Source organism: Ciconia boyciana, chromosome 7, assembly GCF_034638445.1.
Source record: "Ciconia boyciana chromosome 7, ASM3463844v1, whole genome shotgun sequence".
Classification (NCBI taxonomy): domain Eukaryota; kingdom Metazoa; phylum Chordata; class Aves; order Ciconiiformes; family Ciconiidae; genus Ciconia; species Ciconia boyciana.
The window spans coordinates 44036576-44177470 of NC_132940.1; the positions used below are offsets into that span (position 1 = coordinate 44036576).

Sequence of the window (140895 nt, forward strand, 5' to 3'; positions counted from 1 at the left end):
TTTTATCACTGAGGCTCATTCCAATTGAGTTACATTCTTCAAACCCAAAGAGCCACAAGTGTGCCAGAAAAGAAAATAAACACTGGAACGATGTGTGCAGTCACACATCTAATTTGATGATTGATCTCACAATTTAAATAGACACTTTTCACCCAAAATAAATGTAGAAGTCTGTATCAATGGCACTTCTGCAAAGTGAAGCTAATGGCAGGACTGGTACAATTTACGCATTTCTTTCCACATTTAGCTGAGAAGTTCAAATTAGGACCTGAATGAAATCAGAGGATAAGAAAACAAAGCAGAAGGGCTTGTCTATGTTCTGCACGATTTGGAATACCATATTAAAATATTTTTTAAATTACTATACTATAAAGTACTAAAATATAAAGTACTAAATTACTATTTATTGCATAAATATTTATGAAGGGGATGGATCCTCATACAGCATAAACTGCCTTAAATTCATTGGTTTCAGTGAGTCAAAGTCAAGGAAGTTACAACAATTTACATCAACCATGAGTTTGCCCCAGCATGTTTACACAGGAATTTTGAATCAAATTCTCTGCTGCTCCAACTCCAGGGAATTGATGGAACTATGACAGCGCATGATTTAGTCTTTTACGCTCTAAACTGACATCAAAAGATGGATCCTGTTTCTCCCCTCCCACAAGCTCTTGTTTACATGAATATTGCCTGTGAAGTGACTCATGGGAGCGGGGATTGAAGTATTAGGCCCGCTTTTGCGCTAACGAGGCTAATACAGAGTGATATTTGAACTGTATCAAGTTTTTAAGCTAAAGATGGAGGTCAAAGTTACAATTTTATCAGTTACATTTTGGAGCCCTTCACTTGATCATGACAATACTATGTTCATAATACAATTATTGTAATCATATTTCCAGTATTACTTGCCTTCAGTGGAAACAGATTGCATTAAACTCAAAAGCTGCCTGAAATGGTATGCACATTTCAAAGTCAAATAAAGGTTATAGAACAGGACCTTTGAATTTATGTGCAGTGCATAATCAGTACTTGATCACTAGAGGTATTTTTGAGGCTTTCAGATTCTAATTCTACTATTTCTGCAGTAGAAATCTTTTAAAATCTCCATAGCCTGTCAGGTGGTGTAAGTGAGCATACCTTCACTGCAGTCAGTGCCCACTCCTGCCAGGATAGAGCTTATTTGGACTTGTAGTTTCTGTTCGGATCTCTATTTTATTAATATTTATTAATGAAAGCAATAAAAAAAAAATATCTTTTTGGTGTAGTCTTTCTATCCTTGCTTTCTGAAGAACTTTACCTGTTAGTCTGTGCAATTATTAATGATCTCCAGTCACTAACAAATAATTATATTAGAACTAATTGCCTCCAGTCTTATCAATCCTGAAGTAGCATTATGTAAAAACAAAGCTATCATACTACCAGGAAACATAATATACAGAAAATGTGTCTTAATTATTTGAACAGAAGCTGGATGAAGATTTGTCACCTCACTAGCTCCAGAGATCAATGACTGGAAGTAACACAAAAGCTTATAAATAGATTTTTCATTTTTTTTCAGCACTCATAGAAAAGAATTTATGTTTTCAGAGTTTGGTTTGTGTTGTGTTTTTTTTTTTTTTTTTTTTTTAACTGGGTTAAATAAATCCTTTTCTCTGACCCAAAGTGAGACTTGGATTAAATTTTGTAGTTTTTGCCAGTCTACAGAATTATCTAAATTACAATTTTGGATTTAAAAATAAAAATGTCTTTTCAAATAAGAAATGTAAACTTTATTTAAATATTGCAAGAAATGTTTTTTGAAAAATCTATTCCCTTATTCGTTAGAAGCTTTAAATTTAGTAAAGGATTTTGGAACTTGCATTTTCAGTTAATAACAACAGCAAGTTGAAAAGAATCACCCAACTCTAGTTATAACACTGCCCATAATCAGGGAAGAAATCACAAACATCTCTATAAGTGCAGAAAAAGCACTGAAGATGAAGAGAGACAGAATATTGAGTTTATACAGTGAACAATTTTGTTTATTAGAAGTTTTTGGTGGTTGTTGTTGTTTTGGTTTATTAGGTTTTCATTCTTATGAGTGAAAAATTAGCCAGCTGCAGGGGCGACTCAGGGTCTGAAAATAAAGCCAAATCCTCTTCTCCCGGGCTGCAGCGGAGCTCAGCACTATACCACAGGCTCATTTACGGAGGTTCTCCTCCATGCCTCACTCCACGGTATCACTGTGTCTCCTCCCTGCCATATGTCTTACATCCACACATCGCAGCACTCCAAACGGCTTCAGAGCCAGTTGCTCCCGGCGCCTGCCAGCGCTTACACAAAAGCTGAACTTGACACTCCCAGGCAGTTCCAGGGAAGTTCCTCAGACTCCGTACATGTAATTAACGGGGAGTATGGGAACATTAGAAAGACCTGAGCCTAATCAGAGGAGCAGTAAAATGGGAGACTCAAGTAACAGGGAGGATAACACTTCTCTACAAGCGGCATACGTATTCAAGCTTGTCACACACACACTTTTATAGTCCCAATAGATGTGTGACCCAGAGTAAGCTCCACTAGCCCTGGCAGTTTATTTAATTTTTATAGATTGTAAGGTGATCACGTAACATGTAGTCTGATTTCCTAAATAACACAGGCCAAAATAACCTCACCCGCTATTTTCCCTCTCCATTAGTACAGACTGCCTTCACCTTGGAAAATATCACTAATGCAAATACGCAGAAGAATGAGCAGAATGCTGTTTCCAGCACAGCGTCTTTGCCAGAGCGTGCTGGGTCCCACTGAAGCCAATCCAGCCCTTCTGCATGCAGAGGGCAGATCTGAGCTCTCACTGGCTAAAAGGAAACTTTGCAGAGTGTCATGTCACTTTTGAATCAAGAGTTTGGGCATTATTTTCAGAAACTCCCAGCTAGGGTCTAGAGGCATTTAGTCTCCCCAGCCTGTGGCAGTTCAGCACCAGCTACCTTAAGAAATTTGGCTCTGACATTCTGTGGTCCCGGTCTCAAAAATCAGCGTGTACTCTGAGTGCAGTACTAGCACAGAGCCCTTGGAGGGCTCAGCGGTGGCTTGCAACACCCTGATCACAGGACTGGAGTCTTGGATTGCAGGTGCTTCAGGGCAAGAATCATGGCTTTGTCATTTGCTTGCGAAATATATAGCTCCGCAGCTCTCAATCTCTGGCAGGATGAAAACACCAGGCAAGCTATTTGGAAGCAGGTCTAGCTAGTTGAAAAGAATTTCAGTACTTCTTTCATGTCTCCGAGTTTGCAAGCTCACACCATCAAATCCTACTCCAACAGGCAGAGTGGATCAGAAAGATAAAATGTGAGGACCTCCAGGAACCAAACCTTGCTATGTACTTTTCAGAAATCCTGACTGGGACAGCCTGGGTGCAGCCTTTGTCCTAGGACAAGATCTGGGAGGGAGTCACTGTGAACAATCCCACTTCAGGTTCCCCCTCAAAAGAAACGCCATGAATTGTGTGCTACGTAGTGCTGGATGGTTTTGCAGGTCCCTACTGCACGTAGCTGTTGCACACATCAGCCATGCCTGGAATCCAATAATACACTGGGAATTTTCCCAGCCCACAGAGATCATGTCCAAGCTATCAAAATAGGAAGTGATGAGTTCCTAGATATTCTGAAATGCTAATATTAACACAGTTTTGGTTTGTATCAGATGTAAATAGGACTTTCATTTAAAGTTTGCTTTTTTTATTGCTGGTTTTAAGATAGGAGACTTGAAAGAGAGAGATTAAATAGTGTCTAAACTTAGTAAATGTTTTCCACAAGTGCAAAGATGAAAGCAGAAATGAGTGGTGGTCTGTACTGCAACCTGAACCCCACTAAATAAACCAAAATATTCACTTACTTGAACATTTAATGAAGGTTAAATATAACCCTTAAAGCATGAAAACAATGATTTCAAAAGTTTCCAAGAGACTCTTAACTCCCGCCCCCCTCTCCCCCTTAGATTTTGGAGCAGTGATGAGTGATACTTCTTAGCTGCTTCAGCTATTGCTGAGTCTCTTATTAGAGATTTAGGAGGGAAGTTTTCTGCAATTCTCCTACTTCACTAATGACTCTCAAGCTGGGGTTTCTAGCACAGACTGAGATGACCACTCTCCCTGGAGCTTATACAGGTGTCATTTGTATGAGCCTTTGGTGGTTTTATACAAATGATCGCCCCAGGATGCTTAACAAAACAAGCCAAATGGCCTCCTTCCTTTAATATATTATTTAAGCAATAACCTCACTCTAGCCTCAGGCTTGCAATGCAATAATTGCAACCAAACTAGCACTTACCCAGAGATGCAAATGATGTATTTAAATATAATGGCAGTATGTAAGCTAATTCTAATTCCTAGAATAAGTGATTGAAGTATCTGAAGAAAACATTAAAGAAATGTTAAGGACTTGTATCCACATTAAGGTTAATCAGAAAGTTAGACTGGCATATATTATGGCTAATAACATAAACGATATAATGGTAGCGGAACAACTGTTCACATCAACGGTTGCGATACAGTAATAAAAGAGAACAGGAAGAGTACCATACTTTGAAGGACAGTTACTGAAATAAAATAAACTATCTGGATAAAGCTGGCTAGCCTGTTACAGAAAAAACTTGATTACTATGGGCAAAACACATATCTCATTTTACCACTCAGATCTACTTGAGGACCTTTCTTCTCTCCCCTTGCAGTTGCACAATTTTTCTACTCACGTAAAACTTTAGTAAGATAAAGTTTCTATTTAAAAATGAGATAACATTCCTGCTTATATGAGAAATTTGGTAGTAAAATAATACATTCTATCAAACAACAAACATCAGTGATGAAATCAAATTTTGCAATGTAGGCCTGAGCTCAAATCATAGAATCATACAATAGTTTGGGTTGGAAGGGGCCTTTAAAGGCCATCTAGTCCAAGGCCATATTTCAGGTCTCCTCCCAGAATGATGGGGTACATTTATGAAGTACCACACCCAGGCTTGGTATAGGAGCCCTTTCCTGGGAGGAAGTGCATGGGGGAACAATGGCAGAAAGGGGCTCCCAGCCAGCAGGGCTGTGTGCCTGCATCAGCTCTGCCAAGTGGCCTAAGGGGAAAGTTGTGGCTATGTCAACATTCGTGAAAGAATTTCCTATTCATTGTGCACTCGTACAGGGTAAATAGCAGCAAAGAATTAGACTTAGAGAAATAAGGAACTTGCTCAAAGTTATAAGTCCCATTTTACCAATTCGCTCCATCTTATGCAACACTACCAGGTTACCTCTGTGTGCTCACACAAAGCAGTTCTGCATGCATGGAAAGTAAATCTTAACTGTCCTCAGTAATAGAAACAAGAGCTTACATGACTTGCCTACAGACTCTGTCTGGCAGTTTCTGGCTGAGCCACATAACAATTATTTCCTGATTTTAACCATTACTACAGTCTTACCAAAGATGGCAGCTGTTTTAATCTCTTTTAGCTATTCAAAGTGAACAAACCCCTTCAGAAAAACAGCAACTGATCTGTATTAAGCTCAAGTCTTTTGGAACACTTTAGTAAGACATCTAAACCATCTCTTTCCTAATGAAGACAAGATCTGTATATCTAGCTCCAAGCACAGCAATCTCTTGAGCTTCACTGGGGACAGCAGGTACCAAATACAAATAATAAGCATCAGAGGTGTTTCCAGTTAGAAAGAGGCTTCTGCAGCCAGCTTGCCTTGCTAACTGGAAGCAGGGTGTTGCCTTCCTCAAGCACACAGAAAGAAGGTGCTCGAGGCTGGTTAGGATGAGCATTCACAAGCGAAGCCACAACCAACAGTGGGAAAAATATATGAAGTTACAGGGAAAATAGGCCCTTAAGAACTTAAGAAAAAAAGGAAAACAGTAAGCAGTCAGTAAAAATTATGCTGGACACAAGCACTGGGGATGACATAGTGATCTCCAGGGTATGTTTCTCTCCCTCCCCCTTCTGCCCCCAATGGCATTAGCATGGACTTTGATAGAAACTGGTTCTCAAACGCTTTTTGCCTGACACATTCATTTTAGTAAAACTACCTTTAACTGTGCTGAAGCCTGAAAGTCTGTCCTGTGCTACCTTGTCTCTGGTCCCACTACATCCACTGCTGGAGAGTACTGTACGGAGAATACTTCATGTAAGAACTAACCTGCAAAGTGCGTCCATGTCCTGTGGTGATGCACTGGGGAGAACTTTATTGCCATGGGGCAGTGGGTTTAAAGCAATGGTAGTGTTACATTTCATCAGTACAGATTTGTGAACTCAAATTAAGTCAGTCCTTCGAACCATCCTATTCTTGGTGGGTATTTAACTTTATTTCTACTTCAACAGTTCTCTCTGTCCTTCCCACCCCCTAACACAGACTATTCTTAAATGATTATTAAGAACCAGGAATTGATATGAACATTAGAGGAAAAACAAAACAAAACAAACCTGGTCCAAAATAGGTCCAAACCTGTTTTATTTGCACAGACACTGTTTGTATTTTTTTGTCCTGTGCTATTTGCCAGGCAGCAGAGGTAATTTGTTAAGGTCTTATTTTATTCTTGTTATCTCTCAGATAAAAAAATAGCCAGTATGGATAATGTGTGTGGGGTCCTCCTCCTATTTGTTTTTGGTGGCCAACCTTTTTTACTTTAGGAGGGTTAGAGAAATAATTATTGAACCCTCTTTGGGTAACAGCCAGAGGTTGTTTTCCTTAAGCTGCTCCAGATTGTTACAAGGCAAGGTTGAAACTATAGGCTTTCACATGGCATTTGAAAAGTAGGTGGTGAGTCAGAAAGGCAGCAAGACACAGGAAGGCTGCTCCAGGTGGCAGAAGCAACAGGGTCAGAGAGAAGGCCACTTCTAGCTAAACAGAGGAGAGCAAGGAAGGGAGGTTATTTAGCAAGGCTGGAGTTAGCCCAAGAAATCCTGGGGAGAGGCTTACAAACAAGAAGGGCAGTTTTGAATTGCATCAGGGAATAATAGAGCTATTTGAAGTTGGGGGCTTTGAGTCTGTGCTTCTTTATCTAGGAGATCCCGGGTGGGAAAATTGCACTTGCATTGGGACTGTAGAGGAAGAAGCAGAACAGAGCTGAAACATGCGACAAGCCATCAGCAAAACTACAGATCTCGGCAATGTGAGGTACCAACAAGCTTTAGGCATCTGATATTGAACGCCAATTGCCTTGGCTCTCAGCACAGTCAGGGGGCAAAAAAAAAGTGCAGCTCTTCCAGAGACCTGTTGTAGCCAAACAGAAATTAAGTTTGAACTCCAGATGCTTAGGTAGGTCGTAGGACTATCCTGCTCTGAAAAAGGGAGATGGATGAGAGTAGGCCAGGGAGCAGTAAGGGCAACAGAACAACGGAAGATGCTTTCATTTGTTCATAAAAATCATTCCTTCTTTCAGATGTTTCTGATCATCTCCTGTGCTGACACCAGAGATTCACTTTGCTAAGAATAGCACAGAAGGTGGGAAGGCAGGATTTCAATCAGTATTTCACAGCTCAGTATTAGCCTAAAGAGATCTAATGAAATGACACAAATTATTAGTCTATTAGCATAGAGAAGGACTAACCCAAAAAAGAGAATTGGCATGTAGGTGTGGAAAAGGAGCAAACCAGCCAGGTGTACAGGCAGGAGTACAACTCAGCACAGATTTGGATGGAGGGTCAAAACCTGCACTGACATCAAAGAGAACAACAATGAGGGGAAACCATGGAGAAGAGAAAATGGAAGGAGGATGCCTATCCAAGAGAAGGTGGCGTCTGATGTGGCCAGACAGAAGCCCAACTATATGTACAATGTACATAGGTACTATATGCCTTAGTCTTCTGAATGGGCACATCTGCAGACATTGCTGTAAATGATGCATTTTGATATGTTGAGGTACTTCTGTGGTCTCAAAAAATCTGACATACGTTAAATAAAAGCAATGAGAAGAGACCTATGGGCTTTGGGATTTTTTTTTTAATATATGATGTTAAAATCCATGTAATAAGATCAAGAAACTCAAACATTTATAAGTATGGAAAAACCAAAAGCATTTTTCAGTTTGAGTACTATAGCAGGGACATTCTGAGAGTGTCTCATTGGACATCACCAGAAATATCAATATCGTATAAAACAGAAGTAGATACCTGAGGAATTTCAGATATTCCACTAGCCTACATGATTGACACTCTAGCAGAGTTAATTTACATTTTAGAGATTTATCAAAAAATTAGATTTTCTTCCCTTGACTGACATTTGAGGTGCACTTTACTAGCAAGCATCTTTCTGAGCATACAACCAGGGAGGGAAATTCAGTGTTTTTGTTATTCAACAGGATTAGCAGCCTAGATTCAGGTTAAAGTGATACAGAAGGGCATTAACTAGTTCTAAATGACTTAATTCCCTGAAAACAGTATTTTTTTAATGTGCTGCTAATTAAAATATTTAAGAACTCACTGTAACAACATTTTGAAAACAAACCAGAAGAACCAATGTAAACAAAATATCATTTTACAAACCAAACGGAATCACTTAAAATCCAATGTAATTCTACGTTCCAATAAAAATAAATATATATACAGGTGTCAAGTTAAGATTGTCAAGCACACTCCCAAGATACCATCTAAGAATGAACCAAGAAGTTAAAATTAACCCCTCTTATACTCATTCTTACCTTTTGGGACAGGCAATATAATTTCCTGTGTAGCACCTAACTCTGAAGCCCATGACACTGCCCAAGAACACACTAAATGGAGGAGTAGGAGAGTCACCGAATGCTTTGGTGGAAGTTCACCAGAAGTATCTCTGGAGGACTGCAGTGCACTACTACCAATATATCATGTTTTCAGGTTTTTACTCAACATTCCTAAAAGCTAGGAGATGTTCTTTGCAGTATTTTTCTTGTATTTTGATAGAAATCTCAGTATGGCAGATACAGATTTAAGGAATGTGTGCTGCGTGACATGACAGTGCTCAGCAGCCTTGGTCCTCTTAATGACTAGCTTTTTTGGCAAAAGATTATTCTTGCTCTTCCCCAATACATTGTATTGACACAAAATTACATAAAGATTACATGCTTTAGAGGCTACAGATTTTTGCCCCTTAAGTTCAAACTTACTTTTCCACATTCATTAGTTTCTTAGTCCTGAGAATGTTTTAAGTACTGCTTAACTGCGGTGTGGGCAGGATAACAGCAAAACATTGAGAAATAATCATTCAAGGCCAGCTGCATGAAACAAACCTTGTGCCTCCGAACAGACTGATCCCTCCACCTGGAAATAGTTTCTTTATAGAATCTAGTATTTGCACATTTCAGATCTGTGTCTCTTCTTGTGTTCAGCTACTTCAACGCAGCTAACTAGCTAACTTCAGGATAAAGGGCAAGGGTAGCAGCTCTTTTCCTTTTAATTTACTGGTATTTCCCTATCATTTCTGAGCCTTCAGTTTTTAGGTTGGGAGATATATCCTTGGCCACAATTTGGTGGACCACAATTCTGTGACTCCTTTGCATGCATCAGTTATAATATCACTCTTCATCTTCAGTTCAGACTTAACCTTTCCCTGGTATTCTCTGTACTGTACTAGTGGTTCCAGTATGCTGTTCAGGAAATACTTTCAGCTATATAAAAATTTTTACTAGACTGCATGGCATTATCTCCTAAGATAACATCTTACAACCATCCAGTACAAAGAGATGCTCAGCATCTAGATGACAGACAAGTTGGGAGCATCAAATTGTAGATGTAGTGCTTCACTCTAGCTGCTTTAGAAAGCCATTATTTTCTGTGCACAAGCCAACATCAGGTTACCTACAGTGTAGCTAAGTAAGTTCTTCCTCCAGGATTTATTTTGGTTCCAAATTAAAAAACCCAACATGGGATAGGTGCTCTTTTGCAGTTGAAAAGATGGTATTACATCAGAAGTCTATTTTGTCCATTAATAGAATACAGGTGGTAGCTTCAGGACAGAAAAAAAAGTTGCCTTTCCCAAATAATCAGGTCAGCAGGTTCCCCACCTTCATAAAATCATAGAATCATTAAGGTTGGAAAAGACTTCTAAGATCATCTAGTCCAACCGTCAACCCAACACCTCCATGCCTACTAAACCATGCCCTGAAGTGCCACGTCTACACGTTTTTTGAACTCCTCCAGGGATGGTGACTCCACCACCTCTCTGGGCAGCCTGTTCCAATGCTCGACAACCCTTTTGGTGAAGACATTTTTCCTAATATCCAATCTATACCTCTCCTGACGCAACTTGAGGCCATTTCCTCTCATCCTATCACTTGTTACTTGGGAGAAGAGACTGACACCCACAAGCATGTGGGCAGGGACCAGTGCTAGTACAGAAGACAGGAATGTTTTCTAGGTGATCTAATAAAGCTAGAAAAAACTCATATCAATCAGCAATATGGGGATATTGCTGATAAGCTGTTCCCACAGGCTCTGAACTCTTCTGAATGTCTCATCTTTCAGAGGTCAATTTTTCATCTGTCAGTTCTTAAAAACCAAAAGATCTTGGCCATGTCATCCATATTATGGTCAAACTCAGTACTATATTTTGAGATGCCTTAAATTTGACAAATTTAGGGTGACAAAGGAGAAGACACAGCACTTTCAGTTACTTCCCTCTTTTCCTGTACAACCAGTTCATAACTATTGTCTTTGTTGATGGAAAGGCCCAGACTGCCGTTAGCTCCTAAGAAGTTCTATCTTTTCCTGAAGACTGAAGTAAGCATCTCCCAGAGCGCTCTGAAGGAGGGAGTCAACATGGACCACTTCCTCTCTGGAGTTTTTCAGAGAGACACCAAGCTGAAAGAACAAAAAAGGCAGCATGCCTGGATTCCTCCTTCAGTTTTTCCCCCCCTCTACTGGCAAGTGGCTACAAAAAGCAGAGATATCAGGGATGCTGCCAGAGCAAGATTGTGCAGTCATCTTGACTGTGAAAATGTTGTAGAGAAAGGACAAAACTCTCTATTCCGCCACTATCCCCAACCAAACCAACTCATCAAGGTTTTTGAAGCAGGAAATTTGCCACAAGTTTCTTTGCAGTCCTTACAGTCATTGGCAATTCTCACATGGGTACAAGATTCTCTGCAGATCAAAGATAAAACTGAAGGGTCAGCATGAAAAAATAATATATTACCTTCATGAAGGGATCTTGAAGAGCTCCTCAAAAGAAAATGAAACCCAAATATTATTTTATGTTCCTACTGCAGAAATGAGCGCTGCAGTCAAATGAATGCCAGCTCTTAACCAGCTGGGCAGAAAGCCAGAGGGGCAAGAGGGTGTCAGATGGAATTTAGGCTAGGCAGGCAGGAAACACCAAGAGGAAACACCAGCAGCAGCTGTAGAAGCAAAAGAATGGGAAGAGACTCTAAGACAAATAATAACAGGCAGAGCAGCAGCAGTAGCAGATGTCAGACTAATGCTTTCTGGAGGGGGATGGGATGGCACTTGTGAAGAAAGTGGATTTATTTTTTTTTTTTAACCACTTTGCATTAATTATCTGAAAAGGGATTCTTCCCCCAAACCCTTTGAAACATTGTTATTTTGGATTAGTTTGTGAAGAAAGAGACTCAACAGAGCACCCACTCAACATGTGCAATGCCCAGGACAGGCACTGCTGGTGATCCTAGTTTCATGTATGGGTTTGAATTCTCCCAGTGGCTTGTGGAGATGTTAAAAATAATTCTGGACATCAGTTTGGTAGAGGGATCTCTTATTTCTAGAGTGGTTTTAATGAATGGTTTTCTGGACTTTCTTTAGGATTCTATAAAGTGGAACTATCAGGGAGAAGGAGGAAGTTCTGCTCTCCCAAAAGATGCTGCAATGCTGCTCTTGTCAGGACTGTAATTTATAGGCTAGTTGATATATTTTCAATCTATTGATCACATCCATCAGCTGATTGATTCACTAGGTAGTGAGAAACAGCACTTGCATCACAACAGACTGTGTCATGGTGATGTCTGTCACTGAGTTCTGTCATTCCTGAGAAACTTGTCCTCTTCCACACAATATAAGAGGCACTTTGCAGAGAGGATACTACACTCACTCAACCCCATTTATCTAATGCTATATTCAAGAGGTCGTAGATGAAAGAAGAGCTAATCAACCACTCTCCTCAAACACCATCAAAAGAGGAAGAGCCACCTGCACAACTTCAAACAAGTAGAGCACCAATTCAATCAGGAACCAGAGAATGTGACCAGAGAGCCTTATGAAATAAAAAATTTGGAGATAAAAATCTAAAAATAAGTGACCTACACTAATTATACTAACTTTGTTTCACTCAGAAAAAGCAGTGTCATTGTACAAATAAAGGAAGCATAGGTTATAGCTCAAACAGCTCAATGAATTTAAAGAAGGGGAACTGGCTTTGGAAAGCAAGTCACCACAAATGGGATGTACGGAAGCCACACATTAATAGCACTAGCCTGGTGGCTACTCACTCACATATGCACGTTATAATCAATGCTTGGACCACCAGCTTCCCAGATAATTAATGAGGTGAACCACCTCATCCTCCTCATCAGTCGTGGCATCCTGTGGAGCAAACTAGCACACTGCAGAGGTGTCCGAGGCGGTCTCTGGGGTAATGAGACACGGTTTGGCACAGCTCCTGTGAAGTGCACTTGCCAATAGCCAACAGCCACCCTCTCCCCATATGAAGATGGCATTCTGCTGCACGACAGCCCTTCAGGAGACACCTGGTATTTAGATGAAGTGGAGCTTATAGTGACATTTGGATTTCTTAATCCCTGCCAGAACCTAAGAAAGGCATGCAGTAAGTAATTTCAATTAGATATGGCTTATGTTGGGGTGAGGAAAAAAGGAAGAAAAAGGGCAAAATTACAAACTCAGTGGTAACAAAAAGAATACTTATTAATTTGTCAGGATTTCACTTAACTGTTCATGCCAAAAAAGCAAAAAGATTCTAAACAAAATATTTCATTTCAAAAATCTTTTTTAATCAAAGGTTTGTATTCAAATAATCTTTTCATCTCAAGATCACCTTCAATTTTATCCTCAAGGAAAATTGCTTGAAATGAAAGCTAATAATTTTGTGTCACATGAGATCATTTGATTGGGCTTTTGAAAAATCAATTTCAAGATTTTATTTTCCCAATTACAAAAAATAAATAAAAAACCCCAAGGTCTAACCAAGGTGATTTTCTCACCCAATTTCTCAGGACCCTTGTTGATCCTAATCTTATATTTCTAGTTACATTTCCAAGTTTTCCTGTAAGTAGTATTATATTAAAAAGAAATAAAACATGCCTCCAAAAAAGTTTCATGGAGCAGTTGGTCAGAAAATACACAAGAACAGAAACAATTCTTTACTTGTTCCTGAGCCATGAACAGCACCTGGATCAAGATGTTCCTAACAAGAACATTAACACCCATACCACATTGGTGCTTGTAGGAGCAGAACATCCATTACAGTAGTGCTTTGATTACAGAGTATGAAGCTTGTTAAAAGAAAATTAAAATCAGAAGGTAAACCAGAAATTCTTGTACATGATTGACATCTTGTACAGGAACATTTAAATACATCATGTCAATGGGACAGAAAATGCCCATCTATCAAAAAAGACTTGAGGAAGACCAAAGGGATTGGAATGGCTAATGGGCTGCTAGAATATTAGAAATACAGACTTTCTATGAAAACATAAATTTGGGTACAAATGAAGAAAATGAAAAGAACTCAGGCAAGCCAAAGGTAAAAGTATATTAATGCAGGTCTAAAAGACTTTAAAGAACAACGTAATACAGGCATAACGACTAAAATCACTCCTCCTTCAAATGCATCAAGAGCAGAAAGCCTGCAGAAGACCAAACTATGATGAAAGTGTGAAAGGCTCACTCAAAGAGGTTAACAACATAGCAGAAAGACTAAATTAATTCTTACAACAGCATTTACAGTGTGAAGGATGTTAGTGTGACACAACCTTTCTTAACAGGGTACATCATGAATGATACATCTACTTGCTAGTATAAGTTTTAGAATGAATCAATAAAACAGTAGAACAGTAGAAAGTATGAGACAAGTATGAGCTCTAACCAAAGTCAAGGTGAAACTGCAGTGGTTAACTTATCTCAACAAGGACTGGAAATCAGCAAAGATGATACCCAGTTTAAAGGATTCTGGAGAGTGAAGGAAGATCCAACAAACTGCAAACCTGACATAGATACCATTAGCAATAATACTAAAGAATACTAAAAAATGGAACCATGAGACGTGGGCAATGAGATGTACAGATAAAGATTTCCCCTCTGAGAAGGGGTTATATCTCCACAGTCTGTTTTCAGGAGTCAGTAAACACAGATGTAAGTAATCTTACTCATATACCCTGCTTGCATCCCCAAACAGCTCATGACAAGTTCTTCTCTGAGCTTTAAATTAGTGAGGGATAAAAAATTAGTAGGTCTTCACTTTCATAAATAACTTCTTAAAAAATAGAGTAGGAGTCCTTTTCCACAGGAAACAGTTCCACAAGAATCTGCACTAGAGCTTGTGGTGTCTAATGTATTCATAAGTGACTTAGAAAAGAAGGTGGAGAGATGAGGTTTCCTGATGATACGTGGTTTTCAATATAGTAAAAACTAAAGCCAGCCATAGAGAATTACATGACAATATTATAATCTGTCATAAAATGGCATATGAAATTCAAGTTTTTATAAGTGTGAAGTGATGCACAAAGTAAAAATAGTCCTAGTTTTATACATGCAGTGATCTGATTTTATACATGCAGTGATGGACTCTGGCTATTACTATGCAACAGAAGTATTTTGAAATAGGTGGTTCTACAAAAATACCAGCTCAGGGACCAGCAACAGACAAAATAGCAGGTAGAATACTATGAATTATAAGGAAAAGAGTAAGGAACATAACAGAAAACATTCCTATGTCACTATATCCACCCATGGTTCACTCATATACTGAATATAACATGTTGCTTGGCCCCATCTCAGAAAGGACAAACTAGAGCAGCCACAATCAAGGGCAGAAAGAATGATCAAAGATATAGAGCATCTTTCACAAATGAAATCACAAAATAGACCAAGACTTTTCTGGCAGGAAAAAGACACCATTGAGCAGGACATAACATGAAGCAAATAAAACTGAGCAGCATGGAGAAGATGAACAAGGTATGTCTTAGATCCTTGTACCAATGTCTGTCTTCCTCAAGCCCTTGTCCAGCTACTCCTGGTTTTAGACCAGGATGGCTAAGATTTCAGCAACTTCTAAATTCAGTTTTCTCCTTCCTTATTCCCTTCTTTGATCTTAATATTTCCATACATGTTACTGGTTGTAGCATAACTGTCCTTGCACACCCAGCCTGAGCTGCCTCCTCACTGTTCTTTCTGATCTCCTTGTCCATCTGAACACTTGCCCTTCCCCAGGAATCACGTGCTAACCTATGCCTTGCCTTCAAGCACAGCTCACAATATTTCTGAATTTAACTCTAGTGAACAACTTCTCTGTGCTGCCTGGGTGTCAGAAAAGACCTTTCTCCTCTGCTCCTGAAGCTCTTGCAAGTGAAAGAATGCCTCCAAGGGTGAAAGCGGCCCAAAGGGTTGGATGTAACGCTGCACCTACGTCTCTAGAAAGCTTGTACAGTGTAACCAGTCTTCTCACAGGAACATACTGAAACTTTGAGGGGTGAAGACACTCTGAAATCTGGTGACATCCACATAAGTCTGGCACATACCATCACAACCAGCTCCAGTCACAGTTCTGCATGCCTTGGCCCAACAGAGGAAACATTCATGCTGTCCCTTCACAACGTGCTGTGTAGGGCTGTGGACTTCCGGCAAGGAAGACTTAGTCACTGCTCTTCCTCTGCTTGCAACACGCTCCGTCTTGTAAATCATCTGTCAGCAAGAGCATCCTGTATGAATGTGAGGGACAAGGGAATATCTAAGGGCCATGATCTAAGGGTCATGGTCTACACAGCTTGTAATCTTCCGCTGGCTTAGGAGGAAGAAAAGGACTCCTCCTCACACAGCTTGGGCCTTTTCCAGATCCTTCTCTCAGAACAAACCATACGCTCACATTAGCTTTTCTGAAAGGGTAAGCAGTCTCAGATGGAAAAGATAGTGAGCAGACCACTATAGGCAACATTTTCACTGATGTCAACCATTTCCTCTCCTCCACACATGCCAAACTGATACATTCAGTCTAAATAGACAGGGCCAGCAAACATCTGGTTGACACGAGAATCAGAAGGTCCCAGCCCACAATGTTTTGTGTTTTTACTTGTGTTACATGCTTTTAAGTACACCAAAGATATCAGTGCAACAAATGATCTTAATCCATTCCCCCACAACCTTGTTCCTCTCCATGAGATGTGATTCATTATATAGATGCAGAAGATCCATCTCCCTTGCTGAATTTGTCAGATATGTGACTGAATGCTCTGTCCTGGTAGTATTCTGTGAGTTGATTTCAACTTAATATTTTATTAGCCATTTCTAGCACTTAAAGATGACAAAAGAGCCAGGGTGAAGTCCTTTGGAATTTGGTTATTGGCTGCATGTCAAAGGAGCATAAAAACTCCAAGTACTTAAATGAGCCAGTTGATACTTACTGTTAGAAAGCCTTCACTGAAGCAATGATACAAATTTAATGCTTCTTTAGTATTTGTTGAATATTTACACCTAAAATAACAGCAGGAAAAGAATGAATTCTGAGAAACTAAGCAAAATTGCAGGCTACATTTTTTTCCTAATAATTACCTATGATTTAAAATTGAATTTATTAAAAGTAAAGTTGGGAATATAGTGCACACTGTATGCAGGATTTTTATTTCTTATGCATCTTGCTTCAAATGAGAAGATAGAGGTGTACAATAGTTATTTTCTTGAAGCATAAAATTTCAAATCTGAGCATTTTTTTATATCCCCTTTTATGTAACTTTATTTTACACTTTCACAAGATCTTCAGATTCAACAATGTAAACCAAGTCAATCTAGTGCCTTTCAAACACTTTTTTTCACCTTCAGTGTGCACGGATTTGCATTTATTAGCACTGAGCCTGTTTATTTCTGTATTGCCCATTTATCTAGCTTAGTTATGTGTATTAGAGAGATGGTTATCTGTTGTATTTCCTGACTTGACATGTTTTATCATGCAGCCAACCTCCAAATGTCATTTTTGACTAAAATTTAACTTAATGAATACAGATTTGCTGACTACTTGTGTTACCACATATATAGAATCACATTATCCTCCAGATTAAGTCAATGACATTACTGTTAACTATACACACATTTTCAGGAAGAAAGAAGTAGAATAAGTGTTGATAATTATTCTCATAATTATTGATGCATATTAATATTACTGACAGAGTGCTAAATCAGAAATTCATGTCAATTTAAGGACATTCCAGGACATTAATCTGAAATCTACATTATTAGTTATATACTTAAGATACTTTAAGTCCTGTATGAATTAAGTTTTCCTGAACATCCTACTAGTCACCAATCTTGCAAGAGTTAACACAGCTGTACCTTTTACAATAATGTAATCCCACCAGTACTCTATGTTGCTTAATTTATGTATTATGCATTGTTCAGTTTTCATAAGAGTGACTATCATGGACCAGTTTTGGCTGATATACTACAAAGACAGAACTACAGAAAATACTTTTGCATAGCATGGTGATTTGTAGTGTAACTAATTCACTATTCTAATGGAGCCTCAAAGGAAGTACAATTAGGTTAACGTCACAATTTACAGCTTTTTCCCCCCCCAAGATTTTTGCATTTGTAATGACTTAAACTCGAATATGGGTATTTTAATGGAATATATTCAGTCTTGTGTTTATTCTGTAAAATAGACTGAATAAAATACATTTTCACTGACAGATCATGAAATACCTGACACACATAAAGAAGTCCAGGTAACCCTGCTACATGAAGAGTTCTATTTCCTGCAGGAGCATGAAGCAATTTCAGTATAATCCAGTGGGCAAAAACTGTATATCAGACCTTGGGGAGTCTTAGCTTTATGAATTTGGACAGGCTAAGTGAAACCTATGTTTAAAGTATCTCATCTATAAATGCAAGCAATTATTTCCTTCCTTTTGAGAGGTTTCGCAATGCCTTGTTTAATATGCATGAAGCTAATAGTCAATTTGAGGTAGATTCTAGGCAGCTAGAAGAAATAAGAGCATGGTACAGGACCTTCTGATCCTCAACCATACACCTGTTAATGACTAAGACAATGAAGAAAACAAAAAATGAAGCATTCAGCTTCCCAGATAATCCTTTCTCTCTCCACTCACGAGAGGAAACCAATCATTCTGGCACTAGTATGGATGAAACAGTCCCAGTACTCTGAATTTTTTGGAGAATTACCTCACAAAGCATAAATTGAGTATAAAGCATCCCTTTTATAGTGACTGTCATGATCTGCAACTGACAAAACAACCTTATTCTCAAGAGCCAACAGCATAGACTTACTGTTGAGGTTTTTTTGGGGTGTTTTTTTTTTTGTTTTGTTTTGTTTTTTTAAATAGTTGTCATGAGGGGGAAGGAGAGGAAGGAGGAGGAAAAAGGTTGCTCTCCCTTTAAGATCTAGTTTGAGTCCAGGTGGCTGGACTGAAGCATCTAGCACAGCTGTACTCCCAGAGCGAGAAAGATTTGGTGTGTTCAAGAGCAACCCGAATCTCTAGTTTCAGGCGAGTGCTGAGTTTTTATCATACATCACTCCAGTGAGATGAAAGCAGCACATTGATAATGCTCTTGTCTGTTTGTAGGTAGGATTAACAATACAAAATACTTTCATTTCTACTTTGTAGGAATAGCAAATATTGCACTTCTTAAAAGATAGTGTCTATGGGGGAAAGCAGTTGTGATAAGAGAAGAAAGCAATACATCTGTGCAGGGATTTGAGCAGGCGGAGGCCTATAGAGCTTAGTCTGAAATACAGACGTGCAATGCAGTATCCTGCACAGGGCTAGGAGGCTAACAGAGATAGCACTAGAGCTCAGAACTAGCTAACTTCCTCCGTTCTTATTTATTGACAAATGCCAAGAACTGCCAAAAGGCTTCCCTGATTCTTTAATTTCAGAGGATTTCTGAGATGAGAACTTATTTCAAGGCAAGGACTCTATTTAGAGGTACCCTCAATGACTTTTTGTAATTTTTTTTTTAACCTCCATTTCCTGTACAGTATGCAATTACTAGAAGGGTGGAAACTTCTGAACTCCCTAGGAGAGTTTGCTATGTCTCTCATTTCAGCTTAATAAAATATAATCTGAATTGCAGCATCTGTAAGACAGAGTTGTTCCCTATCCAGCTGTTCTAACTCACGTTATTCACAGGATGAGGAAGAAAAGAGATTTGCAAGATGGATCCTGAATTTCTTTGATAAGAATAGCATTGCTAGATCTTCAGCATTTTAGGATGTTCCCCCTTGTCAAAGTAGCTGAATTAGAAGGAGCTGCCACTACTGTGCTGACCCACTTTATCTTTTTTAGATTGTCTGCATTTTTACATGCATTTTGACTTTTCATTGATACATTCTCTGTGTTCATTATCTCTCTGGGCTACCTCAGGACTTTCATGACAGTAAATTAATCTCTTGATTTGAAAAGCAGCTCTGCCAGCATTCAGATGCTGTGGGGGTGTTCCTCTGGTAAGTTTGCTTTGTATGAGCCTTTGCACATGAACCTGAGTCAGCTGGAATTCACCAGAGTGGTGCTATACACCATCGCTGGCCACGCAGGAGCCGAGGACACAGGCAGGCATAACATGGGTGCCTTCAGAAGGGACATATGGAGCAGCGGTCAGAACAGGCTGACCTGCGTCTGTCAATGAAGGGTGTGGAAAAGCACAGAAGCCAATGTAATCAATTTGCAAGTGTTGGGCATTACATTGTCTCTCATTTTTGCCATTGTACCAACTGGTAATAAACCTTGCAGCTACTTTGCAAAATTTGATACTTCTAAAGCATTTATTTCAGTTCCTGGAAAAAAGGCAGCTTTCTGGAGCAGAAGTACTACCAGTCAGGGGGTTATGAGAGTTTATTACCAGGAACCAAAGGGGGACAGTATACTCTTACTCTTGCCCACATTGAACTGTCATTTGCCTCTTAAAAAGAGAGAAGTTTCATATAGTCAGCACAAAAATAAAAGTGAGGAAACTAGAGAAAGTTTGAGCAAAGTGATTTCTAGTCCCAGAGCTTTTCTTTTGCTAGTTAACTCCCCAAAATTACTTGCTGTTGATTACCGACATCAAGGAAGCTGATCTAGCCCTGGATAGAGACACTCCAAGGTTAGTCCATTGCGAAGAACTGAAGTTCAACTGGAAGACTTTTTTAATTATAAATTATGGCTCCCTATCAGATAGTTTACAACTGGGTTGAATAGACACTTATTTTAAAGAGTGAAACACTAGAGGTGTCTTCCTTTTTGGCTAACAGCTCCAGCAAAAGGAAAGTGAAACCTTGTTGATTCCCTCTGAATGTAGAGGCATGCAGTGAAATTTCTCTGTTAATTCTCACCCATAAAACAAAAATTCATTTAAGATCCTAAAAAAAAAAAAAAAAGAGAGAGAGAGAGAGAAAAGAAAAAGAAAAAAGCTAAAGAACATGATGGATTTCCACAGGGATATGTTTGACCATGTGAGATTTTCATGGGAGTTATTAGAGTAAGTGCATAACCAAACTTTGAGTAATCAAAGAGTGCAAATGAGTAATCAAGCTTTGCTTCAGCAAAAAGTTCCTTCTGGTCAACATTTGTTTTTTAAGTGCGCTTAGGTAAACCAAATTGATTTACATTGCTTACAATAAATAAGAAAGAGGTTTATCTGGCACACAATATATTTTCAGGAAAAAATACATGATGAGATAGGAGGGAGTTAAGTATTTGTATGTCTGGAATGACATTAAAATCAGCTACCAGGACATAGCTTCTTCACTGCTGATCATTCCACTTTTGTCTAATCCAGATTTAAGACTGGAATAATATATTTATGAAATATATAGTATTTATATATTTTATTTATATTTATTTACTTAAATTTTAGCCTTCGCAACTCTGTCAATTTTACAGCTATAGATACAACCTGTACATTAAATATGCTCCTATGACATGCCACAGTGAGGTCTATTTTCCTGCTATTACAGAGTGACACAAGTGCATTAGTCCCAAAGCAGTATTTGCACTCAGGAAATGTCTCTCAACTGCACAGGGTAAAAGAAAGGTCTTCAGGCAACATAGAAATGGCTGTGGATTATGAGACAGGGACTCCTTTCTTTATTTCCTGCTGTACACTTCCTAAAAGCATTTGCTGACAAGGAATTTGCAAATCTTGTCTTGTTAACGACTATAATGCTCAGATATAATCATCTGTGTACCTGTCCAAATACAGCTTAGCAACTGCCAGTCCGTGGAGCTGAGAGTTTCCCTCCCCGTCTTGTCACCAGTGATCAAATAACAAAGTTTGCTTGCAGTAACCTTCTCCCCAGTATCCTTGCAGATGTTGCCCACCCCCTCCTCCCGAAGGCTGTCCTGGAGAGAACATGTAGTTCCAGGGTGACTCATACCCACACACTATCCCTTACTCATTCAAATAGTTTCATTAAAGGCACTGGACCACAATGGATAATACCTCACTTCATTGCGAGCCTTTTTCAATATGAACATCCTAGAGAAGAGAATAAAGATCAGGACAGGGGACCTTCCATGGATAAAGGACAGGATTCAGCTGGGATACTTCTGAGGAAGGCAGAGCATGTTTGATCACAGCACCCCTTATTCAAGCATTTACAAGTGTTAATTAATTTCTACATCACAGAACTAGTGCAAATATCTATGGCCCCCTCCTCCCCAGCAATATTGATGTTTGCTATTTTGCTTATTGAACATTCCAGTTCTTTAAGAAAAAAAAAAAAAAAGAAACTGCACATACTTTCCCCAGTTCACTCCCTTCTTTGAGAAAGCAGGTAAGTGCACAGAATGCTGTAAGCTCTCTAGCTGACTGTATGGGACTCTGAAGCCCACGAAGTATGGTTGGGATTTATCACCAAAATGATACCCTATATTTTAACTCATCTTTAAATTATTTTTAAATTAGAGGCTTTACTTTGCATGCTTCAGTTACCTGAGAAGTGCAATATGGTCCTACTTCTAAGAGGATAAACTGTAAAACCGCAGAATGTAAAGGCCACTAAAAACAGTTGGGGAAACAGTCAGCAACCACTGAAACTCTTGTGGGCCAAAAGCTGGTTAAGAAATATCACAGAAGAAAGAGAAATGACAGGAGCGAAGGAAGAAGAAAACTAGATAGTATGGTGGCAAGCCTGGTAAAAGAAAGATTAAGGTGACTACTCAAGAGCTATTCTGGGTAGAGAACACCACCATCATGCTGGGAAGAGAGGTACAGCGTCTCCAATGCAAAGGATAAAGTCCACAAAGCTAGTAGTGATTCTCAGTGCTGGAACTGTGAAACAGCTCATTTAAAGTCAACATATCAAACAGATTCATGCTTTTTCTTGTGAATTCTCTGCAAAAATGAGCTAGAAAATGCAAGAGCACATTTTAATCAAATATTGAAGAATACATCTGAATTTTCCAGGAGGCTCTGTGCGTCAGGGATCCTGTAAGAGTCACATTGATCTAGTCAGGAGAGGGAAGTACAGGATGCCCAGCCCTGCAAGTAGGCAGTTCTTACAATGATCTTTTTACACAAGTCATGAAAGAACAGTTAATATTTGCGGAAGTTATCAGATAACCCCAAAACAAAGCAGAAAAATTAATGGAAGAGGTGATTTGCTGAGAATTTTGCTCTTGCCAACATCCAGAGTGCTGCAAGATCCACAGCCACCCACAAATCAGACCTAAAAATACTCCTTTCTCAAAATAAACCTGCTATACCATTGCTGACAATGCAGGCTTCTGTCCCCCCACCTTTGCATTTACAGCCAGAGCAGCAAGAGCCTATTTTTCTGTTTGGTTGTTTTTTAGACAGCCAGATACAGTGTTTGAAGCCATATGAAAACTAAAATAGCGTGACAATTCTTTTCTAACCCTAGAAGTGTTAATTTCCTAATAAGCTTGTTTGATTAACCAAGGAAACACAGAGGACATGCTGACTTTGTCTTGTTTCCCCTCCCCCAATTGCATTTTTACAAAACTCCAGTAGAGTCTTAACCAAAACAACATGCTGATAGGAGAAGCTGTCTGCATTCCTCTTTTGCAATTCACCTTACACTCTACATGTTACTTGAAGATAAGCTCTTCTAGATGCCAAAAAACTCCAGCAAGAGGTGAAGGCTTCTTTGCAATGGGTAGAGCACTACACAATTTTGTCAAGTTATTCATTGCATTCTTGTTTGCAGATCCCCACCCTTAGCATAATCCCTGCAGTCGCTCCTTTTCCAAGTGAACCCAGCGATAGTTAGGGGTGGGAATAGCCCATTTCAAATTTGACTATTAGATAATCAACATTAGATACTGATCTAACTTCTTTATTTTCACACTCATCCCTCTATGGAAAGCAGCAGCCCATTAATTTGACACCTGTGATAGGTCTGCTCCTTTTCCCCTAAAGGAGGCAGTATCCGGGGGGCTTGATTCATTTCCAGGGAAGTATCCGCACGTTCTGGGACCTTTTGAGTGGGAAAGGGAGGGGGGAGGAGTAACACTTCTGTTTGTATTATTTCAGCTTTGCTCTAAAGGGGTGCTCTCCATAAATAGCAGATAAGAGCATTTTAAGAATGCTCAAGAAACACACAGATGCATTGAAATCTGCAGTACCAAATAGGTGCTAAGAAGCAACAAATGCTGTAAAAACCTAAGGTATGTATGGAGGAGCTGACAATGGAGGAAACTGGTGTTTTTTGACCCAAATCAATCTTTCCTTTTAGCATACACATTTTATGACTTTTTTCCACAGAAGGCAGGTTCCCATCATCCCCCTAATCTCACAGCTGGTGGTATAACAAAACAGAATTCAGCTTCCAGAAACAGTGTCAGCTAGAATCCTTAAATTTGGGACTAGCAAAAAAGAATAAATCCATGAATCTGAGAAGAAAATCTGAAAAAGCATTAGGAGAAGGCATTACATTTAGTCCTAAAGCAACCCTTTGGTATCTCCTGGAGCCTGTGTGAAGACAGAAAATGCAAAATTACTTAGGCCCTTTTGAAATTCCTAGCTCAGGCATTATTGTAAGCTTTTTCAGGGGAAGGATGACAATATGTACATATAGTGACTCAGACAGTAGGATCCTGGGTCTATCCTGGAGCTTATTGCAATGTTATTAATAAATATCGCTAGTGGAATTAACTGTTCATCTCTCAAGTGTTCCTCTGACCTGAGAAACAGAGGTCTCGTGCTTCATATTAGAAATAGCAATTAGCAAAAAAACAGCTTTGAGGGAGAAGGTAAAGATGAGGTGAAAACATCAGTGGATGAACACATAGCAAAGAATTATATGGATAAGACTGCCTTGTGGAATGCAAGTCCTTTAAATGTTAATATAAGATAGAATAAAATTCCACTATTCCTACCTTTTTTCAATGAACGCACATAACTGACATGTCATGGAGATCACAACACTTCCAAAGGAGTCATCTGATTCTGAATTATAACATAAATTACTGTAGTAAGTTATCTGAGAAAGATCAGAGTTGTTAACTAATATTTAAGTCGTGCAAATATTCAGACACATGGAAATGAAAAAGATATCCTAAAATGAAATTCAGTGAAGTGTTAATGCTCTTTAAGTCTATAGCCATATTTCTTCTACCCACTTCAAACCAACATTAATTCATAAGATCAGAGACAGGTAAAGGCTGGAAAGAGTCCTGTCACCAAAACACAACCACTTCTGCAGTGGAATCCAAAAGCTGCTAAGAAAACAAAGCAACACTGCAAACCAATTTTTCTTTTTTTTAAATAGTGTTCATTTTTTAGCTACCTTTAATGTAATTATTCAGTTGTTTTCTCTATGAAAAAAATAAAATTTCTCCAAACCACATTAAGATCAAGAAACAACTATAAGACAAATAATTTATTTTGGGCCGGTTCAAGGGCTGCTTCAGGAGAGCTGGGTGGCAGAGTCTGAAACTGAATTTGCTCATTTCCTCCTTTATTAACTCATGAAGTCAGCTTAAACGTATTACAAGTTCTGGGTTAGCAGAGTTTAATCTCCCCCTCCTTTTCACATGCGTGCATGTTCTGTGAGTGTACAGAGCTTCTCCTTAATAAATATTTAAAAATATATCCTACACAAGAGAAATCTATCTATCCATGTGTCTTAAAGTTGTGTTGGACAAGCTAACTTTTTCCCCTGTATTACTTGGGAACGTAGAGCTGTTGAAAGTAGCATAATGAAAGTCACAAGGCTAAAAAAGAGCAAATATTTACTAGATAAAGAGACCGAATGTCACACTTTTTTAATGCAAGAAGCAATGTGACATTGCTCATTTAATCTGGGCTCTGCTAATTTGTCTATTGCACAAGGAAAAATCTTTGGGAGTCCTTCTGGGAATGTCTCACATCATTCCCTATCAGCTGTTGACATACAAATACTCTGGTAATGAAAATATTTTCATTCCTTCATAACAGCATTCCCTGTCCTGTTTAATCTTATTTTCTCTCTTTCTAAAAACAAGCTTCTGTGTGGGGTTTCAAACTAACAGACCTGATGCCATATATCAAAAACGTCCTGTGCTCCTGTCAAACTTGCTAGGAGTCCATCCAAAAGAGAGCAAAAGGGAGAAAACCCAAGGATTTATAGCAATAACAGGATTTTAAACACCATTTGAAATTCATCTCTAGTCTGCATAATTTCAAAGGACTGTGAATGCAGCTGGACTAGAACTAAGCAGTACCTGCACTGCCTTAGAATTGCCATAACTAGCAATAGAGTACCTGTTGCAGGATCCAGCAGGATCTACTTTTTTATATATTTGTCTTCAATACCACAATTCTTCCAAATTCAAGGTCTGAAATCTGATACAAGCTCCTGCTCCTCCCTCCCCCATCCCTCTCCCCCCTTAGGACTTGTGCCTCCACCCACATCCTGCTGCCCAGGTTGTAACATTCCTTTCTGCACCCTATCACTGTCACACTCCCTCCTGGAAACAGGTGCAAGAAGATTAAAAACCCACTCATTCAGCTGGGATTTTCATCTGTTTGCACCTTCCTCTTTGCCACTCCTATATGTCAACATCTCTTGAGCAGAGGGTGGTGGGAAGGCACTCTCTCTGTCAGTTCACGTTGTTTGCTGTTTACAATGAGAAGCAGGAGTCTTATTCTGAGGGACAGCTATATCAGGAGATAGGAGAAAACTTAAGACACAAAAGCTTTACTTAAGTTTGATTGCACTTTTTTCCTTAGAAAGCACATGCGTTTTGTTAAAACTAAATTTTAATTTGAAATGTCAGTGTTAATGGATGCCTAAGAGGGTTATTTTAATGAATTTTTGAAAAATACATTAAATCTATGTTATGCTTTTTAATTCCTAGATTGTTCATGATATGAAGATTGAAATATTGTACCATTTTTCATTTTAGTCATTAAGTCATTTTATGTCAAGCTGTCATTGCAACTTGGACAAGTGCAAGAAGACTTGGACCTAGAAGAAAGATCATTCCATGCTAAGTGGTAACTGCATTTAAGATTGTAAAAACAAAGAGAGTGTAGTCACTAAAACCTTCTTCCACAGTACTGCTGTACCACTGCAACTGATGTCGGGAAACAGTGTTACAATCTTTGCATTGCATTTGAAAAATCCAGAAACATTTCTGCAGACATCTTTTTCCTAAAAATTCCTAAAATTGAGGAAATGTCGTGTGTCCTGCCCCCCCCCCCCCCCCCCAATTTCATGCTGAATCAAAGCAGCCTTTATCTTCTCACCCCTATTTTGAATTGACAAAGTCTCCCGCAAACAGAGTTTCTAAGTTTTTGATTACCAAGTACATGCACTCTTTGGACTTGTGGTCTGTGTTACAGAAGTATCCACCTTTGTGGAAACTCTCAGTTTTCTATACAGAAGGAGCTCTCTGGAATTACCTGGGGAGGACAGGCCTTGCAGGATAAGGACTTGTCTGTATGCAGGTGTTTCCCAGAATGGCTGTTCCCCACCAATTCCAGAAGAGTCACTGGTATGCTACATGCAATTAGCATCCACACAAGGACTCCTAGCAGAACAGCCATTCCTGAACAGGTTTCTAAGGGCAGGCAGACCTTCAGATTTTAAGTTGTTCAGTGCCAAGGTCACATCGCAAAAACAATTAAAAAAGACTTGTGAAAACTGATGGTTTCACTCTCTTTCCTAGCAAAGTGCAGGCTGCATAAATGCAACCAACTGGAACTGAACCCTCAGGGGTAGCACCAGCAGAGAACATGGATCTGGGTAATTTTCTCATCTCTGTAACTGGATCTCTCAGGCAAGAACACAGAAATGCATCCTGGAGCTGGGACACTTTTCCTTTTGCTGTCTGCTGCAGAAGTGTGGCACGGAGACTGGTCAGCAAACAGAAGCTCCCAGACTGAAAAAGGTATATGCACTCTTGTATCGCATTAAAGGGTTAGTTGGAGAGGGAAGGACTATGTGAGCAAGAACAGCCATAGAGATTGGTCCTATTTTTTCGAAGATACCCTCTTAATTTTTTTGTAAGAAGGAGCTTGTTTCAGATGGGATACTTTGGCTAAAAATGCACTGGTGAGCACACAACTAAAAACTGAGTGTAGCCAAATGTGCTTTTTAGAGCTTTTTGGTCACACACTTACACACAAAGATTTCTAATAGATGAATCATTCACACCTCCTTCCTTCAGTGTATTTCTCGTGCATTCACAGCGTTCCTACTTGCAGAAAATGCAAATGGCTCATGAAGGACTCACCAACACAAAAGCCATCAGGACTGACCTGTCCCCAGAACATGCCCAGCAGTACTCCAACCCAGATTCAATGTCCTATGCTATACGGGTCCTGGGTAGTCTTGGACTGATTTTTTTCCTTGATATGAGGCAAGGAGGGCAGAAGGGGGCATCAGTGAAACAGTGAACGTGAAAGAAGGCCCGAGGAGAGGCAGGAGCTAACTGCAGCTGAGCAACAGGGCGAAGTGCCTAGTGAGATATTTCTGTAGGAGCCTGAGCTTTCGCTGGGCCTTTCCAAGGAACTTACGCTCTATAAACAAAGTAAACACACTAAGAAAATGCCAAACACAGATATGACAATTTCTCTTCTGAAAAGGAAAAGGATCTTTACAACTAGAAAAATCTACTAGCATGCAACAAAAGGAAATAATATACTCATAATGCTTAGAAAGATTTTGCATGGCTGTCTGAATGTAGCTCATGATTAGGGAAAATGTGTGTATTATTTTCCCTGTCTAATCTTATGTGCCAGGAAAAAAATTTAAATTTCTATTTAAAAGGAAATTATTATTTCAAGATTTAGTCTTTCAAAAGTAAGCCAAGAAATTTGGCAAGTGTAGAATGTTGTTCCTAGCAGATATTAATTCACAAGAAGTTCTGGTTTTGTTAGACAGACAGGAGAGAGTGAGAAAACATAACTGATGGGTTTCCAGTTGCACATGCATTTATTAAAAATACCACCATTATAAACAATCTAGCGGTGCTTTCAAATGAGTTCCTACAAAGTCTTCAAAGCCACTTTTAACATGTCTTAAAAATAGCAGGGAAAACATTACATCAAGGAAAACCTGCAGTATTGTTGCATTTCCAGCTCTTGGTAGGGACCACAGTAGTAAATGACCATTTAAAAATACACACGTTTGCAAACATTTGTTGTCATCCCTGCCTCAGGTACTGCTGAGCACCATGACCTGGCCATGAAATGCTGAGTGTGCATGCCTTGCCCATGCTCTTCCAAGTCCTTTGCAGAATTTCTGCCTTGAAATTTCAGAGTCCACCAGATCAGGGCCTAAGGAAATATTCTGCTCTACCACTTGCCCTCTCTCCTCATCCATGCACTTCAGGTGCTTGCTTCAAAATCCCTTCAGCTTCAATGAGAAAATTGTGCAAGGTAACTCTGAGCAGGACAGCACCAAATTACACCCAGCCTCCTGCTGTCTCCTGGCTGGGTGGCAATGATGCCTCAGCATGCTGCTGGTACTGAGATGGGAGCAAACCACAGAGCTGTTGCTTAGCTCCCTCTCTATTTTAGCCGATTCCTGCCTACATCCCCACCTCCTCTTCAGCTTTTGTCTCGTATCTCCTAATTTGGCCCCTGCTTTATGCTGTCCCACATTGAAAAGCTATACGATAGCCACAGCCATTCCCTGGGTCTTCCCTGGAGGCACATATTCTCTGGTCTAAAGAAGTTTTCTACCTGCAGCCTAATGTTGCACCTCCTCACCTCCCCCAGGTTTAACATGATTAAAATACAACCCTCACTCCATTCCAGGAGCCAGCACAGGGGTGTGTGTCTCTCACTAAGAAAAAAAAAAGTAGGAGAGATTCCTCTTTTTCTCTTTAGCCCCACTCATGCACAGGACCTTTTAATATTTAATCTATATTTTAACTTGGTATTACAGAAGAGCAACATGTATCCTCAGAAGGGAAGCTTTTAAGAAGTTGGGTAGTTCTTCAGGATATATAATCGTACTAATTTTAATGAGGTGTGTGTCATTCAGGCTTCCACAGCCTGAAAATCTACTCCTGATTGAAAAGTCACATTTTCCCTTTAAAGGAAAAAGGAAAAAAAATACGTTTGTCCTTCAGAATCCTTAGATGTTTTTACTGATCTTTTGTTGACCATTTTGTGAACTCAGAAGTCTGATGTCAGTTACTCTATAGAAAGGATACAGGCTGTTCTACCATAACTGGAATTATTTTTAAACACTTCCCTCTCACAGACTAAATCCTTGGAGGCTAAGGGGGAAGGCAGACCAAGTGGGTTTATATCGAGAACAGAACAACTTACAAGAATTTAGTTCAGGAAAAAATACGGAAAGTGTGGTGAAAAAAAAAAAAGGTTATACGTATTCATGGTGAAGGTAATTTGACGGTGTCATGGGAGACAATCAACAACTTATTTCTGGATACAAAAGCTCAGGTCAGACATTTCAATCAATGCACATGCATGCATATTTGCGTCCCAGTCAAAGTACTGGCAGATTGATACATCCTCATGATTATTTATAATTATAACTTTGCTGGAATTATCACAGCTATTTGAAATATCCACTCAACTCCTTGCCGTCAAAAGTGTCTCCCCTTTACACATATACAGAAATTTTCCTTTGCTTTGAAATTCCAGGCAAAGCATCTCAGAAAGAAAACAAAATGAAAACAAGCAAGTAAGCCTTCCCCTGCTTGAGCAGCTCAGCCACAATAAAGAACAGGGGAGAAAGTTTACTGGAATTACTTGGGACAAATCACAAAGGACACACAATCTGTAACTTCTGAACAGAATATTCATGGCAGTATATAAAACCAAAGTAACAGCAACAGGCTTGGTAAGATTTAATTTTAATTGAAAAACATTGATTTTTCAGCTGCTTTTCCCCTCAACTTGCAGATTTTAATTTCAGATTTATTTCAGCCTCTCAGATTGAGATGAGAGGTGACTATAGGCCTATCTATGGGGCTTACAGGGGGAAGCAGCTGAAGCTAAGCAGAACTTATGATCAGTGATAAAAATACCAGAAACAACAAAAGAATAATGCTTTCCTTTAACTCACTTTCAAAACAATCATAAGCAAAACATAATACCAAACAAAACTGTCCAGCATTTGTAACCAGCTGTATTCTCAATGTCAGGTTGCAGATATTTGTTTTTAAAGAGATATTCTCTCACTTGTCTCTCCTGCAGTTCTCCTGAGGACACAGTCAGAACAGTAAAACTGGAATTGGCTTTTAATGTACTGATGACCAAGTAGCATTCCTGTCCTCTGTCGCACACATCTGTACCCTATACCCTCTTTTCAAACTGAACACTCCTACTGCCAGCTTAACGACACTGCAAGGATTGCCTAATAGTTCCAGTCTTACTAAAGAATACCAGTTTGAACTCTACTAAACTCAATTTTTCTTTGTTTTTGCAATTTCTAGTACTTTTGACAAAAGCTCTTGCAGCCACAAAAGACTGCAACTTTTATGCTGCAAGCCATCAACTATTTAACTTAAAAGGTGAGGGTTTTTAGCTCTTGTGGCTGCACATAAAAGTTAGAAGTAGAAAATGATAAAAAATAAATGCAGTAAAATATGTTGCACTGAGATACACTGTAGGTGTATCTTATGATTTTGAGGACTGTTTAAAAAACTTGTGGCAAACTCTACAGAATAGAAATGCAGGTATATAAGACTACAACAATAAACACACTCATTTTAAATTTATAGCTAGAAAGGATGAGACTGTGTTGATGACACCTATCCTGGAAAGCAGAAAGAGAGCATAATTTAAGGATATATGCTATATCTCTGGCCTACTAAATTTCTCTTTCAGATTTTGAAGAAAACAAATTTGTAATCCTTCAGCATTGTCAAGTGACAATTAGCAAAAATACAATAGAACTCATGTTTTCTGTGCTGCCCACTGCAGCACAGATAAGTTAACTCCCAGTAGGGACAAAGCTGCATATTCACAATTTTAATCAAGTCACCTGAAATTTTCTACAGACCTCGATAAAACTGAACTTGACACTGTACCTGACAGGGTCCCTGGGTCACTGGAAGCAGGCCATCTACCAGATGTCACATCTTGCAGAACCTTGTCATATCCTTCCTCAGGACCCTTCCGAAGTGTTGTGCTTTCTGAGAAGTTTCTCAGCTGTGCTGAGGATGTCTGCTCAAGAAAAATACACACTTCTTTCAGAAAAAAAATGCTATGTCTTTAGTAAATAATTTGTCTTCAGGTATTGAATAATACTATTTAAAATTTAAAAAATCCACTTTTAATATGGAATACTATCTAGAAAGTATTCCTTACTGAATCTGACAATTTATCAGACACATTACAGAACTGTTGTAGTTTTTAATTTTATGTTTTTTTTTTTAAATACACTACACTTTCTGTGCAACTCTCAAGTAGGATTGTTAAAATATTAAATCTCTAAATTTACCATGAGTTTTTGAAAAAATTTATGTTTACCATTCATACACTCAAATGAAAAGAATAATATTTTTACACAACTTTAAATAAGTACACACAGTCGTTAGTGAATGCATAAGTGTATTTCAAGTTTACTGGCATTGAGAATAAGACAAGAATAATTCAGGAGATAAACACATCAAAAGCACTAGTAAGATTTATGTAACTGTCTTATGCATTTTAGCCATCTGATAGCATTAGATCTTTAGAGCAGAATCTGGACTATCTGCATTTGCTCCCACTGCCCCAGTGTGTCTGGATGCAGAAACTTTGCTACAGTCTTCCAGTGCCAAAGTGAAGCCCAGAGCTGGTAAGTGAAGGGTGGCTGCCCAGCTGCCATGCAGTGAGCAGAAAGAGGTTATGTAGATTTTCACTGCCTTAAACTTAACTCGGGCATGCACTGTTCAGTCACTGGTACTCACACACAGAGTGAATTTATTTGCATTCGTCTTGGTGTCTTGAGGATTAAAAGTAATAAAGCCCATTTACTCACACACCAAAGTAGTAAAGTTAAGTATTAACACTATATGGTGTTAGACAAGACAAAGATATAATCAATCCCAGTTATGCTTTTTACATGTATTGCAAAATAGGCTTCACTTGAACTTAAATTGTTTCATCATTAAATGTTTGTGAGGTTCCAACAAGGGTCCTGAAGTCACAGTCCAGCCCATCTGCACAGAGCTAATCCCACAGTCATGGACACTTCCATTATATTAACATGCAACTTAAAGAAAACACTCAATTTATTCATTCTTTAAAATGCATTTAGAGCTTTTAGGGGTCCTACTGAGATGAAGATGAAATCCATAGGGATGTGATCAGCTTGGTTACACCTTCACTGTCAGAGGAACACACCTAAGAACACTGGGGCTGGTGGTCTGTCCCGCTGAACTGTCTTGTCTTCTCTTTTTAGCTTAGGAATTATATAGGGAGTAACTAGAACAGGAAACTTCTCCCTCCCCCCAGTTTATTAAATGATTTCCTGCCAGTCCTTAGAAAAAGCAACTCGTTGCTCAAAGCCTTAAGAAGAAGTTGTGAGTGGCTCACGCCTGAGCTGGTAACAACAGGAAGGGAAGGACAAGCAGAGCTAATTGGCCTTTTTACACTTTGCCGGGGTAGCCAGCATGTCGTAGATAAGCTTTCTTCTTTAGTGATACCCTGTCGGTCCCTTCCTCTCTTTCATTCTGCTTTGCCTTTAAACATGATCATGTCAGATGTGATTCTGGCCAACACCCACGGGTGACTTAATGACCTTCTCCACATAGCAGCACTCAGGGAAGCTGCATTTAAATCTGGTCACTCCACCATTTCCCACAAACAATAGAAATAAGCCATTTTTCCAGTGGCCTCATTCACATAATTAAAAAACCAAACCAGCACTAGTAAGATCACCTAGTAAGTGACTTTTTGACTCAGCCAGTAAGTGACACATATTTCATTGACAGAATTTTTAGTCATAATTTGTCAAAAGACACACTTCTCAATGTGATCTTTCTAAAACTATATCAGATGTTGTTTATATTTTTTTCTGAAACAAGTACATTTCCAACAGCAGCCTGGTAAAACAATCCAATAGACAAAGAGTTTGGCATCTAGACCAACTACCTGGTACTATACATTAGGTTCCAGTCCCAGTCACAATACAGTATCATGCTATGTCCATACAGCCATGATGCGTAGGCACATTTTTTCTGATGTAGGTCCTAAACGATCCTTCAAAGAACTACGTATTCAGTCCTTTAACTGCAACTGCATAGCAACTATTCCTATTTTCATGTTCTGCTGCCAACATGCAAGCATAAAAGAGTGCACAAATTATATTAATACATATCTGATTTACTGACAAATCCGCATGTTTAAAACACTAGACAAAGTCCATTTAAAAAAAAAAACACCAACAAACTCGCTTTTATCAAATTTTAGGAATTATTTGTAACAAGTCAATGAGCATTATCACAGTGACTTAGGCCCTGAGTGACATTTCCAGACCTCAAAACATTCTTAGTGCTCAACACTGAATTGCCCCCATTGGTACTCATCCATTCTGAAACACAGAGCCCAGGATAGGACACACCATGCTTGATGCTTTCCAATACTACTTGAATAAAGTGGTTATTCCACATCTCATCAATAACCCTCCAATGCTCCAGTGTAGCATAGGCCTTTCTTCTCAACAGCATGATAGCGTCAAGGTACATTCAATGTGACATAAGGATGAAGGAGTTGCAGTACCTGATACTAGATTAGTCACTGACCATTGCTTGTTTATGCAATAGGTTATTCCTGTCCAGGGGTGTTACCTCACACTCATCCTTCTTGACTAGAATCCTGTCATCTGCAGGTTTAATCCATACTCTCTAATCTTTCAACCATGTTTTTGATGGATGTGCCATACCCAGGATCTCTGTGAATTCCCACCCAATATATCCTTCCATTTGACAATGAATTGCTGATAACTGCTTGAATACGGGTCTCCACTATGCTGCTCACATACATGCTGTAGTAGTTCCATAAAGATCTGAATTTTCTAGCCTTTCTAGCTTACAAAAACACCATGAGAACATTACAAAAAAACGCAAACCAAACCAAAACAAAACCCCTGCCTTTCTTCTCTGTCAACTAGGCCTATTACTTTTCCTTGTGGAAGAAACAAGGCCAGCCTGGGCAGCAAAATTCAAGATCAAGGTGCAACTCATACTCTTTTCACAACTTTTACTTGGGTTCAGATGTTTGCAGCATTTATACTTCCTGTTCTGTGCTGCGTTTAGAGCAAAAGTTGATGGAACATCCTGGAAACATGTACTCTTGGAGGTGACAGCAATGTTTCCATCATTTATAGCAAATAAAAAGATCTCAGTAGAATGTAAAAAAACCCCACCATTATTTTAGATGCAGAGGGTAAACATAAAGATGAACACACCTTTTTTTTTTTGGTTTTGTTTTTTTTTTAACCTTTGACACATCTCGCTTCTGTCCCTAGTTATTTTAAAAACACATTTGTTGTGAACCATCACGAAGTTTGGCCATCCTGAAGAAACCATTTGTGCCGTGTGTACAAACTGGAAGGGGGAGGGGGAAACAAAAAGCACATCGCAGAAAATCCACATTTCTCTCTACTGATAATCAAACTTTTCAAGTAAAATGTTCCAATGGTTATACTTCATCTAACAGTTAAAGATGTTTCATTCTGCACTGAAGACAGGCACTTTTTTTGTCTCCTAAAATATGTTTCTAATTTAAGTTTGAAAAAATATTTCCATTGTGCCATATATGCGGTAACTCAAAACCAAAATGAAAGGATTAAAATCAGGGCTGCACAGAATGGTTTAAATTAAATTCAGGTAGTGGGGAAGACTGCCGTATCTGGCAAGCTCCCACTTACTGAGCTTTCTGGCCAAGAGGCAAGATGAAGCATAACAATCCTTACCTGCCAAGCGTAGAGCAATTTTAAGGCTTTTATTCATCTCTTAAAATAAAATGTTAATGCTCTTGGAAGCTTGCCTACCCATACAGTAGATCTCACCTGTCTTTTCTTTATCCTCACACAAATGTACTATAGTATGCTTCAGTAACGACTGAAAATGTTTTCAATCTTTTTTTTTCTAAATACATGGTATTTAAACTTATCACCCATTACACTTCAATGGAAGACGTGACTAAATCCTACAGGTATTTTGAAAATCTCAGCTAATAGGTTACAAATTATTGCTAGCAACATAGCGTATGAAGACCTGAAATTTGGACTGTGGAATGCCCTTTTCCCATGTCACTCTTCTCACATCTATAAAACCTCTGCTGTCCCCACATAGTCTTCCTAATTAAATCTGCACACACCCCCCCCCCCCAAGTGGTTCTGTTTATGATAGTACAGACCGATTTACTTATGATTCATATTATTACTACAGCCAACATGAAATCAGCCCCCAAGGCTTCCCCAAATACATAGTTATGTCCCTGAATGGATTGCTCTTGGCTAAGGAAAGAAAGGATAAGCAGAGCTCTGTCTTTCAGAAAAAGCATTGGTGTTGAAGACTTAAGTTTTCATGAGCTGCTTAGGAGATTCCTCAAAATAGTAATATTAAATTATTTTTACAACCATTTGGGAAGAAATGAAATATGTAAATAATACGTAGGTCTCTCTGGAGCTTTCTCCTAGTCTCGTATGAGGTTTAAAGATTTTCAGATGGTACCAGTAACAAAACAATTTAGTAACAGCCTGGCCTAATAATATGTATAAACCATCTACCTTCAGGGAGTTCTTTATTCCAAGCCAGGAAGATCCCAGACTTTTTCCACTGCATGTACAACCATCAGCAACAGCAAATACCTTCACTGGCAGCATCAGCTCCCATTTGTTTGCCAGGCTGTGTGCCATTTTGAAGTGGTTTGTACCCTTCTCCCAGTAGTACATTCATCACATTATCTAAGCTGTTGCATTCCACAGCAATCTAAAAATCATTATTTGCTGTAAAACCTGGGAAATTTGCAGCAATAGCACACCACAAGTCACAGGCACGGCTGATTTGAGAAACTGCTACCAAATCTGGTGTTTTAACACTATTTTCCATCTCTCTTGAAGATGGTTTTTTAGGATACATTGACTAGGAAATCTTGACAACTTTGTTAAAAAACAAGTTTCATGTCTTTCTGGTTGGGACTTGGGGCATTGTAACAGGTCAAAACCAGAAGAATTATTTTGTTTTGCTTTATTATATATCAAGATTGTGTCTGATGAAATGCTGTGAGTTCTGAGCGCTTTGGGGTGGACTGACAGCAAGTAATGGAACTACTCCTAGTACTATGCATTCTGCAAAACAGTAGTTTAAGAAAAAAAATCATAGAATCATAGAATCATTTAGGTTGGAAAAGACCTTTAAGATCATCAGCTTGCTTAGCTTTGTTCTTTATAATTTGTCAGGAAAAAATGAAAGGAGTGACTAAGCAAGCTTGTAATAAAGGCTGCTTTTGTTAATAATTTTTTCTTTCTTGGACCACATTTCAGGAAGTGAGATAGTAATTCTTGGAAACTAATGCTCACCACTTGCCACTGAGAGGGAAAGTAGGCAAGGATGCCTCAAGGCAAAGTGGTGATACCCAACTTGCTCTTCTGCAGGCTGCTCTCAGATTAATGTGTACTCCAAAATGTGCAAAGCTCCACGTTGAAGGTCCTGCAAAGAGGTATCTGCCTGATATATGGTCTGCAGAACTGAGGAGTTAATATGAAACTTGGCAACTCTGACCAGGGCTGAGAGACCAGGGAAAGAAAACTGCACTGTCAAACAGGAGGTAAGTTTTCAGTTTTGCTTAAACTCATGTCCCAAGTGACTTATTTCATGATGATTTCAACTGCCACATCAGTGACCTTTGTGTTCAGAATGTGTTTCCAGTACTGGCGCATGCAGAAAGCTTTCTTCTTAAATTACTGAGAGTTCAAATAAGTATAATCCTAAATGGGATCTCAGCTTCAGAACAGAATCAGAGTCACTCGTGCCATTATCAGATCATCTTCTCAGACAACCCGAGGTCAGGCCAACCTAGGCAATTATTTATAGTCATTTGTGTGGAACTCATGGCATTTGAAAGCCTTGTGAAAGCTCGTCAGGCTGCACAGAACTCCAGAGGTCATTTCTGTTCCCTCTCATTATACCAGCTCTTAACAGTGGGGAGATTAGAAACACTCCTTAATTCTAGATGGCGGTATTTTGCTTATTAAGGGAAACTGATGTACTGCAGCCCACACTGAAGAGGAGATTGAGACTAATGCCTGAACTCATGTGGCAAGGCTGTTCTGTAACACGAGACATTTCAGCAAGAACAACCTCTCTACACGATCCCAGGAAAAGTCATGGAACCCTTCTGCATAAGTACAGGCTATGACTGAAAACATGGTCACCTAGGTGGGAAGTGTACAGAAAAACAGAGGTTTTGAGCTTGCCCACATTAATTTCTTTTGAAGGCCTTAAAAGTAAGGTGGACTTTAAATTTAATTAGCTGTTAGGACACCACCACACAGAGCTGGGTTCCTGCATATGCTATAATCTAATGGTTCAAGGCAGACAGACCTAGCTGGATATTGCACTGTAAGGTCTGATGAAAAGCTAGGACTTTCCACTACTGTTCTCATTTCCAAGCAATTCTCTCTTATTTTCCCAGACCTCACTCTGGTTTGCAGAGAAACCCACAGAAATCAGATAAAGCCAATCATAGTACATTTGGAAAGTATATACACCCCACCTCCCATTTACCAAAATACCACTAATTATTGTGATACAAAGATACTAAAGGGCAGCTATGGAAGCAGAAGATATCCTTCACATTACATAGAGGCAAAAGTAGTGCTGAAGTCATTACAAAAATGAAATTTAGGGAATTTAAGCAAACTCCTCTTTTAGTAAGTACCATGAACCAGATGCAGTGGTCTTTCTCTGCTGTCAAGAAAAAAACAAACAAACAAACAAAACAACAAAAAAATCAGCTGTATTATTGCTAGTCTGCCAGACAGCAGACACCCAGTGCCTCAGCAAGTAGACACAGACCTTTTACCTCAAAGCATATTCTGAACATTTTCAGTACAAATACTAGAACTGAATGGAGCCCCATGCCTAGGCAGTGGACATGAACACACTAAAGCACAACACAGCAGGAAAGCGGCATTGACAGTACACAATGAAAACTCTATAGGAGCAGAAGGAGCCGATCCCACCCACCCCGTGCCCAACTTCCACATTTGTTTTGAGCTGTCATAGGAAATATAAGTTCCATATTTTCCACATCTACTTTTATATGTATTTTTACGTATATACATATATATATATTTACATAAAAACAATGTAAAGAGGAGTTTAATTCTATTAGGCAGCCACCTTTCTACTCCCCCTATCCAGCTTCTGGGAGCTAAGCTCCATTGCTGAATAGACTTCATTATTCATTTCTATTCTGCTTTTGTCACTCACTTCCCTGAAAATCAATCCCTTTATTCATGTGCATGTGTTCATTCTTTCAGGCTGCTGCTCTTAATTATTACATTGGTACTGTGTAAAAGAAAAAATAATCAACACGATCTCTCCACGCTCTTCCCCCCACAGAATTTAGAGATGATCTAATATTAACTTCTGTTTGATCAGCTAAGCCTCTGACAATGGAGTAGCTTCTTTATTATTTTCATTTTGGGATATCTCTTGAAAAACAATTCTTGCATTCCCTGCTCTAATGTTGTTTTACTTGAGCATTTATCAATATGACAAAGGAAAAATGTGAAATATGACAGTATGCATAGCTAAGACACGTGTGCAACATGGCAGGTTTACACTATTATTTATTATAGAGAGAAGGAAGAAGTAGCAAAAAATTCTGACTGAGCTGATTTAATATTGTACTACCTTGAGTGTGCACTGTCTTGACAAACACAATGTATAAAACTGTGATGGCTGTTCTTGTTAAAGAGCATAAGAGCCCGAAGACATCTTGGGCTGGAAGCAATCTCCTAGCATTGTATCATTCTAAGCTGACATACCTTCCAACTTCTAGTGCAGGCTTAGGGTATGTAAAAATGAAAGACACCCAATAGGTTGTAGATATAAATGTATAAAGCTTAGATAAACTGAAGTTTCCCCAGGATGTGCAGTGTAGGAAGGGATCTATTTGCCCAAAGTAAAAAGTGCAGTATACTCACCTACTTTTTAGAAATTTAAAAAAAAGATTCTCAGGTATTCCCACAAATATATCTCTCTCTCCAAATATTTTAACGGACCTAGAGAAATCTGTTTATTCCCAGGGAGCGTCTTCTATCTTTCAGCAGCATAATTCTCCCCATGGCAAAGCATGCCACCTGCAGCCCTCACTTGGATCTTCACCATCATACTAACAGGTTCCCTTTATGCCCTTTATTTATTAGTGTTTAGACAGAAGACTCATTTGGCCTACAATAACAAAAGAGGCTTTTTCTCCAGGGGCTGTCTGTTCTGTTTCTGGGGCAGTAAATAGCTGGGTTTTTCCCTGCTCAAGAACAAGGTCTATGTTGGATTGCCACCACCTCCACAAGTGGTTCATCTGAAGATACATTTATATGGCCTTATATGATACCCAATGCAAAATTGCACACATGATGCACAGTACCTCAGAGACATTGCTTCACGCTGTATACTTATTCATCTGTCACTCCAACATAAAAGATAGACATGGAACTATCTTTTGGAACGCCCTCTGCTAATTGGAGTTTGCTAATGGAAAACATGGAACTCCCTCTGCTAATGACAATATATGCACTGAGATCCCTTTCCACTTATCTTCACCCTGCAGTGATAGGTGTCACTCTTCTTGGGTGGACAGCTCACATCAGTTTTTGAAAGTACAAGGTTTTAGTCTCCTACAAGGTGTAATCAACACATCAACAGGTAAGGATTGGCAACAGAAAACAGACACGGGCCTTCCAAAAGTCTATTCAGGACTGTTGCGTATAGATACTAATAAAGATCATCACCCTATCAGGTGACAGATAACCAGATGGTGAGAAATCAAATTCCACATGCAGGAAAGGAATTGATCTATGAATTGATGGTCTGACCACTGAATACCTCTGGCTGCAGCTTACTTCTCCACAGCCTGAACACACCAGTGGATGAACTGGTATATCACAATTTTTTGGACCATGCAATGGGAAGTCAGGATGACAACCTGAGAGCCAATGTTAAACTCCTTCAGCGTGATGGAGATACCCCAGAAGCTGTCTTTTTGGTGGTGTTTTGTTTGTCTTTTTTTGTTTTGGTTTTTTTGTTTGGTTGGGTTTTTAGGGTTTTTTTTTTGAGAATTAATGGTCACAATAATGGTCACAGCATCCCTTCTCTCTGTCCAGGACTATCAACTGTGAAGCTGAACAAACTGACTAGTAGGAAGCTGAACTCATAAATTTCACTATGATCCACAAGTCAATCTCAAGAAAGAAGATACTTGCTGGGCTATGTTCCCCACCCTAAGAAACAGAGGGAGTGAATATGTCTGCTGTGAGGTAGAAAATTGACTCCTCCACACACAGCACAGGTTTTGAAGCCAACTGGAGAGGTCAAAGCCACATGGAAATGACCCATTTATAAACAAACAAACAAACATGCATCAGAGAATGGTCTTCCCAGGGCTGGAGCCTGGGAAAATAGAAGATCTGTGAGGGCGCTGAAGGTAAGGGATAATTAGAAATCCGTGACGCAGTTCAACTTAACATAGAGGCAGATGTTCGGCTCTGGCTCAGCCAAGCAGTTGAGAGAAATTGGGAGAGAGATGCATACACTACCCCTTTTCTGCCACACGCAGAACGTGCAGAGACTGCACAGCTCTGCAGAGCTGCTGGTGCACCACTTTGCTCACTTGTGTGGGTCAGGCATGAGTTCAGAGCTAGCCATTGGAGGAGAAACATATCTTATTTGAAAAATTTTAAAGCCATTGGGTATGCGCCTTTAAAACCAGCTGTCTGCTATTAGGATTTCATTACTGCACACTGCTCATGATTTTGGCAAGACTGTGTGACAATTAACATGAATTCTTCTGGGAGGGATGCAGCGCATGACATCATGTAGTAAATCTTCTGATATTAGAACCTTTCATTTGTGCCCTACTGTACTTGTTAGGGTAACAAAACTCAAAATAAAAAATGTAATTACCCAACAGAGCTTTCAATTGTATCATATATTAATTTCTAATACTTTAAGTATTCATTCTCAAATCTGAATCTGGCACAAAACACATTGGAAGATGAAACTTGACAGATTTAATCAGGCACTAATCTGATTCTTCGACAGACACTGATTTAAGAGCATTTTATAATGGGAAATCTCAGGTAAGATAATAGCAACAGTTGGAGAACAATTACTCTTGTCTTAGTGCTGGACTCTGAACACTCACATGCTAACAAACGCTAAGCAAAATGTAAGATGAAATAAAGCTCTCAGAACAAGCAGCATTTTGCAGCCAAATCTTCCTGGGAACAGCTTTCTGAAAATATTAATAATATTGGGAACCAGTGGTTTACAAACCTTAATCTGTGCTAAGAAGCCCCCCTTGATGAATTTATTCTAACTTTACAGATAAGTAGTTTAGAGAAAGATTAATTACATGTTTTTCAAGAATAGTCACCAAACAGATATAAAAAAGTGCAGGATATGATATAACCTCTAACAATCAATGAAACAAAAGTGAACACATCTAGGATTTACTCAGATCATTAGGACAACTCCACCTTAATCCTCTCTCTGCTCTGTTAGTGTAATGTATTACTTGACAGGAAAAAGGAACTGTTGTTCTGTACTACTTTTAGGTTAAGTTACCACGTTTTAGGACATCATGTACTTTTATGAGAAGACGCTCAATAGCAGAAGATTTAAACAAATAACCACAGGCCAGGCCTCCCCACCAGTTTTAATCACACTGGTATTAACTACCCCTCTTTTTGTGTGATCTTCAACTTTTGGTTAACCGAGTAAACAAGATTGTTCATGTCCTCTTTTTATTTCCTACTTAGTCTTTATACTAATTACTATAGCTAAAAAAGGTCACAGTGGCAGACTCTTCTGTGCCCTAACACAAGCAAACTACAGTATTCCTTTTGAAAGCTCTGATGCTATCCCATTACAAATATTAACTTCTTTCTTTTGAGATGCACTTTCCAAAAAGATACCATGGAAGAACATAACTCAGCAGCATTCCAAAGCTTTACTTTTCTTGGTAATTACAGGGGAATACTTAAAACTTCAAAAGAAAAGCTGAAGGACTGCTAGTATAAATTGTCCAGGATTCACCAATTTCAACAGCATGAAGACAGCATACATCCTCAGAGAATCTAGCACAAGTCTCTTACTAGAATCCTGATGCAATACTGTTTTCTTTCTTAAGCAAAGATACAAATTTTCAAAACAAATTTGAGACCTATAATCTTTTAATGTTACAGACACTTTTCTATCCTATCAGTGAAAATTTATTCTACTTATTCATATGCAATACAACATTGTCCTAGAATTATCAGCAATGAGAAAAATTGAAAGCATACTTACTTTTTCTTTTTCTATTAATTCAACAGAAGGCAAAGCTGTTTTAAGGACCTTCAGCCCTGTGCGTTGGTTTTTGAATGATTCCACTGCTAGTTTGCAGCAAAAGCAAAAAATAATTGGAATTTCCATAAAGATTGAGAGCACACCTTTTTTTAATTTTTATGTATTCTGCCAACATTATCTCTACCATCACAGGAGGACAAAAGCCAAAAAGACCCAAAACCTCTACATAATATATTGAAAGTAAAGTAGTAAAATACATCAAGGTGTGATGACTCCAAGGGATCTCAACTACAGAAGTGAAAATTCAGCATATAGTGTAGAATTATAATGAAGGAAGCTTCAAATGCCCAGAGCGTTGTATTTGTGGTATTATACTAGAACCACAAGATTTGGCGAGGTGATTTTCCATACCTCTCTGATTTTCCCTAACAACCTCAAGTTTTACCTTCTACTCTTTTCTTCTGCTTTCATTTGTTTACTTTCCTTAGAGCACATGCATCTTCCAGCTCCAAGGCAAGTATAAATGAGATCTATGTCAGTACTTGTCTCCGGAGTTATCTTTTGATACTTGCCTCAAAACACCCTCATCTTAAAGCTAAGGAGATGGTTGATTGCCTGTGATAACTTCTCCCAAACGAAAACAGTAAATAGCAATTCCAGTCCATAACTTGATCCACCTCTCCTGCATACCTTTCAGTATAACTTTTTTCTGAATAGTAGACTACACCTTTAAAAAAACCCCTTTATTTACATCTGCTCTTCTTGTAGAAACAACAGTTAGCTGAGCTGCCTATAAATATCTAATATTCAAAAAAATTCTGCTTCTTAGCATTTTACCTTATCATCACAATCAACCTTAGCTAGAGGCCTTCACTCTGTAAGATTCAAATGTTCTTTAATTATTTCCATCAACATAGCCTGAACTACACCATAAACCCAATATTCCTCAGGTGCAGATGTAACATTAAATCCTTTTGCATTGTACAGAGCTGAAATCAGCATGGAAGTGCAAGGGGTAGCATGCTCCAACGAACAGGGAAAGGACCTGGATTGCATTCCCAGCTCTGTCCTTGACCTGCTGAGGGACCCCTTTACCTCTTTGTGCCTGTGTCTCCCTTCTCAGCTTTGCCTGGGATGTTACTCAGGCTGCAAGCCTCTTGCTTCCCAGGAGGCAGGTTACAAAAGCAGATGTAGATGTAGATAATACTAATGGCACTCTGATTTTGTGAAGAGACAGAGTTCTACTACAATACCTAGAAATAGTAACAGTTAAGTCCCACTGCCCTGCTCCTTAAATTAGGATAAGCTTGTGCAGCATTTTGCACAAGTTCGCTGGCACTGAGTTCTTCTGCAGGAATGGCTCACATCCTTAAAGAAGTAGATTCTTTACTAAAGATTTGCTGACCAGTTTTAAACCATCCTCAATACACCACTTTGTAGATCACTTGTTTTCAGCATTACGTTTAATGCTGAACATTTAGTTCACTAACATACAGGATATAAGAGTTAGATGTGCAAAAGCTGACTGCAACTCTTATACACAAGAGAAGCTAAGCTAGCTGACTTGCAACACCAATACACCCATCAAGAGGAAGGAAAGGAGTTTCAGCCCAGGCAGAAAAGATTTTTAAATCTGGGCTTGTTGATGTTTATTTTTGCATTTTTCTTTCATTTAACCAAGTAGGGTATTGGCAGTCCTCTTCATAAAACACAAAACTACATGCTGAAGTTTATCATTTAACACAAAAAAAGATCATAGCAGAGACTTCGGAAGAGGGACACAAACTCACCCTGAAGTTTAGCACTCCAATTTGTGTTTTTGTAGCAGTTACACAGCAGTAAAAGCGACACTTATGAATGATTTGTATGCATAATGATAGGCACTTGGTAACTTTAGAACTGCTTTTCTGTCTAGGGGGAAAAAAAAATCCACTTGGTTAGCTAATACTGTCCCTTCTCCTTTGGGCATAAACAATATTTTTAGGTAATGTAGATGCTAAGGGTAAACAGCAGCTGTGGGATGTGGGAGCTAAAACCAGCAGAATTTGGAAGAAAGGTCTAGCCTTGCGGTTAAGGTGCCAGTGGTGTGTTTCCATGGCACGATGCAGGGCTGTGCAGATACGCCAGTTTGTATTGCAGCGTGGTACAGCCCTGTTGAGAATGTGGCTAATTGGTACAGGTCAAGAACCGCAATTACACAACTACACTTCCTTCATTTCTGACTGAGCTCAGATATTTCTGAGTGGCGCTGATGTGAATCCATGAAAACATACCTGAAAACAGATCTCAGAAGATCTAAGTTAAAATTAGTTCAGTACTGTGAGATCTTGGGTAAGTCGCTTCCATTTATACCCCTCAGTTTTCCATTCAAAAGATGGAAATGACATTTCATTTCCTCCCACTCTTCAACCGTTTACTTGTTTGGAAGGGCACATACAATTCCTGATAACGGATTGCATTATGAATCAGCTTCTGCAGTGGGAACAAATTGGAGTCTCCATATACTAAATGCAGAAAACACCTTGACACTGACTATCTTCAAATTGAGAAGACTTAGCCTACAGGATAAAAGAGGCACTGTCATTTTACAGAAAAGGGAATAACACTATCATTTTAAATGAAAGACAAAAACTGTGCTTGCTCTGGAGCAGAGGTTGTATTCTGCATGGCTGTCTTAGGGATTGATCATGCATGATGCAAAGGACCTTGACTCAGGACATTGCAACAAAAGTCCTTGATACACTGTAGTGAGAAAAACATTTTGCTTTGCACACGACTCTCCTGAAATTGCATAAAAGCATCATTGCTAGTCCTGCTTTAAGGAAGCAGGAAAAAAAGAGTCCTGTAAGTTTCCAGTTCTGGACTTTTTTTTTTCCTCGTTTCCTCCCTCCAGGTAGAAACTGAGGTCAAGTCTCTGAAATTAGCTCCCTGTCCATACTTCTTTAACAACTTGGATAATTTTCCTACCAAGTATTATCCACAAGCAGGAGGCCCATAAAAGCCAAGTTTAAATTAAAATAAAGTTTCCATTATAATATTATAGAAATAGCTGCTGCAGCCATTAAATTCCTTCCTCTAGCTACAGAAAGGTACCAGAGAATTTCCAGAACAGGCTACTGCAAGCTTATGCTTATTTCACATGCTAGAAGAGCTGCTTCTATAGTAAAACAATAGATTAAACTCTTAATTTAAATTTCTGAGACACCTGTTGACAAAGATGTCAGGTGTGAAAAAAAACCCCTACTTTTGTGGGGTAAACTCTTCACTCCTTGGCCTAGTGTTCAGAAAAATCAAGTAACCACTGTGCTGCTGTAGTATTATGTGATCTGAGCTCATTCTAGTGCCTTGGAAAATAATTCTCTATCTATCAACACCACTCCTCTCAGCCTTCTAGACTTCATTCAAGAATCAGATCCTTCCCTGACCAGTACCATTTGCCACATGAATGCAACAAGCAATTCTCTTAGGGGCCCTTCTAGCTTACACTTTAAACCAAAAAGGTTAAAACAGCTATCACAAGATTCAACCTCTGGAGTTTCAAGTGTATGTATGACTAGTTAAACACTCTCCACCTACGTACAAGGGGGACTGTTCACTCAGTGCTTCTGGTCATCTGAGCAAGCTTTCAAAGCAGTCTTTCAGCTGTAGGGTCATAAGTGGGTCACAACACAGGGAAAGTTAAGTCAGATCAAACACAGCACCACGCTGAGACATTCTAGCTCAGGTGGGAACTGGAAAGTGCCATACACAGGCTCAGCACCCTCCAAATGCAGCTAGACTACTTCTGCACCCTCTTATCCCTGCACAGCACAGCACTGGGAAGCTCAGTGGAAGCTTGCTCTGGGCTCCCTTATTCAGAGCCTTAGCACTGCACAGTGCAGATATGAGAATCCGCATAGAAATTGGCTCGCCATAGCCTACCCTGCTCTCCTAGGGCTCCAAGTTGGCCTGGGTCCTTTGGTACATCCCACAGACTTAGACTGGTAATGCCAGAATGTTCCTGACCATTAGTAAAGCAAGAAGTTGTAGGAAAACATATTATACAGCAACAAACTTACGTGAATTTTAAAAATGTCCTGAAATGGATAATGAACTAACAAGTTACTGTTTCCTTCCCCATGAAAAAGTCAACGCAATGCACTGAATGAGGCAAGAAATCTTGCAGACCAACTCAATATGCGATCGTGACATTGAAGACTCACATGATATGCAAACATAGGGGCTAGAGTTAAAGTTATATGACCTATTTTGAATGTGAACACTTTGCTGTAATGCCTTTATAGCTTAAGGGTGACAGGAAATACTTCTACATTTGCAAGTTTTGCTGTACAATAGGAACAGATGTGCAGGGTGAAGAAGCTGATGCAGAGGACCCAATGTCAACACTATACTCAGTCTGAGGGTGTTACTTCAGACTGGCTCTAATCTGGTCCCCATGACTGAACACCCAATAATGACTGGAGTATTTTAATTGTGCATCTGAAGCACATTTTCCATGTTCATTTGTGAGCTCCAAGACTGGCCTGTGAATTGAATCAATGCATAGTAAGCAGGGATGATCAGGAGACTCACTTCAGAAATGCGCTTCTGACCCACACTAAAAAGTGAGTGTGGACACATCCTTATGTGCACTGCAGACCACCTCTCTGCAGGACTGTCCCCTAGCCGTGTGCAGAAGCCATCTGGAGGAAGATGCTACTCAATATTTGTAAAGATTCCAGAATATGGCTTACTATTAGGACTACTTCCTTAAAATACACTCCTGGGGTAGAAACTGAACTGCAATACTTGATTGAATAAGTCAACAGGATGGCTACAGGATGAGTTTTAAGACATGGACGTTGCAGGTATATATCTATTATGGGTGAGTCTTTATATTAAAGAATGTTTTCCTTTGCTTTTTTAAAAATATCATAAACAAGTTAAATTAGACAACTATTTCAAATGAAATATATGTAGCCCTATGGCTTCTGAAATTTTTATTTTAAAACTAATCCACCTAAGATGAGGTTCAGTTTGTGTCTTCTCATAGTGGTTACTATCTAGGATTATTGTACTATGAACCAATCGTTATTTATGTTACCACTGGATACAAGGATTTTGTTAGTGGAATTTAGCTTCCAGATTCATTTCGTAATCCCTATGCCTATTACTTAGAGAGAAGAAAAAGCACAAATCAAGATGACATTTAAAAAAAAGGAGCCTAGACTGGTCTTGTAGGAACATCTAAATCCTTTCCCTTATTAAATACCTTATCTCAACAGCAGTGCACCAGCCATTTAGGAAAATTAAAGAGTGAGATAGCAAAAAAAGAGACAGCAGATGATAAAGTGCAGTAGTTTCTAGTCACGTAGATAATGAGGGGACTCAGCACATGGCCTTTTCAGTTTATCCCTGCTTCAGCTTATCCTTCATCTGCTTAAATTCAAATGGATCAGTTATTATTAAAATGATTTTGAAATGAGCCACTCCAGTTTCATATGACTTTTTTGTGTATCCTACAAAACTTGCTAAGTCTTTGGGAAGACAGGTGCTGTACACTTTTGCCATTTTAATTCAGTTTGAGACTTGATTTCTAAGCTGCAACTGATAGCTAATGCTTAAATAAGATTGATTTTTACTCACTAATACACATATCCATTTGTGGGCCTTTTATCCCTTTCAATGAGTTGTCACCTAAAAAACATATAGGCTTCCTTGCTGAAAAATACTGAATATTTTGTGCAAGATGCTGTGGGCTTACAATTCTAAAAGATTCTGGATACTGAAAGTATGTTCTAGACAACATTTTTTTCTTTATTATTAGATAAATATTATTCTGTCATGCTTGGAATGTTTTACTTGCTAATTCTGAGAAATGTTGTAAAAGTAAGAGTATGGATGAAGCAATGTCTAGCCACTCCGTTAAACATTTCAAATCTACTTCAAATAACTGCTCTGTTTTATGCAGTTCTTATACAGACACTAATGAGCCTTACGTTAGCATCTACTAGTACTGCATCAAGCAATGTGTACAGCTTGATTCACAATGTTCATCATGTTTGTCTCGCCAGGTATATAAGCACACATTACGGAGAATTTTGCTTTGACTGAGCCTTATTTGATGTTAGGTGTACATGGCTTCTCTACTTATATCAGAAAAGATACCTTATAGAAATGCACCTTTTATTTGGAGCAGGAGATAGAGAAGGGGGAGGTTAGTGGAAAAGGATATCTCTGCTCCTTCTTTTTGAAGGATTAATACTAAAAAGATGAGAGCGCATTCCCATCGATTTATCTAGGAGTAAACAAACATTTTAATAGCAACCACTGCATGTTAAATAGTATATACAGAATGACCCTTCACATTATTTACCTGAGTGTTTTATAATTTTTATGCCACCCTAAAACATTTCACTAGCCAAATTTCCCCAATCATACATCTCCTTCTCACTCTTCCTCCTACCCAATTTAAAATCTTGCAACAGGGACCACTTAGGAGATTTCTGCCAATCTCAAGCACTTGAAGAAACCAGTGATGGTTCTTACCTTCACCTTTGGCAACACAGTACTGCTGTACTTCTCCCTTTATGCCTCCTGGAATATTAATAATAGTCACATCCAGCATGAACATACCATACTGAAGCAGCTGACTGCTCCCAGCTCCTATCAGAAGATGGCTTATGACTTCACTGGCTTTTGGCTGTCATTAGTTCCCTAATGAGCAACACAGCTCCTAAATGCACTGTTTTGCAGTGTGCTTCACTGCCACGTGGTTTCCTTGGCACCACCTCGCTCTGTGCCCTAATAACATAATCCACAAAGTATTTGCTTCTCCCCTGGTGAAGGAATTGGAGAATCACAAGAATCAAGGTTCTTGAACAATATTAGGTCTTGAAACTCCAGCCATTGAAGTCAATGGCAAAGAGCTCGCTTCATTAATTTTTAAAATGAAATTGTGTTACTTAACAAGGTTAAAAAGGCTTAGAGACTACAGAATGTGTATATAGTTAAGGACAGCAAGAGTATTAAAATCCTTGACTTTGGTGTTAAGTACAAATTAATCAACATGTCTCCACCATGTAGATTGTAAAAATATTTGCAAAAGTTAGCTTTCTAGCTGAGTTAACTCAAGTGCAGTTTTACCTTTCATCAGCCAGATCGCCTCTTTGTTATTCTTTGCACCAAGATGAAATGGATAGCTTAAACATCAAAACAACACAGCCTTACATTCTGCTTACATGCCTCTAACAATGCTTCTTCCCACCTGTAGGTCACCAGTTCAGAGGTGAACAGGTCATTTCTGTCAGTTCTTCAAATCTAAGACTAGGAATACACAGTGCTTAAAGGTTTTTTAGATCAGCTTCTTTGAGTCAAAGTTCCTCACCACAGGTGCGTGCCTCTATTGTCACTAATTGCTATAAAGACTGCTGATTTTTTCTTCAGGTCACAGTCTTTTGAAGTTGGCTTGTGCACTTTCCTGCTACCTTCCTGCAAGTATATACTATGGATTAAACAGTGACAACAGTGCTCCTATGAATCATCTGTATCAATTGATCTGGGAGATGGAAAGAAAACAGCAGAAGTTACTGTGAATAATCACTGCCTAAAGCACTCAGTAATAAAGATGATATTTCAGGAATTGTCTGTTTGTGAAGGGAAAAAAGTATGAAGGAGATTATTCCATTGTTAATTAGAAATGTGTGCACTTCAGAGAGCTTTTTCAATTTTTACATATTCACAGGCTAAACAAAATTCTTGTAAGGCACTTGACTAAAACAGGAGGAGTTACCTTAATGAAGATTATAAAGGTTCAAAACTATAGGTCTTCTGCCGTAGGGTTAGGCTGAGCATTTTTGGCTCAGCCTTGTGTAAGAGGTGGTACACAGCTGCGCTGCCCCAGAAGGAGACTTGGGAAAGAGCTGTGACTCAGGTAACGCCTTACTTATTTTCAGGGAAAGTAAGACGAAGCAGCCCTTTACTACAAGTCACTACGTACTGACGTAACAGGACAATGATAATACCAAGATTTGTCACAAGGACCTTAAACTGGGATTGACCAAGAGTGGCTGCTACAAATTACTAATTTAAGTAGGATAGTACTTTGCTATTTTTTCTTACTATTTTCTCTCCAATTAAATTGTCAGTGAGTACAGTAAATACATTTCAACTCCATGAAGAGTTAAGAACCAGTGTTTACACTTCTGTCTGTCAGTTGATTTAGCCCTAATCACCAGCTACAAAGCATTGTCTCCAGATTTCCCAGTGACCTGTCTGGACCTGACAGATCTTGAGGCATATTTAGTAACATCAACATCTTGCTCCTCCCTGCGCTCCTGTCTGTCGTCTTTTCCACCCGCTGCGCTAGGAAGCTTAGTGCCCTCAACATAGTGCAAATGGCTTCATATGCATCATTTAAGATGAATGAAACTGTATTATATTACATTCCACACAATATGCTTTACAGATAAATTGATATCAAAATTGTATATTACCTTTTGAACTGCATTTCAAAGTTAGTAAGTATAGGCCAGATTCTGCCACCTTTCAGTTGTCTATTTCTGTAGGATGTTCCACATAATTTAAAAGGATTCTCTCAGGAGTACAGTATTTATAAAAATAAGTCATTTTTTATATAACAGCTGTACTTTCAATACCAAATCATGAGGGAGCTTTAACACACGTCTAGACATATATTAGTAGGCTCCAGCTATGATAGGCTTTAAACAGCTCTTCCCAGTAGCTTCTGACATTGCCTTGCACAGCAAGTTGAACTCTGGCAACACCAGTGATGTTGGCTTATATCAGTAGAGGATGTGTTCCCATCTCTTTAAATCATACAGTCATATTAATGTTATTCTTCCTCTGACACTTTCAAGACTGTAGTCTGAGATGCTATCAGCTCACTTAAGCGCTGCAATTAACTCCTTAAATTGTATGCTAATATGAGCACGATCCTTATCTACCCTCTGGACATAGGCTACACCTCTTCTTTACACTGGCAGAGAGGCAGCTTGTGCAGCTGGTATCAACTTTCTTATTGCAAATGACAAGTTTTGTGTGCTTAGTCCTCAACCTTCATACACAACATAACAGATGGAATTTTTTACTCTCAGACACACACCTTTAAAGCTTCTACAGTAATTAAGCATGGTACATTATTTTATACCCAGAGGATCTCTTCATAGTATGGTAGGCAGCCATAATATTTTCAGGCAAAATTTACTTCATATTTGAACAAAATAATGTTTGTACACTGTTTTGTAGAATTCCCAAATGAGTGTTTTAAATTGAGATACTGAGACACAGATTAAACCTTCAGTGACACGTATCACAATGCTACTGACATGCCTGCTAGATCAAGCAAGCTCTTACCCTTACGGATGGAGAGAAACAGGTTAAAAATATGCCTGCTTTTCAACAGCAATACCATCAGAATTCATATCGCAATTCACCTAGGATGTTATCTCCTCTCTTATCTTCACTTCACTGTAAGTAAGGAATTTGTTTGTGTACCAGTTGTACAGTCTTCCAAAATCAATTAGACTAAGAACCAGTAGGAAATTTTACTACTGATTTTTTTATTCAATATAAAAAGCTAATTCATTCAAAACCAGTATGAAACATTAGGGAACATTTCTTGAGAGAAGATGGAAGGACTGGATGGAGAGAGAACAGCAAGGAGCATTCATCTCCGTAGGTGACAGGGACCTGCTACAGACCACTGGTTCTGAATGGTCCTTTGGGAGACTGTGGTTCAATTCCAGTCACCAATAGTGTTTTAAAATCCCAACTGTGATTGGAGCAACACGACGAGAGAGAACAAAAAAGACTCCCACAGTAACCTATTGTCTGTCGGCTCATCACTCACTTCAGAAGTGGAGAACTAAGGCTGCAGTTCCACCACAGCTTACATCAGTGGAAGTCAGCACTGTTGAGGTCCCTCTCAGTAGTACAAGGCCTAAGTGTCTGTGATGGCATCTTGGCTACACAAAGTCAATACCAACAAACCTACTGACCCAAGTTATTTAAGACGACATAACTCCTGACTTATTTCATCACTTCATTAAAAGTGACCTTTCCTATAAATACTATTGCAAGACACAAACACTCCATCAAAACTGTCATTTCATAGTTGTTCAGTTCAATGAACTCATGCTTTGAAATAAAAAACCACCCAGTTCTTTTAACAAACACTGCCTCAAAGATTCAACATTTCGACCTGCCTGTGTTTGAAGCAGGGTAAAAGTTCTCAGTACTAATATTAAGAGCTCTGAATATGTAAGTCATGCTGTGTTACTGTGTTTACTATCTCTTGAACTTTGATACCATACCAAATAAGAAGTGACAATTGTGATTGTGATTCCAACCAGCCAAAGAATTTTCAATTTCAAATTTTTAAAAAATTCCTAAGAAATTTGGAATCGATTCTGAAAGAATTTTTCCTACTTTGTAATCTAGTTATGGAATAGCTTGACTCCATCATGCTCAAATCATAGTCAACATTTCTAACACCTATACAGTAAGAAAGTGAAATCCCTTTCCAATGATAAAGCCCACTGATTAGCATATGTAAGAGAGAAATGAGAGAATAAATGACAGCTCCTGCTATACAAAAACTGAGTGAATAAAATATCAATTCTTTGTAATACAGGCACTCAACTTCCAGTTGAGGATTCAAAATTAATAAAAATTATTGAAAAACCAAAGTATGTATTGCAGAAAACACACTTGGATGTAAATCTGCACTGCATTCCAACTATGTCACGAAAGAATTCCTCATCCTACATCTTGTAGTGACTCAGGCCAACACTGCCACTTTTTAGGAAATGCGAAACCCTTAATTGCCTTATCTGATGAACTAGAGTCCTGCTAATGACTTATCAATTATCACAAGGCTTATCTTTCAGTTTCTTATTAACCAAAGATGTTCTGGAGCAGACTATCCATGGAATTGCTTAACATACGGAGACCAGACTACTGTGGAAGAAACAAAACACTTTCTGTTCAAGAACACCCAAGCACCACAGCATCAACATTCCAGGGAAAAAAAAAAAGTCAAAGTGGATATTTTTTAGCCATGTCAGAACCACTTTTTTACTTAATTCTCCATACCTCCTTCACTTTTGAGATAACTGCTAATGGGTCTGATTTTATATAGTAAAAAGGGCCAGATTTGTAGGAATAGATGATCTCCGATTAGCTCAACCAACGTCACTAGAACAAATTGATAGGTTCTGTAAAATGCAGACTCCTCTTCAAGAAAAACTTCAAACTAAAATTTGTACTCACTTGTGGAGCAGGGCAATGGTAGGTGCTTTGAAACACCCCAATATTGTCATTAGGTGATTAGTAACACACACCAAGCAAGGCAAGAGCATTGCATTATTGGTTTCACTTACAAGCAAGTACAGAAAGACACCGTCAGATGAATCAACACGCAATTCATCCATTTACTGCATAACAGTACTTCGAGAATGTTTCCTAAAGCAAGTTTGGTAGGATTGTGAAGTTAAAGCATTATTAAAACTTAAAACTTCACTGAAGTATTTGGTATGAACATTTTACCAAAAAGTATGGTGAAGTCATTAATCTCTGAGTCAAAGATGACATGGATCACAATGGAAACTTTGAAAACAAAACAAAAAAAACAGAAAAGCCAAATCCTTTCCACATTTTAACATTTTCTTGGGCGGGAAGAGGTAGACCTTACTGCAACAGTGAAATCAGATCAGTACGAAGCCTGTCTAATTGCCTTAGGTCAGGAGTCTGCCAAGAGAGTTGGTAACCAATCCAACTTACATTAGCTAGTATTTTAACCAATATATAACAAATCCAGCATAGTCCAGGCTAACAGTCCATACTGGTAAGATTAGCCTCTAATATGTGCTTGTGTGTTAGAAAAATTTGTATTTGGATGTTTAAGAAAAACAAATAGGGAAAGAGTTGTCACTACTGATACAGTTTTCTTTTGTTTCTACATTTCAATGAATATTTACATTGAGTATTTATGGTATTTTGCTTGCTGTACTTCTAACACTGCATACATGGGAAGCTGACAGTCTACCTGCAGACTTTGCCTATCTGATGTGTTAGAATGGGCTTTTAAAATTCCTTTTAAAGAACTGTTGTAGAATTTAACTGCTTGTCCCATACTGATAAAATCATTGCTTATTTTGTCAAGTACCCTCTGATATTGTTCTGTGGGATGCTTTATAAAGATAAATTAATAACTCATCCTTTGTCATTTAGGATATGGAAAACCAACCAAAAACATAGTTATATGCAAATTTGGTAGTGGCTAATACAGATTCCGATTAGGTCTACAATCGTTTTTTCTTGTGGATAGGGGTTGTTTTTACTAAGCAGTAATTTTAAAAATGGAGTACTGCAGTTCAAAATATGAGTTTTTCAGCTGTTAGGTACACAATTAAAACTTCTTTGAGGAAGAGTAAGATAACACACGGAGATTAAAAAAATCACTCTAGAAGGAAGCTCTGATATTAAATCCTGGATATATCATGCCAAGCACTGGTGAATTAGACACCAAAAAAGGTACATGCCCTCTCAGGAAAATTATCTGGCTCTTAGAGCACAGGACTGGCAATTAAGACATCTGAAGTCCATGCCTTTGCCCACTGCTAAGGCAGTCAGTATGAAAATTCTGTTGGTATGAACGGTGACTTCATCTCTTCATGTTGCTGTTTACACCACGAGGACTCTAGGCTAGGAGGTGCACAGGCAAGATTAACAATAAAATAGTAAGGCCTTATTAGACTCTTGACGTTTAAGCTATTTGTAAGTTAGTCCCTAATTCAGTAAACTACTGAGCACATACCTAGACATCTTGCTTATTTGGACCTTCTGATGATCAGAAAGTTTCAAGACACTCAGAAGATTCTTTACATGTTCTGGGTGGTCCATATCAACTCCCATTTCTCATAAGTCCTTTCTCTTTGTTAAAAAAAACAACCAAACAAAAAACCAACCCAGGCAAAACCCCCATCCCCTAAAACTCCAGACCACTGTTGATTGAGACCACAGTTGGTAGCTACATAAAAAATCAGAAATCCTCTGTAAAAGCTCTTCTTGCACCATTGCAAGCCGCTAATCATGTGACATTTAATCTAAACCAAAGGCAAACTGTTAGCTATGAATATTTTTCCTAGCCAGTGCTCTAAATGTAATAATGGTTTTCAGAATGTGTGGGTCTGGCTCACTTCAAGCGGTTTTGCTCCTTCCTTGACTCCAGCTGCAAACTACTAAACACATACTTTTTTAGGTCATTATGGCCTAATGTCTGTGGCATTACATTATTTCAGTGACATATCTTTGAACATACCGTAATTCCAAAAACTGCAGGTCATCTTTTAGGCTAACTGGAGAGCAGGATTTTATATTAATTCCATCCTTTGTCTCAGTCTCCCTTTTTAAAAAAGGAAAACAAAACAGAAAAAAAAATTGCACCGAAACTTCCTTTCCTGTTATTCCCTTCTTGGTAGTGAGTCTTATAAACTTGCCCTATTAGGAAAAACCATTGCTAGTGGCAAAAAGTGCACCAACACTCAGAACATCCTCCATTCTGATAAATCCTGGCACAGAACCAAAGACAGAGGATAGCTAAAGCACAACATTCATAATCAGAGATTCTTAGAAAAGGAAACCTTGCCAAAGAGGACTTCTCCCCTTAAAAAACAAAAAAACACACATGCACCCAGGCCAATAAAAGATGACAGCTGTCTTCAGAACAATACTTTTTATGGTCCTTTTCAAAAGGAAACCAAGAATCTAATTCCTCATTTAACTTGCTCAGGTTAATCCATGGTCCTATGAATTAGATACATATTTACCTGCTTAGACTTTAATTAGCTATCAAATAAAAATTAGCGATCTTCTGTTTAAGAAAGGAATGTTCAGAAGAGCAAAACTTCTATAAATCAGGTACAGATTCTGTCACTACAGTGACTGAACTCCATGAATTGTCAGACTCATTACAGCTCTTTAAATGACAAATTTAGTAAGAGCGCACACATTCCAACACAATTTCAGCTGCCATCTATGAGTTAAGGTACATCAGTTGCTGCATTTGGTCAGTGTTATCCCAGTGAAAAAATGGGAATTCAGATATTTTGTTAATATGACTTGTGTGAGGTACCATCTCCTATGAGCCATGCTATCTCATGAGCAGAAAAATAGTGGTATTTTTCATGAACACAAAACTTAAGTGTTGTGGTATATCACTAGCAGCAGTATAAACCATAATTTGAACTATGTTGACAGAAACACTCTCCTGATTTTATATTCTTCCTTGCTGCAGTAAGGAGCAGTAGAACACAAATGATTTTTTCCCCAAAGAAAGCAAGCAGGCATAACATGGAAATTTTTGTTGCTATATCAATTTTTCATACCTCCTGGGTTTCACCATGCCCAGCCATAATCAGATTCTCCTGGATGCACAATGGCAGTTTCCTAACTTTAGAAAGGGGAAGGACATCAGCCCTCCTTGGGTTCTCAAGCACCCAGCGGAGAGAGCTAACTGAGCTATGAAGCCACTGCTAGGGGAGACCCTAATCTGGACAGGATTGGAAGGTAAAGAAAATTCCAGATTTCATTTCCCACCACCCCCCTTCCATGTCCCCATGCACATACACACATCTGAAAGAATAAAACTGTGGAGAAAGACATCTGTGGAGTTTTTCATACGTTACTCCAAAATGGAAATGTCAGTGTTGCCACCAAAGCCCAAAGACCCACAGGAACCTCAGGGCACAAGAGAGCCATGCCTGCAGGAGAAATGGAGGACAATGTCTCAGAGGTGGACAACATCCTCAAGACAGCCCTCCTACATGAAAGCAGAAAGATGTGCGTTGAACTATTATCTTTACACAAGCAGTTTGAAAGCTGAACTGTTTTTCAAAGGCACTTGCATGTTCAAAAAAGCCTCTGTCCTTGCCCACCAATTTCTCATTCCTCTTACCAACAGTGTAGCTGCTCTGGCACTTTTGGCTCTCTGGCACAGGAAAAGCCTGGCAAGACTGCTCATTTCTCAACAAACCCTTGCTGCAGACTGAAGAGTTTTAGCTAAGCATGCACATTTTGGATGTTTATCCAAACCAAACCCAAACATCTTGAGATTCTTCCTTCACTAACTCCAAACACATTTGATATGCTTAAACACGCATTGTATTCTGTCATAAACCAAATGGCTATTTGCTGTTCCAAATAATCAGATATATTTTGCTGGATGATTAACAGAAATATTGCTCACCCAAAGCAATCAAACTTTCATTTACATGTTTAAGAGCCTGATCTACAGCCCTTGAAGTCTGTGGGCCTATTTCCAGTCACTTTGATGGGCCTTGGATCTAGCTCTAAGCGATTTTTTCCCCTGGATATATTAATCCATCGAAGACTGAGCTCAGTACTGATTTTTTCACACTGTAGCTAAAAGAATGAATATACTGAAAGCTTCTTGTAAGGCTGGATATCACTAGGTAAATTGAATACAGAGGCTTGTTTTCCTTACATTTGGTTTTGATGTTCTGTTCACTGAGCCTATGACTGCAAAGGTTATAGATGATGCAATTTATTTTCCTTCTGCTTTTTACCAGTAGAATACTGCTCCTCTTCCTAGATTAAACACAGGCTTTATTGCACATTTATCTCAAAATACACTTCTTTGAAAGGTCCAAAATCTAACAGCATGTTTCACATTTGCTAGTAGCTTCTCATTTTTATCCTAGTCTTTAAGGAGCCTGCTTCCAAACCAGTTTTGCCCTCCCAATGTCAATAGTAGGTTTTCCCAGACTTTAACAGAAAGAAATACAATTCTTGAAATCTTTGTAAGCATCCTGTTCCTATAGCAAGCACTGTAGATATTTATATTATCACCATTCTATTACGAATATGAAATCAAAGACATGGCTACTATAAGATAATAAACTGTCTTTTCATTTACTTTTAATTTTACTTTGTTCCTAGTCAAACTAAGGTTATGTACACTGATAGTTTTCCATATTTATTTTATAACAACCTATATGCATAAATCTACTCATTTTCTGCTGAGTACTGTAAAGTGTTGAATTAACTGCAGAATGCTGCTCACATTATTATGTGCTACGCTTGATTACTTATGCATTATCTTAAAAAATAAGGCATCTTTCTCAGTAAATACATTGGACAACAAGTAGCCGTACTCAATCTGCACATCTTCATACCACACAGTGCTTTTTGTTCCTTTATTTTCTATAAATACAAAACTGAAATCAAGCTCATGCCAAGAATAACTGTGTAACTGTTTGCATACAGGTTTTGTAAAACAGACATTTTTCTTTTTACATCCACCAAATAGCTTGTCTTTAAAAACAGGCTATTAGTCCTCATTTTATTTTTCCAGGGAAATTGGGACCTAGCCAGTAACAGGGAAATTTGTATAATTATTACAATAAAAGGTAGGTAGGATCTGCATTAGGAAATCTAATTTACACTGCTTTTAGCTCAAAAGTAAGCTTTCCAGTTACATTATATGACCTCAATTAGTGTCTAAGATTGAAGGTAGATCTACACATTCATAGGTGTCACATTGCAAGTCTGTTTTACAGTATTCCTCTGACACTAGCCAATTATATGAACTAACTGAGAGCAAAACATTCCTATGCTGCTCTTGTGAAATCCAACATTTCAATATGAAATGTTTCCAGAGGTCCATTCTAGGTACATGCCTGTATGGTACACCTAACCATAGGCTTTAATTGAATTATCTTCATTTTTAATTGGTCACAGTTACATGTTGAGCAACTAATTATACGTAAAATTTTAACTGGTATATTCAGCAGATATCTATTAAATTTTCACATTTCTTATCAAGGGAATAAAGTTAAATGTAAGCAATACAATAACCTAAAATAAGTTGTAAAATTTCAAATAATCAAGCTCATATACACAAGCAACTGCGACACTCTTGTTCTAAGTACTCTTAATAAAATGTATAGGACAGCCATAGCTAGAAGAGTGCAGAAAAAAAGGAAAAAATAGGAATAGTAGGCATTGCTCTTCATTTTTAATTACTCTTTCTATTTTACAAAAGCAGCAATGAAAACAATTACTGTTGTGCTCCCCCCGACTTGCTGAATATATTACTCAAAAAAATATTACTCAATTATCACTACCAGTACTTCATGCTTTGACTATTTTCACAGCTACTGCAAAGCAAAGCTTGTTTACAGATTAACTGTTTCAATGTAAGAAAGAAATGAATACTCAGATGGTCAAATTTCAGAGAGGTCAGTATTGAGATCAAGCTTTTCACAAGTACTTGATACACAGCTCTTCTACCTTGACACCTATTAAGCATTTCCAGTCTGTGATTTTGACTAGACACCCAATCAGGATTTTCTTTCTCAATTCAGTCCCATATATGATCAATATTTGAAAGTCCTTTAGGTTCTGAGGAAGTGAAAACAGACTATGGACTTGATTCAAATCCTAAAGAAAGCAATAGAAAAGCTCTGCTGAATCTAACAGTGCCTAGTAAGCCCCAAAACTTTTCAAGCTGAAAGTCAAAATTACCAGCATTTATCAAGCACTGTATGGAAACATTTAAGTTTCTAGAAATGAATGGAATAATGAAGAGTTAATAAAACATTAAAATAATGTAAATTTTTAGAACATTCAAAACTGAAAAAGAGAAATTACTAAATATAAATCTATGACTTCTATTTATCGAGGAAGAAAAATAGTGGAAACATTAAACTAGAGAAACTGTTTTGATATGCTTTCAAAACTAGATAGAGTTAAGGATAATGGTCAGTATCTGGTACCATGCAAGATATGCAATACATCAATTTCTTCTCCTCCCGCTGAACAAAAGTGAGCCAGTGTTTCAAAATTGTTTTCACAAGCAGAGAGAGAAATGAGTTCTGTTGGATCACTTAATAGGCATTAAAAAAAAACAACAGCAGAATCCCTAAAGCTTGCAAAAATTCAGATCCCTAAGATGCTTTTCATAGAGCATTGATAAGTACACACATTCTAGTTTTATTTCCAATACTTTTGTAACACCTGAATTTTTTTTTAATGGAAGTCAACATAAAAGGGAAAATTACTAGCAATAAAATTCCAAGGAATGACTGTAATATGGTAAATAGTATGCAATTAAGCTCAATTCAGCCCTCAGTGAAGTCTCAGTAAGACTTTATCAAGTAGACATGATCATCTGCTTTCCACTACAGCTAATTAGCAAAGGATCTACTCATTACAATCGGAGTAAAAGATATCACTTGTTCTCTGGGAGGAGCTGAAGAAGGAAAGTTTGCAAGGGAACGAAAACAAGCTGCAGCCTCACTGCCTCCGAGACCATTGCCCTTCCATGCTGACAAGGGACAAATTCCAGAGTAACCAAAACATTTTGTTGCTTTCTCTCTCCACTGCTTTCTTAGTTAGTAAATATTATCCTAAGTACCTCTTTAGCAAACACTGTTGTAAATAGCCACCTGTTCATTGGAATGACACTGAAAAAGCTAAGTACCAGCTAACCTTCTTCAGTTACATTTACACTGTCTTCAAATCAGTAAAATAGGTTTCACCTGATTTGCTTCAGCAAAGCTTCCTTTGCTAGAACATGGATTCACTGACCACAAAGACCCAAATAAAATTTATATCCTAATCACTATTAAAGTTGCATTTTGTTAAATGCCTTTGTACAACTTACGCCTGTATTTAAGAATGTCTGGGGGCTTTTTTTGTGTCCAAGAGGACACAGATTTCACTAATGTCAAGCCTTATAATAAGGGCAGCCAAAAGTTACTGTATGTCTAGAGGTCTGTGCTCTGTAAGGAAACATTACAAGTTTTTAAGTTTTACATGCACATTGTTTGACAAAGAGCACAAGGTGCCTTCTCTCCTACACAATTAATCTCAATTAAGTAGAAACAACAAGATAGGGACTCACATTGTACAAAAACAAGCTAATGCATTTAGCAAGCTGTGATAAATGTGTCTTGAAATTATTACAGACACCAGACTAACAAGACCATATAGCCAGTAACTATATACATTATATGAACATCCTTTCCTGAAAAGGAGAAGATACAATTTTAGAGGAAGGTTCTCAGACAAAAAACAGCAAACAGCCCTTTCTAGGGAGAATAGCTCAATTACCACAAATATCTCGCAGAGCAATGGAAACAGTGCAACGCATTCACCAAACACTCCCAAGATATTGCTTGATAAAAGAGACTACTGCTTTTCACAACAGCCTTGACTGAATCCCCAGAGCAGCCATTACTGAAGGAACATCCAGGTGTTGCTGAGCTTGAACAGGAGAAGGGGCTGGGAATGAGAGGAATTCTGCTCCCCTGCCCACCCCAGCTGCCACTGCCTTTTGTTTCTCTATTTTTCTCTCAACTACAGCCACATCCCATTTCTGAACAAGTGACAGACAGCTCCCAAAACTTGACCACCTGGCCTTTATCAATAGGCATAACCATAAAGCCCCCAGGACCTGGGCCAGATGGAAAGTAAAATTCAGCAACGTTTGCGAACAAAAGCACTTACACACGAAAAACGTGTTGTTTCTTGGTGAAGTTTAGCATTGTTTACTGACAGGCCAGTAAGAGTAAATCATGTCCTCTAGGAATTGGTGTCAACACTTCTCTGGCCACTGCTAATTGTTACTCTATACTTATGTCACTTACGGACATCACCACAGCAAAACACAGTTTGTAAATTACTTCACCTTCATGCAGCAAACCAGCACGTGAAGTAAAACACAGTTTGCTCACTTGGCATTTTAGCAATGCACAAAACATGCTGCTCACAGCACCTCTGAAAACATTCAAATGACAACGGCGTTTGTTTGATGATCAAGTGAAAACAAAGTTTGGGGTTTTTTGTTTGTTTATTTTTTACATCTCAACCACGATAATTGCTAAGTCTCTAATAGGAAACAGATTCAGAAACACTAAAATGTTTCACTTGAATTTTGTCACTTTTCATTTGTTGATCTCCCAAGTTGCAAAGATTTCCTTTTTACCAAATGCTACTTACATCTTTTTGATTATATGATAAAAATGTCTAAATGCTACTTGGAAACACAACATGTTAACAAACATTTTGTTGAAAGGTGACTTGCAAAGCAATTTTCAAAGCATCTAAAAGGAATGTAACTACACTGACTAGCAGGGGACCCCGGGACTAGGACTAGAGCACTGCAGTAGATGTCAAGCAATGACAGCAGAAGTCCAGGGAGAGCCCTTTGCATTAGTGATATGCCCGATTAACCTGAAGCTCACGCACAGCCTCATTCATTAAACACAACAAAACTACACAAGCTTAAAGGATTTGCAGGTTCTATAATCTGTGAGAGGGACTGCCTTATCCCATAGAAATATGAAACACTGTTTTTTACTTCAAAAGCTTTAAAATATCAGTGGGGGATACTTTATTTTAATCAAGCTGAGGAAATTTAGATTCCAAGCCAGCACACACTCCTGTCTCTAATTTTTTATTCATTAAATCAAGCACGGCCTCAGGAAGAATATTTTGCACTTAAAATTAACCTGCTATGTAACTGTTTGTAAGCTTTCCCCCTAAATATTAGTATAGGAGCAAGTATGAAACAGCAGTGAAAAAGGTGTGATGTTCACTAATTGGACATGAAATCTTTATTCTGCACACAATTTCAGGCCAAAAAACCCATTTTCTCAATAACAAAGGACCAATGTAAATATTATTCATGGAGTTTCAACAGGAATTTCAGAAGGCCAGATCATACCTACATAAAGAGATAAAAATGGACCACATGGTTTCAGAAACACAAGCTTCTGAAATAGTACTCATGCATTATTAATCCCCAGGACTGAAGAAACAAATCTAGCCTCGATAACTTTCACTCTCAAAAATTTTATGATATTTAAATTCATCAGATGGCATTTTCTTAAAGTTAAAAAAAAAAAAGCTTTATGAAGAACTGGCTTTTCTTATTTCTGAAGGTGCAGTTTTCCACTGTTTGAAGCTTTTGTTTTTCATTGCAAAGGCTATGAAGTTATTAGCACTAAGATTCTCTTGCTAATTCTGTTAATATAGTGCCAGTAAGCTCCAGTTTAAAGAAAGAAACAAACAAAAAATCACATACTTACCATGAATTCAGCAGTTGATGCTACTGTATTAGAATCCCTTGTTAAGCTGTTACAGAGATGGGCCAAAGAAAGGAATCATGGACTTAGCTGTCAGGGTACCCAACCTAAACAACTTTTCTTCCTTTATTCTAATTGATTTCCTTTAGAAAAAAAGACACCAACACGCAGAACCTTGAGACACTGTTTGGTGAAGTTGTTTCTGCTACTATGGGTGATCACAAACCGTTCAGCAACTCTCAGACCACGTTTTGGCTTATGTGTTGCTTTTATACATCACCTTCAGTGTCAGAAATTCAGCATTATAAAAGTGGCAACAGATTTACACTGTGTGGAAGAACTGTTTGGGAAGGAGGTTTAGTCTTGTGAGCATGTATGGTTCCTAGAAGTGGAGGATAGGACTCTGTGTCAATAATATGACAGTCTCAGGGATTCATTCAAATACCTACTTGCCTTAAAAATGGGTAAAAAGCATATATAAAAACAGATACTTATTTCATGAAGCTATTGCTCTTGAGTCCTTACAAATTGAATTAATGCATTTTATGGTGTGCTAGATTAAAAGTCATTCACTTCAACACTTAAAAATGATTCTTTGGTTCTTTCTGCCTTTCCTCTCTTGACTGGGCCTACGATCAACAGTTCCCTTCCTGCTCCTATGACATGATAGAGGGAAAGTTGGAAGGAATAGTAACTATTTCAAGTTGCACTGCTAGAATTTAAATCTATTCCACTGTCATCACTGGTTTGAAAAGTTGCATTAACCTTTCCTTTCAACTTCGTGTAGTAGCAGGAGCAGTGGCATTGGTATCAATTTGAAGTATAGACTTCTTTGCTAGAAATACTACGATGACCATTTGTAAGTTGTTATAAACTAATTTCCACATTTGTTTTGCACTAGGCATATCTGAATTTTTTTTTTTTTTTTTACATCCTCTTGGGTAGCAATTTCCTGCTTTAGACAGATACAATGATGTGACAACCTGCTTTGTTTCAGTTGTTCCAAACTCTAGGACTCCAACTTGTGTTATACCTATAGTGAAACAAGCAAATCTCTCATTTTACCTGAAAAATAATCAGGTGAACTAAAAATAGGAGCTCTAATAATTTTTTCTTTTTTAAAGCAACTTTTATGACCATACAGAATTTTGCTAGTGTACTAAAGGCATAAATATACACACAATAATAAAATAACTTTGCATACCTGGAAAGAAATCTTGAATACATTTTCCTGCCTTGGGGGGGGTGGGCAGGGGAAGAGACTAGTGCTATATGTTAGAATTTCTTCAGTTTAGCAAAGGACAAATATTCTGATACATAAACATGACTAACTGCAAAAATTAAAACTTCACCCTAGACCTTTAATAAATTCATTATAAGCTAAACAATAACTATTAACTGAGATCCTCTGTGCTTCCAGCCAGCCAGACTAAGAACTTGAACCCATTCCTTAGGCAAGACACACATATATTAGCCTTGGTCAGGGCCGTGATTACACAAATTGGCCTTAAACTGCTCTTACCAGCCTCACCTGGTACCCACTCCCACTCCTCAAGAAAATCCTTTTAAATGGAGGCTGGGGGGTTTAGTCTTGTTCTGACCTATATTGCCATTGTACCTAGTTCAGATTTGCTTCTGCTCTTAACTCCTGTGTAGCCCTTGGATCTGTGTTGTAGCCTTGTCTCTTGGAAGGACCTTGGACCTAAACTGTAGCTTAGAAAATATGTTTCACATATTTTCTATGGCCCTATTCCCTGCTGCTCCTGACAGGACGTTGGACCTTGTTCACCACCTCACCCTGCCTGGGGCTGTCAATGGATTCTGTTATTAGCACCCTGCTCAGATGCCATGGGCCTGCGCTGTAGTCAGTAAGGGCACTGCCTGTCCTGTAGTCACCTGTGACTCCTGGCTTGTCCTCCCTCATATAGTAGCCCTGTTCTTGCTGCTTCCTGATACTTTTCAGAAAACTGCAGGAATCCTCATTTTTGAGCCAAAGGAGCTGTTTTTGCTATCTGTGCAAACCAAAAAGGCATGATTTCTTTAGTGAGCAGGTTTGAACACCAAAAGTATAAACATCAAAAAAATCTGGGAGACCACTGTGGTGCCACTGTACAACCATACAAGTACAACTGCCATTGAAGAATTAGAGTATGCTATGGGTCTCAGAAGAAAATTGGAGTTTAGCTGTCAAGTAAGAGACTTGCCGTCTCCTGCCAGCCATTGGTGCGGTAAAGATTTTTACTGGGTTCTGCTGTCTTCAGCTGTGTAAAGAATCTGGACATGAACTCTGGCTCCTCTGAAAATCCAGCCTTTGCCCCAGTGTATTTTAACAAAAGTATTTTTTCCTCCATGATGTCGGAGGTGCACTGCCTCTCTTCTGCTTCTCTGTTCCTGAGAGATATAATATAGCTCAATGTATTTTTACTTCAGTTCACAGGTCCTATTTCTATTTTTCATTTTACTCCTGTGTCAAGTTAAATATGTTCCACATTGAAAGACACTGATAACACTGACAGAGTGTGCTCTGCTATTCTGCCCAACAAAAGCTTTTTCTTGAAACTAACCTTTCCCTCAGCAGACAAAAGTGAAGGGCGCTAATAGCAAATGAAAACATGCAGTTCTGTTTATTAGGGCTGTTGGTTTGAATGCCAAGTTCTCAGTACAGGATTAAGTGCATTTTGTATACAGCTGGAATATGTCATAGATACATTTAGGTCTTTGAATTTTAACATTCCCAGGTGATTTTTTTTTTTTATATTAGCCTTTAGTGCAGAAAGAAATCTGGACACCTTTTAAGTTCTGCAATTATGAAAAAAATATTGTTATTAAAATTAATGCAACATTATTTAAAATAACGTTTTTAAAAATTGAATTATTATGAAGCAATGGCAGCAAAATAATTGATAAAAGTTTAAGATTTTATATACCTTCTTTGAATTGAAGCATTTTATCTTTAGTATCACTTCAGATATCTATCCCAAATATAATATTTGATCTTGTGTCTATTTAAATCAGTGATGAAGTTTTCTAATGATTTTACTCAAATATGCCCAGTTCCTCATGAGTAAAATCAGTAGAAAACTTCACCACTGATTTAAAGCTTTACAAACTTTCTAAACAAAGAGGCAGCCATCTTCTTCCATGTACTTTTGAAACAATGTTAGTTCCATGCGAAGAAAGCAAGAGTTTCTGCCTGCTGTACATAACTGATATGTTTTATAAAATATGCTGCTTTTATAGTCTGATGTAAATTCTAGTGAATCATAAAAATATTCCCACTGATTTCTGGGGACTCTGGATATAGTCCTTAAGCAAAATTGTTTCTTACAATTTTGTTAAAGTAGCCGTTTGGGAATCATGATGTCCTGCATGTTAACATCAAGGGTTCTTTTATACTTATTCTGATTAGGTTTGGTTTCAGCTTTATTTATTAAATAATGAGAATAATGGTTATATAAGAATTTATTTTGAGTGGTGGCATTAAGAGATATACTGAAAACTTCTACAGGAATACAAACAAAAAAGAACTGAAGAAATGAATTGGATGTTTCATATATGTAAACAATTTCTATGACCATCCTCCAGCCTGCCACCACTCAAATCCAGCATGTTTTTATCGGCTATGTTTTCATGAGAGATTAATGAATTTGGGAAGTAGATGAAGATACTTATTAGCATTTGATCATTACTTTTTGGCAGTCAGTCTGAGAACTCATTTATTCAAAGAAACACCGTGCATACTCTATTTCTTTGGATGCATCCTTGCCTTAGGATTTTTAGGCAGGAATAGTGGCTTGTTATGCTCCTTCTCAGTGTGTAGCTGGTCAAAAAATGGAGGCCTGTCTGCTGATAAGGACCTTTCCAGAGTTACTTATGTCTTTGACACTTCCATGCTGTTTTACTGCACTGGCCTGTATTTGAAGTTAGCCTTGAAGACCACCCAGAAGTACCAGCTGCTGCAGGACTCTGCTACTCACATTCTTAGTAGAAAGGAGCTGCTATCACCATAAAACAAACTGTGCTCAGTGTTTTGCTCTGCCTATCTTTTGCTTGGTGCTCCAACAGCATGCAAGTTGTACTCAAGAAGGCCGGATAGCCTGGCAACCGATTACTTGAAGCTGCCTCTCCTTACTACTCCATCAAGGCTTGCTTCTCTCAAGTTCTTTGATAAAACCTTTAGGACCAGAGGCAAGCCACATTGAGTAGAAGATCAAACTCTTCCCCCCAGCAGTTTGTCAGTACAAGAACTTGGTAGGGCATAGTGCACATTTGTTATGGCAGGTTTTTAATTACATCTTTGATACAGCAGTGATAGGATTCCATATGTGAGAGTAATGCAGCATATGCACTGGTAAATCAGAGTTGAAACAAATTTAGGTCAGATCCTCACCTGATGTAAGTTAACTGTTTCACTGGCTTGAAGGGAACCCTGTGTATTTCTCACAGCTGAGAATCTGATCCCTCGTGAGATTTTACTGAAATGTCTAGGCTATAAAACTTACAATAACAATAGGTATTTTACATAAATGTACTTCTCTCTCTCTCGTAACCCTGGAGCTCATGATGTTACTAAACTGTTGGTGAACTTTTAGGAGAAGCAGACCATGTGTTGACCTGTGTAAAACACATGAAACCTTGAAAATATTAGAAGGTTGCGGACTTTGTAACTGTGAACCTCAGCTGGAACTTCCTGCCAACTGCTTTCCTGGTTAGAAGGCATCATGTTGAGTTTTGTGCTTTGTAGCATACAGCATGTCTGATGACAACTGACAGACTGCTTTGAAACCAGGCAGTAAGGATGAATGCTTAATCTGCTGCATAATATGACTGTAAAAAGGTTTCTAACTAAGGGAAGCTGATAAAATAAAGCCCATAGGGGTAAGATGATTTGTTTATAATACAATGTGCATAATTTAATATCCATAAATGACAACAAATTTGTGTGTGTCTGTAAATTTTGGGAGACTGGTCAGTTCAATTTCACTATAGTAAGAGCATCAATGAAAATAACGTAAGTATGTAAAGTAGCATTCTGTACCAATCTTTAATTATATAAATTATGTGCTGTTCATATTATGCACTTGTTTACATTCAGTAAGCACCAATTTAGTTTCATCTAGATAAAATGTCTGTAATAAAGCCATCCTACTGCAGGCTGCTTATTGCAAAGCTTGGAATCATACCACAGCTACACAGTCAGATCATGCAAGTCAGCCTAGCTGTGCACATAGCTTCCATCTGTTTCTAAAGACCTATTGCTGATGCTCACCAGTTTAGGATCTCACTGCTATTTTTATGCTACAGAATGACTTCAGAGAAGGAGATCTTTACTTAGAATCCATTAATAGATGTCCTTTGTAGTTTTCCCCTCCCCTTTCTCTCTCCACCCCACTTCCTTCCAATTATCTAAAGGTCAAATATTGAGGCTCTTTCCTAGTCATGCTGAACAAGATGGTATTTTACTAATTGCCCCCAGAAGACAATAGGATCATTGTCAGTGTAAGCTACTAATCGGTGTAGATGGAAGTGGTAGAAACCAAAGTAAGAGCTCAAAGTGTTGTTCCCACTGACTTTGGTAGGTCCCAGACTGGACTGTCTGGGCAGCCTGCTGACCATGATGTGTACATCAGAATATCCCTGAAACAGTGGGTTCTATGAAAAAGTGATTGTAAATTAGGGTCTCATGAGAAGAATAGAATAAAAGGTATGAGTTTTAGCTATTACATTAAATCCTGTTCTAAAACAAAATTGCTGCTACAGGTCTGGGCCTTTCTTCAGCTCATGCTTCTGTAGGAGTCGGGGGCTTAACCTTATCACAGAAGGGAGCAGGAGCCCACATTACTGTGCCACGTGAAGTGTAGAGGATGGGGGACAACACTGCCTTGCTCTGACCTCCTCTTTGTATTTGAAGCCCTGGCTCCTTTTCACAGTGTGTTCTGCAGCCAAAGATCCACAGGGGATAAAATGCCTTTAGTAACTGACAGAGTTTTCCATCTTTCTTCTCTGGATCTCCAAATCTGGATAGGGCCACTGCCAAAAGTTTTGAATGAGTATGAAGAGGAGGGAATGTAGTGGGATGGAGGGAGGGATGAGGACAATCTGTGTTTGACTGTTTTTGCTTCCACGACATTATCAAATATGGGAATTAGAGTTGGCATCTGAACCTCAACAGTTTTTGAGGGACTAACCTGTCTCCTGTAGAAGAAGGAAAGGGAGCAAAACACCTGATGTGTGTTAGTCTTTTGCTGGAAGGACCAGCATATAAACCTCTGTCAGTAGACAGAGGAAACAGAATGACCACACTATCACACTCATCCTCTCATTCTTCATACGTGAGTTCAGGCCATGATTTGAATGCCTGAGAATATGCTGAGGTTTTAGCCCAAGGGGAGAAAATGAAAAAGCATTGACCCAAAAAGGAAATGTTCAAGTCTTATGAATGCTTTAGTCCTGTTTATCAAACAGAATCCTCGGCTTTTCCAAAAAGAGTATTTTCATTTCATGCTTCCATTTTCTATACCACAAGCACAGAGAAAACAACTGAAAATGCTCTAGAAGGGTCAATACTATATTGCACTAGAGAAACAATTCACTTTTCTTGCTCCCATTTGCACCAGTGTCCCACAGGCTTGCATCAATAGCCAGTATGTGAGGCCTTATGACACTGTTACCATGAGCATAAGAAATCAGTGATAGGAGTCAGGTGTCTTTTTGATGTAATGTTATTTATTAAAGAAATAATAATATGCTTGCCTCTCTGAATATATAAGAAATGAACACACCTTCCTTTTAAAGAAATCTTCTAATCTGTCACTCCTGTAAGCTCTATATCCTAGTGCACCATACCAGGGAGATGGATAGAGGGATCAGAAAGAAAAACATACAGTTCAGAAATTGTTCTGGTGAAATGGATCATATGTGTTTGGGTGGAACAAGGATTTGGGAGAACAGAAATGTTACTGCAGGGATTTGTGGTTAATCAAAGCTATCGTGATAGGATATACAGGAAACCACCACAGATTTATGGCTGTATTCACAGAACTAATTTTACTGACCTCTTTGTAAGATTATCTGGCTCTATGCAGACGTCTTAAAAATCTTAGGTGCTGATCTTGCAAAAACTTTTGCACATACTTAACTTAGCACTTATTATAAACAGCTCTGCTGAACTCAAACTAGTTGCATGACTAGTGTTAAGCAGCTATCCAATAATTTGTAAGTCTATAATTTCTGTCCAAAAAAGATGATCATCTACATTCTGTTTTAGACAACACAACACAAATGTGTAACAACAACCAGTTCTCTGTTAGTCTTACGAAATTTTACAAGAAAACATCCACTTTAAGGCATTCTGTAGTCCTAAGAACTTATACCAACCCTGCAACAGAATTCTAAGAGACACTTAAAAGAAAACATGCTCTGGAAAAGTACCAACTCTATTATATTTTATAAATATTGGCATAACTTCTGCAGGTATCTACCAATTTTTATAGTTTAATCTATTATAGATTCTAGAGCATTTTCTCTTCCTGTGATTAACACTGGACTTTCCTCCCTCCTCTGTGGGACTTTCCAGGGATGCTGATCTACACTTCTGCTAGATTTTCATTTCATTCCTCATCGACAGGCCATGATTTTACAAGTGTCACTGTTTTTCAGTGATACAACCCACACTGTAAGTTTCCATGAGCTTTCAAATATATGTAAACAAAAGGATAGGCACATTTTTGCTCAAAATTTCATTACAACTTTTCTTAAAAATGGATCTCTCCAATTGGACAGGTTCTTCAAGGAAACAAAAAAAGCAACTTGCAAAATAAAGATTTAGTTGTACAATATGTATGTCACAAGAACAATTTTTTATGTAAGTATGATTAATGAAGGAAAATGCCATGAAGAACTTTTCTCCAACAACTCCCCATGAATAATGTTGCTTCTTAGCTATACTGCATTATTTTTCCACTGGAGTTTCTCAGGTAATTTTGCCCTGCCTGACTAAAGCCTTCCTCCCACAGATTTGCCACAGGTAAGCTCTAGAAGGTAGAAGAAAATAGCTGGGAAGAAAGTAACTGAAAAACATGCAAGAGAGAGCGTGAGCATCAGGGGCCTGCGTATTTTTAGAAAGCAATGGAAATTTTGGAATCTCCATCTTCTAACAAGCAGGTGAATCTGAACAGAAGCAGCTGCTCAAACAACAGATTTACTTGGTTTTCAGTCTGTAAATTGGGACTGAGGAGGAAGTGAAGCATATTTCATAGAACAACAAGCAAAGAAAAACAATACTGCTGCTTTTAGCACTTATGAAACTGGCAGCTACATGGGACCTAACTCCATGACCAAACTCTCATAAACAGTGACACAAAGAAACATCTGTTTCCATAAATGAAGGCAGCCAGAGTAACCTACAGCAACTTGTCAAAAAAAAAATTAGGAATATGTAGAAATAATCCCAGCCCTGGAGCCGTCTCATGCGTATACCTGTGATGATGCACATGTAAATTGGACTTGTTTGTTCTTATTCAGGTGTTAAGAACAACAACTGGCCACTGCTATTCTTCCACTCAGTTGTTTCTACCTTATTCACCTCTTTATAAGGCATTTGTCATCCATTTCCTCCAAACTAAGAGCCTGATCCAACTGCTACTGAAATCAGTGGCAAATGTCCCACTGAGCAGGAGTTGGATTAAATCCTTAATGTGTATGAGCAGTTCCATAAGAGGGCAGAAGAGACAGTAAAATACACTTATCCAAAACATCTGTGTATTTTACTAAGTTTACAGGTGAATGAGTGCAATTTTAAAAAAGTATAAATAATATACCAAGTTATTTCAAAGTTACAATTTGACATATATAATTCACATTGATACTAACTCATATAAATAAACTTCCAGCTTTCACAACTTCAAGACAAACAAAGAAATCACTCGAAAAGAAACACTACAAGCCACATGGGAGAGAAAAAAGTGTTGTCTAATCAATGGCCCAATGAACAACATGTTAGTCAGCATGCAGGAGGGGAAGGGACATCCATCTACATTAAATTAGTGGGTTTTTTTCTCTGTCCTTATTTAATTACAGGCTATCAACCTAATATTTGACCAATAAACAGGATGATAACGATTATTCATCAGACTATAAAGCCTCTCACATGGATATCATGCTGTTAGAGAATGTGTCTTATTTCACAGCTGGTTAATACAAAGAATATGACCAATAAAGGCTTAGCCCAGCATCCTCTGGAGTCTTAAGTAGTTTTTCCACTATTTGCAATAACCATCAAATTAGCTTTTTAGTGGAAAAATTCTCTAGTGACTTACACCTTGAAATTCACATTGAATGAATAATAATAATAATAATATTATTATCAATAGTATTAGTATTAGAAATAATGTAATAATAAAGTAATAAATAAATAAAAGCATATTTGTGTGAAATTTGATCCTATGTATCTAAAGACTGGTAATGAAACACCCTTTCATTTAAAATTGAATGTGCTGTAAGATTGTTGCCACGCTGAATAAAAACAGGCATTGCTGAAGTAATGCTAATTTATTGGCTAAAATGTATGCTTCCTTATCCACAACGGCATGGTAATACACAAGCAGAAGCACAGCGTAAAAAGGGTCTAATTCATCTGTGGCATAATACAATTGAAGGAAGGGGGTATAAAGGATTAAATGAGATTGAAAACCATTACCTGCAAGCAGCAACACTAGTCATTGTAGAAGAGATGAGGGCTACAAACTGGTCATGTATTTGCCTCCAGATTAAAGGCTGTATACTTTGAAAGGGTCTCCTTTTGGTCGGAAAGGAAGGAAACAGGAGAAGGAGACAGTCTTCATCTTAAATATTATCTCAGACAGGAAACATAGCCTTCACAGAAGAGTTAAGGAACCTCTCATCAAAGCTTAGCTGAAGACATAAAATAAATAAATAAAAAGTCATTCCTTTGCTAGGAACTCTGTGAAAGGGCACTGAGCTCTTGCAGCAAGGCCTCTGCTTTCTTTGTTCTTAAAAGGGCTAAAACTGTCCTGGTCAGTCCCCAGGGACAGGGATGTGTTGGATGCAGTCTCATGTAGTTTTAAACTGTTAAAATGGCATTTTGTTCCTACAAGCAGATCCCAGGTTGCCAAACATGTTCCTGCTGTGCTTCCGTCTCCTCATAACAAGAGCTGTGCTGCCTGAGAGGGGGTTATGCTCATCCTTCTCTGATTTAGACACACAAGTCCTTGTCCTTAAGGTCAGAGGAAAAAGAAGAGGGTCCAGCCAGCTCCTTGCCTTGCCTTCCATGCTGCTGGCCCACACAGAACAGCTGGAGCTCAAAACAAAAGTACATTTGCACCCTTAAGGGAGATGCAACTTACACCATTATAAAAACCCTTTGCTGATAAAACTTTTCCAATGCTGTGAACAGAATAACCTATACCAACAAACTGTTTTTCTTCTTCTTGTCAGCACTTCTTTGTTGAGCAGTGGTAGGATGTTTCACTAGGATTATGCACTCAAATGAAAGTTCCTCAAACAAAAGTGCCTCATAACACAGTCCTAGCACTCTCCCATCAAGCATGTTTTCTTCTGATGGATTAACCATCAAATATATACCACAGTATAAGGAAATGTCATCTTAAATCACATGCCCTCCAGCCAGACTCAGGCTTTGTACTGTCATAACGAACAGCTGTCTGGGAAAGGATCAACTTCTCGAAGTAGAGGTAACTCCCAAGAATTATCTCTGAATTACCCAACTCTCAGTGAATAACTAGTGCTTCTATTCTGAAGATCAGCAATCAGCATTGTAAAAGAAACTTAGTAGCTTATGTTTTGTGCATAATGAATAAATTACTGAAATGACAAATTTTAGGTGATATTCCTCCAACACAGATTTCTCAGACAGTTATTTATCTAGACATAATCCCCAAGTTTTCACCAATGGCATTTACTAAGCTAACCCTTCAGTTCTCAGTAGTATCTATATTAAACATTCCTAGTACGTAAAACGTACCTAAAGAGCTCAAAGAATTTTTACTCCAGTTCATATTTTCTCCCTAATATATACTGATCAGGTGAAAACATATTAGAGAAGATAATTCTCTGGATTAAATATTTTAAAATAAGTAACCAAGATGTTTTCAAGAATCATTGGTAAGAGAAGAACAAAACTTGAAAGAGAGGCAATACAAAAGTCTGTAGTAACCCAACAGTAAAGTTAAATATAGAAATCCTGAGCAAAATAGCTCAGAATCAAAGTTCCCAGGAGATCATGACCTTTGCCTCCCGTGATTTATCAAAATAATAAGTCTTTAATGGAATTATCACAGAAGACATTAATTTTGCCCCACTGGTTCACAGAACCACAGCATTAAATACAGCAATTACATTGGCAAGCCCCCAGCCTGTGTAGTCTGCTCTTCCAAATGGCAGCAGGGATGAATCACTGCATGCTCAGAGCCAGTTTATGCCTTGCATCAGAATATACCTAAGAAACTTGACTACAGGTTCTTGGGAGCAAGTTGGTCTTTTTATTCCTAGTATCTTAAAAACTCTCTTCACAGAGTTCACTCAGGCACCTTAATGCTGTGGCTGTGCATACTCAAGTTTAAATTTTCTCTAAAGAATTACAAAGAAATAATACATATCATTGGGAAGTTTTATTATTTTTCTTAGAAAAAAATCTTTGCTGGCCCTTATAGAGATAACATTAGCACAGACACCATGGTAAGCTTGAGATCTCCTGCAGTCTCTGTCAAGTGCATCCTCAGAGGATAGCTTCTGTGGCCTTTACCAAATGGCTCATTTATTCTGCAGTGGAGTCTCTATGTACCTGACACACATACAGCTGTAAGCTGTGCAGGGACTCTGTGATTGGAAGCCTATTACAATGACTGAGAAATAACTTCTTCCCTATTTATTCACCTTGTTTATTCACCCAGATTAAAACACATCTTTGATAAGCTACAGTGCCTATGCTAAAGCTTCTGTGAAGATGCAAACTATTTTACTGTAGCATGCTCCTGGCATTCCTTTGGGATGTTGTTAATTTCTTTTCTTCCTAGGACAGTATCTTTAATGTTTTTGCATTTTCTTTACTTGTAGACTCCAGTTTAAGCATCATGAGCCTTGCTAGCTTGGTTAGACACAGTTCCCCAAGCATCTGAGCGTACTTTATGATGTGATCTTTTCGTTGCCATGCTTTGTTTTCTCCTTCCCAGCCTTTCCTAATTTAACTCTATAAAGCTGAACAGGATAACATCACCTAGGTAAAGTGAGGTGCATACGGTATTTACTAAAAAAAAAAAAGCAAAATGCCAAACCTTCAGACATTTTCATTTCCTCACTAATAAACAGAATTTAAAAGGTCACTAGCCGAAAACAGTTTTTTAAAAGACTCCAGATAAAATGACAGGACCCTACCAGGTAAAATGACAAGACCCTACATAATTTCTGTGTCTGCACACCTTAATTTTTATTTAGCCATGAAAAAATAAATCAAAAAGAACCAAGAGGGTTCAGAAAAGCAATCCTCCTTTGAAGAAGGAGCTGAAAGAGGGACAACTTTTTAGGAATAAGCAGAAAGAATGATTTCCCAGATACAAAAGAAGTGATGTTATCTCTTCCATCCTTTAAAGAACAGAGAGAAAAAAAGAAGCTTTCAGTGTTCTTGGGAGGTCTGGCAGATTTACATTTCTGGCTTAGATGAGATTTTAACTTCCCGCTAACACACTGATATTGGATAGACTACAACCACATAGAACTATTTTGCTTCCTGCAATATTAAATGGCATGTGAGAATGGAAAGTAATCATAATGGCAGAAGTTAGTTGCCTAAAACATTCACACCAGATGACCACATTTAAATGTACTCCAGCTTGTTTCTTTTCATGTTTGGAGGGAATACGTATTGCACAAGACAGAAACACAGTGTAATTAAATACAAATATATTTTAGCTTCTAAAAATAGATATTCCTTAGATTTCTCATCATCCTCTACATTGTTTCTCAGTCATTTCTCTGATTCTAAACATACTGCCTGGTGACTATAAAACCTTGTGATGTTGTGGGTATATTTCTGTAATAAGAAGAAATCCAGCCTTCACAGATAGGATATGCTGAATCCAGCCTATATGGAAAGAACAAGGAAATACAGCAGAAGTAAATTAAAACATATATATTTCATGACATCTGAACATGTTCAGAAAGCAAATATAGATGTTATTTTGGTCTATATAAACTGAGTACATCAGTTTAATAACCTGAAATTGCTTGGCAGAATTTACCAAAGGAGTTGAAGATAGCTTCAAATGATTATTACTGTAAATACAGCTCTTAGAGCAGGTGTGTTTTCCAGCTAAGTATTACCCACGGATTAATAAACTGTAGGCTGTGTGAAGACAGCAGTTTACAGTCACATTGGTAGATCAAATTCATGTCTATGTTTTGCCTCACAAACATAAAGTGATGCCACAAAATTTTATTTCCCGATTCCCATCCAGTCAGATGCTATCTTGAAAGTTCTAGTAAGATATGCAAAACCAACCATGGTTAAGGGATCTTGCATGTTTCCAGAAGTTCAAATATATTTCTTAAATAATTTTTTTCCAGTCACACTGCACAAAGTACTCTAATATTCTTCTGCAACAAAAATAACCTGTTTAAACATAATAGATTGCGAAGATAAAGCTAATTTAATTGTGTCTATGTTAGAACTGTTTTTAAACATCCTTATGGAGAGTAAACAAGGTCTTGTAGAATATACATATTCTGATTTATTTCTATTTCTATTATAATTCCATATTACTTCAGTATATGCCTGAGCTAGTATTATTTGAAACCAACAGAAAAACTTCCACTATGTAAATGGGCTTTGTATGAAGTTTTTTCCCGGGTCACTGCTTGATGTTATTAATACAGAAGAGGTACACATTTTCTTCATGTCTTTCACCAAAATCTTAACTGGAAGGAATAAGTAGATACACATATTAAAAGAGAATGTTTATCCTCTGTTTAAGAACTCATGTCCATACTTAGTCACCTAAAGAAATGGTAGACTTCAACAAGCTCCCAAAGACTGTTTTTAAGCTCCGAGTATCTTCAAATTCGATTTGGCAGTGTCTCAGAAAATAAGAGAATCAGTACAACCACAAAAGTTGTTTCCATTTATTTTCTCCTTTTTTTCCAAAACAGCTTCCACATTGACAATCCTTTTCCTACTCAGTCCTTGCATCTGTATTAAGAATTATGGGACTAGATAAGATTATTGACTTCATTTGAGTGTATCATAAGGCTTCTGTGTTTAATTTATTTTGATAATTTTGACAAGACACAAGATACCACATGAGTAGATTCACAGAACCATAACGTAACTCCTGGAGATTATCACTGTAAATAATGTACGTGAATTTTAAATGCTGTACAGTACTACTGCCAATGTAATGAAGTTGAGGAATGAGATTGGACTTTTTTATTATTTATATAAACTCTCACTATTTTATGCACAAGTGATTAATTCCATTGGTGAACCAGGGACATATACACCAGCTTAATCAAAATGTGCTCAGATCAGGGGGAAAAGGTTGAATCAGCTGCATTCCCCTTGATATCCTATGCCTTTGGCTCAAAAAGTATCTTGCAGAAGATACAAAAGATAAATATATGCTTGCTGTGTTCTCATCCTTTGCCTCAAGATTTCTGTAGTATTTAAGGCAGAGAAGTGGGCTAACTGGACTTTTGCTCTCACTCAATACAGTTGATCTTGTATTTCACATGGGAGGTGGCACAAGCAGTCAGCACAAGTTAAAAAAAGTGGGGACACTTTTCACAGGTTTTCTATAATGAGAGGCCTAGAAAAATGGGTCTTGTGGCATTGCCAACTTCCTGCTTCTTTGAGTTAAATAACCCCTTTTTACCTACACCTCCAGCAGTTTAGACATGAATGAGGACAGAAAACTCCTCCTCTTAGTGAAGTTTGGTCCCCCTGATGTTCTGAGTAAACAGCCTGTGTGGATTCTCAGCACTACATCTACTCTTTCCTCTCTTCAGCACATTGGGGAAGAGACCACTTAATATATTATTACACTAATAAGCAAGCCATCCAACTTAGAAGAGTGGAGAAACAACAGCACAGGAAACATGATTTACACAAAACAAGTTCTCATAACGTGTTATTATAGAGTCAGTGTAACTGCTCAAGAGTTTCTGATTCCTGGCTTTTTCCGAGCCCTTAGACAACAGCAGAACTCTATTTCTCCACATTCTTTGGAGCAGCATGTACAGAAGTCTTTTTTCTTTAGCAAGGCTACTCCTACTAGACACCCTGTAAAAGGACATGCAATTCCAGCAACCTGATGTGTCAAGTTGTCTGAATGTTGTCAGCTTCATTATATGAATATGAATGTTATAATGACAGTACCAGGTTAACATCCTGCCACCTTTATTGAGATCCTCTAATAATTCTTTACTAATTGTTGATAGAGGGGACAAGGTATTATTAAATCATTTAGAATATAACCTATGTAAGGAAACCACAGTATGTCTTAGGAATTTTGTAATTACATTAGTAATTAATGAAGATGAGTATTTCCTTGTTTGGGGCATCAGCCAATGAATTGGAAGACTTGGGTTCCACATCCTGGTCTGACATTGACTTCCAAGGTGAACTTGGAAGAGTCATTTAGACTCTTGATGCTTTTTGTTAAATGGGGTTGATATTCATTTCTTTAGGATTGCAAGGATGTGTACAACAAAGCCTCAACTATCATTACAATTTAGGCCATATGCATATCTAAGATGAAAGAGTTTCTTAGCCTAAGCCTATTAATATCCAGCACACAATCTTCCAAGAAACACCCCCAAATCCACTAATCAGCCTGAAAAGACATATGCTTCATTTAGGGCCAAAAAGACTCTTTTTGTGTGCATGTGTGAATAAGGTTGAGTCATACAAGCAGTTTTAAGCTTCCAGGGCTTAGAACATTTTCTAATTTTCTATAGTTTGAAAACAGTTTTACTGTTGTTTATGCAATCACAAAAATGACCTGGGGAATCTTTAAATATTAATCTCCATAAAAAGCAATTTTTGGCTCAGTTGAATTTATTTTGTAGTCTGCTGATGACCCTTGTGGGTGTTAATATGATGAAATATAGTAACAGTTCTAGATTTCCTGTGATCTGATATCTTTTACCTCTGCCTCATTCACTATAAGTCCTCCAGCTGATGCAACAAAGAGACAACATTGGTTCTGATTCATCAGCCTGAGTCATCCCACACAGTTCCAGGCTTTCCCCTGAACAATGTCAGGGTCCTATGGGAAAAATAGTATGAAATCAGGTAACTTAAAACAGTGTAAGAATGTATATAGAGAGTGGGATGATTGAAAGTCATAGAGGCAAGCTTAATCCTGACATCTCCTAACTCTTGAATGCTAGAATGACCAAAAAAACGTTCTTCTAACTCTGCTTTTTTGGGTTTAGTAAGGATGTTCAATTCCTTGATAACAGGTGATGGAGAATGCAACTGAAGATAGAGAGCTTATGAACAGCTGCAAAAGCTGAATGTCAGCTCCTTGTCAGCTTTGTCCCTCAATTCTGGAGTGATCTGAGTCCAGACAACCTGAAGTTATCTGGTCTAATTCTCCTATGAAATGACTATCATTGCATTTACCTGCTGTGGAGAGATCCTACCTTCTCTGTGGAATCAGTTTCAGGGCTACTTAGCTATGGACTGGAAAACATTTGAAATTCTCCATGTATAGTACTATTTAAGGACAATTGGCTATTGGATCCATGTAAGGGCATGTTGGATAGGATGGTTGTTTGTCTTTTATACTTTGCCAGTGACTTCCATTCTTTTGCTGTCATTCCTCAGCAGTGATGCTTTTTCTGATGAAGGCAAAGCCTTAATACACTAGAGTATCCAAGAGACACTCAATAACCATGCAGTATGTAAGAAGAAAAAGAGAACTCTTTTCATAATAGCATTAAATGAAATATCCACTTTGCCTGTCAGGGTAAGGAAAACGGGAAAAGCAAAGAAATGACATTTCTGATAGGTGTAGGATAAGGAGGGGAGTTCCAGATATACTTGAATTTTAGATATCTCCTCATCATGCTGGTATATACACAAGCCACTGTGGTTATTAACTGGTGTTTTTTTATGGGACTGATTGACTTGTATAAAGTCTGTGCCTTAGTTTCTACATCCATTAAACATTTTGATTTTTGTTGGACTAAATTCAAAAAAGGCTTATCAAGTAAGGAATATCTTCTGGAGGAGATGCTTATCTTCCCCAGATAAAACTTCACTTTACAAGGCTCAGTTCCAGCTCTGCAACCTTAGTAAGTCACACGTAGGAGTGATATGCAACTTGAAAGCCTTCACTGAATTCAGCGGGGCTGACTATGACTCCATATTGTTGGGACAGTGGTAGTTACTTTGGTCACCTATTGTGTTTAGACAGTGTGTACACTCTCCAAGGGCTCTGCATCTGTACAGTGCCTCTAGCTGACTGTACAACTCAACTGTTTCTCACAGCAAGACCTCTTACTAATACAATAGGGATTATAGTAATGCTACATTAATGCTATTATAGTAATGCTGTATGCTGGTTTAAGAGAGAAATTCCTATATCCATTACTCAGTCCTTGCATACTTTCACACTGCAAGATTTCTATTGCCCTGTTGGAATATTTGGAGATTCAGCATGGCGAGAAAAAAAAATTCCTGTCTATCTGAACCTTGAAAGGAGCTGTCTGTACCTAACAGCTCATCAGTCTAAGAAGTTGAACAAATCCTGAAATCCTTTGGAGCAGGTACTAAGTTCAGGAGATGTCTTTGTGCTAAGCAAGGAAGTTATTTGCTCCAGAAAGGTTTAATTATTGATGAGAATGATAGTAGTATCCCTAAAGCTAACTGTTTAAAGGTAAACTCTGATTCATGTGCAGTATAGGCATTGAGTGAAATGAAAAGAAAATTGCATAAATATTTATGTTAGTTAATTGTGCTTATGTTAAAAGTTACAGTGTTTGTTTAATGTCTTTGCAAAATCTGTAAACTTGGCTTCTGGATAAAGGCCTTCACAATACTGTTTAGGGTTACAGCCACGTGTTCCTGTCACTCACTTGTAGCACTCCTGCAGAAAACCCAGGCCTGTTTTATTCTCAGGTATCTAGCAAAGTTATACTGGCTATGCTTCAAATAGCCACTGAAATATTTCACGCACTGATACTGAAAATACAAACACGGGGACAGCTTTCCTTCTCTGTGGCTGAGAGCAAGATTTTGGATTTTGAACCTGAGAGCCTTTTATTCTGCCTTTATTTCTGTATCTCCCCAAAGAGCCTTTTCTATTTAAAAGAAACAGAGACCTTAAACAGAAATGTTATTTTTCTCTGATTCGTGAGCTCGTTCCTTGGGATCAACTCTGGCAAAAAAAGACCAGTTCTAACAGTCTTGCTGAAGCAAATTTTAAATTAGAACTAGAGAGACTTGAGTAAAGCTTTGCCAGTTTGTACCATCAGAGAGGTTGGCCTTTAGTGTGTGGCACAGAAACTATTCAGACACCATTGTTCACTGTTAACTTCCGCTGAAAACCTGGATTTAAAGAAAGCTGGTTCAGACACATTCCCTGCAATTGGTATGACAAGCAACAAACACAGCTTCTCTTCAGGCTTCTAGAAGTATCTAGCCCTGAATAGATTTTACTCGTATCTTAAGAATAATCCCTTCCTTATTAGCTTAGAACTTAACTATGTGCAATTCTCATGAGACTCAGAACCGTATTAGTAAAAATATTTCATAAGATCAGCTGTTCTCGTAGGACAGCCTCAGTCTGGACCTTCCACTTCAGCTTCTGTTTCTTGATAATATCCACCATGAAAATACTACAAATCTCTGCTTCAAAGCAGTAGAAGATATTTTAGCATTCTCAGCAATGTTATGCTTTGCCATCAGAAATGTCACAGTAGAAGTATCTATCTGCAAAGCACAGTGTGAAAGCCGGGCCAGCACTGGATAGACTTTGGCTTTAAGAGAAAAATCTCTATATTAATCTGGAGCAAGAGTTCATTATTTACCGAGTTCTATAGCAGAGCAGGTTTCTGCTCAGTAATTCACCACAGCAGAGCATCTAAGCATGTGTTTAGCATTGAGCAGTCAGTTCAGTGCTAAATTAAACATGCTCTTAAGAGTTCTGATGGACTATGGCCTTTTTCCATGTGCACAAATCTTACTGACATTAAGTAAATTGTGTATGAATAACTGCCACCAACTATACGCTCCAGTCTCACAGTTGGTATCAAGGAGAATTTGGTCTGAATATGGAAGCTAAAAAACTTTCTGTATTAGAAGTTCATATTATTTTTCTATCTATTTTTTCACAAGAATTTAAATGTGAGAACATGCTGACATTGTTGAGGCCTGTCCTTAACATGCAAGATAAATTTCAAATTCATTCTATCAGTTGTTTTTAATAAGAAATGTAAACAAGCAGGATCATTTTGCAATGTCCTCGAACAGGATCTTCTGTTAACAGTGATAGGGTGCCAGGGATTTACATTGTTGGTAAATTACAAGTATTTTCTCACCAGGCTTTGCCATTTTCGGTGAAACCTATTATTGATTGTGAAAGCTGATTTCAATTGGACTTTAGTGTCACTGATATTTAATCTTATTTTTACCCATGACAGAATACCTAAAAAAAATACTATTCAGAGGCTCAGATCTATTGGCATTTGGATTGACTAGACTGTGTAAGGTTTAGAGCTACAAAGTTATTAATACCAAAAGTGGTGCAAAGAACCAAGAAGGGGAGACTGTCTTTCAGTTCAATGCTGGAGCACCAGGAATTGAAGTTAACACATTCTGGAGTGTTTTAGAAAGTCAATTAAGATAACAGGTGTAACAGTGCTTTAATGCTTGAAGATGCTTTCAAGTTTCAGGTTTCTAGGTAGAGACATACACCCAAAGAAATTCTTAGAAGTGTTTCAGTTTCTCCCATTAGCTTCCAAATACTTCTGAACCCCCCTTTATATATATGCTAAAGATTGATCACTGGTGATTTGGCTAAATAAATACTACTTTCTTTCTTGGGAGTGAATACCCGAGATACGATACTGAGAGATGCTGTAAAAGGTGGAATACGTCTCCATCATTTTTTGCAAGCAGATGCAAGGCCATTCCTGACTGTGCTCTGCACTGACTAGAAACCAGGTTGTCACAGATAGTGTTTGTTGAACCTCAGGTTCCTCAGTCCTGCTGAGAGGCAGAAATTATTGGTTCCAACCAAATGCCACAAAAATGCAGGTACAGGGCTCATGTTCAGCCCATAGTACAGAGTGTGTTTGCTCACCTGCACTGGCATTTGAAGACTGGGTAAGCAAGCCAAGAAGCACGTTAAAAACCCAAACATGAGTCACAGCATATACATGACAAACATGAAGCCACCTTTCCACAAAATATGTGCATCTTTGAGAAAAGGTGGCAATCCCTGACTTCAGACTAGTTCTTCGACTGTAACCATCCGGGTTAGCTTTCTCCTTATTCAGTTCTCATGGAGAGGTGCTTCATTACAGAAAGCTTCCTATGAAGTCTTAGGTGCTTTTGAGCCCATAGCTTGCATACGGTTAGGGGCAAATTCTACACATTACTCATGGTAGGCCCAGTGCACACCATCACACATAGTCTGAGAGCCTTCTCAAAGGTCTAGTTAGTTCGAAAACACATGCTTCCAGCAGTTACGTAAACACATGGCTGCCCAGAGCACTCTGATGTTTTCATGGTAGATCAAGAATTTAGAGAACTGACTGTATGCATGTGCTATAAACAGATAATGTACCCAGTCTTTAAGGTTCACAATCCCTGTCAGCATCACACCTAGAAATGGTTTCTTGGGAAGTTTAAGGTTATGCTTACCTTGGCTGATACAAAAAAATCAAGAATGCTGATTTCAAAAGGCATATCTTGGATGGTTGTCTCTAAAGGGATGCTTAATAAGGCAGATGTTTTTCATCCACTGCCGAGTTCACAGTAATATACACTCACTGTCCACATGTTCTCTGTAACCGTAATCATTTACATGCAGTCCTAAAAAGGGGTGCTGCAGCTTAAGTGAGTCAAATTCCATCTTGTTGACACAACCCACTTCAGCTGTTACTAAGGCAAAAATGTTACTATGCTATAATTAATCTGGCCTGAGACTTAAGAATGTCATTAAAGTAGGTTGCCATCTCTTTTAAACACTGCATTAATCTATAGTAAAGTGCAAAAAGCAGAGCACAATTAAAATCAAATGCAGTGATAGCTTCCAAACATGAAAAACAGTCTTAAAAACATCAATAACGTAATATTAGTATATTATAAAGCCTGAACAAATGTGTTAAGAGAAGAACTTGGCTTTCTGCACTCTGTACAAAATATATGGTGGTGCTAGGAGAAAACCCCTATTGGCAAAGTTAACTATGGACCATCAGAATTAAAAGATAAAGTACTTCAAAATTAAAAGATAAAGGCTAAATGCCTGCATAAAAACAGATTGATTGTCAAAGCCAAATGCATATGCAGCACTTCTGCCAAAACACTCCATGTAAAGTGCTAAGAGACTTTTCAAACAGCTTTTTGTCTATTTCATGTGAAAACAGGATGCAGTAACAATACTTGTAAAATTCAGGGGTTTTGAAGTGTCTTGCACATCAGGACTGAACTCATTATCTGTCTGGGAGAAAAGCATTGCAACTGCCTTAGAAGAAAACTCATGTTTTGGTGCAATAGAAAGGATTTGTGATAAAACAACAGAAATTGAAATTCTCATTTATGATTAATCACTTCCTTACTATAGAGGAAAAAAACAACAGAAACCAGCTCCCTCCTGTTTACTTCTCTAGTTATCATCTTACATTTATTACCTTAAAGAAATATTTGTGGAAGATAAATTTTTCTCCTCCTTTTCAGAGGCCTGAAGAAGCAGAAGCGTTAGTGGAGTGCAAGAGGCAGTGCCTTGGTTTAATCTCCTCTCCCTTCAGCATGTGCATATGCACTGGACAAATTGCTCTGGCATAAAGGCAGGGGAAACCCTCAGCAAAATGACTTGAGGAAAATTTGGTGTTGGGGAAACCTCTGGTTGTCTTTATCAAGTGGAATTAAAGGAACCGGGTTTTCAGTAATGCTCAGAATTGGTAACTAAGGCCTGGACCTTTGAGAGAATTCAACTCCATTTTTGTCATCAAAACACGGAGGCCAGATGTTCAGAACTGTTCAGTGGCATGCAGAGTTCTGAGCTTTCTCCATCTGGCCAGATGTACCACTATCTGAGCATGGCAAAATAGAAGATTTAGACTCCCCTTTTATGGGAAATATTTGCTACCTTAGCTACATCTCACAGGAGCCATCATTATCACTGTTATTACTGAACACAATGTTTTTATCAACTGAGTTGCTTCCTCAGATTCTCAAAAAAGTCACTTTACACATTGAAATAGTTTACAGAAAACAAATCTTGACAAATGATCAAGGGACACAACTGTTTTTAAAATCAGTCTCATAAAACAAAAAATCGGTTTTGGAAGACTCAGAAGCATGGACTGAAAGTATGGTTCAGTTTCAACAGGACTTGCTACTTCAGGTCCGGCTTCATGCTACCACAATGACACAGCTCCTGACCAGCATGGACAGGCAGCAATCAGCCTGCAAATGTTCTCACAGATGTGCTCAGAATCTGCAAACCCTGGGCTACAGCCACAGAGAGAACAGTCAGAACTGATCTGTATTTCTGATAGCAAGTGCTTTAAGGTGCTTGTGTTAATCAAGAGGAGCAAGCTAGCTATTAACTAATTGCATTAAAGAAGCATGAGAAGACCTGAGCTGAAGTATATAAAGAAAAACAAAGAAAAATATGTTAAGCAAAATAGAAAAAGGTGGTGATAAAAGACTTTGCTAATCATAAACTAAGAAGACAATTATGGGGAAGGGATGAGTCCTTGACAAAAGATCTGATAATTATTGAAAATCAGGACAAAACTCTTGGAAAGAGATATAAGAAACCCCAGAAATGAATATTTGCCAAATAAAGAAATTCACGCTGTCCAAGAATGGAGATTATGGAAGCAGCCAACTCTGATACAGTATCTCCTAAACAGAATTCAAAATACTGTAAGAAAAAAGGCAGAATACAGACAGAGTTCACCGAAACTAACCCAAATGTGTAAACAACATTGCAGCAACCATCTCAAACTAAGGCGATACCTGGGCAGTGGGAAAAAAGGTAGAAGAAATTCAGTGGATTACATCACTTTGGAAATGCTTCTCAGCAGCAGTAGAGGGTGTGCTACTTAGGTAGAAAGGAGAAAAGCAAAACTGCTTTTTTGGAGTAACGGACAACATTGTCAATGACTGAGACATCAACCTAGAAGCACACAAAACATTACTTCCATCTAACTGGATATTAAAGATTACAGCTATGTTTCACCAGAAAAGAAACAGTGCAAGTATAAATAAATATAAATAAAAGGATTAAAAATAAGATATTTATTTTAGGTATAATATAAATAAGGATAAATAAGTAACATCCAATACATAAATTTGTGTACATTCAGTCTTCTCTTTGGGAGACATCATACCCTTTTCATGTAACTTTGGTTATGTTCAGTACCAGAAATGAGACACTTGAAAATATATTGTAAATTTAAAAGGCCTAAAATATAGTTATGCTTTAACCCATGGGGACGGAGGGCAATAGAAGTGCGAGACCAGTCATCCCTTTGTGTAGGGCTGGTGGAAAATGTTGCCAAAATAACTAACTGCCTAAATAGAGCACTATGAAGATCAGATGATGACCTGGATATGGTCCTATCGAATTATAAATAACAACAGTGTGATATTGCCTGTCACCAGCTCATGCTTTGTTCAGGAAGAAAAGTGACAGCCAAAACGGCACCATGTATGAAAAAGATGCCAAAATCACTAAGGACTGCCAACCCACAGATAATAGGGAAAACATAGAAATAGTCCATGTGATTTGGGATTCTCAGATACTTCACCATCTTTTGTAAATGCTGTTCTACTTCCCTATGGCTAGAAAATGGCTACAAATGGAGATGTTAACCTAAGAATTTGCTCACATAAATCTATTAGTCCTGAAGACCAGCTACAATGGAGGAACAGCTTACACAGATGCCAGAAAAGAGAAGATTAAAAGGGGCACCAAGCATGGTGCCCCTGGCCTTTTGCCTAGTGGCTTCAGGCAAGAAGCAAACTCAAAAGGTTGAGAGAACAGAGCATGAGGACATGAAAAAAACAGTTCAACAGGACTTACAGCCTGGTAGCGCTGATGTTCCAAATGAGCACTTGTCTGAAGAATTGCTCAGGGCATCTCAAACACTAAATGAACGCTCTTAGTGGACTGTAAGTATTCTGAATTCTATCTTGCATTATTATTAGCACTTATATTTGGCATAGAATGTGGTACTGGACCGAGGGCTGGGTTTTCCGTGCACCAAATCCAGGCAGGGTGTGCAGTCAAGAGGAACAAGATGCAGAATAAAGTAGACTTCTTGAAAATATATTCAAGACCAAACACAACAGACGCCACAAGGTATAGTTGGGATAAGAGGAAAGATAATGGCAATGGCCACTCCAATAGTGGTAGTAGCTATGAACATCCATGACAAGGCTGCCTAGCCTACTGTCTTCCACAGCTGCCAATAGTATGGTCTTGAAAAAGCCAGAAGTTGAGACCAGTCTGTTCTCTGGTGTAACCTCACATCATCTAGAAATCAATGGATGAAGGGCTTCCAGAGATGAAGTTTGCACTTTGTTTAGATGTCACTGATGACTACCCTCCTCAAACTTGTGTAGTTTCTTTTTGAGACACTGTTTTACCCCCAAACATCTGATGGCTACAAATTTCATTGTATAGTTATTAACTTCATGAAGAAAGTAATGTTTCTTTTGTTTTAAATCTATTGCTTGACAAATTCACTGGACAGCATATACATTTTATTTTGGGAAAAATAGTGAATAAACATTTCTAACTCTCCTTCTTCATAGTAGTTACTTAATATTATTATAAATTTTATATGGACCTCTGTCACATTTAATGTCTGCCCGCCAATTATGTCTTTCAAGACAGAATCCCACTCTGTTTAGCTCTCTTGAGGGAACATGTTTTATGCCTTTGATTGTCGTTGCACTATTCCACATCTTTTCTGGATCTACTGTACATTTTTGAGATGGCATGACCAAGCCTGCATGCACAGTTTAAGAAGGGACCATATCACAAAGGTAAAATTTCTCTTTTTTGTCATCAGTTCCTTGCTTGGTATTGCAGCTGTCTTTTCTATTCCAGCTGAGCACCATTAGATTTAAGGATTTAAAGGATTGGCAGAAAGAGCCCCCCAAAAGGGATGGCATTAATGTTCTTTTCCTCTTTCTTTTATTCTCTAATGTGCTCAGCAGGCACTTAATATTCTTAGTTCCTTTGTTACCGGACAGGAGATCATCTGCTGTATGCCAGTGTAGCTTACAGGATACACTGCCCTGTGGAATGCAGATTTTGCATTTGCGCTACCACAGTGTCGAACATGAAGTGAATAATGGGAAATGGGGTAGAGCTAAAATATTTACTGACTTGACAAGGTGAAAGATCAATATTACAAGTAAAATGGACTTACATTTATAATGTAACATAAGATTCAGTAAGCCCATAGAAGACAAGGGGAGTTTTGCCACTAATTTCAGCATTTCAGTGAGGCAGGAACATTTTATAGATGGTCTTATACACCCATAAATACCAATCCATTGAGTAATAACAGGCATCTGCTATCTCTTTGTAGTACATCAGCACATCCTCCTTCTTCCTCTCTGCTCTCATGGCAAGACAAAGCTTTTAATAATGTTTATAAGTTAAAATGGTAATCGTATTTGCTACTTCAGTGCCCCACCTCTTAAGATTATTCCTATATGATTTATAATGTCAAATTGGGTGTAGATTTCTTGTTGTTTGCTTATAATAGAAAAAAGATATTTTTATTTTTCAAACCAGCAAATTACAGAACTGAAACAAAATTGTATGTGAAAGTAATGCTATAAAGGCTGAACCCCACCCCCTCTTCCATAGCCAGAAAGTTTTGAAAATGTAGAGGGGCTTTGTTACAGATTACTGTCTCTCCATTTGCTACTCTAAACTTTTCAGGACAGAAATTAGGAAAAGCAGCAAAATAAAAATGAAAGAAAAGAATATCTTGGACATTATTCCTGTTATTGGACTCAGTGGCATAAAAGAGGGGGAAACAAATAATTGAAAATTATGAAGATTAAAAGATTAATCTTTTATATTATAAAATAATATATTAAAAAGTTCAATTGAGTTTCAGCCTTCTTTTAATAGAAACAGCTCGAAATTTCAAAATGTTACACTAAGTTACAATTTACATTTTTTAGCAGTTATATGACTGAGGGTGTTAGATAAGAGCCTGTTGCCTCTCTTACTCTGAAGAAAGTAGGTGTAACATAGGTAATGCAACACAAAGTGGATGAAAAAATAGTAACCTCTCACCCAAATAAATTATTCCTAATCCAATCTGAGCCATAGAATTATATAATTCTAGGTAAGTCACTTAAACCATAGTTTTCCTAGAGGGCCTCTTGTTTATGGTCTTGCACAAACTCTGAGTGTTTGACTCAAGACAACAGAACAGCTATTGGAACCTGCTTTTCTCAAACTGAATGCTTTTCTTCTTTCTTAGCTGCTTTTTTAATTTTTCAAAGATCTGTAATTTCCTTCCGTTGTTCATAGGCCTTTTAATCCAACTGGGGGGGAACAGTCATTGTAGGATTAACAGCTTTACCTGCTTTTGAAGCCCAACTTTTTCCAATCTGATAGAGATATAAAATTTGTCACTGAATATCCATGGTTCAATAGACTCATGTATACATATTTAGTAGACTAATTCCTTCTTGACCAAAAATCATTTTATACTTCTACTTCAAACAAACAAAAAAGAAGTAAAGCCGTCATATTAATTCAGTTCCCTGATCGATCCCTCAGGGAAAGGGCCAGCATTGCTTTTATTTTAAAAGCTCATAAGATGTGTTTAATTTGGTTCTGTAGTTATTTGTTCAGTATGCAGTGCAAATTTTTCTGGCTACAGACATGGGATATGGTAAACCTTTGCCTGGATCAATGTCCAACCTCTTTTAAGTTGTGGAGAAAGTTACTCTCTCATAAAGTTCAGACCTGCCAGACTCAATAACTCTACAAAAATGTTCAGATGAAAATTGCTTCAAGCAATCCTAGTAGAAAGCCAGCACCTCACCCCTAGTTTAAAGTTATGATCCTTATCATAATTAATTCAATAAAGAAGTAATGTACTTCAACCTAGGCATAGAGAATAATTTTCTGTCCTGACTGGTATAAACTTTCAGCTAGGGATGTTTAAACTCTGGACCTCATCTTTTAGAGCAAATAATAAATTACAGACCTAGAGCCAGCAGATTATAGCTGAAGTTGAACCATCATAAATATGCTGCTACGTCTAAGATGAAAAGGTATACTGGATAGAAGTGATAAAAAGTATAATACTATTTATAAATATAACAAAAATGTTTTTTTACTGACAAATTAAACACTAATAATATTTTTTGAGCTGTGAATGCATTGAAGAGTAGGAGTTTATATGTGATTCTTGTAAGCTGACATACCTCGCATCTTAAATCTAAAATCAACATTTTTCTGCTGGTGAAATATAGAACTAATTCACTGTCAAACAAACCAACACTTTTGCAGAAGATGTTTATTTGAAACATCCAGTCTCAAATGATTTAAGTATTGCATTTATGATTCACCTTTTGTTTAACGTTATTGCTCTGCTGTCACACCTTTTCCTTGCACTACTGTGAGAAACAGATCCTGCTGCAGAGATATGCTTACCTATTCTGAAATATCCTCAACACACGGAGGAGTAACTGGCCTTTTGCCTGTCTACCCATCTGAAGATTTCCATTCTTTATTCTGGAGAGAAATATGTACTGACAACAGTGGGCATACAAAGAAATAGCATAGGCGTGGAGCTAAGTAAACACACTACAAACCTCCTTCGATGTATTCATTGTTATTTTTACAATGTGCATTTAGCAGTTAGAAAGAAATATAACTTGAAGGGAAAGGACAGGCCCACTGAGTGAATGCAGTAAGGTAGAAGAGGTTGTTTTTGGACACTTACCTAAGTGTTCTTTTCCTCATCTGCTGGGATATGTTAAAGCAAATAGCCATTTTTTTAACAGCAAAGATGCAATAGTAAAGTTGAGTGTGTACTTCTTTAAATTTTAGCTTTTATTTTATCGGCTCATCTCACATTCCATTTCATTGCATTCAGTCGTTTCTGTGCTGCAGTGTGACATAACTTGCTGCAGTGTTAACAGTTCCAAAACATGTAAATTGCTTTTCCAAGACATCTTATCCAAAACAAATATCCCCTACTCACTAATTTAGTTTGAATATTCACAGATAATCTTTGTGAGACATACTTAAAATACACATACTACATTTATCACATGTAAGAAATGTATTTTTAATCCATCCATTTAATGCATTTTTAATGCATGGATTTGTATGCTGTTTCTACTGTTTGTCCTTACTGTTAACTATATATACATATAGGTATATAAATAGTTATATTTTATTCTTTCAGTTCTTACTGTATAGAGGTTAACCATGTCTCTACCTTTAAAATAATGCAAGATGCAAATTGCAGAACTATTAGGAAACATTTGTGACCTAAAATTTCAATAATATCCAAGCACCAATGCATTATAAATTACAACTGCATATGTAGTTACCACAAGAGAATATGTATAGTACCCTGACTTGCAAACGTTCATCCAGGTGAAAAATCCCAGTGATGAAGAGGATTCCCTGTTGTTTTTTTTTTTTTTTTAAGAAGTTACTGCATGAGCGAGAGTTTGTGGGATTTTAACTCATATAAAACTCTCTTAATCATACTACTAATATTATGTTATCCTAAAGTGAAAAAGCAAACCAACACTCTGTAAAAGAGGCTTTGAGTAGAATTTAAATTAAATGATTTTTCACATATATTTTCTGACTGAAAATTGTTGCTATGGATCTACCAAGATAAAACAAAATTACATTATTAAGCTTTAAGAGCTACACTTCTCACTTAAATTCTCTTTTACTAAAAATTGTGTTGTAGGTTAGTTTTCCTCAACTGAGTAGCCTTTACACTGTGGGAGTAGTTTATATTATACAAATTACAACTCTCAAGCTTACTCGGGTACAAGATTAGGCTCAGATAATGTCAGTAGATGTTACTCTCTAGAAATATATTTGTATACTTTTACTATTTTGAAAGTAACACTGTATGGTATTTCAGGTTCTTTTACGCTAAATTACTTCCACTTTAGAAGTGTCTTAAATAAATTTAAGCTTTCATATGTGTACATACAATCACATAATCTAAAAGCTTACTCAGCAATTAAAAACCTAAAAGCAGTTCAAATGATTGATCAGTTATTTACAGTATGAACAAACCAACATGCATAGGAAGTAAGTCAACACACTAGAGATTGGTTGCTGTTACAACAAATGCATTTTTGCCAGAATGTTTGACCAACACTTGCAACCCTGCACCCCCACCCCCTGTGAGTCCCCCTTGGATTGATTAAATTGGCTCAAGATGACACCAATAATTGGCTCAAGATGCCGCTTCGACAGACCCAATGATCCATATCTTTGCATTCCCTAAAATCAGTCCTTTCAGCTCTGTGTTAGATTTAGGATGGTTTACATTGGCTCTGTCACAAACATTTTAATAAAGTCCCAGAGAAACCTCAAACTGGTGACATCATTGGATGGTGTTAAAAAAAAAGTTCCACTTTGCTGGTTAGTTGTTAGCCTTTATAATCCGATCAGAATCTTTTTTTCCACTATATTTTGTCATTCCTTTATAACTCTCTGCAATTAGGACCATAGTATTTAAAAGAGAAAAAATTAATATTAGCTATAAGGAGAAAACGATTCTAAGTATTTTGACATCAAGTAGTAAAATGAAAAAAACCAACCTCAAACATTTACTGTATCCTAAGGGCAGGAGGCCTTAAACTGCTGGGTGTGTTACTTTTGAACCATTAGATGAATTAATTACAATGAAAGTATTGTCTGTTCTCATGAGACTATTGTATAAACGAAATGCAAAATAATGTTACCAAACTCACTGGAAAGGCTAATACTCATTTAACTACTTTTAGAAAATAAATTGCAAATTCTTCAATGTGTCCCAAGACTGTATATACATCTGGGTTCAGATAATACACACAGGGCCTGATTCTCCTGTAGTTTATGTACATATAAAGAAAAAGATGTTCCACTGACATCAGAGGAGCAATGCTAGTTAAAGGTCTGAGGCTGCTGAGAACTGTTCCCATACCATTTGTCTATTTTTTCCTAAATGCATGGCTTTTTAAAAATTAGCATTTTCAATCGTTAATTCTCTTCTACCCCAAGAATGGAGTTGCTAAGGAGCTCCACAATGCAGGCACTCCTGTTATCTGATATCTAGGCTCCTTGAGCTTTCCAGTTTTTTGAGTTTAAACAGATGACAGTCCCTGTGTCATCAGATGTTATTACTTAATTACTTCTAGCAGTGGACTTTATATAAAAAGGTTACTCTGAGTATTTTTTTCCACAACACACTGGAAAATTTGACGTGCTTTTCCTTTTCAAACTCAAAGGATGATTTCATGTCCTGAATTTCCATACTATTGTCCTTATTGTCCTGAAAATCCCAAGTAAGTGAGAGCTAAAGTCTACACGCAGTTTAAAGCACAGGAACAGCCTACCTTGCCAGGTGCCAAGATTTCCTGTGCTAAATAAATCTTATTTATAATACAGTAGCATCCTGACACTCAACCACAGCCTGAAGGCCACTGATGCTAAATGCTGTACTGACATGTGGTAGATGCTCCAAGCCCTCATCCCACCCTCGATAACTGGAAATCAAAACAAGAGTAGGTCAGTGGAAGAGGGAGCAAAGAGATAGGAAATGACTTATTTAAGGTCAGTAGCAGAGCCAGCATTTGAACCTGGGTCTTCTACTCTGTACAGCAGTCCATTATCAGCAAAATTTCCTGTCTCACATGCCAATACTGTATCAGACCTTGCTACCACTTCACATGAAGCAGAGGATGCTCAGCTCTTCATAGCTAAGGAGTCTACATGGATTCAATGAACTGCTTTATTCTCAATGTGTACAGGCAGCAGTGTAAGCAAAATATGACCGGGATCCTTCTTCTACGCCAGAAGTCGCTGTGCAGCTACCTGCAATAGGTCCCTTTCACATACAAGGTATTTGAGAGCAGGAGGTAGTTAATTTTTCCTTCTTTCTTTATAAAACAAACAGATGGGTCCAGATGCTTGGCTAGTGCGAATCAGCGTCAGCACATTATCATCCTCAATTTACACTTCTCACCAAAGAAAAGGGAGGCCTTTTGATTTCTACAGTCAGTTTGAGCTCCCTTCAAAAATCAAACACAAATAAAAGAGCTTTGCTACCAAAACACAGAAATATTTATTTTTAACTCATTAGTTAAAAACATGATAGCATGCTTTAATGATCTAAAAAAATAAACTGGCTTTCAAAACTAAATCAACTTTCTCAACAGATATAATGCTTGCAACCAGTATAAAAGCATAATGATACTGTTGCACAAATATTAGATAAATATAGATAAAAGTATTATTTTTCTCATTCTGTTCTTTTTCCAACATTCTTTACAACACTGAGGTAAAATACAATTACTTTTAGAAAAAGCGTGTTGTTTAGAAAATATTCCTTGTAAATGCTAAAAGCCCTACTCTTTCTCCTCTTTTTTTTTTTTTAAAGAAAAAACACACCAGGATAACTGCAAGCATATTTCCAAAATAAAATGAAAAAGGTGATTTTCCAGGTTTCAATATGTAACAGCTTTTTAAATTATCCAATACGCTGTCTTGATTCTGTACAAATGTTCCCTTCCTTCAAAGAGACAAAAAAGCATGTACTGCCAGATCTGATTGTATGTCGAGAGTGGATCTGATCCCCTTGTCACTAAGGTTACTAATCAAATTTCCATCCAATATGCTCATGCAGGATTTCCTGATCAAACACTTAAATCTGCCCCCTCTGCACCCCCATTAGCTAACATGTTTTATATGTAGCGGGGTCATCAAAAGTGTAATTCCCTTAAAGAAACCTAATCCTGCCCTCTTGTCAACCAGCAGATAGCTAATAATGCTTTCTATCCTACATTTTTTGAACATCAATAGCATACCAGAAATGAAGATCTTATTTTAATCTCACAACAGATGTTCAAAACAAAGGTATCGCATATGTACGTTACATGTATTTAAAAACAGTCAGGTGAAGAAATAAGGAAGTCTCATATGAGATTAACTTGTTTATTCCCAGGCAAATATAAAGTTGATTTTTGTTCCTGTTTGGGCTGGGTAACTATCCTGCAGAACCTAATGAAGTAAGGTATCTGGACCACAGTATAATTTCACTGATGAAACAACGGGACGTTTGGAGAGAACCTCAGGCCGGTACCCCAATACAGTCATTTGGGAAAGCTGCTGAGGCAACACAGATCTGTTTCAGTGGATCGCTCACAACATGTGGGTTCATCCTCACACATGTTTTCCCTTTGTACATGGATTTCTACAACTTCTCTGCTCTGAATACTCACTCGATGTCTTCCTTCATATGAAAAGAAAAGCCAAAGCAAAAGAAGAAAACTAACAAATCTATTTCAATGCAAACAACATTCAATACTGTTACTGAACGTGGTTTTCATTCTCAAAACCACCTTTTTTTAAATAATAAAACCAAACCTTGAAGACCCGGGGGTTTTTTTGATAATGAATTTCTTTATTAACAGGTTGAATAAGAATTTTCACTAAAGAAATATAACTTCCATGATGATCCTTTTGGAGGTCTGTGTGTGTGTGGTTTTTTTTTTCTTTTTCTTTTTTTCTGAGCAATGGTCACAATCAGAGTAGCAGAAGTGGGTCAGGAAATTTAACCTGACTGGTCGAACTCTGGGCTGAATCTGTAAGGTCTACAAGGCCCAGGTTTGTCAGAACTCAGCAGATTATATGCATCTGAATGGCAAAACAGATTTAAAATGCTGTCTATTTCAGCTTAACATTTGCCCTAGACATTGCTGAATTTCAATTAATACGAACTCTATTGCCTCAGCTTTAGCAGTCAGCAACTTTGATAGCTAAATGAAATTCTTAATTGCATATGCTGTAGTTCAGTTTTTTTTTTTCTCTGATACATGAGCATTTAACAATTTTTTAATACGTAAAGAGAACAAGTGCAATGTAATCCTCGTGTTTTCAGTTTTGGTTAGTCGTATTTTATGAAGCAAATATATAATGTTGACAGATCTGAATAATACTTCATATGGAATTCTGTGGGACCTTTTACAAATATTTTAAGTGTAACTGAATCATTTCAACTACTGTAAACGGCAAGAAAATGTATTTTAAGCATATAAATACCATTTTGAAAAGTGTTTGTTGAGTTTCAGGTTTTTATTGATTTTAAAATGACTTACTGAATAGAGTTAAGGAGAAAGCATAAAAGGATGATTTAATTTACTTCACATTTTTCTGTACAATAGCTTTAATGGAGAACAAGGGGATGGTTTATGCTTTAACTAGAATAAAATTTAATATAATAATGTATGGGAGCAAATTCAACTACAAAACTAGTTGCAGACAATCTGGGAATACTAGGTGTATAAGCTTTTTAAAATAAAGCATTTGCTAGGCTAAAAATTAATTTTCTTTTTGCCAACGAGTTTTTTTCAGGCTTTTCTCTGATATTGTAGAACACACACATTTTTGAACACTGAAACGATAATCAAATACTTTCTAAGTGGTCTTTAAAGACATTTAAATGAACTGCTCAGATTTTAGTTCCAAAAAATTAAGAAAGGATTCAGGAAAACTGAATTCTTGGAACAAATTACATAACAAGAAAATAATGTGGACACTGTAAGTTCTTATTTGTTTGTGTACAAAAATAATTTGTTTACATGTAAAACTGGAATTTTCAATTAGTATCCTAGCCTGAAATCTTCATTTTGATATGAATAACGCTATAATTGAATATCTAGTATGTTCTTAAGCTTCTTTTTTTATTCCCAGCATATTTAATATACTTAGAAGTCTACCAAATCAGCCCAGTCATTGAAAAGGAAAGAACCCAGTAAGTTTCCAAACAGTAATATGAGTCTTAACGAGAGATTTCAAATGAAAACAGGGATGAGTTATGCAAACGCAGCTGATGTTGCATCATACTCCCAAATCTTCTCTAAATTAGCTCTATGTCAGGGGGCTATGCTGAGAGAATAGGTTCTTGTGAAAGTGTGTCAGATTAAAAAAAGTTAGAATAATATCAGTTTACTGCAAGATCTAAGAGATCATTACATTTTATTGCAATGAGCAAAGTTTTTAAGTTTCTTTTTTGGTTGTTTGGGGGGAGGCTGTTTCATTTTAAAGCTATAGCTCAATTTAATGTATTACTTTAAAGAATTACTTTCCTATTTTTTTTCAACACAAAACATTTTCTGATTTTAGTGCCACCATGAGCTAAATAAGTAGATCTTGTCCAAGTGACAGATACTTTGAGTGCTCACAGCAGGAGGAGTCCTTTAATATGAGCTGTGTTAGAAGAATGTCTGAACTGATTCTACTTTCTGCACAGGGAGGTCGAAGGATCCCAGGTAAACACCGTATGTCACAAAGTGTGTCTACAACTGAAAGGAAATACATCAGAGAGAAACATCACAGACCTTTGTTACATTTGACAGAACAAAATGTGACTGTTATGGGTGTTCTTTGTCATACGCTGTTGTAAAACATCAAAAAGCCAAGTCCTCAGACTTACTTGGAGTAAGATTATGCAGTAGAAGGCACCATTGGCTTAAAGAAGCTCCACAGTATTTCTTCAGTTGCCAACACAACAGACTATAAAAATCAGCCGAAATCATGAATGTCAGCAAGAATTCAGTTATAGATCAGTTACAGAATACAGCCCAAAATGATGCAGAACAAAAACTCTCACTAGAGGTTTATGGTTGCCAGTTGTGACATGCTATACATGGCTACAGTACTGCGGTGACTGATTTAAGTACCAGTAATATGGCTAGGATGTAACTGATATCTACATAGAGAGTATCAAATTAATATTAGAAAGTATGTATCTATATATGTATGTTTGGCTTTCATTTATATGTTTATATAGTTGAGTTTCATACAAGAATAATGAATTTTAGTTTGTACATACAGCCTTTTTTAATTATTATGCAATAACAAAGACATATTGGTGCAATATATAATAGACATGTGAATAATAATTCTTTTAAATGATCTTCATGATAGCTAGCTAGCTAGCTAGCTATGCGGTTATGCCCTACTAAGCTGATATCATCAGTGGGAGAAAATACAAGATTCACATGTCTGTCTAAACTTCACAACCATTTTTCTCATTAGAGCTACTTATCTATGTATTTATCTATTAGTTTTGTTGTAAGCATCACTTCTGCATGAACAGATTCATTTTCAATGGCTCTGTACATTAGCTTCATTTTGGAGACATGCAACTGAGCTACACATATTAAGTGATTGCTAAAGTTAGACAAGAAGTTGTTAGTGACAGAAACTGAAAGGCAGAAGCCGAAGCTGAGTCTTTCCAACTCCAAAGTCTTCATGTGAAAGAGCATCCTATTCTACCATTGCTTACCTCTCTATTAAATGTAGAAGGCCCCTCTTCTCCTTGAGCAGGGTTTGTACTGAGTAGCCCCCGGAACAAACCCACATTCCCTCTCAGGAGTGTGTTAACCCTGGGAAGATGCGTACTGCTCCTGAGGCAGACATTTAGGCAAGAGGGCTGGGAGGAACATTCATCACCACACATCAGAGCTGTAGAAAGATTACAAAGAGAGGCATACCATTTTCTAAGCCTTTCCTCAGCTGTCCACCTTGAGCTTTTTAAAAAAATAAATTCTCTGAAACCCTAAGTATTTCATGTACCTGTTATTTATAGAGGATGAAACTCAATTCATCCTTCTAAAGACAGAGGAACAAGCTTTTATTCAGAAGGGCCATCTGGTAAAATGAAACTCAATCCAACTGTCAGGCTGCCTGAAAATTTAATTCAGAATCTTCTACTGCAGTCTAAAGTAAAATGAAAGTTGCAGCCTCTGCCTTTTCTTGTGGTGTTGCTACGTATATTCATTCCTTATTGGAGCTTTCCACACCAGACATGCACACCTATATCAGAAAAAAACATCTACTGGCAGAGAATGTAGCACAGAAAGGGCAGGAAGGCCAGACCATGGCCTTGTATGTCACGGGAACTTTTACAAATTCTCTTTGAAATAGAATACAGTGACTATGAAAGAAAGGTAAGCACTTAACGAGCATTTGTGTCTTTCAAAATTTCTTGCTCTCTTCCCTCTCACATCTAACATACACATTGCATTTCAGATAAATTTTTGCCTGTGCTTATTTAGATTCCGGTTATCTGTTGCACAACTATGCCCTGTAGGTGTTAGAGAGACACTGAAATTGTATGTATTTAGACACTTCACATGGGTGTTTTGGCTTGTTAAATCTAGAGAGGGAGTGCATGAATATCAGGGCAAAGTGGAACAGAAAAGTAACTTCCAGAATGCTCTCAAAGAATAATACGACCTTGTACAAGTATCCATGAATGAAAGGTACTCAGAACCACCATTGCTCAGAGAAGTCAAGCGGAAGCCCACAGTCTGTGACTTGCCGAAGGTCACCCAGCAGTCAGTGACAGGAATGGGAATGGGCCAAGGTCTCTCGATTCCCGTAAACATGCCTTTATTTCAATATAAACTGCGACACTGACATGCAATGATATGTCTCCCAGCATATATTTAGTATACATATGCTTCAAACTAGCCTTACTGATACCCACAGGTATATCAGGCTAAAAAATATGCTTAAAATACAAATGCTAAAAAGTAAAAGGCAAAGTGTTAAGATTTCTTGGGAAAGTTGCGAAGACCTCTGTGGCACAGTTCTGTATCTCCTATTCCAGGCCCAAAGGTAAATAATTCTTGTTTATTGATTATGTTTTAAGAACTGAAGGCTTCATACCAGAAGTCATGCATGTTTGGTTTAGACAGGAATATTTTGATTTTGAAGAGGGAGGCTTTGGTACTCTCTGTTAATTGTTTAAAAACAGATACACTGTAGAGTCAGTAGAGAATAAAACCAAATTATTTTCTACTTGCAAATGAGAGGATTTATAATAGCTTTTTCTTTTCTTGCTTGGCTGTATCTTGATCAGAAATAGCTGCCTGGATAATAAATTTTGTATAAAATAAAAAAAAAAAAGACTTTAAGAAGCCTCCTATTTTATTTCTAATGAAACAGACAATTTTTGCTTGTGTTTGTGGAATAAGAATTTGAATATCTTTCCTTAGAATATCTTTCCATAATTTTCCTCAAAATTTATAAAGAACAAAAATTACCAAAAAACAAACACAGGAGGAAAAAAAAAAGAGAAACCTAATCCTGGAATCTCTAATCAAAGAATAACTTAATTTTTACATAGTGACACTTTGGCTTCAGGGAAATAATCATTTATGTTTTATCAATTACTGCATTTTCCCCACATTTGTTTTTTTAATGGTTGAAATTAAATTAGTTAAATTAGACATCATGTTACTCCATAAGCAACAAGGTAGAAATCAGTCTAGCTTCAGTTACAAAATACACAACCAAATCTACTTGTTCTGCTTCATGTCATAAATAAGGCCACAGGGTACTTCTAATGGACTATGTGTTAAAAAGAAATAAAATAGTAGAAATACTGTAAAATACTAGTCTGAAAAAATAATAATATTCATGTTCCTTCTGAATGGGACTTTTGTTGAAGTAAAACCTGCAAATTTTGGTGTTTGGTGCAGTCCTGCAGCATATGAACATTCAGAGGAAACTGAAAATTCTGATCCAAAAATATTAATTTGGAGAAAACCAAAATTGCAATTGAAAGGAGAAAAAAATCCTAGACGCGGCATATATAGGCTTTTTTTGTAGAGCTCTGTTCCCAGTTTACTGAGACTTTGATATCTAGGTTGTAACAACTACAGCCAGACTTTCTTACCACTAGCCTCTTCCCCACTCCAACCCAGTAGTTTAACAAAAGCTCAGTTATTTCTGATGGAGAACCCTGATAAAAACCTCAGACAAACACTTCTCCTCAAAATACATCTACTGCATGTATGCCAAAATGGTAGCAAATGACGAGAATGGGGCCTCAGGTATGGTTAATGTTAATTCAGGCCACACCTATAAAAGACATCTGCAGTCTATGCCAATTCTTTCAAAAACATTTTAGAGCTGGGTGATAAACAGTGTGCTTCTCATAAAATGTTTAAATAGTATTGTCCCCATCAAGACTTCCTTGTCAGTGTCACACTTGGGCATAGACAATGTAGCAGATATATCTGGAGAGCTGGGCACGAGCAAGTCTTGAGCTCTGATTCCAGCTCTGCTACTGATAAAAGGCATAGCCTTAGGCAGCTCACCTGGTCTGCTTTCCCCTCCTCCTCTGCAAATAATCCTAGCAGTGGCCAAAGAACAGAAATTTTGTTTCATAGTAAATGATGAAGTCATCATGAGAAGCATGAGAAATATTACTACATACAACCCTCTGAAGATGGGCATTATGGCTAATGAGTAGTTGCACTTTCCTTTTAGAAAACAACACTACCACAGTCTCAGCATAATTCAAAAAAGAGGACCATTTCCACTGGAAAATTTGCCATGAAGCAAGAAGCAAGCAGCACTTATGGAACTTAACACCATTTTTCAATGACTCGCAGGAATCATCTTTTGGAGAAAGACAGGAGGGGACAATAAAATATCTGCCTCTGAAAAGATGCTTCTGAAAAATAGACCTACATTTGCAAAAGCTTATTGCCTAGAATTGAGGCTAGGGATAGCTCAAGTCCTTTGTCACACACCATGTGAGGGCTAAGACTCACATGTAGGCTGGGCAATGGCTGTAAACATTTCACTGAGAACTGCTGAATGCTGAACTCTCTTGAAAATTGGACTCACTGTGTAGACTTTTATTACCAGAAGCACTAAATAACTTCTGATAGATCCAATTTAAAGCATTTATGCAGACTGTTGCATGTATGTCATACGCAACATGAATACATTGCATGGTAGAATGTGGGTTTTTTCCAAATATAGTCCCTTCCTGCCAAAAACTCTCACCCAGCAGTGGCAGAATGGAAATGAATAAACAAGGTGCTGGAGAAAATTATCAATGTATGTGCTGCAGCTTCACTTCCAATCCAAATTGACTGAGTTCTGGCAGACAAATAGTTGAAGTTTAGCTCTTTATTCCAGAAAGCCAATGTGCAACAAACAGTAATCCTATCATAAATGCCTAGAGATACCCAAATACACAGTCAAATTTGTTTTGCAATGATTACATCCATGCCAATGCTGAACTGAAGAGCTTGGTCTTAATTTCAGCATTGTAAATTCCCAGTATTTTACTTCAAGTTGCACAATGTTTGATATTTCTAGCTTGTGAAGGCATGCAATTTGACAAGTCCTATATTCTTTTAGTTAAAGAAAATCGCTTACACTCACAGCTGTGGGAAAAACCTTAATGGTACAACCCCTAAGCACCCAAGCAATTCAAAACCAGAAGTCAAATAAATACAAAATACCACTTTTTGAACTTCCCCCACTGTTAAGCCTCCTCTGATTTTCTGAGGACCTGAACTTGGGACTTCTAAATGCTGGGACTTTGCAATATTGTTAACAAGCCTTTCTTTGCTGGTTTAAGTTAAGGTCCTTGTCTGTCTCAGAGGTTCTCTCATCACTTGACTTTCCAAATCATATGCACGTCACAGGAAAAACTAATAGGTCTCTAAAGATGGAACAAAGGACTGTAAAGCCACAAAGAAATCAGCATGGGAAAACTCTGCATTGTCATGCCCAAAGGAAATAAAATGGAGTCAAAACTTGACTAGACTGAGATCAGAGTGTAAGCCTATTCTTAAGAGCCTGCTGTTTAAATAAATTTTGCTTCCTTCATAGAATCACACATTTTGGGACTTGCCCTTCACAAATCAGCTATTTGGAAGCTACACTTGCAATTTTCAGCAACATGACAGAAGCGTACAGGGGGTCCTCAATTAAAGGAGCAGAATACTTGAGTTCCATGAGGAAGGATGGCACTCTCAATGTATCCACAAGGTTTTGCATCTTACAAGGCAAAAGAAGACTGTGTCACCTCTTTGCTAATGTGGCAGTTGTCTTCTGTTAAGCTATATAATATCAAAGTACCGATGCTGTAAAAGGCTCATATGCTGCAAGTGTGATACAGGGCCACGTCCAAGTTACAAGGGTTGCTGAGATGCTGTGGAATAAGGGATGCTACACAATTTTTTTCCGAAATGCATGCACTTACCCTAAGAGATTTTTTAAATTATTATTATTTCTGCAGTAGCTCCTTAGCAGGAACCTAGCTAAAAAGCATTCAAAATAGAGAATATTGCCACCTGTGCAGTGCAGTAACTGTGCAAGCTAAGAAAATCTGCACTTGATCAACACAGTACCCAGCGTCCAATAATCATTATTTTGTTTCCTTCAATTCAGACTATAGTCAAGCTCTTACACAATGAAGTCCAGGGGTCTCTCTACTGTCTCCCATTTCACAGTCAGGGAGGTCCTTTCAATCTGTTGTATGAGCTGAATGCCAAGGAAGGGGTCAGCCATTTGCTAAAATGTTTGGCTCTGTCATCACCCACTGCTTTTTGCTTGCTGGAAAGGAATTAGGAGAAAAGAGGGCAGAGGAATAAGAACAGATCGGAAAAGGAAGCAAGAGGAGAACAGGAGAATGATCACTGAGCAGTTTTAGCAGGAAAATATTTCAGGGGAGGGAACACCTGATGTATATGACTCTCTGAAACAAGTCATATGAGGGTTTTTTTTAACTGTATTTATGGTCAAGGAGAGAAAAGAAGATGAAAAGCTGTCTGTTAATGAACACATGCTGTTTCCTATAGCACAGAGTCTGCATACCTTCTCCAGTGGATAGACATGGGGCCAAACCTCTGGAACACCTGATATCAAAGTCCTAATTACGACAACTTGATCACTCTGCCTTGTAAGAGGTTGGAGCCTTTTCCAAGTCCGCTCTGAAAATCTTCAAGTATTGATGTACAACATAGAAGTAGTAAGTGCAGAGGGCAGCATTTTCAACTGACAAATTATCCTGCCCAATCCTGGTAAATGTATGTTGTCAGTTCTAATAGAGATTACAACAATGTCTTTTTAACAACTATGAAAATCTATTTATTATTAGGTATAGCCATAAAGAAATATTGCATATATTTTCCATGCACCTGTATTAAATTTTACATTTATTGAATTTTATTTTGCATTTAAGGCTTTGTATTTTATGGTAGTTAACTGTATATATTTTTTTATTTTTAAAATGAGCACCACACTAAACAGTCACACTGACCCTCAAAGACAATTTGCACATGCTATCAAAAAGCAAAAATGGTTATTATTGATTAATCATAAATTTAATATCATAGGTTTCTGCCTAAAAACTTTCATGCAGCTCAACATACTCAGAGATCAGAAAAAAAATCTGAAAAAAGATAATATGGAAAAGAGACATATATATGCCTCCCCATAACCAGTTAGGAAACACAGGTGGTATTCAAAACCAATTCTCTGTTAGAAAGGCACAGATTCATAATTCAGTAGAAAAGCCCAAAGTGCATACCTTTAATGGGCCCGTACGACAGTATTTGATCAACTGTATTATCTCTAATAGCGCCATCTTGAAACTTTTTAAAGAACATGTATCTGTTCATTAACATTATAGGTAAAGTTCTGTAAAACCACTAGGTTACTAAAGGGCTCATCCCATTTTGACATCAAGAAATTCTTGTAACTTGAGACATACTCCAGATTAATTCCTTAACAGTAACATTTTTTGTGAAATACCAAAACTGGATCTGCTGAGCACATCATGCTACCTCATCTGTTCATTAGACCCTGAAACATATTTTCTAAGTAAATTGCACACCATATTGACCCACAATGTCTCACTCATGTTCTCACATATCTCTAACTATTCTGTTTATGTTTCTTTTACACCTTAACTGTAAGCCCTCTGGGACCAGGACCATCTTTTGCTCTGTTTGTAGAATGCTTTACTCAGTCATCCTGATCAATAGATCATGAATGCTCTGGTCATAAAAATAATTAATATTTATTGTAATAAATGAGAGGTTTTCTATTAACTTCAACAAAGTGTGTCTCTCTGCCTCTCTTCAGTCTCTCTCTGCACTTCTGTCTGAACACCCTATTGATTAATTCTCCATACATCCCTCCCCACTGGTATTTTATATTAGAAGAAAGAAACACAGATTTTCAGAATAAGAATATGCAAATGAGAACAGCTTTGCCTCAGTCTTCTCAGATTTCTTGGGCCTCCTTTATTGTGGCAGCCCGTATTTATATTTTTTTCTGGGGAGTGTGAAGCTGCAAAACCTCATTGCAGAACTATGGTAATAAAAACAAATAATGTGGCAACTGAGATAGCAATTTTGGCAACAATATCTCCTGCCCTGTTAAGTGCAGAATTAAGCCGTTTGTGCTGCAAGTGGGACAAGCTTTCAAATGGGCAGATGGCACAGAACCAAAATTCTTCCTTCCTGCTTGACAAATTGTTTGCTTATGTAGGCATAAGTTGTTATGCTAGAAGCTCTTTAATGGTGATGTTGAACAATCTTCTGCTGTGCATCAAAGGCTGTGCTAGGCTGCATTCCACACTGGTAAGAAAGCATTTTAATGTATTATTTAGTAGAATGAATATGAACATTGCAAGTTCTTTAAGCTTTGATCCTGAAAAAGGATTTACCTACGAAGAAGCCCATTGTATTTAGGAGGACCTCTGGGTAATAAACGGGTGTATTTAAACATACCGAATTGCACTTACACTTTCAGCTTGTGAAGTTTTTCACTTATTGTGGTTGATGGTATCCAGATTCTCTGATAATCTTGTCCCATACTATTTTCAGTTAAGTTTTGTGTATAATCTAAGAATGTCCTAGCAGAAACCAATATAACAAATGAAACTACAGATCTCTTCTCCATCTAGGAGGTACTTATTTCAGCTCTTACAGAACTGATGAAGGTCATATTATTTACTATATTTACCCTATACAGTTTTTTAGCAAGGCAGTCAATATTTGTAACATAGCTGAATTAGTATTCAGATCAGTCACACATAAGAACAAGGGGATGTTTCCACAAATTGATATATCAAATGACCCAGTACCTGCATTTCCAGTGCCAGAAGAGTCATAGGATTTCACTTAGGAAATTTAATATAAGCATAAAAGGCTTTCTCTCTGAATTTAGGCTTATGTATCTAAATAAATCTTCTACAGAATTGCTCCTGCGATTAAAATTAAGCACGCACACCATTAGAAACTGTTTATATATTTAGTAAATTGTTGATATGTGTTTATTTTGGGATGGAATTCTAGACTGCACAGAAAAGGGTGCGAATGTCCTCTGTTTGCTCAGTTTAATTAGTAAACAAGAAGTTTAGTTGTATAGAACTTAGCTTATAACAGACATGCTTAAAAATTTTTGTAATTATTAAAATAGATTCTTCTATAAAAACTTAGATTTGTGTCATTACTGAAAGTAACCTCAGCGAGTGTAGAGTTTGATTAAAAGTACCTGGCTAACATTTCAATAGTCACCTAAATAATCAGTGAGAGCTGGAGCAAGAAAACTCATTATGTGTAGCTTAAGTCACATTCGTGAAGACACTCTAAGTCTTCAGACCACTTGTGGTTGTCTATGTGGATGGAAAGTGACTTTAATAATTGGCTCCCAACAGTGCTGAGAAATGTAGTTCAGTAAGATCTAACTTGCGGAGCAGCTAGTTGTGTTTGGCTGAATCAAAGTTTATGATTGAAATCTAAGTAGTTTATTTGGAAAATGATCTTTAGAAAAGGGCAAACTTTTAAGAGGGCTTGGTAAACAGCAAAATTAAGTCTATCTGATCAGAGATAGCCACAAGTCTGAGAATTTAAACTTCTGATTGTTTGCGATATAGAAGGCATGGGAGGCCTAAGTAGAAGAAAAGAGTCTAAACTCCTCTCTGGAAATCTCACATTAACATCATACCCTGTGGATGAAGAAAGACAACCCCTAATCTTCACTTCACCGCATGAAGATGAGGAAATTGAGGTGCACATGGGCTTCATTAAGTCAGTAAGAAAGGATTACAAAATAATTGTTTTCTCACTTTAAAAGGACATCAGAAAATCTCACACCAAAGAAGGCTGGCGGGAAAAAGCAGATCCAGAAATGCACATACTTTCCTAGTTTTCTCAAGCCTAGAAGTAACAGCTTATTTCCTGATACAGCTCCTACAGAGCACAAGTGTCAGTATGGGATCCTTTTCAAAAAGGTCGTTTGAGTTCAATAAACATGAAAGTGACAATTTACTTTGTGTCAGCAGAACACTGCATTATATTTTCTCTTAAATGTAGACATCGCATAAATTCTGGAGGACATCAAAATGGAATTCTCTGTGCACTGTTATGAAATGCGAGATTGCAACAGTGAAGTGTTACATTTTTGTTGTGCAGTGGTTAAGTGAATGCTTATAAAATAAACCCCTATAGTTACTAGCACCACGTGTCTGTATATGAGCTTGCAGTTTTCATAAGGTTTCTTGCTTGAAGTTTGTGACAAACTACGCCTCTGATGCCATTTTAGGCATAAATATGAATATTTTTATTAAATTGTTTTCATTGCTTCATCCCACATTTGTTGGAATACTGTTATGGACTCACGGCCACATAGTAATGAAAGGTCTTAAAGTTCAGTTATATTGTTTTTAACACTTTTGCTGTCAACCTAATTTTATTATCACACTTGCATACCTGTGCAGCATTCATTGCTGGATTAGGGAGTGCTCTATATCCATACACTGAGATAAGTTTCTTTATCAGAAATGCAGGTTTTTTTCCCAGTTTTCTCTTCATTTTGATATTTCTTTAAAACACAGAAAAACACCCTTCTTCCGCAAATATCCCAAGCTTACTCCCCAGAAAGAAAATGCTTGGAAACAAAGCAAGTATAATCAGACATTTTTAGGCCACAGTTCCTCTCACGCTGAGGTAGACATGTGAAACAGATGGACTGCTCTGCCTATTTCTCTCCACTGGCTGTAAGGAAAACACAGACGAAAAGGAAATGCAACCGAATGGATGAGACATCCATGTCCCCACTTCCTACATTCAAACACAGATCAGATGAAGCCCACCTTGCACAGACAAGAAACTCTACTTTTCTTTGAGATAGCTAGCTGCAGTGAGATGCATCTGGAGCTCAGAAAGCGCTTACAGCACATAAAAGACTGAGGGGAAAGCAACGTGCACTGTACATTTACACATTATCGTAAAACAAGCCCTTTGGGACTCCCAAAATTTTACACTGGATATAGAACACCTGTCCTGGCTTAGGCAGAGGCTATGGGACATCTCCTACATTGCAGTGAAGTCTGAGATTATTCTGAATATTAATAATTTGCTAAGTGCTACAGGTATATGCAACTGGTCCCCATCCCTTAAGGATTTACAATCAGATTCAGTCCTGCTGAAATTTTTTGGAGTCTTTGCATTAACTGCCGTGGGATTTTATGGGGAGCACCAGCAAAACCATCCAAGACGTTTCAAAACTGCTTTTGTACTTTTTGTGTACTAGCATGTACAAATAAAAAATCCATGGCTGTAAGAGCTTTAAGCAATTTAAAAATCCATGCCCTCTGCAGTCCTTCCAATCTTATACTCGTTTACACTAGGTATAGCACAGGTTTAGAAATAAGACCTATAATATAATTCAAAAGAAGAAAAAAAGAAAAAAAAAAATCTAGAGAGAACAGCTCCATATCCCAAAGCAGTCTGTGTGGCCTTTGCTTGTCAGGGAAGGTAATCCAGATACAAACATGCAGCCCAAAGCATTTTTTAATAGCATGTTCCTGTGAATGCATATTAAAAATATACATTAAAAAAAGCCACTCAGAATGATGTGGCTTTTTTATTTATTTCACAATAAAAATAATTTTGCACACAAAGGGAAAAAAGTATTCATGACCAATTTTATTGCTAATTGTTAAGCGTCCAGGTGTTTCTCTTTATTGCCTTTTGTTTAAGATCTAGTTAACTGCATGTTTTACAAATGAGTGGGTGGACTGGATTCAAACAAATATTTTTTTAATGTCTTGTCACAGGCCACTACTGATCTCTCTTTTAAACCTGCTTCTATTACTTTCCACTAGAAAGTCTTCACAGAAAGAGGAACTTCCTTATAATTAAAAAGGTTTCTTTTATTTACTACTTATTATTTTATTCTACATGGCAAGAACAGAAGATTTTTGTTCCCTAAGTAAGCCAATTTGAGTAGTACATTCCAGTTCATGAGGCAATTATGGCTAAGTTAAGAGGAAGTTAATAGCAATGTTATATTTGGTGTGTCTCCAAGCATGCTTTCACAGTTTTGATAGCTGACAGAGAGACGGTCATTTTATGCAAGACAAAATCCACTTACCACTGAAGTTACTTTGCCAGATTTTTCAGTGTCCGGTAATAACCAGATGTATAAATTAATCCCATTACTAAACAATAACCCTTGATTAAATACATGTATTTAGTGTCTCCATTCTCCAACAGAAAGCACATTATTATTGTACCGTACTGGTGCATAGAAGACAATGCCTCATACTATGTTACGGTAAGTTTCATGGCAACTCTCTCAAGCAAAGCAGCAGGCAGGGCAATACTTCTCATCACACAAGGCCCTGCACTTGCCTGCTATTTAGCACTGCAGCCTATATGCTACCCAACCAAGTACGTGGAACAGTTCTGGAGCCAATGGTTCCAGGATAATCTTTCCTTCAAGCCACTCTATCAAATGCACCAATTTCAGTAAAATAGGGTGGACTTTGAATTAGATACATAGTGGGATCAAAAAGCTTTGTTAGTTATAATACCTGAAAGAGTTGTAAGGCAACAGTCCAAGCATTGGTTCCAGAGTAATTTTTATTAGGATGAAATCTCTCACTGGCATGAATCATTACATATGGTTGCCTTTACTGCTTCTACTGATCCTCTTTCCCATGCACTTGCTGACCTCTCTGACTTTCTGAATAAATCTAATAGTGGAGCTATCCAAAGATATCCTTGGAAACTTGCAATCCAGTGACACAAGAGCGATATGTTTCCAAATATTGAGACAGTTATCCCCATGGATATTTCCTATGGCAGGCCTCGCAAGTATGGAAGCTGCTACAGTCTTATTTTATGCTCAAAAAATGTCCAAGAAGTGAAGGAACTGGTGCCAAAAATATGCCTTAGAGGATGATAGAGCTAATCATAAGTTTTTAAGCTGATGAAAAAACAGCTGACATTCTATTGCTCAGTGTGGTAGCTGGAATGCAGGCTGTGTTGATCAGGAGAAAATTTGAAAACACCTGAAACACACCTAAATGCAGACTCTTGGTCACTAACAGAACTAAAGTTGACACACAAGACCTGAGAATCTCTCTTATTTTCTACATAACTCTAACTTTAGAAAAACTTAATTTTAACAGATATGTATACACTCAATTCAAACCAATTTTGTTCTTCTATTTCTAAGTTTCTAAATTTGCTTTAAACACAAGATTTGGCATAATCAGTACATGGAGAAGTGAAGGGAAACGGAGGCACATAGCAGTGATGTGATTTCTCATGAAGTCAGAGGGAACCAGTGGCCAAGTGTTCGAACCCACCAGTTATCCAAGTTATCACTTACAATGCAGAAATGATAACCAGGATCATAATTTAAACTGATTTATTATGGAAAGTTATTTTTCAAAGTTAACATCAGTGGACTTGCATGACTTTTAATGCCAACAGGGCAAAAGATGTCAAACAAACTTGCAGCAAAATGTTGCAAGTTTAATAATGTGCACTGAAAAGTGACACAGGCTATGATGTCTAATCATCTGATTTTTCAGGCAACTTAAAAAAAAACTTGCAATGACACACAGCATTTGTCTCTGAGTTCCTGTCCTACGGAATAGCACACTGGAGCCAGGAATACTAAATAATTCCTAAGAACATGTCCAAAAGGATCGAATTTTTGAGCAAGCATATTTCTGTAATTTGCAAGAACAGGAAGAGGATGAATCACTTTCTGAACAAAAATAAAGCTGAAGCTTTCCTAGATTTCCATTTATAAGAATACTGACTTGTGTGTGGGTGCAGTCTAGGATTCTTGGACTGTCCAAGTGGCACTTATCCTTCCCAGGTGTTCACCATTGAGCCAATACATCTGTTTTTTTGTCCCAAAGTTACCTGTATACAAGGATGGTGTCCTCTCACTGAGATGGGGAAATTGTTAACAATCAGAAAATATTGTACAACTGTGAATACTGAAGGTATTATTTCCATTCAGTGACTGAAGACAATGACATTCAAAATGCATCTATGACACAGTGCATCCCAAATGCCTGCTCCACTGACAAGATGACAAAAAAGTCTGCATTTGGATACAGTATTCCCCTTGGATATAGTTTAAATTGCTTTGTTGCAGATCAGGGACCTTATACATTATCTGACATGGAAGACACTCAGGACACGAAAACCTTAATTTTAATCACACTGCCATGATACTTTAAATGATTATTGTTTGCAGTTTACTGGCAATGACAGAGTCAGCAATATGAATTTGTTCTAATCCCCAGTGCTTATGCAAACCTGAAGGTTCCTAGACTTATTCAGAAACTGCAGTCAAGGGAAGCATCTCATAATAGACGGGGACATTTTACTAGAAGACTCAAACACTACAAGTGAAATTGCTTCGGGGTAGAAGCTTTTCATTGACTTTAGTCATTGTATTGAGTGTTAGTTTTCTTATTTCAACATCAGAAGATCATTCTAAGCCCCTGGGGGAGAAGCAGCAGGAAGGATGGAAGCAATATACAGTCTGAATCTGACTGCTGGGCCACCAGTTGGACAACACGGAACTCGTCAAGTTTTCTGCATGTCTTTTCTCAGCTTGTACAAAGCCAAGGAAAGACTGTGTTTTTGGGGCAGCCAAGTGTATCATCCCAAGGTATTACTGATTTGGGAATGCTTGAACTGTTGAATGCTCAAACTCTGAATGGTTCTCAGTTTTGAAGGGTAGGTAAGTACTATTCCTTGAAAATAGAGCATTTAGGCAAACGGAGATCAATCATCAAGGTATAAACAGATCAAAATCAGCATTTGTTTCAGGAAACATCAGCCCATGTGATCTTTGCAGAAAGGATTTCTGCATTTGCCAATATAATTTTTTCTTTCATAGACAGGTGCTGCAAAACTCTTGGAGAAGTTCAAAGGCAGAGCTCACAACAGCTTCTTCCACTTAGTTCTTCCCTAGAAGCCCCTTGTGTGTTTAACTGCTTTGCTCTGCCACAACGCTGGCTTTGTATTTCTCTATCAGAAAATCCTAGTCTGCCTTAAGAATCAAGAGGAAAAGGAAGCACCTATGATTTTCCAGATGGCTTCCCAAAATATTAATGAATTAAAGTAATGATTAAAAAGACAAAAGAGCCACGGTTTGTTAATCTACTCTGCCTACAAAATATACAAGGATGAGCATTAGCCATAAGCAATACAATATAGACTGTTTGAAGTACGGCATTTAAGAAAAACTGACCCAACATACTTGAAAATTTCACAAGATGTTTTCCAAGACTCATCTCAACTTGTCAGAGACACGGTTTTCCCCTTTTAATCAAAGCTCTTAGGACCTTCCATTTCTCATGTGAAAGAATAACCTCTAGTAAACACATACCAACTGTAGCTGGAGCTTGACTTACATATCTATTTCTAAGTTCACAACACCACTTTTTTCATGTGACTGAGCATGCCTGGAACCTGGTCCACGCTTAAATAGGTATTAAGACTGAATCAGAGATCCAGGCTTTACCTAATTAGAACACTTCATAAATAACAATAAAAAAAGAGAAATTTAATTAAAAAAGGAAGAAAAAATTGATCACTGTGATGTTCATAGTACAACAAAACATAATATTAAAGGAATATCTAGTATGATCTGTATTTTTAGTAATTTGACATATGTAGTTTGGTCTAATGAGCCAACGCTTAAATGGGAAAGCTATGCTTCCTCTAAAAATCAGAAAATTGAAACTACCTTGCAGAAGTTTATGAAAAATGGAAACTGTTTTGACTCTGTTTCACACAAAAAGAATTCATTGCATGAAGCTGTCAGTCACTAACAGAGACACTCAATTTTCCTACAAAAAATGCACAAATGGCTTTCATTATATTTAGCTGCAGCTTTAAGAAAATTTAATCAACTTAAACTGTTTAGTCTTTTTCCCTGATGAAAATCATGAAGTCAAATTCACATTTCAACCTGTTTAAGCTGAAGCTCCTGTCAGCACCTCTGTTTATATTAAATCTATAGGCATGAAATGCACTAAAATAAGAATAATGATATAATATCTTAAGTGTATAATGTTAACATAGGTCCCAGACAGAAAAGTGGGACAGACAGGCTGAACATTGTAAATTAATTTTCATTGTGTTATATTTATAGCTGTCATCTTTCTAAATAGTTGCTCTCGTAGCTTTTACACATTCTACATATCCATCTGTCTCTGTTAGTCAATGTCTATCCACTAACATTAGTATTTCAGCAGAAAATTGCTACCTCCAGATTTTCAGAATGGGTTGGCACACTGGATATCAAGTTCTCCTAGTACTAGCTTTCAGAAACAACAATAACAGTTATCGAGAATGGTACACCTGAGATATCCCAGCCCCTATGCTTGTGGTGTGCTGCCCTTAAAAGGCCAATGCCAATGCTCCTCCATCTCTTCAATAACTATGGAATCTATAAAAAAATTAGGTAATAATAAGGGAACAAAACTGCCAGAAAAACAAATACTGGAATTTGTGGATAACCGATCTTAGAAAAACAGGTACATCTTCATATGAAGTTCCATTGGATCAGAAATAAACTACCCAAGAAGTCTCAAAAACTCACCTAAGACTTGGGTTTTTTTCCATATTTCATATTTTATTAAAATACCATAAGATTAAAAAACAAAACCCAGAAAAACCCAACAGCTATATCTTCCCAAACTCACACTGTTAAGATTAGGGCCCTTTTTCTGGGCATTACAATCACACCTTTCAATTCTTGAGTCAGTGGCTCAAATTATACAGAAAGCAGCAAATCTTTCAGATATGACGGCTCTGCCAAATAGGTCATATGATTAATACAATTTCTTATGGTATATCTATAGCGCAATGCTGCTTCTTGGCATTTGCTGAGGACTGGCTTTAACGTATCTTAAATTATGCAACCAAAAGGACTATTCGTGCTTGAAAAATGAGGACAGTACTATGAAAATAAATTGGCCAGTTATTGCATTCCAGACATGTCCAACTTTCATAGTGACTTTACAAAAAGTTTTTTGAAAGACCAGGAACCCAGTTTTATATTTATATTTACAGAATTACAGCAATAGTTTCTGGAATTTGTAGCTCTGAATGCTACCAAAGCTAAATATTTTCTAAAGCTTGTGATAAATGGGACTGTACATAATTTAAATCAGTAGAGGTTCCTTGAAATCACCTTAAAGAAACCAAAGGCAAAACTCTAGGGCACTCTGGGACTGGGACCACGCTGTACAGATTATAAATCCGTACATAGCTCATATCCTATACAAGCTAAGGGTTTCTGATATAGGACTCTAGAAACAGTCAAATTATATAAAAGAGAAAAAATTTATAATTTTTAAAATTTTTTGTTATTATTTGGCATTCTTCATGGAGTTCTTTTATTTACCAAAAAGCACTGAAAAAAATATTGGAAATTAGCTTCAGTTTGTACATCTCTTTAGGCATTTTCCTATTGAGAACTGTTGCAGCAACTTCATTTTATTCTTATGCTTATCTGCTTGTTTTTATTCTTAGGGTACTATTTCCTCACTAGCTATACATAACAAGAAGGGTAAAACATCAGGATTAATGAGATAAAAGTTCATGATTGTCACATAGTCAATTTGTGGGAGCAAAAGATGCAATCAGTCAATCTATTTCCTTTTCAAATTAGTCTAGCACTAGTCACAGATGACTGGGTTAGTCTGAATAGGGTTTTGCATTTTTTAATGCAGAAGATAAAATATATTGGCTGTGGGTAAAAGAGCCTCTGTTCTGAAGTTGATAATATAAAGGAGCAATTCATAAACATAATTTCTGGTATCTTAATTTTGTTTTCAGGTACATTACTGTAAGGTGCACTTTGAACTCAATATAGTGATACTTACCGAGTATCATGGATATTATGCTATTTAGTAAGGCTTACATTAAGTGACTTATTTCCCATAACACTGAAATTAAAGGAATTTTTGTGAAAGTCTTCCTAGTGAAGCCAATCAAGGCAACACTTCACACTACATTTAATAATCTCAAAATGGACACCAAAGGCAGGTGGGAAACTGTCTTTTGTCATATGACCATGCCTGAGATTTCAGAAATTCTCCCCATGTGAAATTGGGATAGAAATTTGAGTGATTCTATGCAGATTTTAAATAATTTTATTTGAATCATTAGGTATGACGGCAATTTCAAACTAAAAAGAATGTTTGGTTTAGAAAATATCAGAATAGGCTATTGCAAATTTTTTTTTAATTGAAAAGCAAACCTGCTTGCAATGGAAAATATATTCTGTATTGATGATTTTTTTATTTAAAAAAGTCAAATCATTTGACCATCTCTGCATATCAAAATTACTCTCTCAAAATCTCTGGAAGCCTGCAAATTTTCAATTCATTATTTTAGACAGATGTGTGTGTAGGCAGACACATGGGAATGTTGGTATGTACGTGCCAATTTTGTTCTGAACATGGAAATTCACCCAGATTTCAAACGCATGGACCTCTCCATGAATTAAAAGGAAAATTAACTGTTTTTTCTGGATGGACAACGTTCATATCAATGTCTGGGAAGCTACATATCTGGGAAGCTACATATTTTGTAATGAAGATTATAATACCTTTCACATAAGATACACTGTGCTTAAGGTGAAACTCCCCTGGCTTTACTTTTTGTTAAAATGCTTCCCATAAACTTCAGACTGAAAATCAAAAGTTAGATCTCTGAGGCTACATAAACTAAGAGTGGTCAAAGAATAAGTCCCAAAGAACCTTACCTTTGATATTAAAGGTATGTAAAGCTTTAATGCTTGTTTACAAATGAATCATTATGATTGGAACTAACAAAAATTTCATTTTGCATTCTCTGGATAACTTCTGTTAGGGCTTGTTAACATCTTAAATTAAGTAGAAGTAAAGCAGAAGTAAATTACACATCTGAATAATATTAAAATACAGCAAACTTGAATACACCAATAACTGCTAAAGGCTTTATTACTATTATATTATGTCACTAACTTCACAGCTATTGAATCAGTCATCACACATTCGTTTGACTGATAGCATTATTACTCTGATGGTTTTCTCTGTTACATGTACTATATTTTTGTAACATTCTTTGTCTTTTTCTCCAAGGAGTTTTTCTATATTAGGAACTGGATTTGTCTCCTAGCCCACGCTACCTTCTCCTCTCTTTTGACAGCATATTCTCTGGAAAATTCCCATTTTCTTACACAGCTGCCAATCTGACCACTAATGTGGTTAAACTTTTTCACTGGTCTTCCAGCAATAATTTTTGTGCATATTAAATTCCCTTCTCAATGGTACCAGATGTGATTCTTCAGTCAACTACTCTTGAAACGCAGTATACCACATCTTCCACGTTCCTTCCCATTTTTCTCTTTCCTTAGCCCCTGTGAATCTTGGATTATTCTCCTGCATCCATCAGTGTCTATCAACTTCATGGACCAGGCCCTCAACCAAGGTAAAAACCAGTGTAGCTCCATGGAAGTCACTGGAACAAAAGAGTGATTTATACCAATGTCCCCATTTTTAGAGTTCAACCTATGTGAAACTTTAACCCAGCAAAACTACACTGAAGAGAGAGAGAGAGAGAGAGAGAGAGAGAGAGAGAGAGAGATGAAGCAGAACTTTATAATACTGATTATTGTGACACAGCCACAATAATCAGTAATCAGCCACAGTTTGTGAAGTGATTTCACAAACTTGTAAGATGTCAGCAAGTTCAGTGAAGGGTTCAAAAGACAGTATAAAGGCACAATATTGAGGAAGCTGTTTTTTCCTTTTGAACCCACTGCCTAGTTACAAAAGAATTAAATACTGCACACAGTCTACTAACTCAAACAGCACGTCCTCCACATTCCAACACATCATTTGCAATACAATTCTCAAGTCTGTTTTGTTCTCCCTTGCCTTCAATAAATAGAAAGGGAAGAAAGATAGCAAAGCAGTTCAGCCTTCTGGAAGAGACAAGGAGGTGAACCCATGCCACGTAGTGGGATCAAAATTCCAAAGAGGAAGGTTGTGTCCCTTTTTCCCTACATTATCAGTCGCTAGCTCATCCCTTGTAGATTCACATGGGACTTTGGCCCAGGTTCTATGCTGTGAATCTGACCTGTCCCAGCTGCAATTTAGTTATCTGCATTAAATTTTTGTCTTTTTTGTATTTTTTCTTTTTTTTTAAATACAGTCTAATCTTCATCGCTTGCATTTTAATTGCTTGGAAACGCCAAGTTGTTTTGGTTCAGTCAAACCACAGAGGCGACGTTTATCACAATTGTTACACTGCGAACCAGTTCAGTTCTCACCAAAAAGAACTGTTATTCCCATCAGTGACATTTTGTTCTGAAAACAAGGCTACTGATTTGGCTAAAGGAAACAAAACAGCCTTTCCCAGTCTGAGATAGCTACAAGACTCTCATCTCAACCATGAAACAAAGGGGAGGTGCCAGAGAACCAAGGATATTATAGTTTCTGGAGGACCATTTACTGATATAGAGGCTAAACCATAGTGAAAGAAATCATAGTTTCATTTTTCCTGCAATCCTTGTGGATCAAAAATTCAAAGTAATTCTTTTAAAAAGAAGAGCTATTACAAAATGCTTGTTAGGGTTAATATGACCACTCTTCAAAATACATTTGTTATTAGTGTGGTAAGAAGGTATCATTTCATGCGTTGGCCAGACTAAGCAAGGATGAAAGAGATACTGATATTTTTGAGTAGGCAAAATAAATCAGTTCTCTGATCACACTGTATTACCTGTCCTGGGTCAACAACACTGTGACCCATCAGCAGTTTGTCTTGCTTCTTGGACAGCCCACTCAGGCAAGAAGCAGGCTCACAAGAAAGCTTAGAAAAAGTCACCACAGCTAAAGAATAAAATACCTGGATTGCTTCAATAAATGTTGAAGAGTTTACTCCAGTTTCTTCTCACCTTAAAAAAAAGGAGAGTCTACCTGTGGAAGTACACCAACTATATGATGATCCTTATGGGTCCCTTCCAACTTGAGATATTCTATGATTCTATACGTGAAGAGCTAGAGTAGGATTTGCTCTGGATCAGTTGTGGTCTGCCTGAAGGAACATAGACCAAAACTGAGCAATTTTGAAATTCCAGGACTCCTTGATTAACATAATGATATACAAAGAGTGCGTCAGTCAGCGAAGAACCATATCCATCTCTGAAAGGAAGAGTGGCTTCTGTTGAGCAGCAGTGAACAACAGTTTAGAGAAAACAGCTAAGGAACATCATAAGCAGCAATGTTGGAGGGGGATTAAAGGGAGGTAGCATGTAATTATCCCAGTTGGAACTCAGCCTAGAGTAGCATTTCAAACTGTTTTTCCTTTTTCAAGAATAATTACTATGAAAACACTCAACTCAACCAAGACTGTCAAAACAGATGTCAATATTCCATTCAAAATATGTAAAAGCCTTTCATTATTATAAGGGAATCTGTAACTCAGAACATCAGAAGTTAAGTTACAGAGTTTTTACATATCTGTTAGCAGTTTGTCAACTGCAAGAAATAAAGGTAGTACTCCAGATCCAGATGTCTAGAAAGAAGAGGCTAAAGTCAGATGGGGATTAAATAGTAATTTTAAAAATCAGAATAATGTGTGTTTATTCCTAAACACAGTTCTTTGGCACCATTCATGGCCTGGCTGTGCCCTTTGTGACAACTGAGGGCCCAGTGATTGTAGCATGGAGCAAACTGCTGGAATTGAAAGGGTAGGAGTACCTTTCACCAGTATCGCTGACAAAGACAGTGCTTGACTGAACCATTGCTATAGACTGTTAAATCCCTGATTACGCTAAACAAGAAAGAAGATGGTAGGTTAAAAGTGAGATGCTAAGTGTCTTTCAGATTGTGAGTCGATGACGATGCATAGCTGTATTACAAACAGGAGGACTCTTCCGAGAAGCTAGTGTCCTCTAAGAGTTTAATATGAACACTACAAAAGGTTTTTCATGTTACTTTCAAGTAAAAGAGCAGTTCTGATAGTATCTACTCCTATTGAACTTTTTATTAATTCCAAACTTTCTTTTGTTCTACAGGGTTGTTTTTTTTTTCTTGGCAAACACAGGGAATTTATTTGGGTACAGCAGTACATCTTGACCAAATATTTTGAAGTTAAATGGAATTAAAAAAAATGTGGCATTTCAGTTATCCTGAAATTATTTCTACCCTCTTGAAAGTTCTTCTATGCCAGGATGATAAATACAACATAATGGATTTAGGGCATAGCAGGGGAGATGTAGTTTATTTTTTTGGAAAAAGCAATGAGGTAAACATTAGTCACAGCAAGTAGGAAGCAAAATTTATCATAAACATTACCAGTATCTATGTGTCTAAAAAAATTAGTGCTTTTTATAGTTATAAGTAATCATATGGAAAGACCATTTTTGGGGTGTCTATCAGCAGTGAACCTGCTAGTGGGCTGGCATACACAAAGCTATTTATAAAGGGACAGTTCAAAAGCTAGGTCAAATCTGCACCAGCGGAAATTTCTTGCCATCAGTGGAACCTGCCCAGTATAAATTTGGCTTTAGAATTCTGAGTCTTTCCAGAATCAGTTTTCCAAACAGAACTAAATGAAAGAGCTGGATGCATAGATTAGTCAACCCCTGGAAAGCTGTCTTGATTTTTAAAAGCTGAAAACAGAGAGACAACCTCTACAGATAATGTAGTACTGATCCAACAGCAGTTAATTTTAACTTTGGATGAATGAGGAATAAATTTGCCAGACTTTAAAAGCTTGCCTTTTCCCATACTGCCTGCTTTCCTCTATGTAACTGACACCATGCAATTTGTCTCACACTAAAGCTTGGATGGATATTATTGCACGTTAGAGGAAGTTACACAGTTTGCTATCTATGAGAGAAAAGAGAATAGATCTCTGGACTACTCTGAATGAAATAAGATTGTCTGCAACTGCTGGATTCTGAATTCAGTGACTCAGGAAGTCTCTACCTCATTTTAGTGCTCACACTTCTTGCCCGTGATGAATGGATTTTTAAAACTAAAATTTCCCTACCATGTCATTATAAAGTACATTTAAAATTACCAGGTGACCCAGGTATGAATTCTGCATGCAAATGAAATAGTCGCCTTGCTAAAAGGAACTGGCAGGGAGCAGCAGGACCAGCTGCTGCGCAGGGGGTGGGGAGCCAAGCACAATAATGCAGCTGGCAGGGCATGAGCCTCACCAGCCCCACAGTACCTGAACATGGCAAACTGGGCAGTGCCTGAGATGGTAGCCAGCTTCAACAAAAAGTCCAGATCACAAAGAAAGATCACGGTGATAAGCAGGTCCGAGGTTTAGCCAGCAACACAAGTCAACAAATCAGGATCAGGCCCGCTGCTGGTAACCAGGGTCAGGCACAGCCCAGTGATTGCTGGGTAGGCCAAAGTGATGAGGCAGGGCCAAGGTCAGGCCAAGAAATCAGTCTGCAGATCAGAGTTTGGATCAGTGGGGTCCATGGGTGGACACAGACATCAGCAAGACAGAGCTGCAGACAGGCACTCCTACAACATAGTCAGGCATGGAGGAAAGGCCCCAGGCTGAGCTGGAATGGGGCTCCTGGGCCCATGGATAAGAGATGTGTGCATGTGGTTGGAGTCCCCAGAGGAGGCTGATCAGGGCCATTCAGACTACTAGTGCCCTAGGACCCTGACAGGAATGGTGGACTGCATACCATTGAGAGAAGCTGAGATTTAAGATATTTTGAAAGGGAATAGCTACACGTGATCCAGGAAAATACTCAGTTGAATTCTTGAAGCTAAATATGTGCATTAAAGCAATCCTAAACTAGATTTCAATTAGGAGGTATATTCTAGTAGCCTAAGCATAGGCTTTATTTTATACAAAAGAAAGTAATGATTAAATCACAATCATTTCCCTCACCTTTGCTCCAAAAGCAAGATTAGCTCCACATATCAAGGTATGTTCTTTTAGCATGTAGAAATGTCCCTATTAACGTTAGGGAAAAATAATCTAATGTGTATTTGAGAAGCAATTTTAGCAAATCACCAAGCAACATTACCCATAAGCATGTCAGTGAATGTATTTGTATATATTCTTAAATTGTCATGAGGATATCTGAACACTTCCTAAAATTTTATTTGACTACTAAAAAAATAATAATCAATAAACACCTCCTTCTGCTTCCAGATTAAAACACCCAGCAACAGCCTTAATTTCTTTTAGTTCAATTCTAAGCCAGTACAATTCAGCTGTTCTGGTAAATCTTAATTTGCTAGTTTACAGCCTTGCAATTTTCAAGATCAAGGAACAGCTGGTGGCCAGGTAGGCCCCAGTTCTTGAAACATTGGCACAATTCCCTTCTCTTATCAGTTTGCAAATGCGATAATGAAAATCAATATATAGGATGAGTAACAACCAGTGCTGTGAAGGTTATTTTGGATCTTTGTTTTACTTAAGGGTGGCAGCTGTAAGAAGTAAGTACAATGCTTGTTGATGAAACCTGACTTCTTTATGTGTGCTTTTTATAGAAAATTATTTTTCTTTATAGAGAATATAAAAAGAAGGGATATTACTGTATTAAGCTCATATAAGATAAACGTTTTACATCCTCATTCTCTTAAATCATTGATTATCATTCTTTTCATTTAAAACTGTTGGTTTTTCCACTCAGTGAGAATAGGATTTAACTGACATTAAAGGGAAAAATTGTGTGTGAAAGAATATTACAAGCCAGGTTAAATACTCAGTGCTACTATTTTTATGCTGTAGTTCATCAGTTCTGAAAAACTACATCTGCTTTTCTCTTGTTCTTATTTCTTATTCATGTGACTTTCAGTATTAGCAGTTACAACTTGTAAAGAAATATTAAGACTTCTGTATCTGAACACCAAATGATAAAGATCTAATCCTGAAAAGTTTTTACTCTAGGATGGCTTGATATACTTACATTGGGCTTTATATGACCTGGTATAGTCTGGAAATTGGTCTCAAATCATTCTCAAGAGGAAAAGGCCCATTAAGATCATTGGCCATCAGAACTAAATAAACTGTAAAGAATCCTAAGTTGGCCACTCTTTTACCTTACATTAAAAAAAGACAAGTAGTATGGCTATAGTTTAAAAGTCTAGGACAGGAAATAAAAACCCATCATAACCAGCTAAAACTATGACAGAAATTAGTATTGGCAAGTTATATTTAACCAAGATGGGTTCTGGTCAGGACATGAGGGTTAACACTCATGCTTTTAAAAAGGTGCCAGGGGCTATAAAATGATGACATGTGGTCAGACCGCTGGTTCCCCTCTCACAGAAAACAAATGCTTTAGAACATGTGTTTCTTTTCTCTCTCACTTTGACAATAATCTACCTTTTTCTAGTATCAAGCTTGCCCTCAGTGAAGCCTGTTGCAGACTAACTTTAAAAGTCCACTCTGGACACAGGACAGAGTACTTAAATTGTATCCAGTCTAAAAATGTGGAATTCAGTTATTTAACTTAATCCCAGCATAAGGTCTTCCTTGTTTAATCCCACTTATCAATTACTAAACTAAGTAAAACTAAATATAGTGAAAATAGAAAGCTTGATCAAGTAATACAGAGACAAATCCAGTTACTAAATATTGGAATGTAAGGGAATGTTATAGGGAGTAAATGTTAGGCATGAATTCACTCTTAGTTATCTGCAAAAGCCCATTCTCAGTACACTTGGTTCTCCAGTTGGCTCCTTTGCAGTCACAGAGATAGCAGTTAATTGCTTCAGTTGATTAGAATTCACAGCTGCATCTGCAGCAAGGCGGCTACTTTTGAAATTAACTGAGCTATCAATCAACAGAATAATTTGCTAGAGTAAAAAGCAACTGGTCAGCTGTACACTTATCAACAAAACCAGCAAAGCTTCTCTGGGAAAACTCCTAATGTTCGATAAAACAGTCATATGCTTCTCTCCAGCCTTAAACATCAATATAAACCATAGCCTACAGTGTTATAATTTTTCTCAACACTTTTGCCAGCTTTCTTTTCCACATGCTACCATGTTTACTGAAGAAATCTTTACAGGTTTCTCTAACTTATTTTAAAATGCAGCATTAACCACATACAAGGCATACAGGTGCACGGTTCACCCACATGAAACTTTACGATCCCATTTTCTGAATGACTGTACTCAATATAATGTTATCCATGCTGTTGTTCTATTTAGTAATTAGACAAACTTGAAGTTAATAAGAACCTTGCTAAATGTCTGATAGTAACTACTATTACAGTCCAGATTCCTAAGAAAGCAAGCATGAAAATTTACGTGCTCCGAATATTTTGGAAGAAACACTTATATGAAACAACTTACTACACTAATTTTTTTAACCATTGCGACCCATAGTGTACTTTGAGATTTTGGTATCTCCTGCCAAACAGCATACTTAGTCATTGACAGACAAACATTTTTTTTAAGAAGAAACTCAAGCTATATGCTACAAGCCTTGAATCTAACTACATAGAGTATGGTAACTCCTTCAGTCTGATTCACAGCCTTCAAATATATTTTGATCAATTTTGCCTAGTTTCCCATGGGGATTTTATATTTGCCTAGTCTGAAATAAGCTTGTTAATACAGATAACGGGCTTTATTTCTATTATGATCATTGATAGTCTCTTCTCCCCCGTCAACTTGCGGACAGCAAAAATTAGTAGAACTCTCTTCTATAACTATGCCCTTGTTGCCTCTTGTTTAGCTTTCTGACCTTGGTGTCATAAGAACATTTGCAATAACACTTGTTACGCTTGTGTGTCTGCTCATCCTCTAAAAACCAAACTTGTCATGGCTATTGTTCTCTAGACTCTGCCCAGCAAGTATGTAATATTTTTTGCATAGCCTCTATTTCTGTGGTACTTAGTGTAGTCCTAATGTAGTTACCCTCAAAAAAATTGGGAAGTAGAGAAATAGAATTGTGTCCACTTTCAAGAAGTCTCCCTGTATCTTAGCTTGTTTGTGGAAAGTTGTAGAAAAGTGTACTGATTCAACCTACTTCTTCCCACAGCCTAAGCACTAGGTCAGCTTTAACTGCTGAGTGCCTCATGACTGCAGCAATGCACGCAAAACTAAGCATGCTCAAATATACCTGCACTGCAGGTGAGAGATTAAAAAATACTTTTCATCAAATAGTAGAGATGCAGGAGCATGTATTAGTGCAAGCTAGCAATCCATATATAGGATCAGCCAGCTTGTGCACTAAGGTCTTTGGAAAGTGATGTCTGAAGCCAGTTTTGAGTGACAAATTATTCTGAAGATTTGTTTATCAAGCTCACAAAACCAACAGAATACATGCAACACAGGAGAATCCATGCTGAAAGCTCTTCCCTCTTGTCCCACTGTCTTGCATTTAGAGCTTTACTATCAATTGAAACCTTAAACTGTTATTATTCCAATACTTATAAGTAATAAACTGGTAGTATTTATTAATAAAAGTACAAATACTTACATATTTGCAATTTTTTTTCTAGTTTTATACTATGTCTCAGTGTGATAATGTTAATTTTCTTTTTATGTACTTTGAATGCATTCAAAACTTTACATGGGAAAAAATGCTGATATTCAAGCATCTTATAAGGACTGAGTTGTACAGTTCAATAATACATGAAGAATTTTTCCATGTGTAACTGCATAAATATTGGGCTTGAGTTCAAGTTTTTGTAGAATTTATCCCCAGTGGCGAAGAAGGCATCACAAATCCTATATAAATATTTATCAGAAAATCTAGAAGATGACTCATTAGAATATTGACTTGTCTTTTAATGTATAAGGGTCAATGTTTAGATGGTTTATTAATGACAGGTTAGTAAATATAAACATCGGTGTCTCTGACAGTAAGACCAGCATCAAGTTATCTCCCAATGACTGAGTACACTGTCTCACAGCTATGTACTTTTGCAGTAACTGCTTAAATGGGTTAGGGAATCCCAAAATTCTGTTGCATCAGAGCAGGAGTTTGTCTAATGCAATGTAGTGACACTCGTGTCTAGTATGTGGTTGGCAAGTGGACAGACATGTCAGACAAAATTCCTACAACAGAAAGAAACAAAATTTTCACTGCTGGATAGTATATTACCTAATTCTAAGGAGCTAGAGGTTCAGCTACAACTTACTCAGCAAGAACATTATTGCACTTTGAACTTTGGGAAGGGCAGGGATTTCATTAACTGCAGTTAGAAGAGTTAAGCTGGAGGTGAGTACATTATAACCTCCCAAGTGTATTTATGTAAATAACTTAGACATTTTTATGTCCTAGTCATATCTTATACATTATTTCTTGAAGTTATACAGCACTTCCTGCCCACACAAATGAATGCATACAATGTCATGATATGTATTTTTGTTACAAGTTACCATTATCAATTAAGAATGAAAGATCAGTCATTAGATTCATTTGGTTTAATAATTACAACTTTTGGTGTGTTAGAAGCTGTTTTCTACAGCAGTGGCCTTTCTTCAAAGGCTTCATGATGGAATTTAGAGTTCACAAAAAAGACATGGCTAGAACACTTAAATGCTGAAGTGCCTATGCTTTGAGGAAATGGGAAAACAGAAGTGTAATTTCCTTTTTAATGAAAGATTAACACCATACTTCCAACAGCTGGGTAGTGGGGCATCTTATAATAAAATTTCAGTGTTATCATCTGATTTTAGCTTACGGCAATAAAACTGGACTACATTAAATGGGTTTAAGGTGGAGAAGAAGGTCAGCCTTATAGTTCAGGTTATCAAGAAGCAGAACCAATCCAAGGGAAAAACAAGAGCTCTGTCTACTTTATATTAATATTTGTATGTTTCAAAACAAGTCCATTAATTCTTTTGAACAAAGTCATTGGATTATGTTATGAAATACAAGGTATTTTAAATTTTAGCTTTCTAAATTGCCTTTTAATGTGTCTTTCCTGCCACAGGACAAAAGGTTTTGGTGCTACTATTCTCTGAAATATTTCCATGTTTCAATTTAAGCAAACTTAGAATAACCTGATTCAAGGCAGATATTATAATTAGACAGCTGCATCTACATAGGCCTACATATTTTAGGATTGAAAATATACATATTAATGCTAATAATATTTTTTCAGAGGTAAGAGAACCAAAAGAAATAAAATGTGTTCTTTACAGGGCAACTCCAGCAACAGTAAACTGATTTTAATGTTACTGCAAACTGTGTGCTGTATGCTTCAATATACCTTCTAAAGCTAGAAGTATTTCCAAGAAGCTACCTGACAGAGGGGAAACATTGAAAACAGCTGTGGGTTGACAGGACAGAAATTACTTCAGAAAACATGTTGTGCTATGAACTCCATATGACCAGATAGCCCACCAGGCTCATGTGCTTTGCTGCATGACTGATACAAATTTTATTCCTCAGTATTTTTTAGAATCAGGGCTTTTAACTAAAATAAATTAAAAAAAATACAGCATTGAATGAAAACCCTACTATTGTCACCTATAACTCTATCTAGATGTTCATCAGGTTGAAAGTTGTTTGGGTATTTTAACTCTCATGGATCTGATTTGCATTCATTTTATCTTTCTGTTGCTTTACTAATTAAAGTTTTAAAAATGCTTTTTGTGAGCTATGATCCAGCATCTCTGAGTGCAGTACTTCTATGCTTCCTGTATGGGTACTGACCCATAACTGTGAACAGATGTGCTGCTTCGACACAGACAGAGGTTACAGATGTTCTGCTGCCAGAAAAAATGCTGTTATTTCAGTGAAGCAAGAGGAACTCAGAGCACCTTGACCCATCTAAGGAACACCTTACCCTTTGCTTTACTGTTCTGCCAGGTTTTTCTTCTTTTCATATAATGTCGTTGATGAAGCTTTAATGTGTGGGAGACAAGGCTATTGCTGTTTATCAGGCCCTTTGAAATGTCCAAAAGCTTTGCCAGAACTGGGAAGCGCAAGTTTTATTGAACTGACTCTGCAGTGAACTCTCTACGCCAGGGTATTTTTACTATTTCCCCCCCCCCCCCCCCCTTCCAGTTGGTTTTATAATAAAGCTGCATCTGACTCAGCAGATATGCCCTGCTCTTTTGATTATCATTTTAAGAAGCTTAGAAAAAGGGGATGCTATATAAAGCAGCCTTTTCTTTAGTAAAGGAGAGTGGTGGCTTCAGGGGGAAGAATGTCTTCAAAAATGACTTTTTAGCAGCTTTGAGTTGCCTTGCTTCTGATCTAGTTTCTCCTTCACACTGAGAAGATACTAATGACAGCACAAAGAGGTGCAAAAGGAGGATTAAGGGTTGACCCTTCCAGTTAAGGGACACTCTGAGAAATTACTCATGCTGCTACCATGGCTATTCCTTGTGAATACTGATTTCTCAGTTTGCACAAATTCTGAACTCTGATCTAGATCAAAGAAGTTTCAGGAAAATTTTTAAGAGGGGATCAGTCTGATAGAAACAACAAACCTTGCCAAAATAAAACATCCACTGGAATGAAACTAAAAATGCTTTTTGTGATTCCAAAGCATCTAGTCAAGCAACACAGCATTTCTTTTAAAGCCATAAATTGAAAGGGGAAAAAAAGATATATTTTTCTTACCTATTTCAAATATATGTAAGGGATACTGTATCTATGTCTCTGAAGATTAAAAAGAGCTTAGGCCAAAAAGTTCTGCAAGCAAAGAGGTCTTCTGTTGTCTGCGTAAAATATGTTGGGATACGGCTGGTAATCTAAGCAGTTCTTCTTGAATATTTACTGTTACTTTTTACATTTATCTTTGCTCACCTTCTGGGAAAATAATTTAATTAAACTATTTTCACAAAGTGGCACAATAACAGATGATTCTAGGAGGAGAGTGAGTTCTTTTCCTTTCCAAAGAGCATTACACTAATGATTATCAGCCTACATTAAAGCACTGAATGCACGTGGTTCAATGATAAATCACTATAAAATCATTTAAGTCCTATGTTTAAAAATTCACATTTAATTATTAGACAAAATAAAGAAAACCAATCAGCAATTAAAGGACTTTACTACATGTTAGTATTTAATTGAGTAAAACATATTCATTTGAGGAAAAGAGATCCTACCTGACAGCTTCGGATGACTGCTTTACAGAGATTGCAGAACTGCATGTATTATTTGGGGGGAAGATATCACTGCAATTCCATACAGTTCATACTGTTAAGGACTTGAGAAATCTTAAACTGCAAGTGCTGACATATGAACAAATTTACAAACTAGTAAGCTCAAGCAATAGGTAGACTATCAAGCTTTTTGATAAAACACTGCAGCTGCGCTGCCTCAAATCGTGCCTCCCTTCCTGCCACCAAATAGATCATATTCATCAGCTCAGAGATTGCATCCACCTGCAGAAGACAGGACCCTTACCTAGTAAACTAGTGTTCTTCCTTAATAGTTCTGCATATAGGAAAAGTATGCTCTGACAATAAAGTGGAACGGTCTTACTAGAGGTGACTCTCCAGCCACCTGCTTTATTTGTAAAGCATATATAAGTTTGGTTATATAGCTCCTCAGGTGATCACTTGCTACAACTTATGAACGGATTCATGTTTACTGCAGAAACCTATTATCAATCCAGCTCCATCTTGCCTAGCAGAATTGGCTTTGCAAATCAGGAAGGTATTAAAACAAGGGTCTGTCTTCATGTCTGAAATAGGCATCCAAATGATTGAATGCACAAGAAGGACAAAGGGGTATCAGGAGAAAAAGAGCCATTTTAGCCTGTAAATTGAGAATGGCCGTGATTGTATGTGCTGACTAGGTGGTGTGGTACTTCTGGTTGCAACTATTATACCACTCATTTAAGGTATATGTCCTTCACCACACATATAAAATTGAACTCTTGTGCCTGTGTTAAGCGTTGCTGATTACACTTCTATTGTTTTAATTGGTACTAATTTATGACATGCATTATTAATGTGTTATGCATATGCCCCTGTATCTCTATACAAAGCAAATAATATTTGAGTTTTCCTTTACTTTGCAAAGTGCATATGGCTACATGATGGTTATACTTCTATCTGTAATCATGAAAAGCATCTCAGTTAAGTTTCATTTGGGAAATTAAATTGAAATTTTAAAATTTATTTGCATCTCAGATCAATTGGGAAAGAAAATAAAAAGATAGAAACCAACAACTGTAATGAGATGAAGAAAGAAAGTGTGGCTGTGTAAATCTCCAGATGCACCCAGCTGTTATTAGGGATATTTCTAATTCTGCAATCAGTACTGAGTCTCATAGAACTATATGGCTTTCTGACTGCTGATCTATGGGGTTTGTTGATTATGTCTTTGAACTCAGATAGTCCAAGTACATAACAGCTGTTCTTCACAAAGAAATCAGACTTAGTAAAAACAACAGCATAAAAAGACCTAATGGTTTATGGTTACATCACTACTGCATGTAGTTTCATTAACCAGATGGAACCATTGCAAACAACTAGATTATATGAGTACTTTATGTGAGAGATGTAACATTCTAACTGAAGCTGGTTTATATTCTCTTTAACTTGTCTTAATTTCAATCAAAATAATGGCATAAATTGCTAATCATATCACTTTGGATTTATAAAGCATCACAATCTTAAGAACAATTCTGCAGCTACAGACACATATAAGTATTTTTAAACGATGAAGATAAAAAGGAGGCTAGAGACAACTATTAAATGAACACAAACCAGTTCAGCTCTAAGCTGTCAGTGAAAACCCTCTAGTGTCTCTGAAACTTACTTATCCTTTTAAGATGACCTGTGACCAGCCTGTTATCCCCTGTTATTCCTTAATACATTACAGCATCTAATCAGAAGTTGGCACTACTTTGTGGGGTAACATACCATTGCAGCGTGAGGAATGGTAGTGCTTTGTCCATCATGAGTAAGGAGCAAAGTAATGGATCCCAGAACTGACTATTATGGGCCAGAAAAATTTGCTGGTATCTTCTAAATCTCCAACCTTGAGAGAGCCATGTCCTCATTCATATATAGAGTAAACAGCTTGTAAATACATTTCCATATTCAAAGTCTAAGCTAAAGACTAAGTGCTATGAGAACAAAAAGTGCATGTCATGTTCATTCATGTATACTTAGTAAAGCATTATTCTGCTCCTGTTAATCTTACTTGTTATTTCATGACAATATCCTATTAATATAGTCATTTAGCAGACTGTTCCATTCTTGTGAATGTAATTACTTGATTTAGAAAAGTAAATGAAAATTTTGTTGTGGATAGAGTTCAGGAGCTCAGTGTAAGCACAGAGCTCTGCTAGCTTGGTTGCCCAGGGTCTCTGAGACAATGGGCATCAGCAGCTGGGAGACAAATGCTGTCAGTCATTTTCAAGGCCTGTTATTGGCAAGACTGTCTTGCTTACAGCCCAAGTACTGATTTGTCCCATATACCAGGGGACATCGCCTTGTATCTGCACTAGATGAACTCCTCCCACACACGCAGACCTTGCTTTTGGGACTGTTCTATCCTTTTCTGGGGCTACTATATCCTATTTTATATATATTATAGTAAACATGGTCAGAAATCAGGGGTGAGAGGTGAAGGAAAGTAAATAGAAGTGTTAATGGAAGCATCTTTTCCTCTAAGTAGAACATACAGAGTTTCTTAATCAGTTACCAGATAGCATATTACCATATCCCTCTCCCAACTGCATCCACCTTGAAGATTTGGGCTGTAAGCTCCACAGCATGCAGAACCACCTACTCAGCAGTTCTAAACTGTGCCTCCATTCCGGACTGACTTCCTAGATACCCTAATAAGAGTGACTGAAAAGCTAACATGGTTATTTCCATGCCCATTACAATTTAGACTGGTAGCTCATGTAGTCTAGCATCCACAGCTCAGAAATAAAGCAGCTGTGGAAAAATGTTTCAAAGACTGGGTGCCAGTTCACACACACACCTTATTTGGAGTCTGCTGTGAACTATTAGCCTCCCTTATACACCATGAATAGCAAATACTGAGATCAATATAAAGCACTGGTCAGGAGATGATAGGTAGGATATAAACAGATTTTTCTTTCATAAAATTAAAAATTAATTAAGAACCACAGTGTGTCCTTTCTCAAAAGTACATTCAGGCTAAAGTTTTATCTTTTGTGTGATAACTCTCTTAATGCTTTGTTACAGTCTAATAATTTGATAACCACTTGGCTTAAGAGCCTTCCAGTTTACTCTGATTTAAGCTGGAGTTCAATATCTGGATCGGTGCCATTTAAATTCCATGTTAATCAAAGCTCTGTGGGGGGGGAAATGAACACCATCATCCTCCAAATCTTCATTATCCTTCTGCCTTTGTAACGGGCTCAAGTGAGCACTGTCATTCCCTAATTTGATATCTTCTGTTTTATTTTGCAAGGCAATACATTCAGAATCAGTACACATGTTGCCACCAGTGGTGGCACTCATCCCAAAGAATAACTCTTCCCATCACAAAGAGTAACCAGTCTTACATTAAAGCAACTGTAATACAGCTGACTCTCTGTTATCCATTGAAATGGGAACTAGGACAGTAAAGGTCATGGAAAAAACATGGGTAAAATGGTTACCAGACTGCATGGTGCAAAGACAGCTGTGTGTGGCCAGTCTAGATCCAACAGGGATAATGGTGAGTTGGAGGTAACTAGTCCCTCTGGGTTTGAAATGACCTCTGCAGAGGAAAGAGTCTCTCTGCACAGCAATGCTCATTGCCCCTGGTTATAAAAGGAACTAGGGGATGTGGCAGAGCATCAGGCCTCTTGTGGAACCATGTCTGCCTCATGGACAAGCTTCTTGGGACTCAGAATACTGGGGAGAGTGCACAGATGCCCAGTCAGCTCTCTTTAGGTGTCTCTCTGGCTTAGCACTAGTTAGGTTACATTTAGAGCAGCTCCCTGCAGAGCCCTGAGTCAGTCTTTGCACTGCTTATCATACGCTTTGGTTTAGCATTGCTGAGTTGGCAGTGCTGAATCCTTTTAGACTCCTCCTCCCCAGAAGGCTGCTCAGGTTTCTGTGGCACCACAAGTGAACTCAAGTCCAGCATGAGTGGACATAACAAACTGATGGTCCCTTAGGACTCCTGCAAAACCACTGGAGTGTTTTTGCATTTCACTCCACAGGGCTGACCATTCCAGAAAGAGTGATGAGACTTGCTCTGGACACAATCAGCTCCAGGTTGCAGTTTGATAACTCTAAATTGTGCAAGTACAGCTATACTGCTTCTGGACCCCTGATCATCATGGCATAGTTTGTGTGATCTGCAAAGGCCTAGCCAACTTTGCACTCTTCTGCTTCTCCATTTACAGTAATCTGAAAAAAAAAAAAGCCTGCAGATTTTTACAGGAACATACATAAACTTCTAAGTTCAGATTTTCTGCCTAATATATTCTCATAATCTTTTTTTATTTTACTCTTAAGTGGGTTTAATGAATGACTTAGTAGGCTAGACTGAAAGAGTAGGATATTCAAAGATGCCTATAGGAATCAATTGCCAAACTGCCGCTCATTCTCAGATACTCTCTGACCTCTCTGAAAATCATGTTCTAACTACCATTTTATGTCACTTATAGCCTATTGCAGCATGCCAGTAAAACCTTTGTTTAGTGGCCAGTTTTGCTGACATTACCACAACTTGACTGAAAAAGTGAGTCTTCTACATCTCATGTATCTGTCAAATCCAGCAGCTGGGTGATGCTGTTCTCACCTGCGCATTCTAAATTTTATGTCCTAATATCATACCACTATGCTTCACAGTACAAAGAGACTTAAAATCCTATGAGAAAGGGAAAAAGGTATTTTGTTAAAAATAAACTGGTTTTAGAAGCTACGGCTGTTTCATGTTTCTATTTGTTCTAATCTCAACAGTGTCCATTTTTTTTTCAGAATGTTTTTACAGCCTGTTTTGTGTTAAGTACCTGTTTGGCAGCTGGACGTACGTGCAACTTTTATCTTGTGTACAGTATCATCACTTCAAGTGGACTGCACATATGATGCAAGTTCACTGCATATCTAAGGACCTTACTAAGATGGAGCTTCTAGAACCCAGTCTTCCTCTCATCAAATTCAGTAACAAAACTGCCCTTGTCATCACTAGACAGAAAGAGAATTTAAAATCCTTACTCTACTTCTAAGGACAGATGCAGCTTGTGACAATGGCTGACACAGGATGATTTTTTTTTCTTTTTTGAGAAAGAAAGACATAATGCTTACAACCTGAAAATATTCTGGAAGTTACTTCTCGCTTTTAAACATCTGTAAAGCAAGAACGTTCAGCTTACTGCTTGTGGAATTTCCCACTGAGGTCTTAAAGGTTTTGCATTCAAAGACATTACACATTTATTAAGTGCTCAGAGTGTCATCCTTTAAATTAAGAAGAGGGTGTTTAGCAAAGCTCATTTGTTCCCATGTTTTTGTTCAGTTATTTAGATATAATTTAGAAAACAAGAAGATAGAATGAAATTCCATAGCTGCATTAGAAATGCTGTCAGGACTGGCTGAAGATTACTGACTCTGCTTCAGTTGGAATTTGTACAAGTAATGTTATCTAAAGAAGAACCATATGAGGGCAAATTGAGCAGCACAGAATGAAAACTATGAAAGTTTAACCTAGCAGCAAAGTATCTAAAAAAAGAGTAGACATTCAGCAATACATCTGAACACATGAACATCTAAGATACCTAATGAGCACATCAAATTCCTCTAATTTCCATTTATCAAGTCATAGAAAAAGTCATAAAATCTTAAAACCATCTCATTCAGTCATAGATCCACAATGAATTACTTTCCCTTGATAATGTTGCATCTATTAATTTATAATTCATTAAAGAGGACTGATGCCTAAGAATGTAATGACAGAATGCATCAATTTTCCAAAGTACAAAGTGGCATATGCAAAAATGAAAATTACTTTATTCAAATAATTTAACTCTATAAAAATGTATTGTTTTAGCATAGGCAACTATCATTTGATACATACCAAAACTGCTTCTCTGAATGCTATTTAGATTAGAAGTATGAGCAGTTTATTTTGAAGAGGGATCAGACAATAAATTATCTGTACCTGCAAATACTCCATGGTTAACTTGAAATACCCTCCTTTATTGAGTTTTATTTGCTTAAATGCTGAACAGTACTGGTACTCAGCATTAATACTGTTCACTGTCCAATACGCATGCATATCCCACAAAATACAACAGAGAGTCTGAGGATGAACTGCCATAGCATAACATATGGCAGCAACTAGTGTAGTAAAGTGAAGCAACAGTAGACCAGAAAAAGAAAAAGAATGTTGGACAACACTTTCCTCAGCTAAGAAATTATGGGCCCTGTAGTTACAGCACAAGTGGAGGAGACAGGAAATCTGGGGTTTATTCTGGGATCTGTCACAGATTTCCTGTGTGGCTTTGAGAAAGTCCTGTGGGGTTAACTTCAGCCACGAGGCTTTCTTTCCTCTGAGAGCAGCTTGTACCCATATCTCGACAACCTCTCTATAGTGTGAGCTAATTAACACAAAAGGTAAGATGTTACTAGTGCAACTTTTGTACATAAGCAACAGCAAAGTCAGGATCTAATACAGGTGAAACAATATGATCAAAAGCAGGCTAGGCAATAGAAGTACAAATACTAAGGCAGTCAAGATACCCCTTCTGAGGAGCTAACGGGGAGGGAATAAAAAGAACATGCACTCCAGCCATTGACTGGTGCAGTTGTTACACTGGTGGAATCAGGAAGCAGCAATTTATTTTCACTGGAAGCCAACACTCCATTTCCCTGCTTCCTTCCAAGAAAAAAAAGCAAGGGGAAAATACAGGTTAAACTATACCTCCTTTGCAGTTTTCACACACAGCACGTTCTCCTCATGAAATCTAGCCTCCAGTGGTGGGAATCCCAGATACTCATTCTTTTATAAGATATCTTCACATACATTACAAAATTAGCACAGAGTTTTCAGTTACACAAAGTATTACATTTCAACAGGTCAGTTTTATTTATCAGGCCTGGGTGGCTTAATGTCTCAGATTTGAGCAAAATAGAATAAATCCCACATGTTACTGTTGTGAGCTCATACCCTTTTGGGCTCTTCTGGCTGGAGAGAGGGTTCCACCCATTCTCTGAGGACTAGCCCAGCATTAAAAGAACTAACACACAACAATAAACCATCTTGTGTTTTAGGTCACTTGCCTAGTGCTCTCAGATGATCCATTTTTATCCCCTGCATTCTGAGCTATTTTGTTTCTACTCAACGTTGCTACCTACAAGGGAAACAAAACCTCAAGAAAATGGCTCAATGCTGTTCTCAACTTCAGTGGAACATATCTTGAAGAAGGTGTTACTCAATTGAATTTCCTATCTGCTAGCCAATATAGTGATTAAATCACAGTAGGTATTTTTACTTGTTTCAGTGACACTAATAGATGCTCAGATGCTAACAGAGCACTTAATGCATTTATAATGTTTGTTATTTGTAGTAAATAAACAAATAAAACCCAGTATTTTGGGCAATGGAAAATGCAGTCTAGAAAAGCCTTATTGTGAATTTGATCTGCGTGAAGAAGAATTTACCAAACTTCTGAAGTAAAGTGATTTATTTTAGTATGTGCATCAAATCTTAAACTGAAGAATGACTTGCTCAAACTTTCATTTTCAGGGAAAGAGAAGACTGGAATCAGACTCTAGGGTCATAATATAATACTACATCCCAATCTCCTAAATCATCCTAAAAAATGAAAGATGTGACAACATATAGCTGCATCCATATAACCCTAAATCACAACTTTTGTTAACAAACTGTCTTTATAGACTGTGATTAAATTTCTAGGAGATCTGAAACCACATTTAACCGCTGAAAACAAGGCACCTGGTTTCTCAGAGATATCCAGTTGCTATTCTTCCAACATTGCTCTCAATTGGATCTGCTGGGCAATTGTGAGAAACCACTCATTTCACTGGAAGTCCTAACTGGAAACAAGCGAATGCTGGTTCTATTCTGGCCCATAAGCAGCACAACTCTAGAAAAAACAGGAAGCAAGATAAGAGCTTGTGTCCTGAGCTTCAGGCTCAGGATTGAAATCAGATTTGAATAGAAATGTAAATGCAAAGCTTGAAATCAAAGCTTTATAATACAACACGAAGCTCAGGATACAGGGCCACACATTCCTTTGGTCCACTATAAGTCCCTCCTTCTGGTATGGAAGCAAAACACATCCCTACAAATTCTTTCACTGCATTGCAATGGTTGCATCTGCCTGCTCACACTCATTTTCTCTTCCTCCTCAGCCCCATGTGTAGCTTGACCCTCCAAGAGCTCAACCAGCTCCCAGGTGACAGAGTCACCAAGCAGACTCCAACATCATGCCAAACCACAGAACCTTCTGATTGGGGCCCAGCATTCAGCCCTCTTCCTCTTAACTAGCTCCTACATATACCTACAGGGACAATTCCTAGTAATAAGTCAGGCCTAATTATCCATCAGAAGATAGTAAACATTCCACTGATCCAAAAGACGTACAGCATTAAAACACAACAAAATAATTGATAATGTGCTTTTCTCTAAGGGCTCCAAGGACACTAGAACAAATATGTCCTGAACATAATTTTTCTGTTTAAATCCATAGTAACTCTAAAGAGGTCAACAATAAACAAATTTCAGACCTAAGGTATAAAACCAATATCTTCGTGATGTCTCCAGTTTAAGCTCTATTGCTCTTGGACATAGCACGGACCATTTAAGAATCTGTCCCAGTAAAATGCATCTGATTGCCATTTATTGTTCCAATTAATATTTTCCTCTGGTGTTGTATCGGAATCTTTATGAATCTTCTCAGACAGTTGGAAACTTAAGTTTATGGTAAAAACCCCTTGTTTTGCAGAGTGTAAGATGCAAGTCAGTCAAATATCTACAAAAATTAACTCATAAGTAAAAAATTATGAAATATTTCTTATGTATGATATGCATTTTGTTTATTTTCTGTTTCTAAGAATTCAAATCCATCTATCTACACAAACCTCATTCACATATATCCATACTTTCTAGCACTAGCACTGCTACTTCTTCTCCCTATTACTTTATATCACTGTGTATTAAATGCAATTGTAACCTACCTAAGGCTGGTCTTATTGACCTACAATAAGTGGAATTTACACAGTTTTATACCTTCAGGGCTTAGGGATTCCAACTGATGTGGCACACCACAGCATTTCTCCTCAACAGCAAACACTTCCTGCCCACGTTCCACTGTCTCCCAGGAATATTAAAACCAGGTGCCAGTTTGTAAATACAAAATGAGAAAGACTTTTCACATCTTAATTTAAGGGAAGAAAAACAAAAAGTCTTTACCTTATTGTAGTTTCAATAATGACACAAAATTTCTAAACCAAACATTCCTTTCAGTGCTGTTCTTTTTTAGCCTTGGTCATCCTCTCTAAAGCACCTTGGGAAGGCTTCTATATACTGTGATAGCAGGAAAAATAGAAGAGTCTCTCAATTACAGTAGTATTGGATTTGGGGCATGTCTTTTTTTACTGTATGTTTGCATAACATACAGCACAATGGGCCTCTAATTCTGACACAGATTTCTGGGAATACAGCACAACAAAAACTAAAAACAGAAGAGAGGGTGAAGGTGCCACTGTGGTTATGACTAGGGTATTCTAAGCATGGGCATGAACCTAAACTCATCCACAAGGGATTAGAAGACCAGATTGTTTACCATATAAGACAAAAATGCAAAGAGTTTTTAATAAATATTTTTTCATGCTGTTACTGGATTTTGACAACAATATCATTTTGTTAAAATATCATAAGAATAGTTTATCTCAGAGCATTCCTTGAAAATCTAAACTCTCTTGAGTTCCACAGAGCTGTACCAGATAATTGACATCAGAATAGTGTCCATCTGTTGTCCTTCCTAGAAAACTGGCACCTCAGAAATGAACCCAAGTTAACAATCACAAACATTAAAAAAAAAACAAACAAAAAACTCCTCCAACACATGCTATTGCTCTACATGCAAATCTGATTCCCAGAATCCTGAGGGCAGCTATTTAGGGGTGCCTGTGTCTCAGATGATATGTTCAACTCACAGTCTTGGCTTTTATATAGATCCACAGTGGGTATGGGTACAGAATGATCTCAATTAATGTAAGGAAATAAGGTCTAATCATACGGGGGTAGGTTATGGCCAAACTCCAGTTGGAGTAATTACACTTCGCCTTCCTGAATTCTCTTCCCTTAATTGCTATTTAACATAGGATTATCTAACAAGGTTGTGTGCTTTTTCTAAGCTATGAAGAGAGGAAAGTAATCCCTGGAAGTCTACATGCTAAACAGGAGAGAGTTTATATATATTTGTAAGATGCTCTTAAAGACTAAAATTAAATAATTATACTTATTCTAAAATAAAGAAGATATCCTTATCACAAATCAGCCTACTATTTATTAACAAAAATGCAAAATGAAAAAACCCAAAACCCACCACATATTGATCTCTTCAATATAGTTTGTTTATTGGGGCTTCATTACCTGACCACTGAAAAGATGTCAGGCCTGAGCAGGGCACTGTACTGACATATAACAAGCATATGTGTGGGTTGATGCCCCAACATTTAAACATGCTTTCTATATGACCCGATCTTAAAAGGGTTCTCATTTCTTTAGGGTTCACCTCCACCAGTTCTGCAAAACTTTATCCAGAGATGAAACACCATGAAATTCCTTACAAACAAAGTTGAGTTACAGCAAAAGAACATGCACAAGGATATGGCTGCCAATCACTTTGTCTGCCTCAGAGCCAGGTCAATAACCAACAGCCACACTCAGCCAGAAGTGCTGACCATAGAAGTTGCTGCTAAAGATACATGATTTGAACTGTGACTACTTCATGTGAAACACGACAAGGTCAAATTATCTGGAACTGGGTGAAGGATGGAATAAAATAAACCTTTTTTTTTTTTTTTAATAATCTCTGAATACTTTTAATCTTCTATGACAATTACTAAAAAGTCCTCTTTCTTATAAGCATTTACCTTGCATTTAAATGTGCTATGTATTGCCCTTGACATATTGCTATCATTTACAGTTATTCACTGATTTGTAC

At 37.6% G+C, this 140895-nt stretch overlaps 1 long non-coding RNA gene across 1 annotated transcript; it reads right to left on the reverse strand.

Moving 5' to 3' along the window:
- Positions 1–31713: 31713 nt before the first annotated feature.
- Positions 31714–100035, reverse strand: LOC140654567 (uncharacterized). The gene is made up of 3 exons (XR_012043444.1): positions 100013–100035; positions 99158–99237; positions 31714–31761 (listed from the first exon to the last, which is right to left on the reverse strand). It is a non-coding gene; the product is annotated as an uncharacterized lncRNA (long non-coding RNA).
- Positions 100036–140895: the final 40860 nt, after the last annotated feature.